Source organism: Mastigoproctus giganteus, chromosome 12 (assembly GCF_048544385.1).
Source record: "Mastigoproctus giganteus isolate SK-2022 chromosome 12, ASM4854438v1, whole genome shotgun sequence".
Taxonomy (NCBI): domain Eukaryota; kingdom Metazoa; phylum Arthropoda; class Arachnida; order Uropygi; family Thelyphonidae; genus Mastigoproctus; species Mastigoproctus giganteus.
This window is the reverse complement of record NC_143586.1, coordinates 91,076,057-91,220,235: the sequence shown is the minus strand read 5'-3', so window position 1 is coordinate 91,220,235 and position 144,179 is coordinate 91,076,057. Positions and strand designations below refer to the sequence as shown.

General features: G+C 38.7%; 2 protein-coding genes across 2 annotated transcripts; one reads left to right on the top strand and one right to left on the bottom strand.

Moving 5' to 3' along the window:
- Positions 1-36,967: 36,967 nt before the first annotated feature.
- bigmax (helix-loop-helix-leucine zipper transcription factor bigmax) lies at positions 36,968-38,024 on the bottom strand. Its single transcript, XM_090386983.1, has one exon. The coding sequence runs from the start codon at positions 37,849-37,851 to the stop codon at positions 37,117-37,119; it is 735 nt and encodes a 244-aa protein (XP_090243109.1). The 5' UTR covers positions 37,852-38,024; the 3' UTR covers positions 36,968-37,116.
- Positions 38,025-38,247: 223 nt separating this feature from the next.
- LOC150077267 (vesicle transport protein GOT1B-like) lies at positions 38,248-120,884 on the top strand. Its single transcript, XM_090386494.1, has 5 exons — positions 38,248-38,613; positions 61,021-61,112; positions 90,507-90,685; positions 98,882-98,963; positions 120,767-120,884. The coding sequence occupies exons 1-5, from the start codon at positions 38,589-38,591 to the stop codon at positions 120,809-120,811; spliced, it is 423 nt and encodes a 140-aa protein (XP_090242620.1). The 5' UTR covers positions 38,248-38,588; the 3' UTR covers positions 120,812-120,884.
- The last annotated feature ends 23,295 nt before the right edge of the window (positions 120,885-144,179 follow it).

Below are 144,179 nucleotides of genomic sequence, written 5' to 3'. Positions count from 1 at the left end.
GATTGGATGTTATGATGTGGTTACAAAGGAACTGGATGCAAAAAATAATTTTGATATCATATATTTGGATTTCAGGAAAGCTTTTGACACTGTTGCACATGGAAAACTACTGTAAAAATAGAAGCACAATGGTATTAAGGGTAAGTTGCTACAATGGATAAAAGGATGGTTGAGTGGGAGAAGACAGAGGTTGGTAATCAATGGGCACTGCTCTTTGTGGACTAATGTTATTATTGGGGTTCGGTGTTGGGTCCACTGTTGTTTTGTATATTTATCAATGATATTGATGAAGGTAAATCAGGCTTAGTGTCGAAGTTTGCAAATGATACAATGGTTGGCAGGATTGTTAATGACAGTAATGGCAGTGTGCTACTGCAACAGGATCTAGAAAATTTGAGAAGATGGGCTGAGAAATGTCAACTGAAGTTTAACATTGACAAATGAAATGTACTGCATATGGGTAGAAGTAACCACAGAGGAATGTACCAACTGTGTGGTGCTACACTTACGGTGGTAGAAAATGAAAAAGACAGAGTAATTGTGCAGTCAGATATGAAGTTTATTGAGCAATGCAGACAGGCTGCCAGAGCAGGTCATGGGGTTTTGTCAATGATATACAGGAATTTTGCTAGTAGGGAAAAGGAGGTGATTATCCCTTTGTATAAGGCAGTGGTGAGGCCGCGCCTTGAGTACTGCATACGGGTCTGGAGGCCTCATTTTAGGAGGGATGTAGATTTGCTTGAGCATGTACAGAGAAGGGCAACAAGATTGGTGAGAGGAATGAAGGGAAGAGAGGCTTAAGGTCTGGAAATTGCAGCAGCTGGAGACTAGGCACCTGTGAGGTGATCTGATTGAGGAGTATAAGGCCTTGAATGGGTTGACTCCCTCACTCAAAACCATATTGGATGACACAAAAAATATAACAGATGTTTTTCAATTCCTAAAGGAAATAAACTTCTATAACCAAATACTATACCTGTATTAAGCTATACGCACTCCTTGAACCTTGGAAATTAATTCCATCCGAATACAAACACGAACAGAACAGCTGTATAAAATCTTTAAGGCACATTTTAGCCACAGCAACTCTTGTGCTCAGAAGACATAAATCAATCAGCTAATAGGTCTGTAATTACTTGTGTTACCCTTTGTGAGTTGGGGAAGATTTGCATATCTCCAGTCCATGGGAACCACCCCTGAATCCAGGATGCTTTCATAATTATGGGTAAGGGTTTGCTTACTTTCTTTGCTGCCTCTTTTAATATAACTTGATAGATCCCATTCACCCCAGGTGCCTTTCTTATGTTTAGCTTCAACAATTTCTGCTCTACTTTCCTATCAGTGGGCGCCTCCATAGCCAGGTGGGAAGGAGCAGCAGTGCTTAGCACATGCTTCTTGATTAGACCAGGGTTCGAGCCCGTCACCACCAAATACGGAGGATGCGGAAAGGTCAGGGAATGACCACCGCATATCCCGGAGCAATATGGCCTTAGTTGCTAATGCTCCTAAAAACCAAATAACAAACAATTCCTATCAGTGATTACAAAATCATTTAAGAGTTTGATAAACTTGTGACCTCCAACTTCCCACAGAATTCCTCCTGTGTGAATGTAGATGCAAATACCTCATTCAGTTTGTCAGCTACCTGAACAGGATCATCAGCAGTTGAACCATTGATATCAAGTGGACTAATCTGATTCATTCCATTCCGTCTAGAATTTACATAAGTATAGAAGTCTTTGCTGTTTTTCTTTGCATTTTTAGCCAAAGATTTGTCGCAATCTGCCTTTGCTTGCCTAACCTCTTTTCTGACTTGATTATAGTCTAGCTTATATCTACCATAGGCTTCTGTGTCTCCTGATAATTTATATGCATCCCATACATTTTTCTTCTCTGCAACAAGTCTTATTAGTTCATCTGACATCCATTTAGGCCTAAACCTTGAACAGTATTTCTTAGTTGGTATGAAAAGTCTAGTAGCTTCCAGGATTAATTCCTTGACTGCTCCCATTTGGAATTTGCTGTTGGTAACATCATCAGTTGGATCCACTGTATAAAATTTAAAAACTGATTGAGATCACCATAGTCATCTCTATGAAAGCAAAAACCCTTCCCTTTAGCCCTGATGGTAGTTACATCTTTTAGTAGATCCCACATCACCACACTGATCACTCTCACCTAGTGGTTTCTTTATCTGTAGATTTTTAATGCATGAATAATCATTACTGATAATCTGATCAATAATATTATTCCCTCTGGTTGCCTCTTGAACATGCTGCTTTAGAAAACATCCGTCCAATAAATCCACAAGAGTCTTACTAGTGTGTGAATGACCAACCCACAAGTTCCAGTCAATATCTGGGAAGTTAAAATCCCCCATTATAAGACATTCTGTTGTACTGGCCCACTCTATTTCCCTAACTAATTGTTCATTGTACTCATGAGTCAGGCTTATAACACATTCCTACTCTCATTTTTGCTTTGCCAGTGCTTGTGTCGCACAAAACTAACTCAGCATTGCACTGTCCACCCATGTTAACTGGATACACTGCCTTAGACTTCATGTGTTTCTTAACTAACAGCATAACCCTTCCTTCCTTCCTATCCTGATTATCCATTCTGTACACATTGTACTTCCCAAATTCAGATTCTGCCTTCTTTATATCTGTGCGACACCTTGTCTCTGATGTCCCAACTATATCTGCCGTTGATGTCTTGACCTGCACTTAAAATTCATCAAATTTATTTACTATACTCCTAGCATTGATGTACATGCAAGTATACATGCACCTGTTCTTATTCTTAGGTACCCTAACACAGCCCATGTATTCACTTGTTCCATGATGATTCCCAGCAATTCTTGAAATCCCCAGCACCTTGCTTTATTAGTTTCTTTATTAGTGACTAAGCGATTCCCAGCGATCAATTTATAGTGTTCTGAAAAAATATACTAGTTTCTTTAATTTTCATCGTTAACTTCCTTTTATTTTTCTGAAACAACTCTTTATCTTACAATTAGTTAGTGAAGACACAGAAAGGAAACTCGCCCTTCTTATTTTTTTTCTCTTATTCTCACTTTTATTATTCTAACTAACACAGTAGCCACTTGGTCACTAAGTGGCACTGTTCTTGCCTCCATGTGGTGGGGCTGGAAACCTGGGAGAGGAAAGTAACACTGAGGGCCAAAAGAGCAAACATGAGTAGTAAAATAACTACTAATACTACATGGCTTCAAGATAAAGCCCTACCAAGTAATGATACAGGAAAGACAAAGATACAGAAGACAGATATGGACCCAGCAAATATACTGACATACATTGTTATACATGCAACGGGAGATTAGACATTAGGACTTATGTGGGTCTAGTGAGATCTCTCAAGTTGGTTCGATGCCTGAGATCCGGGGATATTCTAGTGGAAACAGAAAGTCCCAAACACTCCCAGAAGTTGCTAGCAACAACAATTTTTGGAGGATTACCAGCAGTTGTAACACCATACGACATGCTGAATTCTTCCAGGAGATCTCCAAGTGGAACCTCTTAAACGTGTCAGAAGAAGAGCTCACAGAAAAATTGAGAAGCCAAGGAGTAACAGGAGTGAAGAGAATTAATATTCGAAGGGATGGAAATATAATTCCAACATGAACTCTTATCATAACCTTTAATATTCCGAAACCTCTAACAACAGTCAAAGCAGGATATCTGAACTGCCAAGTAAGACAGTACATACCAAATCCATTGCGATGTTACAAATGTCAGAAATTTAGACATTCGCAAATAGCATGCAGAAACTCAGCAACCTGTGCAAAATGTGGTTCTAAAGAACACGAGACTACAGTTCGCTCTGCCAACATCTTGATATTTACAAACTAAAGGGGAACACCCAGCCTGCTCAAAAACATACGAGAAATGGAAACAAGAGAAACTTGAGAAACCAAGAAGCAAGGAGAATACAGCAATGGCCTACAAATAAGCCAACATATTCACAAGCCATGATTCAATATAAATCAGAAGTTCAAAGCAAAATTTCCATGCTGCCAAAAGAATCACTTATTGATTGAAGGCACAAAAACAAGAGAAAACAGTGAATAACAACAACAATGACCGACCTAAACTACAAACACCAAAACAACTGACCAGATGGAATAGAAAAAATAAACACATCTCAAGAACCATTACTAGAAATTTTCACAGAAGACGACACGGGCTAAGATAAGGCAAAGTATAAGAATGCTCCATTTTGGAAGCAACCGGAAAACCCTAGGAAAACCAAATAATGGATCAGTTCATCCAGTGGAAGTGTAGAGGACTACGAGCAAATTACAACGATGTCCAGTATCTAATAACACACCATACGCCAATATGCTTTTGTCTTCAAGAGAAATATGTTAGACAACAAGATGCCCTTTCAGTAAAAAATTATATAATATATAATTTTGGTGTGGATAGCCTAAATAAATTTAAGGCTGAACTGGACAGGCATTTGGAAAGAATGGAGGGGTGATATGGGAGGGTTTTCTCTTTTTTTGGCTTGTGCTTCATAAGCTTGCTTTCTTGCATCGTATGCCTCTACTAATGCTAAATGGTCATAGCCACCTGTGGGGAAACACTGATATATGAACAGACGAGGATGAATAATAAACCATAACCTTTCTTTACTCAATAATGGTAAACATACGTACTTTCACTTTCCTAGTTGTTCAACTTGAGCAATAGATAACTATATGCACACCTTCCCTTCTACCGAATTAAAGTGGCAAGTAATAGAAACCCCATACAGCAATGACAACTACCCAGTAATCACCATACTGACCAGAAACCCTCCCTGCTGGAAAATAGAAAAAGACCAACTGGAAAAAATTTATAGAACTAGCAATATTTAATCCACAAATCATCCAAGAAACATTGGTCGATGAAGCTCTGAAGCATCTCAGATGATACAAAGGTTGTATCATCTGAGATGCTACAACCTTTCAGTCGAATAAACAATACTCACAACTTCAACTCGTATCCCATTGCACCCAAAATCCTGGTGGAATGCAGATTGCATGAAAATAAGAAGACAATAAAAAGCTTGGAATAAGTTCTGGCGATAGCGTACAATGAATAATCTGATAAAATATAAACAAGCACAAGCACTAGCTAGGTACACCCGGAAACAAGCCAGAAAAACTTCCTGGATCAAGTTTACTTCCTCGATAAATAGAACAACAAACATATAATATGGAATAAAATAGGAAGAATGAATGGAAAATATAAAAACTGACCATCAGTGATATTACACTGGAATGGGGAAAGCATTACCGAACCAACAGAGATAGCTAATATATTAGGAGAAAATTTTTGCTGAAGTATTGTCAAAACAATCCTACACCACAGAATTTTTGACCTATAAAGAGAAAACTGAAAAAAAAAAAAAAAAAAGAACTAATTTTTATACCAAAAGGATTCAACCCAATTATATTACATGAAACAGTATCACACGAAACCAAGTGCAGTTGGACCAGACAATACACTGGTGGTCAAAGAAAGTGCATCACCCCTTAAAATTGTAATTGTCCGAATAACGTAAGTATATGGCAATATTTCTTACAGATTGCATCATTAGCATTAGTAGAGGCATTTGATGCAAGAAAGCAAGCTTATGCAGCATCAGCCAAGAAAAAAAAAATAATAATAAATAAAAAATAACCACTTCCACTTCACCCCTCTGTTCGTTCAAAAGACCTGTACAGCTGAACCTTAAACTTATTTAGGCTATCAACTTCCACGACAAGGGATGGAAGTCTGTTCCACCAACCAACCACCCGCTGGCTAAAGGCAAATTTCCTCACGTCTATCCTACATCCGTCCTTCCTCAATTTGAATTTATGCCCTCTCAGGTGAAATCAGAAAACAAGTTCCCAATTTTAAAACAGCGGCAAGTTGGGGGGATAAACACCCTAGGCATGTCAACCACATCACACAGTTTCGCATTTAGTCATCCTAACGCCTGCTTAACTGCATTTTTACCGAAAATTTATTTATTAATAAAATTATTGCTTCCTGATTCCCACAGAGGTGGAGAGAAATGAATCATAACACAAAAATTTTAAAAAATCTATGCTATTTATGCAATTTTACATGGTCTGTAAATTAAAAATTCGAAAAAATACTTAAATGTTTCCTACCAAAGGCAAGCCCAAGCATCTCTTAACTGCTCAAGTATCTCTTAGCTGCCTAATAATAGGTACCCAAAGTCGGATCTGAAACATTTACAAGAATGCAATATTATTTAATAAATTGGGTCTTCAGGAACTTAACAAATCATTTAAAATTGCATAAATAGCATAGTGTCAAGTGTATAATTTTTAAAATCTTTGAGTATTCATCCCATATAATGCATTTTGTTTCACACACTAAATCATTACAATTCAAACACCTTTAATGTGGACTGTTCAAGTATTTATTATCATTACACAAATACATTCATTCACTCAGAGTGATAACATGCTTTCTGCTGACAGATTCACGCTACAATTATAAATTTATGTCAACATATTCAAGAAGAGGAAGAAAAATATTAAAATAAATTTGCTATTTGGAATCTTTTGTGGAAGAAAACAATCATATTTCAGTGAATGTTTCACCTTTTATGTGAAAGACGAAAAAGAGATACAAAGGCTCAAGGCAGAGCTGAGCATATTCTATCAGTAGCCAAGGAAAGCAGTCAAGCCAATAACCAATAAAAAGCCAACATTTGCAGAGCAAATTACAGGGAAATATTCCATTGGGGCACAAACTGAATCTTCACCCTGAACTGGAACTTAAACTCGGACAAAACATCATTCCAGTAGCACCTGACACAAAGTTCTTGGGACTCGTATTTGATAAGTAATTGACATTTCTGCTGCATATTCGTCAACTACGGACCAAGTGTACAAGGGGACTGAACCTCCTATGTGCGATCTCCTCCAATAAATGGGGAGCAGACCGCTGCACCTTACTCTGCCTATATCGTGCACTCGTCCATTCCAAATTAGGCTACGGGTTCCAAGTGTACACATCAGTAAGAAACAGCATATACGATGGTTAGATACAGTTCATCATCAAGCCATCGACGTTGCTACTGGAGCTTTCAGAACATCTGTCCAGAGTTTATATGTTGAAGCAGGTGAACCGCCTCTGTCCCTGCAATGAAAGCAGTTGTCTCTAAAATATACTTTTAAACTGAAATCCCTGCCAGACAATCCTACGTAGACATGTGTTTTTGAGCCACTATGGGAAACTCTCTACAACGCCCGTCACACCGGAAACCTCCCTTTGGTATCCGGGTCCAAGAGTTGCTTAGAGAGCTGAACATCACGGTAAACAATGTTGCTGAATCACCAAAGCAACGACTTCCACCCTGGAATTCTCACCTTCCATCAAAAATTGGAGTAAGGCCACACGCCATCTTCTGTTTACCAACAACTCTATACTGCTCACCGAGCCGAATACTCTGATTTCTTGTCTATCTTTACTAATGGCTTGAAGTCAGAGTTATCTGTCAGATCTGCTGCCATCTTTCCAGATAGTACTACATCTGGAAAGATTCCTCAAGAATGCAGCATATATACCACTGAGTTATATGCTATAGAGTTTGCCTTGAGTCATACTGAAACTCACAATTACCAAAGTTGCATGGTGTATAGGTGCCTCTGTAACCAGGTGGGAAGGAGCAGCAGTGCATAGCACACGCTTCTTGATTAGACCGGGGTTCAAGCCCGTCACCACCAAATACGGAGGATGCGGAAAGGTCAGGGAATGACCACCGCATATCCCGGAGCAACATGATTTTAGTTGCTAATGCTCCTAAAAACCAAATAAACAAACAAACAGCATGGTGTATACTGACTCAATAAGTATACTACAGGCTTTATCAAGGATTGGGTACAATCCTCACCCATTCCTGACCTGTATCCAGCAGAGGTTATATGCTCTTTTTGATCATTCCTTTGACATCCATTTCTGCTGGATCCAAAGCCACATTGAGATCAAGGATAATGAATTGGCTGACACCGCTGCCAGATCACCACAGCCCCACAACAGCGGCAGCCTGTTAGTTCCTTATACAGACTACAGGCAGCTAATACACTCTGCATTACTCTTCTAATGGCAACAACCTTGGCATGAACAGGTCACTAACAAGTTATATCAGATATCACTGTGGTATGCTTTTAAAACATTAATCACAGACACCTTGAATGCGTATTTACCATTAAAAAAATACTCCACGAGGAGTGTTCCAAGTTGGAACACTCCTTGTGGAGTATTCATAGTATGAATATACCCAACCCCAGAGGCCTATTTGAAGAGGCTATAATACCTCAAAACCAGGTTATATAAAAAATAAGTTACAATTTCAGTGACAGTAGATTAGGTCACTATGTCAAGATGTATAAGAATAACATATGCAAAAAGGTAAATAAAGATAAATTGTAAATAAGAGTAAAAAGGTTAATGATTTTAGATAAGTAAAAACAACTGACAAATGGACATTGCTGGATAAAATCTGACTGCATGTATAAGACTCAGTCAGATAAATAAAAGCAGCAAAATATAAAATACATTTGTGACTATAATGTGGACACTTGGATAAAATAAGTTGTACAGTTAAAAAGGTGTCACTCCTCATGTATTGGAGTCACTGCCCTCAGCAGGAATGAATGGTAAGATGACTGGTAAGGTAACAACTTCCTCCTTGTAGTTCCTGTGTAGACTAGACTTTCAGTGTTTGATTACAGTCTTTATCTGATACAGCTTGTTTTTGACCTGCCCATGTGAAGACTATTGCCACTGGCAGAGTAACCTGTTGCATATTAATTGATTGTAGTCTGTATAGGAGGTGATTAGTTGGATTGGGTTTTATAGGCACATTAGCAACTAAGGCTATGTGCCAAAACCAGATCATATAAAACAAAACAGTTAAGCTTTCAGTGACCAAATGTATTAGGTCACTATTTCAAGATATATATCAATACAGGAATAAAAATGTATAAAATATATAACAATAAAAGTAAATTTTAAAGGCAAGAAAAAGGGGTTTATTAATTTTAAACAGCTAAAAACAGCACACACATGGTCATTGTCAGATGGTCTTTGACAGTGTATAAGCTCAGCCAGGTGACTAAAAGCAGTAAAATAAAGCACATTCATGTCTGAAATGTGGACACTCAATTAAAGAATGATGAATGGTTAAAAAGGTGCCACAGTTCTCACACAGGAGAGTCATCTGCCCTCAGCAGAAATGCATATATAAGATGACGATATCCTATGCAGAAGTGAGCTAGAACAACTTTCTCTCTACAGTTCCTGCACAGACTAGACTGCCAGTGTTGGATTACAGGCTTTATCTGATATAGCATGCTAATATCATTGCCATTGGGAGAGTAATGTAGAGTGTATTAGCTGCCTGTAGTTTGTATAGGAGACTAACATGCTACTGTTGTGGGAGTGTGGTGACCTGGCTGTGGCATCAGTCAGTTTGTTGCCCTTGGTTCCAATGTGGCTTGGGATCCAGCAGAAATGGCTGTTGAAAGAACACTCAGAAAAAGAATGTAACGTCTGCTGGATCCAGGTCAGGAATGGATGAGGATTATACCTAATCCTTGATAAAGCCTGTAGTATACTTAATGAGTCAATACACACTGTACATCTTTGGTACTTGTGGGTTTTAATGTAGTCCAGGGCTAATTCTATAGCATACAACTCAGCTGTGTATATGCTGCAATCGCAGGGAGGCCACCCAGATATGGTGTTATCTGGGAAGATGGCAGCATAATTGACAGATGACTATGACCGCAAGCCGCCATCAGTAAAGACAGGCAAGAAGTCAGATTAACAGGCTTGGTGGACAACACAGAGTTTTCGGTAGACAGAAGATGGAGTGATTGCCTTACCCCAATTTTTAATGGTGAAGATGCATGATGGTAAGCGAATGTGCCAGGATGAAAGTAGTTGCTTTGGTTACTGGGCACCATTATCTACCATGATATAAAGTTATCTGAGAAGCCCTTGGACATGGATACCAAAGGGACAGTTGGCAGCCTTACAGGTGTTGTAGAATTTCTCATAGTGGCCTGAAACGGTTATCCACATAGGGCTGTCTAGCAGGGATTTCAGTTTAAAAGTATAATTTGATAACAATGCTTTCATCAGAGGGAAAGTGATGGTTCACCTACTTCAACTTATAAATTCTGTACAGGGGATGTTCTAAATGCTTCAGTAGCATGCAGATGACAATGATGGACTGGATCTAGCCAATATAGTACGTTCTTTCTTGCAGATTAATACACTTGGGACCAATACTCTAATTTAGAACAGACAAGTGCACAATATAGGTGAAGTAAAGTGCAGCGGTCTGCACCCCAATTATTGGATGAGATGGCTCATATAGGTAGTTCAATTCCCTTGTACACTTTGTCCACATTTGACGAAAATGTGGTAGAAATTAGAATTGGCATTAGCATAGGCACATGATGCAAGAAAGCAAGCTTATGCAGCATCAGCCAAATAAAAAACCCTCCATTCGTTCCAAATCCTGTCCAGCTCAGCCTTAAATTTATTTAGGCTAACTTCCACAACAAAAGATGGAAGTCTGTTCTACCAATCAACTACCTGCTGACTAAAGGCAAATTTCTGCACATGTATTCTACAACTGTCTTTCCTAAATTTAAGGGCACAAAAGGTGATATAGTTGTACACGTTGGCATTAACGATATTAAGAGTAGGAGAACGGCAGAATTACTTAACAAGTACAGGTCACTGTTGAACAAAAGCCGAGAATTAGGGTTGAATTTGAAAGTGTCTGCAATTCTGCCCAGACACGATAGGAGGGAGTATATGATGAGAGCCTTGTCGATCAATTCGGCCCTGGAAAGATTGTGCAAGGCTCAAGGGGTAGAATTTTTTTCAGCCTGGACTGTACTTGTTAACAGGAGAGATTGCTTCTACAGGGATGGGATACACTTAAATAGAAAGGGTGCAAGAATATTTGCTGATGCTATCGAGGCAGTGTTAGGTGGGTCGGAAAACTGCTAGCTTGGGAGGAGACAAAGACCAATAGATTGACAGTAGCCACTGGCAGAGGTGAAAGAGATTCTTGCACTGCTTCTATTAGAATGAGCAGAAGCCTGAAAAACAAGATGCGTGATATTTCAGAGACTGCTGGGAGCCATTGCGGTACAAGTAAACACATGGGTTGTGTTAGGGTAGCTAAGAATAGAAACAGGTGCAGGTATACTTGCGTGTACACCAATGCTAGGAGTTTAGTAAATAAATTTGATGAATTTGAGGTATTGCTCAAAACATCAAAGGCAGATATTGTTGGGATATCAGAGACGTGGTGTCACACAGATATAAGGGATGCAGAACTGGAATTTGGGAAGTACAATGTGTACAGAAAGGATAGACAGAATAGGAAGGGAGGAGGGGATATGCTATTAGTTAAGAAATACAAAATCCAAGGAAGTGAAGCCAGTTGACATTACTGGACAGTGCAGTGTCGAGTCAGTTTGGTGTGACATAAGCATTGGGAGATCAAAATTGAGAGTAGGAGTGTGCTATAGGCCTAATGACTCTGATGAGTATAATAAGAAACTGTACAGGAAAATAGAGTGGGCCAGTAAATCAGAGAGTCTTATAATGGGGGATTTTAATTTCCCAGATATTGACTGGAATTTGGGGGCTGGTCACTTACACACTAGCAGGGCTTTTGTGGATTTATTGGATGATTGTTTTCTATATCAGCATGTTCGGGAGGCAACTAGAGGGAGTAATACTCTTGATTTGATTATCAGCAGTGATTCTTCATGCATTAAGAATCTGCAGATAAATGAACCACTAGGTGGCAGTGATCACAGTGTGCTGAAGTGGAATTTACTCAAAGAGGTAACTACCATTAGGGGTAAAGGGAAGGGTTATTGCTTCCGTAAAGGCGACTACGATGGACTGAGACAGTATTTAAATTCTATACAGTGGGACCAACTGATGATGTTACCAACAGCAAATTCAAAATGGGAAGCATTCGAAGAACTTATCTTGGAAGCTACTAGGCTTTACATACCAACTAAGAAATATTGTTCAAGGTTTAGGCCAAAATGGATGTCAGATGAACTAATGAGGCATATGGCAGAGAAGAAAAATGCATGGGATACTTACAAATTAACACATGACACAGAAGCCTATGATAGATACAAGTTGATATGCAACCAAGTTACAAAGGAGGTTAGGCAGGCGAAGGCAGATTACGAGAAATCTTTGGCAAGGGATGCAAAGAAAAACAGCAAAGAGTTCTTTACTTATGTAAACTCTAGAAGGAAGGGGATGAATCAGATTGGTCCACTTGATATTGATGGGTCAACTGTTGATGATCCTGCTCAGGTAGCTAACAAATTAAATGAATATTTTGCATCGACATTCACACATGAGGAGTTATTCAGCGAGGGGAATGCCAGAGGTGTATTCAACTCTAGCAGTAAGCTACAGAATCTTGAAATAACTGGGAGTAAAGTGGAGGAGAAACTGTTGAAGATAAACACAAGAAAGGCACCCGGGGTGGATGGGATCTATCCAGTTATATTAAAGGAGGCAGCAAAGGAAGTAAGCAAACCCTTAGCCATAATTATGAGAGCTTCCTTGGACTCAGGGGAGGTACCCATAGACTGGAAATGTGCAAATGTGACCCCAATTCACGAAGGAGGATCAAAGGCTAACAAAAGTAATTATAGACCTGTGAGCTTAACTTCTGTTCCAGGAAAATTAATGGAGGCACTGGTTAAAGAAGCACTGCAGGATCATTTAGACAAGACTTCAGTTATAGCTCGGACACAGCATGGTTTTGTTAAGGGGAAGTCTTGCCTGACCAATTTGATTGGATACTATGATGCAGTCACAAAAGAACTGGATGCAGGGAATAGCTTTGATTTTATATACTTGGATCTTAGAAAGGCTTTTGATACTGTTGCACATGGAAGACTGCTACACAAATTGGAGCAGTGTGACATTGGAGGCAAATTGCTGCTATGGATAAAGGGGTGGTTCAGGGGGAGAACACAGAGAGTGGTAATCAATGGACACTGCTCATCGTGGACTAATGTTATTAGTGGAGTCCCTCAGGGCTCAGTGTTGGGTCCATTATTGTTTTAAAGGTTGAGCAGATGGGCTGTATTTATAAATGATATTGATGATGGTATATCAAGCTTAATGTCCAAGTTTGCAGACGATACAAAGGTTGGCAGGGTTGTCAAGGACACTACTGACACTATGCTGCTGCAACAGGATCTGGAAAGGTTGAGCAGATGGGCTGAGAGGTGGCAAATGAAGTTTAACATTGACAAATGTAAAGTACTACACATGGGAAACAGCAACCCCAGAGCAACTTATCAACTCTGTGGTACTACACTGACAGGTAGATAATGAAAGGGACTTGGGGGTGGTTGTGCAGGCAGATATGAAGTTCTCTGAGCAGTGCAGACGGGCTGCAAGAGTAGCTCATGGAGTATTGTCAATGATATACAGGAATTTTTCCAGCAGGGATAAGGAGATGATTATTCCCTTGTATAAGGCAATGGTCAGGCCACACCTAGAGTACTGTATACAGGCCTGGAAGCCTCATTTCAAGAAAGATGTAGAGCTGCTGGAATGAGTACAGAGAAGGGCAACAAGATTAGTGAATGGAACAAAGAGGTGCTCTTACGAAGAAAGGCTTAAGTTTTGCAAATTACAGTGTCTGGAGACTAGGCACCAGCGAGGTGATCTGATAGAGGTGTATAAAGCCTTGAATGGTTTGAGCATGCTTAATGCTGATGGGATTCTTCCTCTAGCTCAGAATAATCACCTGAGAGGGCATAAATTCAAATTGAGGAAAGAAAGATGTAGGATAGACGTGCGGAAATTTGCCTTTAGCCAGCGGGTGGTTGGTTGGTGGAACAGACTTCCATCCCTTGTAGTGGAGGTTGATAGCCTAAATAAGTTTAAGGCTCAGCTGGACAGGTATTTTGAACGAACAGAGGGGTGAAGTGGAAGTGGGTTTTTTTTTTTTTTTTTTGGCTGATGCTGCATAAGCTTGCTTTCTTGCATCAAACGCCTCTACTAATGCTAATGCTAATTTGAATCTGTCCCCTCAGGTTCTTAATCTGAGCAAGAGGAAGAATTCCATCAGCATTTAGCTTGCTCAAGCCATTCAAGACCTTACAAACCTCACAGGTGCCTATTCTCTAGGTGCTGCAATTTTCAGAACTTAAGCCTTTCCTGGTAAGGGCACCCCTTTGTTCCTCTCACCAATCTTGTTGCCCTTCTTTGTACTCGTTCTAATAACTCTACATCCTTCCTAAAATAAGGCCTCCAGACCTGTACACAGTACGCTAGGTGTGGCCTGACCATTGCCTTGTATAATGGGATAATCACCTTCCTGTCCCTGCTAGAAAAATTCCTATTTATCATTGACAAGACTCCATGACCTACCCTGGCAGCCCGTCTGCACTGCTCAGAAAACTTCATATTCGACTGCACAATTACCCCAAGGTCTTTTTCACTTTCCACTTCCCTGAGTGTAGTACCACAGCGTTGACAGGTTACTCTGGGGTTACTGTTTCCTATAGGTAGTACTTTCCAATTGTCAATGTTAAACTTCATTTGCCACTTCTCAGCCCATTTGCCCAACTTATCTAGATCCAGTTGGAGTAGCATACTGTCTTTACTGTTGTTAACAACTCTGCAAAACCCCATCAGTGCCATCATAGCTAATTTAGCGATGGAGGAGCTCGAGTCTAGACTATTTAATACTACAGTTCTCCCTATGCGTCCGTGGAAAAGATATGTTGATGATACGTTTTCAGTTATTCGGAAAGGGAGTGAGGATGATACGTTGAATTTTCTTAATAGCTTCTCCCCGTTCATACAATTCACCTCTGAGGTAGAGGAAGGAGGGGTTTTGCCGTTCCTGGATGTGCTGATTTGTAGGGAAGGCCAGCATTTGAAAACAAAAGTATTTAGAAAATCTATGTGCAAAGGCCAATACTCACACTACAACTCAGCTCAGACTAATCATCACAGGAACAGTGTGGTAAGAGCATTAGTGGATAGGGCAAAATCCCATTGTAGTACCTCAGAGGATAGAAAAATGGAGTATGAACGTGTTTCGGCGGATCTTTTGAAGTGTGGCTATCCCCGGAGGATCATAGAGAAATACATTAGTGGAGGGCAGAGTAGAAGTGAGTCCTTCACGCCAATAGCCACCGCATACATTCCCTACTATCCGGGTTTATCCGAGCGTTTAGCTCGTATATTAGTATTAGTATTAGTAACGGCCGTATGGTGCAAGAAAGCCTATGGCTTATGCTGCACCAGCCAAAAAAAAAAAAAATCCGAACAAAACAATGATAAAAACAAAAATTAAATAAATAAATAAAAATAATTAATAAATAAATAAAAATAATAAAATGAAATTAAAAATTAAATAAAAAGGAAATTAATCCTATCATCCTATGCGCTTCCCTTACCCAAAAGTACTATCCAGATGACCTTTGAATTTCCCCAAACTGTCGGCCTCTACCACCCATGAAGGCAACTTATTCCAGTAATTTATAACTCGCTGGCTAAAATAAAACTTCCTGCAGTCCAATCTAAAGATTTCCCCCCGTAACTTGAATTTATGTCCCCTAGTTCTAGCATCATTTATAATCTTGAAAATTTTGTCCTCATTCATTTTACTGATGCCTCTCAGAGCCTTAAACACCTCAATCAAATCTCCTCTAAGGTGTCTAGTTTCCAAACTCTGCAACCCACATATTCGAAGTCTTTCTTCATAAGGACGCCCTTTTGCCGATCTCACCAGGCGAGTTACCCGTCTTTGCACCCTTTCAAGAAGCTCGATGTCTTTCTTTAGGTGCGGTATTAAGGAATTACCAGACACGTGTGCAGCTCCCAGGCAGGAAGCTGCACACAATTGTGTCACAGGTGAAGGACCCCTGTCTTAAATGAAAATATGAGTGGGGGTCGTATGTAGTATTAAATGCCCGGAGTGTGGGGAGTGTTATGTGGGAGAAACAAAACGGCGTCTCAAAGATCGTCTGGGGGAGCACACAAATGCGATAAGAAATGCAGACTATGGTAAATCCGCCGTAGCTGAACATTTCTGGGAGAAGCAACATCAAATCTCCCCAGACGAAGCTGTCATCACCGATCGGGCGCATAGATTTTGGGATCGCAAGTGGCTCGAGAGCTTACGAATTAGTTCTATTGAGAATAATATAAATAGAGATAGGGGCACACGCATTCATCCCCTCTTTGAGGCGGTAATCCTTGGAGGGGATGAACGTTTTTGCCTGAAACGCTCCCGAACCACTTCCAGTTCCGACGGGAACAGTATACGTTTACGTGAGACGCACCATGAACCTGCTGGTATTTAATCATGCACCGCAGAATAGAAGTACACTGTTGAGAAAGAAGGCAGAAGCCTTTGAAAGCTTCAGTTAGTATTTTAGCGCTTTTAACCTAGTATAGTTTATTGTATTTTAAATTCGGTATTTATATATTTACTGTATATCACAGTTGTCTTATTTTAAAATTACTATCATCAGTAATATGGTATTTTGTTTTGTTTGTAAATAAATTTATTGTAAATATTAAAAAAAAAAAAAAAAAAAAATTTAAGAATTTGGTTTTCCGTCTTTCGTTTTTACTTCAATGGTTGGTGAGAAACACTAAAAAATCATAGTATTATAGCCTCAGCTGCTGATGTGCCAGTAATGCCGAATACAACCAACTCCTGAGTTTCTGGCACTCAAAAAAAATGCTTTTCATCATTTTGCTTGAGAACCATAGCATTTAAAGTTGTCTTCAAATAACCGTGAAGAATACAATGAACCTTTCAGAGAATGAGAAATGAAAGCATCCAGAGATTCTGGATCGGCTGCTTTCTCTATAACAGGTGTCTTGAAGAGCAGTTTCCAGACTCCTGGCTTAAGTTAATCATGCTTGCCTTCTCTAAGACAGTAGAGGATCTAAAAATTCCATACAATTACCACCCAAATGCTCTGACAAGCTGTTTTTGCAAGAAAGGTTATTATTTATTTTTTTTTTTAGGAGCATTAGCAACTAAGGCCATATTGCTCCGGGGATATGCGGTGGTCATTCCCTGACCTTTCCGCATCCTCTGTATTTGGTGGTGGCGGGCTCGAACCCTGGTCTAATCAAGAAGCACGTGCTACGCACTACTGCTCCTACCCACCTAGCTATGGAGGTGCCTCCTGGAAAGGATGAACAACATCTGCCTCGTGGTATTTAGAAGCAAATGACCTCCTCTCCAGAAAACAATGTGGCTTCTGAAGGAACACGTCAACACTTGACAATTTCTGGAAATGTCTATTTGAGATGATTTCCACCAAATGCAAGTGTCAATTTTCTTTGATATAGAAAAAAAAATATATGACAGGGCTTTGAGATATTGAATTTTAAAAGATATCTATATTTTGGTCATAGGGTCATCTATCCTTTTTCATTAAAAAATTTTACACCATTCTTTCCATGTTCATGTGGTGTTCTCTTTTTCAATCTTTTTGTCAAGAGGGAGTTCCCCAAGGATCAGTTTTTAGTGTTAAACTTTTTGCTATCAAAGTTAAATCTATTACTAAAATTCCTTCAACCATAAACAGAACCCTCTTCGTTTTGTTGGCATCTTTTTACAGACAAGCAATTGCATCATGCCATTGACCATGTCAATGACTAATGGTTTCAGGTTCTCATCTCAGACTATCTGTGTACACTTCTTACAAACAGACCTTCACCCTGAACCAAAACTACAGCTTGGACAAAACATCATTTTTGTAGCACCCAAGGCAAAATTCTTGGTGCTTATATTCGATAAGTTGAAATTCCTTCCAGATATCCATCAACTCCAGGCAAAGTGCACAAGGGGACTGAGCCTCCTATTTGCAATCTCATCAAATAATTTGTGAGTAAACTTGCACTTTCCTCTGCCTCTATTGTACACTTGTCTGATCTAAATTGGATTATCGGTCTCAAGAAACAGCGTATTGCGAGGGCTAGACTCAGTTCACCGTCACACCATCTGCATTCTACTGGAGCATTTTGAACATCCCATACAGAGTTTATATATACAAGCAAGTAAACCACCACTGTCACTCCAGCAAAAGCAATCGTCGGTAAAATGTTATGAATTTAAAATACTTTTATACTTAAATCGCTGCCAGCCAATTGTACGTTGACATCCATTTTTAACCATGACGGGAAAATCTCTATAACACCCATCACACTGCTGACCTTCCCTTTGGTATTTATATCCAAGAGCTACAAAGAGAATTTAACATTATGTTTCCGAGACATTGCCAAGTCATCATGGCAACATACTTCCATCCTGGCATGCTCACATATCATGCAACTTCTCCATTAAAAATTGGGGTAAGGCCATCACCCAATCTTCTGTCTACCAACAACTCTATGCTGCCCACTGAGCCGAATAATCAGAGTAGCAATTATTTAGCTCAGTGGAATTTGCAGAACATCAACGTTCTGCAAATTCTTTCCAAAATAAGAAATTGCCCGACTCTAATGAGATTTTAAAAGATAAACTTGAATGGGAAATTAATGAAATACTTTTTAAATATTACTTCTAAAAAAGTTTAAAGCCTAGAATATACAGACTGAGATCATCTATGACTATCTCAGTACAATAGCACCATCCAACATAGAATCCAAAAGGATGTTTTCTGCCACTAATCAAATATTGTACAAAATTAGATCCAGTTTAAACAATAACACTATATGCTTATGTTTCTTAAGAGCTCACTTTATTCAGACAGGTAGTATGGATGCGTAAATATAACTAAACTTTGCAGTAGCAATATATATATTTTTTGTTATTAGAATAACTGTATTTTTAATAATTATTTGCAGAATATTTATTATTGCAATAAAAGTTTATTTAAAACATGAATTCAAGTAATTACAGTACTTGTTTTTTCCTTACTTTATTGCACCTAATTGTCATCAAAATTTATTGAGAAAAATGTTTGTTTTTGGAATACCGGTATAACGGTTTCATAAATGAAAAATACCGAAATACCGATATTAAAATTTTGACCAATATTGTAAGCCCTAACTATCACCTACACGCAGGCAAGTGCTGTTGGGCCAGATGATATCCATTATGAAATTATTAAACACCTTTCATCTGAATCTATGGATCGACTACTCCTCCTGTATAACAGGATCTATCTTGAAGATGAATTCCCGAACTCCTGGCATAAGGCAATCATGCTTGCCTTTTCCAAGCCAGGGAAGGATCCAAAAATTCCAATCAATTACCATCCAATTGCTCTGACAATCTGTCCGTGCAAATCCTGGAAAGGATTTTGCACATGGTACTTAGAAGCAAATGACCTCCTTTCCAGAATTCAATATGGCTTCCGAAAAAACAGGTCAACACTCGACCATTTAATAAGATTGGAAACATCTATCCGATATGCTTTCCTCAAACTCGAGCACCTGGTGTCAATATTCTTTGATATTGAAAAAGCATGTGTACTCATCAGCTAGAAACTCTGTACTGCGGTGGTTAGACCCAATTCATCATCAAGCCATCTGTACTGCTACTGAAGCATTTAGAACATCCCCTGTCCAGAGTTTATATGTCGACACAAATGAACCACCTTTGTCGCTCAGATATACTTTTAAACTGAAGTCCCTGCCAGACAACCCTACGTGGACATGTTTTCCAACCACAATGGGAAAATCTCTATAACAACTGTCAGACTGCCAACCGCCCCTTTGGTATTTGGGTTCAAGAGCTGCTCATAGAACTGAACATCACAGTAGACAATGTCACCCAGTCACCATGGCAGCCCCCTCCACCCTGGCATGTCCAATTTCCATCATGCAACTTTTTCCTTATTAACGGAGGAAAGTCAGTCATGCCATGTCTACCTACAACTCTATGCTGCCCATTTCTCTTCCTACTCTGATTTCCTGCCTGTCTTTATGGATGGTTCGAAATCAGAGTTATCAGTAAGATCAGCTGCAGTCTTCCCAAGTTGCACAATATCTGAGAAGGTTCCCTATGACTGCAGTATATACACAGCAGGGCTATATGCTATAGAGCTAGCTCTGGACCTCACAAAAACTAATAGATATCAAAGGTGTATGGTATACACAGATTCTTTAAGTGCATTACAGGCTCTATCACTGTTGAGATATGATCCTCATCCAGTTCTGTCCAGGTTTCAGCAGAAATTGCATTCTCTTACTGAATCTACATTTGATGTCTGTTTCTACTGGATCCTGAGCCACATTAGTATCAGGGGTAATGATCTGGCAGATGCTGCAGCCAGATCAGCACACTCTCAAAGAAATCGCAGCCCGATGGTCTCATATACAGACTATAGGCAAAGGATACAAAATGTATTACATTCCCAATGGCAACAATCATGGCATGGACAGGCAACAAATAAGTTGTATCATATTAAGCCTGTAATCCAAACATGGCAATCTATCTGCACAGGAACCATAGAGAGGAATTTGTTCTTGCTCGCCTCTGCATAGGACATGGCCATCTTATACATGCTTTTCTGCTGAGGGCAGATGACCCTCCTATGTGCAAGGATTGTAACACCTTTTTAACAATTAAACATGTTTTAACCTATTTTGGACATAAACAGAGCATATCGTTTACCTCTTTTAATCATCTGACTGAACCCTATATTGTATCAGATACTATCTGACAATGACATGTCAGTTGTTATTTTCATTTTAAAAATTACCTTGTTTTCCTTTATAAAAAATATACTCTTTTGTTGTATATACTTTTAGCTGTATTTATATGTCGCTTAAACTGTTATGATCATTGTATATTTTTATAGTATAAACCAGAGCTGTGATGCTCAATATGTTCTATGTTGATTTCAATATTAGTAAAAGGATAAGAGAAGTTTACCTCAAAATGAAAAGTAGAACACTTTAGCATTAGCATTAGTACAGGCACATGATATAAGGAAGCAAGCTTATGCAGCATCAGCTAAAAAAAAAAAAAAACCTCTCCCATTTCACCCCTCCGATTGTTCCAAATACCTGTCCAGCCCAGCCTTAAATTTATTTAGGCTATCAACTTCCACAACAAAGGATGGAAGTCTGTTCCACCAAGCAACTACCCACTGGCTAAAGGCAAACTTCCGCACATTTGTCTTTCCTCAATTTGAATTTATGCCCTCTCAGGTGATTATTCTGAGCAAGAGGAAGAATCCATCAGCATTGAGCATGCTCAAACCATTGAAGGCTTTATACACCTCAATCAGATAACCTCGCAGGTGCCTAGTCTCCAGACACTGTAATTTGCAAAACTTAAGCCTTTCTTCGTAAGAGCAATTCCATTCACTAATCTTGTCGCCCTTCTCTGTATTCGTTCCAACAGCTCTACATCCTTCTTAAAATGAGGCCTCCAGACCTGTATACAGTACTCAAGGTGTGGCCTGACCATTGCCTTATACAAGGGGATAATCACCTCCTTATCCCTGCTAGAAAAATTCTTGTATATAATTGACAAGACACCACGAGCTACTCTTGCAGACTGTATGCACTGCTCAGAAAACTTCATATCTGCCTGCACAATTACCCCCACGTCCTTTTTGTTCTCAGTGTAGTACCACAGAGTTGATACGTTACTCTGGGCTTACTGCTTCCCATATGTAGTACTTTACATTTGTCAATGTTAAAATTCATTTGCCACCTCTCTTAGCCCATCTGCTCAACTTTTCTAGATCCCGTTGCAGCAGCGTACTGTCATTAGTGTCCTTAACAACCCTGCCAACCTTCGTATTATCTGCAAACTTAGACATTAAGCTTGATATACCATCATCAATATCATTTATAAATACAGAAAATAACAATGGACCCAACACTGAACCCTGAGGGACTCCACTAATAACATTAGTCCACGATGAGCAGTGTCCATTGATTACCACTCTCTGTCTTCTCCTCCTCAACCACCCCTTTATCCATAGCAGCAATTTGCCTCCAATGTCACACTGCTCCAATTTTTTCAGCAGTCTTCCATGCGCAAAAGTATCAAAAGCCTTTCTAAGATCCAAATACAGTCAGTCCTCGTATAGCATTGTATAGTTGTGTTCCTAGAAACTCTCGTGCAATATAAACAACAGGCCCTATGGGAAAAATAGGGTAGGTGCTGACCACCCAAGATTGAACACACATTTGTAACCAAAACATTACCAAACACAATAAATAATTGTAATAAAATACATAAGTATTTTATTACAACTATTACGTAATAAAATATTGCTAATGCTTTTGCTTCTATCGTAAGCAAACTTGTTTTTTGTTTGATTTTCTATCCAAACAGATGTTCCATCTGTTTGGATAGAAAATCAAAGCCATTCCATCTCTTCCAATTCTTTGTGTCTTTTAATCTAATGAATTTTAATTACACTTTGAGTTGTTCCTGCTATGAATGTTTTTATTTTCTCTGCATTCTTTGTAATTCTCGGCATTGCCTCATTTAGGTCTGTAGCATGTGCAATATCACATGGTCTTTCATTTTGCTCAAAGTGTTTCACAATTTCATATTTTTTTCTCTATCGACAGAGGTGGACTGGCCATAAGCCTTATCAGGGAAACCCTGGTGGGCCCGGGGCCGGTGTGATTTTGGCCATAAACGCTAGTGTGAGGTCACTACAAATTTTCCCGGGTAAGAATTTTTGACCCAGTCCGCCTCTGTTTATCGATATTGCTTTTCTTTTTCTCTCTGAATCTGTAGTGTCTTCACCAGGATGCTTCCTTTTCACACCTTTTAAGTATTTTACTAATTTTTAGGAGTAAAATACTTATAATGAGGAGGCATGCTTGATTCACATAAAGCTGTGCATGTGTAGCAGCTGAATAAACACCGTAAAGGCAGAGACAACTCTATTAACACCTCACTAGCTCACATTTTACGAAAGCACATTTCTGGGGGTTACTACCATAAAACAATAAAAATAATTTCCAGTTGTGTTCCTACTAGTGGAAACAGGTAGTAAACTCGATCTAATTGCATTTGCGATAATAGCGATAGCTGGAATTTTACGTTATTATGGTGAAATGTGTTTCCCCTTCACTGATATAAAAAACATAAATACATTTTCAGAATCTTCTTTGTTCCTATCGTGTTGCGTTCAGTTGGGGTGATTCCGCGTTCGACTGCCATTTCTTGTAAACACAAAGGCGAATCGTGCATAAGCGAATTCAGTTCATGTTATATACAATATTGTTCCCCTATTTATAAATTGCATATGATCGAATTCGTGTAATGTAAACACGTGTTATACGAGGACTGACTGTATATGATATCAAAGTTATTCCCTGCATCCAGTTCCTTTGTGACCACATCATAGTATCCAATCAAATTGGTCAGGCAAGACTTTCCCCTTAACAAAACCATGCTGTATCCGAGCTATAACTGAAGTCTTGTCTAGATGATCCTGCAGTGCTTCTTTTACCAGCCTCCATTAATTTTCCTGGAAGAGAAGTTAAACTAACAGGTCTATAATTACTTGTGTCGCCCTTTGATCCTCCTTTGTGAATTGGGGTCACATTTGCACATCTCCAGTCCATGGGTACCTCCCCTGAGTCCAAGGAAGCTCTCATAATTATGGCTAAGGGTTTGCTTGCTTCCTTTGCTGCCTCCTTTAATATAACTGGATAGATCCCATCCACCCCATGTGCCTTTTTTATGTTTAACTTCAACAATTTCTCCTCCACTTTGCTCTGTTATTACAAAATCACTTAGCTCCCTGTTAGAGTTTGATAAACTTCTGGCACTTCCCTCATTGAATAACTCCTCATGTGTGAATGTATATACAAAATACTCATTCAGTTTATCAGCTACCTGAGCATAGTCATCAATAGACAACCCATCTATGTTAAGTGGTCCAATCTGATTCATTCCTTTCCTTCTAGGGTTTACATAAATAAAGAACTCTTTGCTGTTTTTCTTTGCATCCTTTGCCAAGGATTTCTCGTAATCTGGCTTTGAATGCCTAACCTCCTTTGTGACTTGATTGCAGACTAGTTTATATCTGCCATAGGCTTCTGTGTCATCTGATACTTTATATGCATCCCATTAGTTCATCTGACATCCGTTTAGGCCTAAACCTTGAACAGTATTTCTTAGTTGGAATGAAAAGCCTAGTAGGCTCCAAAATTAAGTCACCGAAGGCTTCCCATTTAGAATTCAATGTTGGTAACATCATCATCAGTTGATCCCACAGTATAGAATTTAAAAACTGTCTGAGACCCCTGTAGTCACCTTTACGAAAGGAATAGCCTTTCCCTTTGCCTGCCTAATCTCCTTTGTCACTTGGTTACAAACCAGCTTCTATCTATTATAAGCTTCCATATTACCCATTAATTTATATGTATCCCATGCATTTTTCTTCTCTGCCATATGTCTCATTAGTTCATCTGACATACATTTAAGCCTAAACCTTGAACAGTATTTCTTAGTTGGTATATAAAGCCCTGTAGCTTCCAAGATGTTTAAATTCTATACAGTGGGACCAACTAATAAATTTTAATTGTTTGAATGCTTCCCATTTTGAATTTGCTGTTGGTAATATCATCAGTTGGTCCCGCCGTATAGAATTTAAATACTGTCTCAGACAATTGTAGTCGCCTTTACGAAAGCAAAAACCCTTCCCTTTACCCCTGATGGTAGCTACCTCTTTGAGTAAATCCCACTTCAGCACACTGTGATCGCCTGCCAACTAGTGGTTCCTTTATCTACAGATTCTTAATGCATGAGGAATCACTACTGATAATCAGATCAAGAGTATTACTCCCTATAATTGCCTCCCGAACATGCTGATGTAGAAAACAATCATCCAATAAATCCACAAAAGCTTTGCTAGTGTGTGAGTGGCGAGCCACAAATTCCAGTCAGTATTTCAATATTAGTAAAAGGATAAGAGAAGTTTACCTCAATATGATAAGTAGAACACTTCTGTATGATACTCTCCAGAAATTAAAACAAATATAACATTACAGTAAAAATGAAATTGAAAACAATTAAAAAATCAAAAATATTACGTTACAGTGAAAAATAACTTGAACACAATTAAGAATCAATTGACTGCAATTAAAAATTAAATAAACAATTAATTAAAAGAATTTAACAAAAATAAATGAAAAATCGTTTTGCATTATTTTCATTAAATTCTTTTAATTTTTTACTTAATTTTTAATTGTTTTGAAGTTAATTTTTACTGTAATGTTATATTCATTTTAATTTCTGGAGTATCATACGGAAGTGTTCTATGTATCATATTGAGGTAAACTTCTCTTATCCTTTTACTAATTTATATTTTTATATATGTATCGCAAATCTTTTCTCCACATAGTGATCAATTTTAATGGGTTACTATAATCTTCTGTCACCTTTCCACCTTTTACATATTTTATTATTGTTTGTTATTAATTTACCATTGTTTGGCACATTATATCCTATGCTGCTGATGTACCAATACACATTAAACCAACAAGCCAACTGTCACCTAGTTGTTCCTTTATCTGCAAATTCTTAATGCATGAATAATCATTGCTGATAATCAGACCAAGAGTATTACTCCCTCTGGTTGCCCCCCGAACTTGTTGCTGTAGAAAACAATCCCCCAATAAATCCACAAAAGTCTAGCTGACATGCGAGTGACCAACCACAAGTTCCAAGTCAATATCTGGAAAGTTAAAACCCCTATTACAAGACATTCTGATTTACTGGCCCACTATTTCTCTTCACAATTGTTCGTTGTACTCATTAGAGTCATTAGGCCTATAACACTGCTACTCTCATTTTCCCTTTCCCAATGCTGATGTTACACAAACTGACTCAACATTGCACTGTCCACCAACTGGATACATCTCCTTAGATTTTGTTTCCTAACTAACAGCATAACCCTTCCTACCCTATCTATCCTTTCTGTACTCCCAAAATTCCGATTCTGCACTGCTTATATCTGTGTGACACCATGTCTCTGATATCCCTTTAATATCTTGACCAGCACTTCAAATTCATTAAATTTATTTACTATACTTCTAGCATTGGTGTACATGCACCTGTTCTTCCTCTTAGTTACCCTAACACAATTCATGTATTTACTTGCTTCGTGATGACTCCCAACAGTTCTTGGAATCCCCAGCAACTTGCTCTCTAGGCTACTGCTCATTCCAATAGAAGCAGTGCAAGAATCACTTTAGCCTCTGCCTGTGGTTACTATTAATCTTTTAGTCTGTGAATCCCCCAAGCTAGCAGTTTTCCCACCGACCTAACACTGCCTCGATAGCATCAGCAAATATCCTTGCTCCCTTTCTATTTAAGTGTATCCCATCCCAGTAGAAGCAGTCTCTCCTATTAGCAAGCACATACCATACTGAAAAAAATTCTACCCCACGAGCCTTGCACTATCTTTCCAGGGCCGAATTGATTGACAAGGCTCTCATCATATACCCCCCCCCCCATCGTGTCTGGGCAAAATAAATTTTTTAAAACTTGTAGTGGATGACACTTGATGTTAATACAGTTTTTTCAAATATTAATTCATTAATTAATTTTAGTTTTATATGGGAGAAAAAAATTTCTCTTATATAAGATATTTAGCAGGATATAAATTTAGGAATAAAATTGAAATCAACAGGCAGTAGCTCAATTGGTAAAATGCAAGGATTTCAGTATTTTTCACGTGAAGGTGAAGAATGCGAGTTCAATTCTTGCGAAAATCAATAATTTTTTGATAAATTTTTGTTATTCATCCACTCAAGTTCAAATACATTTTTTTAAACTTGTAGTGGATGACAATTGATGTTAATACAGTTTTTTCAAATATTAATTCATTAATTAAATTAAATTAATTAATTTTAGTTTTATATGGGAGAAAAAAATTTCTCTTATATAAGATATTTAGCAGGATATAAATTTAGGAATGAATACCGTCAGTGGCGAAGCGTGTAGATCGCTGGAAAAAAATTTCTTTTTCAGATTCTTTTTTCATTCTGGGTCAAGGAGGGAACAAAATGGAAAATGAAACGTGAATAAAAATAATAGTCCAACACCATATATAGAAAGGAAAATGGAAAATTGCAAGGAAATTCGCTTTCTATTTTGCCACTTAATATTGTGATTCTGTCATATGTATATACATATTTATATTAATTGTAATTATTTAATAAAAAGTAACTAAAATAAAATTTTTCTTTGTTGACCTAAGTAGGAATTGACTTTAAAAATTTTTTTTTTATATTACTTGTTCAACACTAACCTGTACTTGTTAAGTAAATCTGCAATATCTCTTACTCTTGAGGTCATTAGTGCCAACATTGACAATATCACCTTTTGTGCCCTTAAAAGATAATATCTGCTCTACAACATCATCAACTTTTGCCCCTGGCAGACATACCCTGTCCAGTTCCACCTATCCATTTTGGATATACTCCCTGACAATAGAGTCACCGACAATAACTATCTCCTGTGGGACCAGCACATTCTGCATTGGAGATTGCCGCTGTGTTGCCTGATGCACAGGAGTGAGCTGTAGCATTGGGTTAGACAGCTGAGAGCTTGATGGGCCCCTCATATTAATTTCTTTGAGGGCACCTACTCTACACCTGGGTCATGATTCCGTTTAAGTACAATTTAATGAACAATGAGATTTAATGATTAATAAATTTTATTGATTAACTGATAATACTATACTATACTAAGCTAACAGATTACTAACACCGTGCTACGTACTACGCCATCTAGTTTTATGTTATACTTTTCGCTATCAAGTTCAGTATATATGTTAAGCTATTCAGTATCGATCTAATATACTATAACAATAGCAGAGCAAGTTACGAATGGAGGCTCTAGAGACACTAAGTATTAACTTTCAAAATCACTATCTAAATTCAAAATAAACTAAGGAGCATGACTATAAGCTACTTCTAGAAAATAAATTAATGACAATTAAGTCAATAAAATGGCTATATATTTATCAAAAACTTAGTGTTTGCCAGAGCTGCAAAATCTTCTCCAACATGGGGATAACCTCGTTCAGAGATGAGTAATGTAGTTAAACAATCACCAGTAGACATTGCTAACAGAATCCATATTGGCAATCACTGATCAGATGTAAGGTTTCAAGATGCTCAAGAGTTGGTTGTTATTGAATATGTTGCAGTAGCATACCCTGATTACTGTTAGTAGACATTAGGCATATCAGGCCTAATATCTAAGTTTGCAGATGATATGAAGGTCTGAAAGGCAATTAATGACAGTAATCAGGGTATGCAACAAGAAAAGGCAATTGACAAATGAAAGGTACTTCATGTGGGTAGCAGTAATCCCAGGTTAATGTACACCGTGTGGCACTATACTCAGGGTAGAGGAGAATAACTGGGGGTAATTGTGCAATCAGATATGAATTTCTCTGAGCAGTGCAGATAGGCTGCTATGAAAGCTCATGGGATTTGTCAATTCTATTCAGAAGCTTCACTAACAGGGATAAGGAGGTGATTATCCTATTGCACAAAGCAATGGTTAGACTACATCTTGAGTACTGCATTACAGGTCTGTAAGTCTCATTTTAGGATGCAGATCTGCTGGAATGGGTGCAGAGAAGGGCAACAAGATTGGTGAAGGGAACAAAAGGGTGGTCTTACCAAGAAAGGTTTCAGTGAACATTGAAGCATCTAGAGATTGACTAGATGCCTGCAAGATTTGATTGAGATGTTTAAGGATCTGAATGGATCCATTAAGCTCAGTGCCAATGGAATCCTTCCTCTTGCTGAGACTATGCACATAAGAGACATAAAATAAATTGAAGTATGGTTGCAGGATAGATATGTGGAAACTTGTCTTCAACCAGCAGGCACTTGATTGTCGGAACAAACTTGATCTGGTGTTGTAGAGGGGTTGGGCAGGTGATGTGGGAAATGTTTTTTTTTTTCCCCTTTTCGCTGATACTGTATAAGCTTGCTTTCTTACATTATTTGCTGCTACAAATACAAATTGAGTCTCTCCCTCCTCCACTAGCCCAAAAAAAGTGTTGCTCGAAATTTGGCCTCAAAGTTTTAGAAATTGAGAGTACTGGACAAGGGTTTATATACCTTGGAAGTAGTCACCAGTACTATAAAAATTTATTTAAAATGGATTCTCCTCTTCAATTTTTTAAGAAAACTTCAAAATATGAATAGACTCATTTTTCTGAAAATTTGTAAAAAAGAACTAGTTGGACATTTGTACAGCCATTTTTTGTGGTTTTAGAAAAACTGGGATAGTTTGGTAAATGACTCAAGAATCAGCAAATGCTTTTCTCAACTTGGCCATATATGTCGCAGGGATTGTGCAAGGCAGAAATTTAACCACAGAACCATAAAGGTTTGTACTGTGCTCCAGCCACACGAGGATATTTGTTAGGTCATGGGATTGTCTGCTGCTATTGACTCATATAATTAACAAGATTTATCCTAAGGATTTCTGAATATCACAGTTCCTATAAGCTGGGCTGAGTTCTGTGATAACTCCCAACCTAGGTTCTGTTTAAATTAGGAACATTTACACTGTTGTTTTAGACCACAGTACACACTAGTCATTATACATTTAAATAAAATTTTTGTTTTTAGCATTGCTAATTTGAAATTTTAGTATTAGTTTGTACATGTAATGCAAGCTTACATATTATCAGCCACAAAAAGAAAAAAACTTCTCATATCACATATTCCTCCCCTGTAATAGTTTGTCTAGTCCTTCCCTGAACTCATTCAAAGTATCCACTCCTACAACACCAGATGGAAGTTTGTTCCAACAATCAACTATCTGCTTGCTGAAGGCAAACTTCTGCACATCAATGTTACAAGCATCCTTCGAGTTGAATTTATGCCCCCTTATATGCATAGTCTGAGCAAGAAGGATTCTATCAGCAATGAGCTTACTCAATCCATTCAAAGCCTTAAATACCTGAATCAGATCTCCTCACAGGCATCTGGCACAGACACTGCAATTTACAAACCTGAAGCCTTTCCTGCTAAGAGCACCCATTCCATCAGATCCACATCCTTCCTAAAATGAAGCTTACAGACTTGTAAGCTTCATTTTAGGAAGGATGCTGTCTTATACAATGGAATAATCACCTCATTGCCTCTGCTTGCTAGCAAAATTTTTTTAGGTTTTTCTATGTAGAGACCAGCATGTGAATATTTTGTATAGGGCCCACAATAAGTGGGCCCCTCTGCATAAATTAAACTGACATATGACATGCAATCACCAAATAACTTTCAAACTGACATGCTTTTAAATAACATAGAGAAAATTGTGTCCATGTTTATTTTCTTAAGTATGTTGTCTAAAGGAATGCAACTGGTCCAGATGGTTACTGTGGTTCAAAATGTAAACACAGATCATTATCTATTACAGAAGGGTTGTTTTGCTAAATAAGGGTGATTGATTACTTCAGTCGAAGCATGCTAGTAGGAAGAGATATTGTAGTTAAAAGCAAATATTAGGTGGAGAGAGTAAAGTTCTGTCCAGCTGAAATCAATTAACAACAGTCACGGCTGAGGAGACCTTTAAGAATTTCTCCAGTCTGCAACTCGAGCAGGATTTGAACCCAAATTGCTACAAAGGAGTAACAAATGCACTATACTATTAGTATCATTGAGGACATGGAAAATTGTCATTTCCAAGCATGGATTTAATCAGGAAATGAAAAAGTTCTTTCAAATACTGGTTTCCCCAGAAAATACAGAAATGGAAAAAAGGCCTTTCAAATAAAGGAAATATTCTTTATTCATAATTCTTTAGTATTTATTAATATTTACATGACCCTTAATATTTATATTAAGCGTCAGGGGCACTGTTGAAGCCCCTGCACAAACAAGCAATATTGCATTGAGATATGGCAACCAATTGTAGAAGAACTATACAAATGTGTATGTGGTATACACAGCAATTTCTTAACCATCCATCGAAAACCACATAGAATTAACGTTGCTTTTGTATATTAGAGCTCTCAATCATTGTGCAACAATGATTGAGAGCTCTACCAAAACAACAAAAATCCAATCCAGTCCATAAAACTAATGAAAGTAGGTTTGACCAGTATTCATAAGCATGAACTCTGTGTAGGCATTTTGGAATACATGTATATCCATTAAAATCAGTAATTTTATACAATATATGAACTATTACGCAGTTCATATATTGTTTAAAAAAATAACCAAAACTTGTTTTTCATGAACAACAAAACTCATATGGAATAATCAGGAGTTGTGCCATCAAGAAAGGGATGGCCTTGATCTGGTTAATAAAATTCCCAAGTTAAAGTTATCATGTGGAGGTTTTATTACTCATCACAACTATTACTGGGCATAATGATAATGTAGGTATAGAGACCTGACAGCTAGTCTTCTCCATAACAGTATAGTAGTTTTATCTTTTTTTTTGGAGAGATCTGAGTTAGATCCTCATCAATGACTAGAGGAAATTCTAAAACGGGCACTCTATTTTAATAACATGAGTGATTAGAGTGTTTATAACACCCCAATTTGAAAAGCTTCATAATGTAGCCATATGAATACAGGCGACCCTCATATAACATGGTAGTTAGGTTCCTATAAAATCCTTGTGTAGTGCAAAACTGTTATAGGAACCAATATAATAATTTTTTTATAACTACTGGAAACTTAATTTTTATTAAATAATTGAACAAATGTCTTACAAACTGTGATACATAATATGTCAGTTAATACATGCTCATTTAATTTTCTTCCTCTTCATTGCTGCTAAGCAAAATCAAATGAGAACATTTTCTCTGTTGCAGAACACTTCACCTTCTGAACTTTCTTCTGCAACATCTGCTCTCTTTAAAATATTAGTATTCTGGGATTGTTTACTTTTGCTTGATAGATCTTTGTAAATTGCATGGTATGGAGCTAAGCAATTTTGAAGCTCCCTTTTGAACTTTATGTTCCTTCCAGTCAAAGGATCTGCATTTAAAAAAATAAGATTCTAATTGCTCGGCTAAATTTATGCCTTCCAGTATGCTTTTTAGTGTAAAATTTGGAACTTCAGACTTTTCATCTGGGCTATCATCCTCTGAATTTATTTGGTTTACCTCCGATGCCATTTCCACCAAATCCGCTTTGCCAGCTTCTTTTTCTACCAGGAATTCATGAACGTCTTCAGTAGTCATATCATTAAAACCTTCCCCTCCTACATATTTAGCAAGTTCTACTATCGCACGATTCTGTTTTCTGCTGGCTGGACCATATTTCCTGAAGACTCTGGCCATACATTTTTCCAACACACACACGCATTGACAGTTTTACTCCTTTGAACGATAAAGCTATAATTCCGATACAATCCACAACTGAAAAATGTTTCCAAGCCTCCATCACTTCAATAGATTTGGAATCAATATTTTCCAAAATCCATTGTAACGATTTTCTGATGTAATGAGTTTTAAAGGTAGCCTTGATCTAATGGCTAAATTAAAGAAGTTATATTAGGTGGTAGGAACATTACTTCAACATTTTGGATGACTTAAATGTTTTGCATGGCCTGGTGCATTACCCAATAGTAATAAAACTTTGAAATCTAGATTTTTCCGCTTTAAATACTTTTCTACAGCTGACACAAAACAATTTAGAATTCATTCTTTAAATAAATCGGCGGTTACCCAAATTATGCTTAATTTCCTTATGCATAATGTAGTGCTGGAATTTAATTCAGAACAAAGAAATTATTCCAATACAGTTCTTAAGAACAAAGTTTAGTAATACATACCCAGAAAAATTTATAAAAAATCAAATAAAAACCAAAACAACCGTACAAAAACATTAAAAGATACAAACTGCACACTTCGAAGTCACAAATTTTATGGTCAAAAACAAGCATAAGTTCAATAGCACAGAACCTAACATGGGGATTTCCCAACAAAATAAAATATGGGTATTTCCCAATATTTTTTTTGCATAAGAACTAGTGAGTTAACAGCAGGGATTCCAAAAAAGAATGCAAATGTTAAAAAATCACATCCAACACAATAGCAGGTTTTTCCCCACAGAAAAGCTTAAAAATACCGTGTTATTATGTGCAGTTTGCCGCAATTCTCTAGCCGTGTTACAGCAAAACTGTGTCATGCAAAGATTGCTGCAATTTATCAATAATGTTAGAGCGAAACCGTGTTGTAGAAGTAATGTGTTATACAGGGGTTGCATATATATATATTTTTTAAATCTTGGTTAATAATACAAAAGTGCTCACCCCATATGCACTGTAATTGGGAAATATCATTTCTGTAGTCACTTTTTTTTTGTACTGAAGTGATCACAGAGAATAATTTTCACACCTCAACCTTTAGAAATATATAGCTGTTTGCAAATCAAATTTTTCAGTGAATTTTTTTTATAGTCAGCACAACGTACGTACTATAAACCCAAATTAACATGTCCAAATATCCATTATTATATTTTTATTCTCTACATGACCCATTTTTTCAGCAGTATATAATATAAGCATGAAAGATTCTTATCAATTTATTTTTTCTGGTTAGCAGTCCTACATGCACTGCAAAAAAATTTTTCATAAAGACAATTTTTCCCCCTTATCTTAACTGGACTGTAAACTTCAATTTTGGGAAGAAAAAAAAAAAAAAAAAAATATATATATATATATATATATAACAATGCCAACTTTTCTGCATCATTTGCTATGACAAATACTAACTTAGTCTTCCTTCCCCCCCATTTGTGCAATCAGACTTGGATCAGATCTTCAATTTGTAGGCTTACAGACCTGTATGCGGGTTTACCATTGCTTTGCACAATGGGATAATCACCTCCTTATCCCCGCAAGCAAAGTTCCTGTATATCACTGACAAAACACCATTAGTATATGAATTTCTCTGATTCTCCCATTAGTATATGAATATGAATTTCTCTGAGCAATGCAGACAGGGTGTCATGGCAGCCTGTCTGCACTGCTCAGAGAAATTCATATCTGACTGCACAATCATCCCCAGTTATTCTCCACTACCCTGAGTATAACACCACACAGCTGGTACATTAACTTGAGATTACTGCTACCCACATGAAGCACCTTGCATCTGTCAATGTTAAACTTAAATTGCCACTGTTCAGCTCATCTGTCTAATTTTTCTATATTTTGTTGCAATAGCATTCCTTGATTACTGTCATTAAGTCCCCTGCCAACCTTTGTATCATCTGCAAATTTAGACATTATGTGTTGTATACCTTCATCAATAAACAACAATGGGCCCAGCACTGAGCCCTGGGGGACTTCACTAATAACATTAGTCCACAAAGAGCAGTGCCCACTGATAACACCTCTCCTCTTCTCCCATCCCTTTATCTACAGCAGTAACTTGCCCTTAATACTTTATGCCAGTGGTGTCCAACCTTTTCCTGTACAGGGGCCATATTCAAAGTTAGATTTGTTTCGCAGGGCGCACTGAGTGATTTGAGAAAAATTAGTGTGTTACATTTTCCATATCTTGTTACATGTAAAAGGAAATTTGTTTTCCTGTTACTTTTTTTTATTTTCAGGATATATATAAAAAATGAAAATTCCCAACATTTTTATGTGCAACAAATCTGTCAGTGATTTATTTTTTTATATTTTATTAAAATTATAAAAATATGACTTACTTTTGGTTTTTTACAAAAATACCTTACTTTTGCTTTTAAATGCTCACTTTAGAAAATTTATAACCTGAAAAGGATCACTGCTTTTCAATATTAAGGTGAATAAATAAATATAATGATACACCTAAAATTGAAAATATTCAAAAATTTTATTAAGTACAATACAAAATTAGATTTACTGAACAAAATATTTAATGAGAAAATAAATTTTTTTCATAATTAACAAAATTTAAAATGCTGCTTTAGTTCACTTTCCACGCGTGCCATATAAAAATAATTCGCGGGCTGCAGGTTGGACACCACTGCTTTATACAATGGCTTATAAAATTAAGAGAAATAAACAGAGTTTGGCACATTACAAAAAATAAAGTTATTTAGATACATGTAATTCTTACTACATTAGTATTCTTTCCCTATTAAGCATATTGCTTGTTAGATTTAGCCAGATCATCTTCCCATTTTCATAACAGAATAACAATATAAAGTAGGTGCCAGCACATAATTATAACATGGAAAGGTAAATATTATAATAATAAATGTTGGCCTTCTTTTTGATTTTATTTCTTTCTGCGATTTTAAAATGATTACCATACTGGAAATTTATTTTAAAAGGTAATGCAATGTCTTCTTAGTAACTTTCTGCTTTATGTTAATTCTTTCTCCTCAGAAAACTTGAACCATTACGGTCTCAATAGTGAGTTAATTTTAAATAAAAGATTTTCTATTTATTAATATGATTTCTTGTATACCTGTCAGTTGTTTCCAGGAAAATTCCAAAAAACATTGTGTTCAGCCCTTGTCTGTCTGCTCAAACAACAAAATTGAAAAAATTAAATAAATTATTTTGATATTCTTGTTTGCTTTCACTTAACAATTTTTCTATTGTCGTGGAGATCTTTGTTAATTACAGAGCTTAATTTTCTATACTTTGAAGTAAACTCAAAAATTGCATTGCATGGAACAATATTTAGATGGAATTTTCATCCCTATAACCCTTTTTACTGCTGATGGGTGCAAATATTTTTACATATCTTTATGTAACTAATCATATCGATATATACAAATAAAACAATAATAATAATTGATAGACATGGTTACCAGAAGCTACTAGACTATAATCAAATAAAATTTAACAGGTCAGTTAACCATATAGTGCAAGAAAGCTTGTGGCTTCCTTGCACTATATGACTTATATGACTAGTAATACTAAATTGAGGTAATGAATGTAAAATGCTAGTTAAAAACTTAAATTAAGAAATGCTGATTTAAGAAAGAAAAATGTGTTACTTATGTGGAGCTTTATGGATCACAAAAAATGAACATTAAATGTGTTGCAGTAATGAAACAGGAATTCTTTTGGTACAAACTTCTTTTTGCCAAAATCTGGATTATAACATTTATATATAGGTATGATGAACCATGGGTGACCTCCCTAATGTTGTACTCCACTCTTTTTTGTCACCGTTAATATGAATATACAGTATATGCATTATAATACACTTTAGTTTGATAATTTTGTATAACTGTACGTACATACAAACGTACTTGATGTAATTTTTAGAATTACAATGTGGTTCTCTAAGCTGCATATGATCCTTATGCATGAACTATTGTAAAGTTACTGTCTATTTTATTATAATTAGAACGGATTGTGTACTTTCTAATACATTATAGCTGTGTTTTCCATTCATTAATATTATTTTTGGGTTTTCAGGAACCACTGCAATGGTCACTGTTTCAAAGAATTAAAGAATGCAGACATTATTATTTTGTAATTTTGCAGGTAGTTAAATATATAACTTCTACTTTGTGTTCTAAATGTTTTCATTTTTCTAAATACAGTCAAATCCATTAGATATAATAAATTTAATAGTCTGAAGGCCTACCACTGCATGAAAAATACTTTTCTGAATATGAAGGCAAACATTTAATTTTGGCAAAATGATTTACTAATAAAAAGAATTATTATTATTTTTTTATATATACATATCAGTTACTTCAGATACAAGATTATACACTTCCACTTTTTAAAATGTTGGTAAACTAATGTAAGGCCTTACAATTTGCTAATATTTCAGTTGAAAAATATATCTCAACAATACTAAAATAAATTTTTGGGAAACTAGAAAGTAAATATTTCGGCTTAATTTCAACTAAATAAAATTTCATTCACTGCATATGTACAAAACTTGCATAATTAATTTCATTTAAGTAATTTTATTGTCATTTTACAATTATATACTTATTAGAGTTTATAATTTGCGAAATAACCTTCCCGTATATAACATTCGGTTGGATTACTTACACTTTAGTCAGTGCAAGAATTCATGTCATGGTATATACATAGAAAAACTGAGTAGAAAGGATGTTACTATACATTATTGGACATGTTCAGCTATGAAAGCTGACGGTTCAACTGACGCAAGATAGACAATACCATCTCTTGAAGTGTTTGAGGTTTACAGTATTCTTCTAGCCAACTGAACACACATCCAGATAGTTCCGTAAAATTTGCCACTGATATTGACGAATTGAATGACTGAAATAGTGAATCGGAAATTGCTTGAAATACTCGAAATTTTACTTCATCGCTTACTTGGCTTGGGTTTTGACCGGGTTGGCTTTGGTGGACATTAACTATCTGTTCATAATTTGTCTTCATAATCTGTAAAGCAACTACTTCCTTTCTCAATGCATTGAGCTCGTCTTCCTGTTTTTTCTTCTGCTGGAGAAGAAACTGAATATAGTCAATAGATCTTTGTAAGACGGTCGCTTTACTCAGCTTATAACTACTAATACTGTCTTGCTGTTGGCAAGTGGGTACCAAATACTGAAGATCTTCGTATCCTTTCTTTATTGCATCACGACGCTTTTGCTCTGCTTGTGTATGGGCTTCTCTGCGTCGTTCTTTATAGCTTAGTGTAGATTTATGGTCGCTATCTTCGTCATCTGTGTTGTGAGCAGATGACGAAGTCAAGATGTCAATTGATCCAGTGGATGATGTCCGAGAAAATGAAAATATCCCAACTGATGAATGACCTGAAGGGCTGGACATACCAAATTTTGATTCGCCTTCAATTCCGTTTAATTGAATCTTTTCGTCCATCGTGCTCGTAATTTCATCTTCCATGTTTACTTTAATCTTAAAAGGGCTACAACTACTAAATTTTACTTTAACATAAGACACATCTTGAAAGTTAAACAACACACATAACTCATTGCTATATAAAAGTAATTACTTTTCATTAAATAAGTACTAACTTCAACTTTACTTCGAGAAATTTAAAAAAACAAACACGCAAAACTAAGGTCGTAACGTAAACAACACTAAAATACACAATTTTGGTCACATGTATTGCAATTCTCCAACAGAAGAAATTGCAGAATGGCATTGTGATCGAGGTTATGGATTATATTCTCGTTGCTATAACGTTTTCTTGTCGGAGTGTAACGTGGCTTGGTGTCAATCCTTCCTTAATACAAACTACTGTACTTAAAAAAAAAAAAAAAAAAGTAAAACTTTGGTCAGTAACCTGCGGTGCATATGAAATTAGTTGTCAAGAGTATAACGACGCCACATTAGGGCAATAAAAACTTGTATCTTGCTATTTGATACGGATCCCATAACTTCTGCATTATGTGCTTATTTTTTGACTTGTGCAGCTTTCAAACTACTTATACTGTAGATATAACAACGAAAACAAATTAACAGACCATAAGGGGATTAATTACTGATGCAAACGGTGCCGCAAAGCGGCCAGTTTGAAAAAATAATTCATTAGATTCATGGGTAGACATAGCTGAGACCATTTTTCGTAGACTAGTTAGAATCACAGTCAGGTCACTGGAATTTTAGACGGTTACACGATGCTTGAATTAAGTGATATGCAGAGTAAGTATTATTTCAAAAAATATTTCGACAAATGACGGTCGTTGGTGTAAAACTTTCGTATATCCTAATGGTTACCAAAATGCTTAGATTCGCCAATACTTAAATTTACGTTTGAATTTTTTTTTTTTTTTTTTTTGTGGCGATTTTCGATAAATAATACGTACTTGGTGACTGTGAATTGTCAAATAGAACGTATTGTGAAGGCCACCCAGATTCGTTCAACTTTGATGGACTTCGCGGGGGGATAAGGACCCTAAGCCCCCCTCCCCCAAAAAGCCATTTTGTTTAATATAAAATTTTGCTGTGACGTATTGACGCCCAGGAAAGCTACCAATGTGGAACATAGCTTAATATTTCTTGGGTACACCACAGTTATCACCTTCACCGTTATTACTTCTCAACCCGCTGATCTTTGTAGAGAATTAGAATAGAAACTTCTCAATATTATATTTGTTCACATTAAGAGTAAAATTACAAAAGATATATTGGTATTGGCAAAATAATGCAAGGAAGCAAAGCTTGTTTAGTATATCTTTAAATAAAATCTAGGCATTTCTATGTCATTGTGTCCCCTCCCCTTTTATGTTGGGTTGATAGTCCATGAGCAGCAGAAAAGATTGAACTGCTATGACAGCTGTCAAATGGTATGCATCTTATAGGATGACTTGAGAGGCTTATGTATTTTTATTTCTCTTTAACCTTCCTTGCACCATATTATTATTATTAGACATATGGTACAAGGAAGCCTGAGGCTTATGCTGCATCAGCCAAAAAAAAATTCCCGAGCTACCCAGAGAGAGGAGTAGAAAGGAATCGCCAAGAAAGAGAAGAATGATGATATCCAGCTCAGGGCCTTGGGTTTGCCAAGCCCATACTCACCAGATGTGAGCCTGGGGTTAAATATGAAATCTGAAAGATTAAAGCTTTTTTTTTTTTTTTTTTTTATACCCTCCTGTTATTCTGCTGAATTTGGGATTGCCTTTCCAAGTAGCTTTTCTACTAGTTATCTCCAAATGTGTTTTTTTAAATGAAAACTCTGAATATGAAAGGTATTCAAACAAACCCCAGGGGCTCACATCTGGTGAGTATAGGCTTGGCACACTTAAGGTCCTGAGCTGGATATCATTATTCTTCTCTTTCTTGGTGATTCCCTTCTACTTTTGACTCTCCCTCAGGGTAACTCAGGTATTTTTTTTTTTTTTTGGCTGGTGCAACATAAGCTTCAGGCTTCCTTGCACCATGTGGCTGGTAATAATAATGTAGTGGTAAAATATCATACTGCCAGGTATCACTGCAGGAGGGGTTAAATTTACAGTTTTGCTCTGGTACCATGCATGATTTGGAGGTTGAGTAAATAAAGATATTAGGCTAGAATTTTTGTAGATTGCAATTTTCAGGAAATACACATAAAGGAAGGTTGTTCTGATGAACAGAAGTAGAAGGGATAAATGAGGGAGACTTAAGTTTTGTGATTTTGGAGTTGTATAGTGAACGAATGATAATTGATGTATCATATTATTCAGATTAAGAGAGCAGTAGAATTACAGTTCACAAGAACAGTGCCCATTGCACTGTTCTGTACACAATTTTGCATGCTTTTCTATATCTATAGAAAAGACAGCATAAACTGAATGTCTGAGAGACTTCATAAGAAACAGAGTATTTGCATAACCACCCATTGTCTTTACCATTTCCATCTGCCTGCACATAACAGCTTGACTCCCACTGGACAGATTTTCATGAAATTTTATATTTGGTTGATATAGAAAAATTTGTCACATGCCATCCCAAATTTCATTAAATTTGACAAATAGAAATCTGACAGTTATTTATTTTTTCCATACGATTCGTATGTTAAAAAGAAATTCATGTATTTAGGGCTTGACAGATTATTCAAAACCCTACTCGCCACACAAAAAAGTATTTTTTTGTTTTTAATGGCATAAAGTACTAATTAGAATAAGAACAGTAATACCAAACAATGTGATTCATGTAACTCCAACCATGCACCACCAGAGACCAAGATGGCATATCTGTTATCATGGCGGCAGTTATCATTGTTCATCCTTCTTTGACTATTGATGCAGTCTCAAAAGCTTTGTGAATGTTAGAATAATTTTTTTATTAATGTTAATAAAACCATTCTATTTTGTCTAGTCTGTAGCTACTCACCAGCTGGTAATATCTGCTCACCATAGGCGAGCATATTGAGCCCTTTTGTTGAACCCTGTATATATTATAGTTTTAATGCAGTATTGTTAGCTTTAAACAGACCTTGCATGCTTCGTGTATATTGTTATATAAGACTCGTGAATGTGACGTCACTCTTGAAGAGATACATATATAGAAAGGAGACTTCAGAGGTAAAATAAAAAGTATAATGGGGAAGAATAATAAATGTTATACATTTGTAATTAACTGAAGACTAAGTTTTGAAAATGTCAAACTATGGAGTTTTATTAAGTGTTCTATAAAGTTATAAACTCGGTAGTTAATCGATAAGAAGATAACATTATTTGTTTAACTTCAGTTGATCATAGAAAATAAAAAAAAAAATTCAATTAATTTTAAGGAAAAATAAAATGCACTTGAAATGTAATGAACTGCTTACATTATCTAACTTGTAATGGAAGTAAGTTATTGGATGTGCAGATATTACTTAATAAGAAAAAGTTCAATCAACATCACATTTTCAGCATGTTTTCTTGGTCCCTGCAAAGCTTTTAAGAGCAATCATAGCCCCTGTGCACTGCCTCACCTTGCCCCAACCAAACAAATTTATTCATATAAATCAGTGTTTCCCAAACTGTGGTCAGCAGACCCCTGGTAGTCTGTAGACCAGTTGCATGGGGTCTGTGAAATGGTGGTCGACCATATATATGCATATGTAATGTATAGGGGTCTGCAAATTTTTTTTTATTTTTGAAGGGGTCCGTAGATCTCAGTAGTTTGGGAACCACTGATATAAATGAAAATATATTTCACTCTAGAACAAAACGTCGGTTTGAGGCCAGATTTTCAAGTTTTCTCTCTTGTCGCTTACTGAGGGTTGATGGTAGATAGCTCTCTGTCTTCTAACTTCTCCACTAATGCTGGTGTCCCCCAAGGTTCAGTTCTTTCCCCCACTCTCTTCCTCTTGTATATTAATGACCTTCTTCCATTGACTGGAAATCCTATCCATAGTTTTGCTGATGATAGCACATTGCATTCCACTTTCCAGTTCGAGAAACCTTACCTTGCTCAATCAGTTTCAACTTCTCAAATATCCGCTACCAATTCCTTAAATGCCAATCTCCAGGTAATTCTCCAGTGGGGCAAAGACAACTTAGTTGATTTCAGTCCTTCTAAAACTCAGTCTTGTCTTATATCTCGCAAAAAGGATTCTTCTGCTTCTATGCTTATTTTTGGTGACACTGATTTCTAGGCAAGTTGATATATCTCTTTTGGGGATTACCCTGACTTCTAATCTCTCTTTGCACAAGTATATTACAAATATTGCTTCCTCTGCATCTAAAAAACTTGGTTTTCTCCTTTGCTCTTGGCATTACTTTTCTTCCAAACAGCTGTTCACTCTGTGCAAATCGCAAATCTGCCCTACCATGGAATATTGTTCCCGCATCTGGGGTGGTGCTCCCAAAACCTCTCTCAGGCTTCTAGATTCCATTCAGAAGAGGGCAGTTAGGTTAATTAATGACTCCTCTCTAACAGAGTCTCTCCACTCGCTGTCTCAAAGATGTACTGTTTCTACTGCATGCCTTTTCTACAAATACTTCCATGGGCACTGTTCTTCTGAATTGGCTTCTATAATTTCCACTCTCTCTTTCAAAACAGTCCAAACACATGCGCCACCAGCCAACATCCATTTACTGTCCAACTTCAAACTCATAGAACCAACTTTTCATCTTCCTCATTTATTCATTCAGCTTCTGTTTTCTGGAACAACCTTCCTTCGTTGTCTTTCCTGAAAATTACAGTCTACAGAAGTTCAAGTCTAATGTCAACAAATATCTTCTTTCGTCTTCTTAACCTCCAACCCAATCACGCTACTAAGTACTATACGTTCTAATACCTCTCGTTTGGAGTTTTCATTAAAAAAAAAAAATTTTCAAACTTGTAAAAATTTCAGGTCCAGTTATGAGTTCACAGTTCTCCTCCCCCTACAAAAATATGCATAAATGAAAGTATGTTTTCACATTAATTGACAGGAAAAATGTAGATTGCTACCAAATTTTGAACATATATTCTGTTGACTCTGAGATGAAGAGATGAATGCAAGTTCAATTCCGATTTCCTAGCATTCCCTTCCCATTTCCTTGCAGAAACTTTGAACAAGAGCTCTGATCCATTTCACTGCTTACTTAGAATATTTTAGGAATCTTTGTAAAAACTTTTCATGTCGGTATATTGACTTGCTTTGTTGTAAGTCATTATTACTACTGTATTTGCTAATGCACCTGAAATTTAACACACTTCATACATTAACTAACTTGTTAATTAAATTCTTTTTTTGAGTAATTCAGGAGTGCACTATTTATGTTGTTCTTCTGCCAAGAGAGAAAGATTAGAAGACACATTAATCGTCAATTGAAATATATAATTTCATCTAGAAATCTGGGTTTAGTGAAGATGATCACAGGAACTGTGGGCCCTTTTTTATTGTTATTATTAGTAGTAGTACTGGCAAAGGAGCAAGCTTATATAGCATCACCGAAAACAAAAAAAAAAAAAAAAACTACCCTCCTCATCTGTCCCTCTAATAATATATTTAATTGTTCCTTAAATTTATTCAAACTATTCGCTTCCATAACATCAGTTGGTAGTTTTTGTTCTAACAGTCAGTTACTCACTGGCTGAAAATAAATTTTTGCATATTTATCCTGCAGTCATCCTTTTTCAGTTTGTCCATGTGTGTGTGTGTTTTCGGAGAAAAAGTTAGAATACCACCACCATCTTTAAGTTTACTCAAAACATTTAAAGCCTTAAACAGCGAGGAGATCTTCAATCAGGTCTCCTAGCAGTTGCCTAGTTTCCAAACAGCGAAATGTGCAGAACTGAAATCTTTTGTTATAAGAGTACCTCTTTCTGTGCTTGACTAATCTGATTGCTCTTTTCTGCACCTGTTTTAAGAGAGCCACATCTTTCTTAAAATGAGACTTCAAGATGTGGCTTAACCATTGTCCTATGCAATGGAATAATCTCCTTTTTGTCCTTGCTGGCGGTATTCCTGTGTATCATTGACAGAACCCCCATTAGCTATTCTAGCAGCCTGTTTGTGCTGCTTGGAGAACATCATGTCAGACTGTACAATTGCCCATAAATCTCTTTCATTCTCCACCACTTTGGGTGTGGTATCACTTAATTTATATGTAATTCTGGGATTACTCCTGCTCATATGCAGTAAATTGCATTTACCAATGTTAAACCTCAGTTGCTACTTCTCGACCTATCTGCCCAGATATTCTAGGTCTTGCAATAGTAGTATGTCTTGATTTGTGGCGTTAACTTTCCAACTTTTTATCATATGCAAACTTAGACAATAAGTTTTATTTGCTTAGTCAGTATCATTAATGAATATCATAAATAGTAAGGGGGCCCCAGCACTGAACTTTGAGGAACTCGCTAATAATATTAGTCCAAGAAGAGCAGTGCCCACTTATAACCTACCATCTGTTTTCTTCCACTCGATCATCAGTAATGTGCTCCTAATGCTACACTGGTTCATGTGGAATGGTGTCAAAAGCTTTAATGAAATTTAAATATATGATTTCAAAGTTGTTTGCAACCAGTTCCTTGTTACCATGTCATAGTAGCTAATCAGATTGGTCAGGCAGGATTCCTCTCCCCTTTACAAACCCATCCTGTGATTTCCATTTAATTCTATTCCTGTTAAGATGATACAATGCAGTATTTCTTTAAACTCTTACTCCATTATTTTCCCTGGAACATAAGTCAAGCTTAAAGTCTATAATTGCCCATGTTACTCTTTCAAATCCTTTGTGAATAGGAAGCCCATTTGCAAAAATCTGATCAATAGGAACTGCCTCGGAATCCAAGGCCCTTTGTCATGGGCACGTGTATGTGGTGAATCTACAGATTAGCATCACTGGGAACCATTGCCTACACCTTCACTAACATAGGACAAAGCCAAGAACGTGAGCAGGGGAGATGGAGACAGAATAGTTGAGAGACAATATGAAGCAGTCTAACAAAATCCCTATGGCGCCTCCGTAGCCAGGTAGGCAGGAGCAGCAGTGCATAGCACACGCTTCATGATTAGACCGAGGTTCAAACCTGTGACCACCAAATACGGAGCATGCGGAAAGGTCAGGGAATGACCATCGCATATCCCCGGAGCAATATGGCCTTAGTTGCTAATGCTTCTAAAAACCAAAAATAACATAACATACAAAATCCCTAGTAGGATTACAGATACTTCTGACTGTGTCTTTCTGTTCGAGTTATTGGTTCTAGGTTACCATTACTAGAATCCTGCATGTCTGTCTTGTGCTGCAGTCCCTGGACTTGCTGGAAAGAGGTAGCCTGGTGGTTAAGGTGGTTAATATGCCACTTCGGTCCCTGCTTCTACCAAGACAAGTGGTCCTATGTCAGCCCATTCAGGGTCAATCAGCTAAAAAGTCTGCTTGATTGCTAGGGGAGGCGCCTCCGTAGCCAGGTGGGAAGCAGCAGCAGTGCGTAGCACATGCTTCTTGATTAGACTGGGGTTCGAGCCCGTCACCACCAAATATGGAGGATGTGGAAAGGTCATGGAATGACCACAGCATATCCCGGAGCAATATGGCCTTAGTTGCTAATGCTCCTAAAAACCAAATAACAAACAAACAACAGCTTGCTAGGGTCAGCTGTACTCTAGCAAGTTTCCTTTCCTTTGGTCCTGGACAGGGTGTGAAGACCTGTTGAATGTACGAGTATGGTATATTCTGCCAAAATGCTTTCAGATAAAATTTATGTTTAACAGAAACCTATTGATGATCTAACTACCTACATAACCAATCAGATTCTGACTGCCACTAATGCTTCCATTCCAAATTTCTGCAAGTATCCCACCACTAGTAACTTAATTGCTTATAAAAGATTGAAAGCTAAAGCAAGACAAATTAGACAGAAAGAGAAATGCAATTTGTGGATTGCTTTAGCCTCAACCATGACAAAAGACACTGGCACATGACTCATCTGGAGAAGGATATGGCCCGAAATGGCAAATTTGTTTGTCTGCTCTCTGCCGATACTTCGCTGGAAAGGGAAAGATGTGTCTAGTCCTGAAGAAGTTGCTAATGCACTAGAAGAATCGTTTGCCATAAATTCTGCTTTTGCCTCCTTGCAGAACTGTATAAAATCAACTTCTTCATGCACTGCTCCTTCCCATACAACCAACCCTTTACATTAATAGAACATTTTAAAGAATCATTAAATAGATCTTCCAACAGTGCTGCAGGCCCAAATGGTGTTCATTACATTATGATGACGCATTGAAGAGGCCTTTTCTACCCTGTTGATTTTCTACAATCAGATATTCTCTGAAAATGTCTATCCTTCTTGCTAATGCCATTCTTTCATTATTGCCTTACCTAAACCAGGCAAAGATCCTTCCCTGATTCAAAATTATAGGCCAATATCTCTCACCAGCTGCATGGGTAAAAATTTTGAAAGGATGGTTTAAACAAGGCTCACTTGGTTCCTGCAGTCACAGACTCTCCTGCCAGATCATTAGTGTAGCTTTCGGAAAAAATATCAATCCTAGATGTGCTCATCAAAGCCAAATCTCGTATCTGCAATGCCTTTGTCACGAAACAACATCTAGTCATGGTCAACTTAGACTTTGAAAAGGCATTTGACACTACTTGACATCATGGTATTATAATGGATCTTTACCATCTAGGACTAAGGGGAAAGTTGCTTGAAATAATTCACAATTTCTTGTGCCTGTGTTCATTTCAGGTCCGGTATAAAAACATACTGTCTGCATCTCACAGTCAGGAGGAAGACATTCTTAGTTCAACACTATTCTCAATTTGGGTTAGCAACATGACACGGGATTTCCCGAATACCATTCAAGCTTACATGTATGTGGACGACCTTACCATTTATACCAATTGACCTTACCATGTCAATTGAATTGTACTTTTTTAACTAAATAAATATAGCAACTGAATTTTTACAAACTTCATCCTAAATTTATTAATAAATTAATATAAGTTGACACGGGATAAGGAAGTCATGTAACATAACTCGGAGATAATATTCTATGCCGAAATACACATATATAATGTTATAACTGCATTGGGATATAAGTTTATTGTTATGTTTTGTATTGGAATTTTATTGAACTTGAATAGAAATCATGACTCAGACCAGAGCAGCAAAGCAAAAAGGCTCAATCTAATGGAAGGGCTGTGGCTCAGGGGAGTATGAGGGGGACGGTTGTCCTCTGAATCACAGTCCATTGAAATGTACTGCTTGTTTGGTGTTTGTGGAGCAATCAGGAATGGGACATGATATTGCCAAGGGTCTTTGTGTGTGCGCGTGATGTAAGGAGTGGAAGGAAATCCGGTGCCAACTCAGCATTGTTATGGGCTTATATAAGGGCTTGAAGGACAGGGTGGATGCCCTCGAAGGATTTAAATTCAGGGGCCCATCAAGCTCTTAGCTGCCCATATCAATGCCAGAGCTTGCACTTGAACATCACGCAACCCCAAGGCAGAATGCGCTGGTCCCAAAGTTGTTGTAGGTGACTCAATTGTTAGAGAAATGAGGAACATATTGTGTAAAAAGGATAGATGGAACAGGACTAGGGTATGTCTGCCAGGGGCAAAGGTTGATGACGTTGTAGAGCAGATATCATCTTTTAAGGGCACAAAGGGTGATATTGTTGTACACATTGGCACTAATGATATTAAGAGTAGGAGACCAGCGGAATTACTTAACAAGTACAAGTCAATGCTGAAAAAAAGCCATGACTTAGGGTTGAATTTGAAAGTGTCTGCAATTCTGCCAAGACACAATAGGAGAGAGTATATGACCAGAGCCTTGTCAATCAATTCGGCCCTGGGGATATTATGCAAGGCTCAAGGAGTAGAATTTTTTTCAGCTTCGTCTGTGCTTGTTAACAGAAGAGACTGCTTCTACAGGGATGGGATACACTTAAATAGAAAGGGTGCAAGAATATTTGTTGATGCTATCGAGGCAGAGTTAGATAGGTCGGAAAACTGCTAGCTTGGGGGATAAAAAAGGTAAAGTGCAGCTGTTATCAACCCACTGCATGATGGAAGCCTCCTCAACAATTCATGCTGAGCGAAATGGACCATAATCTGCCACGCTGGTCCATTGTGGGTTGGCAGATCGACCATATTCAGCAATCAGGGGCTTGAACCCCGGTCTACTCAAAGAGCGTGTGCTTGGGGGATACACAGTCTAATAGATTAACAGTAGTCACTGGCAGAGGTGAAAATGATTCTTGCACTGCTTCTATTGAAATGCAATTGAGCAACAGCCTGGAAAGCAAGGCACATGGGATTTCCAGGACTGCTGGGAGTCATAGTGGAACAAGTAAATGGGCTGTGTTAGGGTAACTAAGAGTAGAAATAGGTGCATGCACACCAATGCTAGGAGTATAGTTAATAAATTTGATGAGCTTGAAGTGCTAGTCAAGATATCAAAGGCAGATATTGTTGGGATATCAGAGACGTGGTGTCACGCAGACATAAGCAGTGCAGAATTGGAATTTGGAGAGTACAATGTGTACAGTAAGTATAGGAAGGGAGGAAGGGTTATGCTGTTAGTTAAGAAACACACAAAATCTAAGGAAATGCATCCAATTCATGTTGGTGGACAATGCAATGTTGAGGCTGTTTGGTGTGACATAAGCACTAGGAAAGGAAAAATGAGATTAGGTGTGTGTTATAGGCCTAATGAATCTGATGAGTATAATCAGCAATTGTGCAAAGAAATAGTGGGATAGTAAATCAGTGTCTTATAATGGGGGATTTTAATTTCCCAGATATTGACTGGAATTTGTGGGTTGGTCACTCACACACTAGCAAGGCTTTTGTGGATTTATTGGATGATTGTTTTCTACAGCAGCATGTTCGAGAGGCAACTGGAGGGAGTAATACCTTGATCTGATTATCAGTAGTGATTCTTCATGCATTAAGAATCTGCACATAAAGGAACCACTGGTGGCAGTGATCACAGTGTGCTGAAGTGGGATTTACTTAAAGAGATAATACCATCAAGGGTAAAGGGAAGGGTTTTTGCTTTTGAAAAGGTGACTACGGTGGTTTGAGACAGTATTTAAATTCTGTATAGTTGGACCAACAGCAAATTCAAAATGGAAAGCATTCAAAGAATTAATCTTGGAAGCTACTAGGCTTTTCTTGCCAACTAAGAAATATCGTTCAAGTTCTATATTCTATACATACAGAATATAGATATAAGCTGGTCTCTAACCAAGTCACAAAGGAGGTTAGGCAGGCGAAGGCAGATTACGAGAAATATTTGGCAAAGGATTCAAAGAAAAACAGCAAAGAGTTCTTTACTTATATAAACTCTAGAAGGAAGGGGATGAATCAGATTGGCCCACTTGATATCAATTGTTCAACTGTTGATGATCTTGCTCAGGTAGCTAACAAGCTAAATGAATATTTTGCATCTACATTCACACATGAGGAGTTATTCGGGGAGGGGAATGCCAAAGGTGTATTAAAATCTGGCAGTAAGCTAGATAATCTTGTAATAACTGAGAGTAAAGTGGAGGAGAAATTTTTAAAGTTAAACATAAGAAAGGCACCTGGGGTGGATGGGATCTATCCAATTATATTAAAGGAGGCAGCAAAGGAAGTAAGCAAACCCTTAGCCATAATTATGAGAGGTTCCTTGGACTCAGGGGAGGTACCCATGGACTGGAGTTGTGCAAATATGACCTCAATCCACAAAGGAGGATCAAAGGGAGACACTGGTAATTACAGATCTGTTAGTTTAACTTATGTTCCAGGGAAATTAATTGAGGAACTGGTTAAAGAAGCATTGCAGGATCATCTAGACAAGACTTCAGTTATAGCTTGGACACAGCATGGGTTTTTTAAGGGGAAGTCTTGTCTGACCGATTTGATTGAATACTATGATGTAGTCACAAAGAAACTGGATGCAAAGATAATTTTGATATTATATATTTGGATCTTAGAAAGGCCTTTGATACTGTTGCACATGGAAGACTGCTGCACAAATTGGATCAGTGTGGTATTGGAGATAAATTGCTGCTATGGATAAAGGGATGGTTGAGTGGGAGAAGACACAGAGTGGTAATCAATGGACACTGCTCATCGTGGATTAATGTTATTAGAAGTCCCTCAGGGTTCAGCGTTGGGTCCATTGTTGTTTTCTGTATTTATAAATGATATTTATGATGGTATATCAGGCTTAATGTTCAAGTTTGCAGACGATACAAAGTTTGGCAGGGTTGTTAATGACACTAATGACAGTACAGTGCTGCAACAGGATCTAGAAAAGTTGAGCAGATGGGCTGAGAGGTGGTAAATGAAGTTTAACGTTGACAAATGTAAAGTACTACATATGGGAAGCAGTAACCCCAGAGTAACGTATCAACTCTGTGGTACTACACTGACAGTGGTAGAGAATGAAAAGGACCTGGGGGTAATTGTGCAGGCAGATATGAAGTTTTTTGAGCAGTGCAGATGGTCTGCAAGAGTAGCTCATGGTGTCTTGTCAATGATATACAGAAATTTTTCTAGCAGGGATAAGTAGGTGATTATCCCCTTGTATAAGGCAATGGTCAGGCCACACCTTGTGTACTGTATACAGGTCTGGAGGCCTCATTTTAAGAAGGATGTAGAGCTGTTGGAACAAGTACAGAGAAGGGCAACAAGATTAGTGAATAGAACAAAGGCTTAAGTTTTGCAAATTACAATGTTTGGAGACTAGGCATCTGCGAGGTGATTTGATTGAGGCATATAAAGCGTCGAATGGTTTGAGCATGCTCAATGCTGATGGGATACTTCCTCTTGTTCAGAATAATTGCCTGAGAGAGCATAAATTCAAATTGAGGAAAGATGGTTGTAGGATAGATGTGCGGAAGTTTGCCTTTAGCCAGCGGGTGGGTGGTTGATTGCTGGAACAAACTTCTATCTGTCGTTGTAGAAGGCGATAGCTTAAATAGATTTAGGAAGAACTTGGCAAACATTTGGAGCGAGTGGATGGGTGAAATAAGGGGGGGGGGTTGGTTTTTTTTTGGCTGATGCTATATAAGCTTGCTTTCTTGCATCATGTGCCTTTGCTAATGCTAGTTTCCTGTCAGTCCAAAAGTACGAAGACACCATCAAATGACAGCTCCAACTAGCCATAACCAAAATAGAATCCTGGACACTTGGAATGGTTATCGACTTTCAGAAAAGACATGCACTGTCACTCACTTCTGCAAGCTACTGACTCTCCATCCTCGTCCTGAACTAGAAATAAACAAAAACTCCAATCCTACTTGTTAGTACCATTAGATTTCTTGGACTGATATTATACAGCAAGCTAAACTTCCAAGCTCACATTAGTCATTTAAGGACTACTTGTCTAAAGCATTTGAATATACAGGCAATCCCTGTGTAACAAGGTACTTCTACAATTTACTACAAGGTACTTCTACAACACAGTTTCGCTCTAACATGATTCATAAATTGTGGAAATCCTCGCACAACACAGTAGTTATATAACATGGTTAGAGAATTGCGGCAAGCCTTGTATAACATGGTATTTTTGAGCTTTTTTGCGGGGGGAACTGTGCTAATTGGATGTAATTTTTCGAAATTATGTTGGATGTAATTTTTTGAAATTTACATTCTTTTTTGTGAATTCCCTTTGTTGACTCGCTAGTCATTATGCAAAAAACATTATTTGGGAATCCCCATATTTTATTTTGTTGTGAAATCCCAATGTTAGGTTCTGTGCTCTTGTGCTTGTCTGAGATCATAAAAAATTGTGACTTTGAAGCATTTCGTAACTTCGTAAGTTTTTGTAAGGTTATTTTGGTTTTTATTTGATTGTTTATAAATTTTTCTAGGTAAGTATTACCAAACTTTGTTCTTAAGAACCATATTGGAATAATTTCTTTGTTGTGAATTTAATTCACAACACTTCCTAATTAGGAAGGACTTCCTAATTCATTTCACAAATATACGTGGTCTTAATTCGTAGCCGAGTGGGCAGGAGCGGGAGTGCAGTAGCACACGCTCTTTGAGTAGACCGGGGTTCAAGACCCTGACTGCTGAATACGGTCGATCTGCCAATCCGCACTGGACCAGCGTGGCAGATTATGGTCCATTTCCCTCAGCATGAATTGTTGAGGAGGCTTCCACCCTGCAGTGGGTTGATAATGGCTGCACTTTACTTTTTTTAATTCCAGTCTCAACGATGTCCATTTCCACTTGCAGTCTTCCAAACCCCATGTACTTTTTCTGACTGAATCTCAGTTATCAGTTGATTCAACTACTTCTCATCTCAGATGTCCAAATTATTTGCTGTATGATTCCTTTCGCCTCAAAGGTGGTACTTGTGCATATGTCCGTTCTGATATTCCCTGTCAGAGACTTGGCAATTTGGAATCTCCTCTCTTTGATCTTCTCTGGCTTAAAATCTCTCTACCTCATTGTATCAAATTCATCTGTTGTCTCTACCGTTCTCCTAACTCCACCAATCACTTGGAGCTCTTTGACTTCCTCTCTTTGCAACTTGACTTTCTCCAGTCTAACTTTCCTAACAGTGAGGTAATTTTCCTTGGTGATTTTAATGTTCACAACTCCAGCTGGCTTCCATTTTCTAGTCACACCGACCCAGCAGGTCAAGAAGCTGAGGCTTTTGCAATTACTAATGACCTAGCACAGATTGTTCATTTACCTACAAGAATACCGGACAATCCTAATCATACAGCCAATACGCTTGATCTTTTTCTCACAAACAACCCTTCTAAGTACAAGGTCGAAGTGAGAGGTCCTTTACGCACTTCAGATCACAACTAGGTGATTGTCTCTTCCCCAATGGAACCTTTATCTCATGGCTATTCCCAACCTCGTATTGTTTGGCATTACAAGAATGCAAAATGGGATGACCTGCGAGACTTCTTTTCTTCTTTTCCTTGGTCTGATTACTGTTTCAAAACTTCTGATGTCAACGTTTGCTCAGATCATGTCAGTGAAATTATTCTTGCAGGAATGGAATCCTTTATCCCACACTCCACTTTAAAATCTCGTCCTTTATCTAAACCTTGGTTTTCCAATAAATGTGCTAAGGCTGTCCAAGAGAAGAATGTTGCATATCGTAATTGGCTTGTTTCTAATTCTTCAGTTTCATTTTCTGCCTACACCAAAGCTCGCAACAATTGTAAAGCAGTTATTAATCAGTCCAAACTAGAGTTTCAACAGGCTAAGAGTAGAAAACTTGCTTCTTGCCCTAATGGTAGCCGAGCATTCTGGTCTCTTGCCAAAGCTATTGGCCGCAACTTTTGCCCATCTCTGCTCCCGCCTCTATCCAAACCTGATGGTTCTGTTGTCACTTCAGCCAAGGATAAAGCTGACCTGCTAGCATCCCATTTTTCTTCCAGCTCATGTATTAATGATCTTGGTAAAACACCTCCCACCATTCCTAACACGCTCCATTCAATGCCTCCTGTGGTCTTCCGTCAAAAGGATATCAGAAGGATTTTGATGAATCTTGATGCTAAGAAAGCTCCAGGTCCTGATGGTATTTCTCCACTTGTTCTCAAAACTTGTGCTCCTGAACTTACTCCTATTCTTTGCCGCCTTTTTTCACTTTCTTATTCCAAAGGTGTTTTTCCTTCTGCTTGGAAATTTGCTCATATCCAGCCAGTTCCTAAAAAGAGTGACAAATCCCTCCCATCCAATTATCGTCCCATTGCAATTACTTCTACTCTTTCTAAAGTAATGTAGAAATCAATTAACCGCCAACTCTTAAACTACCTAGAAACCTTCCGTCTGATCAACAATCGCCAGTATGGATTCCGTCAGTGTCGATCCACTGGTGATATCCTGGCGTATGTTACCCATTTATGGACTAATTCAATGGAAAGGTTCGGTGAAACACAAGTAGTTGCTCTTGACATCTCAAAGGCTTTTGATTGTGTTTGGCATAAAGGTCTTCTAAACAAGCTTCCATCTTATGGTTTGCCAACTGTTTTTAGTAATTGGTTATCCAGTTTTCTCTCTGATCGCTCACTGAGGGTGATGGTATATGGCTCTCTGTCTTCTAACTTCTCCACTAATGCCGGTGTCCCCCAAGGTTCAGTTCTTTCCCCCACTCTTTTCCTCTTGTATATCAATGACCTTCTTCCATTGACTGGAAATCCTATCCATAGTTTTGCCGATGATAGCACATTGCATTCAACTTTCCATTTTGAGAAACCTTGTCCTGCTCAATCAGCTTCAAGTTCTCGAAAATCTTCTGCCAATTCCTTAAATGCCGATCTTCAGGTAATTCTCCAGTGGGGCAAAGACAGCTTAGTTGATTTCAACCCTTCTAAAACTCAGTCTTGTCTTATATCTCGCAAAAAGGATTCTTCTGCTCCTATGCTTATCTTTAGTGACACTCCGATTTCTAGGCAAAATGATATATCTCTTTTGGGGATTACCCTGAATTCTAATCTCTCTTGGCACAAGCACATTACAAATATTGCTTCCTCTGCATCTAAAAAACTTGGTTTTCGCTTTCGGCGTTACTTTTCTTCCAAACAGCTGCCCATGGAATATTGTTCCCACATCTGGGGTGGTGCCCCCAAAACCTCTCTCAAGCTTCTTGATTCTATTCAGAAGAGGGCAGTTAGGTTAATTAATGATTCATCTCTAACAGAGTCTCTCCACTCGCTTTCTCATAGACATACTGTTTCTGCTGCATGCCTCTTCTACAGATACTTCCATGGGCACTGTTCTTCTGGGGCGCCTCCTTAGCCAGGTGGGAAGGAGCAGCAGTGCGTAGCACACGCTTCTTGATTAGACCGGGGTTCGAGCCCGTCACCACCAAATACGGAGGATGCGGAAAGGTCAGGGAATGACCACCGCATATCCCGGAGCAATATGGCCTTAGTTGCTAATGCTCCTAAAATCCAAAATAACAACAATAACAACTGTTCTTCTGAATTGGCTTCTATAATTCCCGCTCTCTCTTTCAAAACAGTCCGAACACGTGCCGCCATCAGCCAACATCCATTTACTGTCCAACTTCAAACCCACAGAACCAACTTTTCATCTTCCTCATTTATTCATTCAACTGCCGTTTTCTGGAACAACCTTCCTTCATACGTATTTCCTGAAAATTACAATCTACAGAAGTTCAAGTCCAATGTCAACAAATATCTTCTTTCGTCTTCTCAACCTCCAACCCAAGCACGGTACTAAGTACTATAGGTTCTAATACCTCTCGTGTTTGGGGTTCTCATAAAAAAAAAAAAAAAAAAATTCCAGCCCTAAATTATGCCTAAGGAAAGTAAAAAAGCACCACTCAAAAGAAACTTTTTTCTCTAGAATGAAAGATACAAATTTGGGATCATCTTAAAAAAAGGGGAAAAAAATGAAGCAACAATCCGGACCATAAAGAAAAATTAACAGAAAATTAGAACTGCTGTTGGTCCTGCAGCATCTTTCATTTCCACAAATAGGACAGCTCGTTCCAGAGCACCTATAATTGAGAAAATTGTAAAAGCACTCAGTATGTGGATTGACAATAGCAGTAAAAAACAGATCACATTAGATGTCAATATAATTAAACAAAAGGCACTCAAACTTTATAACCATTTAAAAGAAAATGGAGAATCTACTGTTAACCCAGAGTTTGTTGCCAATAAAGGTTGGTTCGAGTGATTTAAAAACCGCTTCTCGTTACATAATGTAAAAATTCAAGGGAAAAGTGTGTCAGCTGATAATGAAGCTGCCAAGAAGTATGCAAAGGGAATTTCAAAAAATTGTTGAAGAGCATGGATACACACCACATCAAGTTTTTAATGCTGATGAGACAGGTCTTTGGTGGAAAAAAAATGCTCAACAGAAAGTTTATTTCAAAAAAGAGAATATCACTAGGTTTTAAGGTCATCATGTACATATGAAAAAAATCTTTTCTTAATATCATTAGCAAAAGATTGTGTAATGCACAGGTGTAGCTAAGTTTTTGGTGCCCTTGGCAAATTCGTGGCTACACGCCTTTTTTCGATAATTGGTAAAATCATAATAAATAATGATAAGTACAGCTGGACCTCTATTTAAGGAAATTATTTATAGCTAAATTTTCTATTTTGTGAGTTTTTTTGAATTCCTCTTGGTAATTACATTTAAAATAGTTTCCGTAGAACAAAGGAAATATTATACGTAACGAATGGATTACAAGAGACTTAACTGTGTACACATTGTTCGTACCTCTGGCCTTCAAGCAATTTAGGCAATAGTGTGCCTCTTTATACTCCGGCATGACCACCAGGTCAGTGGAGTTCACAATAAATCAATCAATACAAATGTTAATTGTATTTAGCTGTCACAGGCTTGAACCCCGATCCACTCAAGGAGCGTGTGCTACTGCACTCGTGCTTATGACTACTTGGCTATGTCAGGCTTAGTGCTGTTTCTAAGCACGAATTAAGAGCTCAAGAGATTAGCATCTGCAACTTAGCGGTACCTGTAAAACCTATCCAACTACCTGTCCCACATACTGAGAAGTCCAGCCTGTCAACTACTTTCTATGTATGCATGGCCAGTCGGCAGATCAAGGCATTTTCCGTATTCAGACAATAGGCTCTGGTCAACCTTCTACTGTAAGCATCCTGTTAGAGATTTGGGAGAGAGTGGTTTTGCTCTACCCCCACAAGTGTGGTCATCTGTCGTTTCACGGAAATGAAATATCCACACTTTGCTGTAAATTTCCCATATTTACGTTAACATGGTCACGGTACTTGAATATCCGAGTGGCTCTGACATTTTGGACAGTTTCAAAAAAAAAAATTTTTATTTAAAACTAGTGACACTATTGATGACAAGAGGGAGAAAACGAGAGCAACGAAGATATTAAACCTTCTAAACATGAAATGTTGGCAACTTTGTTGAGGCCTTCAGTGTGAAGAAAATGTTCCTAACATACGTGTTTCAGTGCTAAAACAAATAAGAACGTTTTTTTAATGATTGATGTACACTAAAATCCAGTGTACAACAAAAGAAAGTGAAATGTTTTGCAAAATAATTCTTAAGTGTAATATTGTGTGCATCATGTATGTATGAAAAAAATCTTTTCATAATAGCATTAGTAGAGGCATATGATGCAAGAAAGCAAGCTTATATAGCATCAGCCACAAAAAAAAAAAAAAAAAAAAAGCCCTTCCCATTTCACCTATCCATTCACTCCAAATGTTTGCCTAGTTCTGCCTTGAACTTATTTAAGTTGCTGACCTCCACTACAACAGATGGAAGTTTGTTCCAACTATCAACCACCAGCTGGCTAAAGGCAAATTTCCGCACATATATTCTACATTTGTCTTTCCTCAATTTGAATTTATGTCCCCTCAGTGAGTAATCTGAGCAAGAGGAAGAATTCCTTTAGCATTGAGCTTGCTCAATCCATTCAAGGCCTTATACACTTCAATTAGCCAACCGGGCTAGCCAGGTGGGTAAAGTGCCTGCCTGGCAACCCAAAGGTCGCGGGTTTGAATCCCGCCTCGGGCTTGGATCAAAGTACTGCAAAAACCTTGGGAGGTGCATTATGGCCATAGAAGCTGATGCGCCAACAACTACAAAAAAAAAAAAAAAAAAACACTTCAATTAGATCACCTCTCAGGTGCGTAGTCTCCAGAAGTTGAAATGCAACATCATCTGTGAGTGCCATTTTGTCAGCTAGCTGTAGTGTCGAAATAGCCTAGCACAGAACTGATAGTAGCGCCCTTGGCACCACCCCAATGTCAAGGCATTCCTATGCTACTGGTGTAATGTTACTTATGTGCAGTAATGCATCAAGAGATTACATGATTAAACCTATGCTAGTTTATAGATTCTTATCCTCATGCAGTAAAAGGTGTTAATAAAAACACATTACCAGTATATTGAAAAGCAAATAAAATAGCTTGGGTAACTGCCCATTTATTTAAAGAATCGTTTCTAACTTGTTTTCTGCGAGCTGAGAAAAACTATTTAAAGCGGAAAAATATAGATTTTAAAGTTATATTACTATTGGATAACGCACCTGGCCTTCCAAAAAATTTGTCTTCTGAACATTGAAATAATGTTCCTGCCACCTAATACAACTTCTTTAATTCAGCCATTAGATCAAGGCATTATATCTACCTTTAAAACTCATTACATCAGAAAATCGTTACAATGGATTTTGGAAAAATTGATTCCGAATCTATCGAAGTAATGGAGGCCTGGAAACATTTTTCAGTTTTGTACTGTGTTGGAAACATTTTTCAGTTTTGTACTCTGTTGGAAACATTATTCAAATGTGGACTGTATCGGAAACATTTTTCAATTACTGACTGTATCGGAATCATAGCTGTATCGCTCAGTATTGTCATCATTAAATGTATGGCCAGAGTTAGTTCATTCAGGAAATATGGTCAGAAAATGGAGGAGGGGAAGGTTTTGATGATGTGACTACTGAAGATGTTTAAGAATTACTAGTAGAAAAAGAAGCTGGTGAAGTGGATTTGATGGAAATAGCATCAGAAAACCAAATCAATTCAGAGGATGATAGTGCAGATGAAAATTCCAAATTTTACAATAAAAAGCATATAGGAAGTCATAAACTTAGCCGAACAACAGTTAGAATCTTATTTTTTGAATGCAGATCCTTTGACTGAAAGGAGCACAAAGTTCAAAATGGAGCTTCTAACATGGTTAGCTCCATACTATGAAATTTACAACGATCTATCAAGCAAAAGCAAACAAACCCAGAATACTGATTTTTTAAAGAGAGCAGAAGATACACGAAATAATAAACATTGCAGAAGAAAATTCAGCGAGTGAAGATATTCTGAAACAGAGAAAGTGTTTTTGTTTGATTGTGCTTAGGGGCAATGAAGAGGAAGAAAATTAAACGAACGTACATTATCTGATATATAAATATCACAATTTGTAAGATGTTTGTTCAGTTATTACTATTTTTGATAAAAATTAAGTTTCGATTGTTATTTAAAAAATGGTATATTTTTGTTAGCTTTTGGAATGTACCTCCCCCCCCCCCCCCCCGTACTGGTTCTTAGTCCTGTATAACATGGTTTCACACTACACGAGATTTTATAGGAACCTAACTACCGTGTTATACGAGGGTTACCTGTACTTTGATCAGTCTTGTCCGTTTTGTGAGGAGCTGGTCAGTATACCTTACTACACCTCTACAAATCACTAATCCGTTCATGCCTATATTACGGTTCTCCGGTATACAACTCTGCTAGGATAAGCACATTAGATCAGGTAAACGTCATCCAGCACAGTGTTCTGAGGACAGCCCTGGAAGCTGTCAATACTGCTCCAGTCCAAAGCCTTTACATTGAAGCACATGATCTTCCATTACAACTTTGCAGGAAAACTTTGCTGTCTCACTATGCTGCTAAGATCTGAAGTCTCCCATCCCGTCCTAGTTGGGAGTATCTTTATAATACTCAGTGGGATTCCTTTTATGAGAGTAAGCCATGTGAAAACTGACCTGCATCACTCAGACTTAAAGAACTTCATATTTGGAATGTTGATCTAAATTACATTTCTCAGGACAACTCTTCCTGCACCACCCTGGTTACATTTTCATGGCTCTCATGATGACTATTTTCTGCGATCAGGGTGGGATCTTTTATCTTCTTCCATTATCAGACAGGTGCATGCAGCCCATTCTAATCTCAACTACAGTGCCAGTGCAATATACGCTGACAGATCAAAAACTGACAACGTGGTAGGTGCAGTATCAGCTTTCCCTTTATACACAGTTACAGCCTCATTACCAGCCACATGTAGTATTTTCACTGGTGAGCTGTATGCCATGAAGAGATTGTTGAACATTCCATTTCAACTGCCCTAATCTATACTGACTCTCAGTGCACTCTTTGCCATGAGGGAGAATTTCTCTTCATGCCAACCTACGCTGAAAACGATTCACTATCAATTCTCGAAATAGGCCTCGGGTTGGGCATATTCATAATATAAATTTTAGTAGTTTACACCAACCTTGCATTGAAATAATAAAACAAAATTAATAGTTTAATAATTGGTGTTACTAATTTACAATAAATTACTATTTACAATAAGTATATACAAAGGAAGAAAAGAAAAAGAATACAATAAAATATACAGAATTAAAAGCGCTAAATCTGAAGCTTTCGAAGGCTTCAGATTTAGCACTTTTAATTCTGTATATTTTATGGTATTCTTTTTCTTTTCTTCCTTTTTATATACTTATTGTAAATACTAATTTATTGTAAATAAGTAATACCTGTTATTAAACTATTAATTTTGTTTTTTGTTTTATTATTTCAACGCAAGGTTGGTGTAAACTACTAAAATTTATATTATTCACTATCAGTTACCCTCCTGCAGAGAGTCCAAAAATCAGTGACATTTCGTTGGATACCAGGACATTCTGGAATTCCAGGAAATGAGACTGCTGATGTTGCCTAAACAACCTCTTACCACCTACTCGCAGCACCTTCAAGTTCCTTATACAGATTACAAGCCTCTAATTTGCAAGGCATGTTATGAAAACTGGTTACAAATCTGGAAAAGTAATACCAACAACAAACTTTACCAGATAAAACAGAAACCAGAATTGTGGCTCTCTGTAATCAGATGAAACGCTAGAAGAAGTGCTATTAGGAACTGAGAATTGGGCATGCTCATGTTACGCACCTGTTTTTATTATTAGGAGAAGATCCACCCCAGTGCACACTCAACTTACAGTCTACCACTTTCCTGTAGACTGTCCTCTTTACTTATCCATCCATTCTAGCACCTTTCAATCATTTAGCAGCAAATTGAACGAAGCCCAGATTTTATCCCATTGTCTTGGAAATTATACAAACATAGAACTCTTAACATATTTAAATCATACTGACCTATACACATGTATATAATTCAATTGTTAAAAGATATACAAAATAAACTGTGAACTGACACAATTTGGCCTTAGTAGCCCTTGTGTCATTAAACTTAATACCAACAACAAAGTGTAGAAAAGTTGAGTCTGTATCCAAATACTGATGTTTGAATTACAATAGTGGGATATTTTGCTGTTAAAAGTTGAAAATTGTGATCTTGTTTAATGTTGAACGTATTGTAATTATTTATTCCATGAACCTGTTACATTGATCAAATTGGAACTTTAAAAATATTTTACATATCACATATACCTTATTTTTGTTAGAAATTGGCATGGGCCTTACAGGATTTGGAATGGCTTTTATATTTTTGGGAATGATCCTTGCATTTGATAGAGGATTACTGGCACTAGGAAATGTAAGTATAAAATCATATTTGATAAAGTTTGTTCATTTATTTATAATTTTGGAATATTTTTGAATTATTTATTAACATTTTATATGAAAAAAGTTAATTTGAAAGTCATATTCATCTGTATTTAGTTTCTGACTTTAAGGATGCTTTTGGCTCTTCAGAAATGTAGGCATGTATAGTATTTTATATAAGGCTGCACCCAAACATCAGTTCAACTCTGCATTGGTACACTGCGATGAATACAGAACTCTGTAAAAGGCCACAAATGTGTGTAAATGTTATGTTTGTGCAGTGTGTGTTGTCTAGTTGTTTCTGGTCACTTTGCTACCAGGAAGGCGATCACCTGGAAAGCTTGCTCAGTGAGGGGAGGTGGGTCGCAACTACACATGTACCACGATTTACTTTGAAGACCTCTGTTCTACAGCTCTTGCTGCCCTAAATTAAAAGAGGCCAAAAAATAATAAAATTAAATAATAATAAAAAAAAAAAAAAAATCCTTTACCCACTTGGAGGAAGTGTGTTAGACATGTATAGTATTTATTATATTGCAGGTACTAGTGGGTACCAGCACAGAAAAAAAAAAAAAAAATAAAAGAAATTTGGAAATAGTGAACACCTAATTAAAATATTAAAAACTAATAAGAAGCCTAGAGACTGACTTTGTTACTATATATGCTAAAAAAAAAAAAAAAGATTTAATTTGGGTTTTATTCAATTAAAAAAAAAAAGTTGGATTTTGAGAAATATGACCTGAAATAGATAAAAATCAGTTTAAATGAGTATTTACAATAAATGTTAATTGGTGACAAGAAAACCAGCCAATTTAGGTGTGAATCTGTTGACCCATAGAGTTCCCTATTACCCATAAAAGTTCAAGTTTTTATAGAAGGTCAGTAGTATAAAATTGTGATAACATTAAAACATACCACAACATTTTAGATAAAGATGTTGTTTTATATGACACAGTCTTGACAATATGTGAACCTATTGTATAAAATATCTTTATACAAGTATAACAGTAAAATTTATAAGAAGAGCAAACAATTGAAAAAATTAATAAAATTTTAAATTTGTATTATTGTTTTGACAGCAATGGGTGATTTAGAAGGTATGTCTACTATAACTTGGAGTTTAACAGATACTTGAAGCATATTAGTCTATACACATCAATATAATTAAATAGATATAATGTATTAAATAAACTATGACAGATACAATTTGGTGTTATCAGGCCCCATTCCAAGATTCTTAATTGACAAATGGAGAAACCTATTGGGAAAATGTCACCTTGTTTTATATAGAAGGGTTTAGAGAGGTTAGCAGGTTCCCTGAAATCAGTTAAGAGGCTTCATTATGGGAATATCTTAATCAAACCTTAAATTACAGGCACCCTGAGCAGATACTCCGAGCAACATCAGTTGGAGGAATACCAATTTATGATTGGTATTCCTCCAACACACAGAATGCTAAATTCATTGCAAGGTGTCATCTCAGAGTGCGACCTCCTTGAGAAAACGAAAGAGTTATTTGTTGATATTAGACTTGAGCTTCTGTAGACTGTAATTTTCAGGAAATACGTATGAAGGAAGGTTGTTAAAGAAAATGGCAGTGGAATGAATAAACGAGGAAGATGAAAAGTTGGTTCTGTGAGTTTGAAGTTGGACAGTAAATGGATGTTGGCTGGTGGCGGCACGTGTTTGGAATGTTTTGAAAGAGAGAGCGGGAATTATAGAAGCCAATTCAGAAAAACAGTGCCCATGGAAGTATCTGTAGAAAAGGCATGCAGCAGAAACAGTTCATCTGTGAGACTGCAAGTGGAGAAACTCTGTTAGAGAGGTGTCATTAATTAACCTAACTGCCCTCTTCTGAATGGAATCTAGAAGCCTGAGAGAGAGGTTTTAGGCACTCCACCCCAGATGTGCGAACAATATTCCATGGTAGGGTGGATTTGCGATTTGTACAGAGTGAACAGCTGTTTGGAAGTAAAGTAACGCCGAAAGAGAAAACTACAAGTTTTTTACAAAGACAAGTTTTTAGATGCATAGGAAGCAATATTTGTAATGTGCTTGTGCCAAGAGAGATTATAAATCAGAGTAATCCCCAAAAGAGATATATCATTTTGCCTAGAAATCGGAGTGTCACCAAAGATAAGATTAGGAGCAGAAAAATCCTTTTTGCGAGATATAAGGACAAGACTGAATTTTAGAATGATTGAAATCAACTAAGTTGGCTTTGCCCCACTGGAGATCGGCATTTAAGGACTTGGCAGCAGATATTCGAGAAGTTGAAGCTAATTGAGCAGGGCAAGGTTTCTCAAAATGGAAAGTGGAATGCAATGTGCTATCATCGACAAAACTATGAATAGGATTTCCAGTCAATGGAAGAAGAAGGTCATTAATATACAAGAGGAAAAGAGTGGGGGAAAGAACTGAACCTTGGGGGACACCGGCATTAGTGGAGAGGTTAGAAGACAGAGAGCCATCTACCATCACCCTCAGTGAGCGATCAGAGAGAAAACTGGATAACCAATTACTAAAAACAGTTGGCAAACCATAAGATGGAAGTTTGTTTAGAAGACCTTTATGCCAAACACAATCGAAAGCCTTTGAGATGTTAAGAGCAACTACTTGTGTTTCGCTGAACCTTTCCATTGAATTAGTCCATAAATGGGTAACATAAGCCACAATATCACCAGTGGATCGACACTGACGGAATCCATACTGGTGATCGTTGATCAGACGGAAGGTTTCTAGGTAATTTAAGAGTTGGCGGTTAATTGATTTCTCCATTACTTTAGAAAGAGTAGAAGTAATTGCAATGGGACAATAATTGGATGGGACGGATTTGTCACCCTTTTTAGGAACTGGCTGGATATGAGCACCTTTTGAATAACAAAGTTTAAAAAAAAGGTGGCAAAGAATAGGAGTAAGTTCAGGAGCACAGGTTTTGAGAACAAGTGGAGAAATACCATTGGGACCTGTAGCTTTCTTAGCATCAAGATTCGTCAAAATCCTTCTGACATCCTTTTGACGGAAGACCACAGGAGGCATTGAATGGAGCGTGTTGGGAATAGTGGGAGGTGTTTTACCAAGATCATTAATACATGAGCTGGAAGAAAATTGGAATGCTAGCAGGTCAGCTTTATCCTTGGCTGAAGTGACAACGGAACCATCTGGTTTGGACAGAGGTGGGAGCAGAGATGGGCAAAAATTGCAGCCAATAGCTTTGGCAAGAAACCAGAATGCTCGGCTACCATTAGGGAAAGAAGCAAGTTTTCTACTGTTAGCCTGTTCAAACTCTAGTTTGGACTGATTAATAACTGCTTTACAATTGTTGCGAGCTTTGGTGTAGGCAGAAATTGAAACTGGAGAATTAGAAACAATCCAATTACAATATGCAGCTCTTGAACAGCCTTAGCACATTTATTGGAAAACCAAGGTTTAGATAAAGGATGAAATTTTAAAGTGGAGTGTGGAATAAAGGATTCCATTCCTACAAGAATAATTTCACTGACACAATCTGAGCAAACGTTGACATCAGAAGTTTTTAAACAGTAATCTGACCAAGGAAAAGAATAAAAGTAATCTCGCAGGTCATCCCATTTTGCATTCTTGTAATGCCAAACAACAAGAGGTTGGGAATTGCCATGAGATAAAGGCTCCGTTAGAGAAGAGACAATCACCAAGTTGAGATCCGATGTGCCTAAAGGACTACTCACTTTGACTGTGTACTTAGACGGGTTGTTTGTGAGAAAAAAGATCAAACATGTTGGCTGTATGGTTAGGATCGTCCGGTTTTCTTGTAGGTAAATGAACAATCTGTGCGAGGTCATTAGTAATTGCAAAAGCCTCAGCATTTCGACCAACTGGGTCGGTGTAACTAGAAAATGGAAGCCAGCTGGAGTTGTAATCATTAAAATCACCAATGAAAATTACCTCACTGTTAGGAAGGTTGGACTGGAGAAAGTCAAGTTGCAAAGGGAGGAAGTCAAAGGAGTCCAAGTGATTAGTGGAGTTCGGAGAATGGTAGAGACAACAGATGAATTTGGCAGAATGAGGGAGAGTTTTTAAGCCAGAGGAGATTCCAAATTACCAAGTCTCTGACAGGAATATTGGAACGGACAAAAGCACAAGTATCTTTTAGGCGAAAGGAATCATACAACAAATAATTTGGGCAACTGAGATGAGCAGTAGTCGAATCAACCGATAACTGAGATTCTGTCAGAAAAAGTACATGGGGTTTGGTAGACTGCAAGTGGAAATGGACATCGTTGAGATTAGAATTGAGACCACATATATTTGTGAAATGAACTAGGAAGTGTTTGGGAAGTTTAGATCTTTTTGCAGATAAGCTTACTCTATTAGTTTGACAATTCATGGTGTATTCAATAGTAATAAAAAGTAGGGGGGGGACGTGCTGTATGAAGTAATGAAATTTTTGGATGTGGCGTATGCATGGTAAGAATATACCCAGATCCTTGACATAACGTGGCCTCGACAATGCCCCCACCCGCATACACACACCACTCGGATTCCCTCCAGTCACTATCTGGCAGAGTAGAGGTAGCAAGATTATACACTAGCTGATCCGGAAACCTTCTGAAGAGTTACCAATAGGTTCCGTCCGGTGTACTGACTAGCGGGTGGCCTGCGAACACCCTTTTTGAGCTGTACCCTCGACATGTAAGGAAGATTGAATTTCGCCTTGATGTTCATCTTAACGTCCAAAGTCATCAGTCGTACTGCATGATGGAGGAGATGTGGAATGGTTGACCGAAACTGAATTCTGGAGACTAAACATGGGTTCTACCACTTCAAGCCTCCAATAAGCAAAGTTGTGGTAATGCACCAGTTGATGAGAGTCAACTACCACCTAGTATTGCCTGGTAACACAGAGGGGCGGCATTTCTCTATGTGGTGTGGGTGCCACATCTCAGTCCCTGCTTACGTTGGTTCACATCTGGGTGGTCACCCACATTGTGCTTGTGCATGAAGATTATACCCAGTATTACTAACAGTCCCACCATCGTGAAAGTGCAAGTGGAGGATTTGGCTGTCACAGATCTTCCAGACGTTGCTGAAATTGGGTCCACTTGACTTGAATGTCACCTGAATATCAGTTTCATCAGCGTTTTAGACTCCCAGGTAGCAAGTACAGTTTGTCTTCCATATCTGAGAGAACGTCTGTGACAACTTCAAGGACCATGCTTCGTCAGGGTCAACGTTATTATCTTGACACATCGTCTTACATATTTCAATCATTTTGCGAATGTCCAGGTCCGATTCATACAATTTACAATCTAGTATGAGCTCTTCATTGTCGTCATAGCTCTCGACATATCTCATCTGTAACAGTTTCTCTTTTTCCTCATTACGAAATGAAATGTGCAGCGTTACCATCTCGCACTTGTACTCGTTGAGATCCTGAGCCAAGTCATAGTTTCGATAGTGTATTATGCGTGGATACTGTCATTTCTTGCAGATCTCGTTAGTGCTGCATGTGTAATTTGCGACAAAGCATGAGTAACATGATAGTATGATTGTAACAATACAAATACTTGTATTATTGCAATCATACTATTCAACAAATGGCTACAATCAATGGGTATTTAGGCTATTGCCTAACCTCTTCCAAACATTGATTTGGTAAAGTAAGTAGCGGGCGTGTGTATCCTATTTATCACTAACATTGATTCGGTAGAGTAAGTAGCAGGTCTGAGCATAAATTACATTGTTCATGATTTCGGTTCTAGCTGTTCAAAATTTAGTAGGTGTCATCAAAGATATTTACACATGAAAGAACTTTCGTCATACAGGGTACACATCCAATTTTTTTTTTTATATTTTATATTGATTTTATGCTTTTTTCTTACATTTTATTCTGTTAAGTTATATGGTTTGTAGATATATATGTAGACAAATGTATTTAATCAGTGTATTTGGTAGGCCTGCTGACCTATCAAGTGTAATTACTTTTTTTTTTTTTTTTTTTTTTTAAATTCAAACTTTCATTCAATTTTTCTTTTTACAGGATTTAATCAGCTTTATTTTAGCATTTTAACTTTATTTTTATTTATGTTCGAATTTTATTCCTTCCTTTTGATCTCTGTCGGGTCGGCTATGATGTACATGTTTCGTACGTATACATCATAACAGAAACAGAGACCCTTCTTATTATGGTGGCTTCTACGGTTTTGGCTGCCAACCCTTTGATGAAGTAGTTAAAGTCCTAGACCTCACTGCATTAGGTACCATTTTTGTTATTAGGTACATTTTTATGTTAATCTTAATTTCATTTAATTTCAGGTTATCTGCTTTTACCTTTCAGGCTTTCTCAATTTTTTCCATTTTAATTACACTTGATAGGTCGGCACCCCTACCCAATATGCTGATAAAATACGTTTGTCTATATTTCATTATGGTTGCTGGGTATTTCTGCTATAACTAGCCGTGCCCTGGATCCATAACCTAGTTTAATAATATAATACTTTTTATTGTTTTCTTAGGCGTTCAGTAATGTCATTATATCCTATTATTTTTATCAATATTATGTTTATATATATATATATATATATTAGGTCAAAAAAACAGACTGATTTTTGTTTTGTGGGTGGTAGTGAAAGTTTTGGGTGGGAGGCATTACCGGTAATTAAGGCCTATCTAACTGGCTAGCCATTGTTGTTCTAGCAGTTGTTGGTTCTATGTTAATAATTAACATGAAATCAAGTTAAGAAATATATAAATTCTCTCTAATCTTTTCAAATTTTACATTTATATATTTCTTAGATTTACATAGGTCTGCTTAGATTTACATAGGTATATTTTTGTTAAATACAAAATAGTTTAATATTAATTGATGCGGTTTGGTTCAAAATTTATATTTAGTTGTGGTTTGAGTCACACTCCCTTACATAGTGAACATGCGTGATGGGATGTTAGTGTGTGGGTGGGGTTGGGTGCTAATGTGCCGATATGTATCTCACCATTTTGCTGCCCCTCGACATGGGCACCTGTACATGGTAAGGGGACCTCTGTGATGCTGTTGGTCCTCCAGATTAGCATCACTGGGATCCAACACCGACAGCCTAGGTTCCAGGCTAGCATCAATGGAATCCGGCATGTTAGCTGTGCACTGCGACCTGTAGAAATTTGGAAAGGGGGATCCTGGTGGTTGAGGGGGGAGCCCAGCTTCAATACACCACTTTGGTCCCTGTTTCGACAAGATGGGTGGTCCTGGAAGGCCCAGCTAGGATCAATCGGCTTGTAGGCTCGCCTGCAAGGGTAAACTGTGTCAATGCCACGCCCCTACCCTCATGGTCCGAGGGACAGGATTCAGGCTGGTAGTGGTGCGGGTATGGTTCCTGGGTAGACCTGGCATTCCACTCCCAAACACATTTATTGCATGCCAGGTAGTGGGCATCCCTTTGTGCGTCGTGGTGGGTGGGGAGCCCGGCACTGAATCACTTCAAAAACTTCATGAATCCTGATAAACTTACTTCTTCAGGGGCCCCAAACCTGGTCCCTACCTGCAAATATAGACAAAGATGCAGATAGCACTATTGCTACAAAGAAGCAGCAAACTGAAATACCATCAGGGCCCGTACCAAGGTTTTTAATTATACACTCCACCAGTGAAAAACCGATTGCAAAATGTCGCCCTTCTTTATACAGAAAAGGTTAGCAAGTTCACCCAAATCAGTTAAGATGCTCCATTCTGGGGACCTCTTAATTGAAACTAAAAATGACAGGCAGTCTGAACAGCTACTCCGAGCAACATCAATTGGAGGAATACCCATAACAGTGACACCACATAGAACACTCAATTCATCAAGAGGTGTCATTTCAGAGTGGGACCTTCTCGACGTTACCAAGGAGGAAATCTGCTCAGAACTGAAACCACAGGGAGTTATTGCTGTAAAGAGAATTAATGCGCGTAGGGATAGGAAACTTGTTAAAACTTGAAACGTAATCCTGACTTTTAACTCACTGAAGCCTCCTGATGAGATTATAGTTGACTATATCAACTGTCCAGTGCATTCATATGTTCCAAACCCTTTACGGTGTTTTACATGCCAGAAATATGGATATTCTCAAATGCCGTGCTCGATGTGGAGCAAAGGACCACGAAACAACAGCATCTTCAGCCACAAAATCCAACGGCTGAAGGCAGAGCTGAACATATCATACCAGGAGGCAATTAAAATGGTGAAATCTATAAATATTAACAAGCCCGCCAGTGCCCAGACGGTAGGGAGATGTTCCATCTGAACTCAGACAGATATGACCAAAAGAGTCATTCACTCCCATCACACATTAGCATTAGTAGAGGCATTTGATGCAAGAAAGCAAGCTTATGCAGCATCAGCCAAAAAAAATAAAGTAAAATAAATAAATAAAAAATAACCACTTCCACTTCACCCCTCTGTTCGTTCAAAATACCTGTCCAGCTGAGCCTTAAACTTATTTAGGCTATCAACTTCCACTACAAGGGGTGGAAGTCTGTTCCACCTACCAACCACCCGCTGGCTAAAGGCAAATTTCCGCACATCTATTATCTCTTAAGCTTACAAAATTACACATTACCTCTTAAGCTTACAAAAATTTGCACAGAAAGACCAATCAGCTGCCACTCCTATATCAGTACCTCCTAATACTCCACAAGTAACAAAAGAAATTGTCAAAGAAAGGACTAAGAAAGTTAAAGCCCCCCTAGTACCCTAGAAAACATGGATGTCGAGGAGAAGGAGGTACAAGATGATTCAGTCTTGTAACTCTTTGCTGTGGAGGAAATGGACACTGGACAGCTTCCATACATCCCCAGAAAGGATAAATCCAAGACTGACAAAAGTATGCCCTCAGCACCTTGGAAGCTGCCTGAGGATCCATCAAGCCAAAATAATGGCTAAATTCCTACAATGGAACTGTCGTGGATTCCGGCGAAACAATGATGACATCAAGGCCCTCCTGCAAAAGCATGAGCCAGTTTGCTTTTGCTTACAGGAGACATACCTGAATGCAAACGAAAACCCTTCCCTTCGTAACATCACTATCGTTCAAAAGGACAGAACCTGGGATGAACCTGCCCATGGGGTTGTTGCTATACTTCTGGGCAGCCATATCCCATTTCAACCTATTGAGCTCTCCACCAACATAGAAGCGGTAGCGGTTCGCCTTACGGTAGGGTTCTTATTAACAGTCTGTTGGTTTATTTGTCATCTGGGGCTGATATCTCCCAGAAAGACATTGATGATATCATTGTTCAGCTGCCTACTCCTGGGCAATTTCAATGGATATAAAACCCTGTGGGGTAGTGCCGACCTTAATGGAAGGGGATGTGTCATAGAGCATATACTCACTGACAATGACCTTTCCCTTCTAAATGTGGGAACTAATACCTTTTTCCACGTGCCTACCCGTACGTTCTCTGCTATTGATCTCTGTATATGCTCCCCCTCTCTTTTTCCTTTATTCACTTGGAAGGTAGAAGACAACCTTTACAGAAGCAATCACTTCTCCATGATAACCAACCTACTTAATGTGAGGTCGTGTCCATCTTTTAGGTTACCATGATGGAAGATTGATCAGGCTGACTGGAATTCCTTTCAACACCTGGTAGACTTTAACATCAGTACAGTCAGTCAGTATCCTATCAATGATGCAGTGCCATACATCACAGAAACCATTGTTCATGCAGCTGCAACTACAATTCCGAAAACATCTACCTGGTTTCCGCTATTTCCAAAACCCTGGTGGAATACTGCATGCACAGCAGCAAAAAAGGCACAAAATAAAGATTGGGGGATATTTCGACAATATTCTATCATAGCCAATCTCTTAGCCTTCAAATATACACATGCCAGAGCATGATATATTCGCTGTCAGAGCAAAAAGGAATCGTGGATCTGCTTTACATCCACTATTACCCCATCAACCAGCAGTAAAGCTATCTGGGACAAAATCCGGAAAATTAAGGGGAAGTATACATCGCACCCTTTATCTGTCCTGGAATATAGGGGATGCATGATTGCAGACCCAACTGCAATAGCCAACACACTTTGGGAGACCTTTTCTGCCATCTTGTCAACATCTTCTTACTCCCCAGAATTTCTTGTCTGGAAAGACAAACTTGAAAAGCAGCCAATTAACTTTAAATCTAAAAATTCTCATCCCTATAACTGGCCCTTCACCATGGAAGAGTTAGAAACAGCTCTGAGTCTTACCAAGGCAAGTGCTGCTGGACCAGATCTTATCCATTATGAAATGATCAAACATCTGTCAGCAAAATCCATGAACCAACTGCTCTTTCTATATAACAGAATATTTCAAGAAGAGCAGTTTCCAGATTCCTGGCATAAGGCAATCGTGTTTGCCTTTCCTAAGCCAGGAAAGGATCCTAAAATCCCAACGAACTACCGTCCTATTGCTCTGACTAGCTGTTTGTGCAAAATTCTGGAGAGAATGGTCAATGCCCACCTTATATGGTATCTGGAGGCAAATGGGCTCCTCTCCAAATTGCAGTGTGGCTTCCATAGGAATAGGTTAACTTTAGACCATTTAATCAAGCTCAAAACTTCCATTTGAGATGCCTTTTTAAAACAAGAACACCCAGTGTCCATGTTCTTCGATATGGAAAAAGCGTATGACACAACTTGGAGATTGGGAATTTTAAAAGCCTTTATAGCACTGGTCTTAGAGGTCATCTCCCAATTTTATTAAAATCTTTTTATCTCATCATTCTTTCCAAGTCTGTGTAGGATCTACCCTGCTCGCACTTTTAGCCCAGAGGAGTTAGTACCTCAAGGATCCATTTTAAGTGTTACGCGCTTTTTGCCATCAAAGTGATTTCCATCACAGAACAACTTCCTCCAACTGTAAACTGTGCCCTCTGTGTTGACAATTTCAGCATATTCTGTCACTCCTGCAACATGAGGGTAATTGAGAGGCAACTGCAACATGCTGTTGACCATCTGAACTCATGGGCAATGAATAACGGATTCAGGTTCTCTCCACAAAAGACTGTTTGCATGCATTTTTGTAGAAAACGCAACCTTCATCCCGAACCTGAACTGAGGCTTGGACAAAATGCTATTCCGGTAGTACCTGTGACTAGAGTGGCCGCCTCCGTAGCCAGGTGGGCAGGAGCAGCAGTGCGTAGCACATGCTTCTTGATTAGACTGGGGTTCGAGCCCGTGACTACCAAATACGGAGGATATGGAAAGGTCAGGGAATGACCACCGCATATCCTCGGAGCAATATGGCCTTAGTTGCTAACGGGGAACATGCTTTGTAAAAAGGATAGGTGGAATAGGACCAGGGTATGTCTGCCAGGGGCAAAGGTTGATGACGTTGTAGAGCGGATATCATCTTTTAAGGGCACAAAAGGTGATATAGTTGTACACGTTGGCACTAATGATATTAAGAGTAGGAGACCGGCGGAATTACTTAGCAAGTACAGGTCACTGTTGAAAAAAAGCCGTGAATTAGGGTTGAACTTGAAAGTGTCTGCAATTCTGCCCAGACACGATAGGAGGGAGTATATGATGAGAGCCTTGTCGATCAATTCGGCCCTGGAGGGATTGTGCAAGGCTCAAGGGGTAGAATTTTTTTCAGAGTACTGTACTTGTTAACAGGAGAGATTGCTTCTACAGGGATGGGATACACTTAAATAGAAAGGGTGCAAGAATTTTTGCTGATGCTGTCGAGGCAGTGTTAGGTGGGTCGGAAAACTGCTAGTTGGGGGGGATACAAGGACTAATAGATTAACAGTAGCCACTGGCAGAGGTGGAAGTGATTCTTGCACTGCTTCTATTCAAATGAGCAGAAGTCTGAAAAACAAGATGCAGGATATTTCAGAGACTGCTGGTAGTCATTGCGTTACAAGTAAACACATGGGTTGTGTTAGGGTAGCTAAGAATAGAAACAGGTGCATGTATACCTGCGTGTACACCAATGCTAGGAGTTTGGTAAATAAATTTGATGAATTTGAGGTATTGCTCAAAACATCAAAGGCAGATATTGTTGGGATATCAGAGACGTGGTGTCACACAGATATAAGTAATGCGGAACTGGAATTTGGGGAATACAATGTATATAGAAAGGATAGACAGGACAGGAGGGGAGGAGGGGTTATGCTATTAATTAAGAAACACATAAAGTCAAAGGAAGTGAAGCCAGTTGACATCGATGGACAGGGCAGTGTCGAGTCAGTTTGGTGTGACATAAGCATAGGGAAATCAAAATTGAGAGTAGGAGTGTGCTATAGGCCTAATGACTCTGATGAGTATAATAATATATTGTACAGGGAAATAGAGTGGGCCAGTAAATCAGAGAGTCTTATAATGGGGGATTTTAATTTCCCAGATATTGACTGGAATTTGTGGGTTGGTCACTCGCGCACTAGCAAGGCTTTTGTGGATTTATTGGATGATTGTTTTCTACATCAGCATGTTTGTGAGGCAACAAGAGGGAGCAATACTCTTGATCTGATTATCAGTAGTGATTCTTCATGCATTAAGAAGCTGCAGATAAATGAACCACTAGGTGGCAGTGATCACAGTGTGTTGAAGTGGGATTTACTCAAGGAGGTAACTACCATCAGAGGTAAAGGGAAGGGTTTTTGTTTTCGTAAAGGTGACTATGATGGCCTGAGACAGTATTTAAATTCTATACAGTGGGACCAACTGATGATGTTACCAACAGCAAACTCAAAATGGGAAGCATTCAAGGAACTAATCTTGGTGGCTACCAGGCTTTACATACCAACTAAGAAATATTGTTCAAGGTTTAGGCCTAAATGGTTGTCAGATGGACTAATGAGACATGTGGCAGAGAAGAAAAATGCATGGGATACATACAAATTAATGGGTGACATGGAAGCCTATGATAGATATAAGTTGGTCTGTAACCAAGTCACAAAGGAGATTAGGCAGGCAAAGGCAGACTACGAAAAATCCTTGGCAAAGGATGCAAAGAAGAACAGAAAGGAGTTCTTTACATACTTGAACTCGAGAAGGAAAGGGATGAATCAGATTGGTCCACTGGATATTGATGGTTCAACAGTTGAGGATCCTGCTCAGGTGGCTAACAATCTAAACGAGTATTTTGCATCTACATTCACACATGAGGAGTTATTCAGGAAGGAGAATGATGTAGGTAAAGTAAACATTGGCAGTGAGCTGGATGATTTTGTAATAACTGAGAGGAAAGTGGAGGAGAGATTGTTGAGGATAAACATAAAAAAGGCACCTGGGGTGGATGGGATCTATCCAGTTATATTAAAGGAGGCAGCAAAGGAAGTATGCAAACCCCTAGCCATAATTATGAGAGCTTCTTTGGACTCAGGGGAGGTACCCATAGACTGGAGATGTGCAAATGTAACCCCAATTCACAAAGGAGGATCAAAGGCTGACACAAGTAATTATAGACCTGTTAGTTTAACTTCTGTTCCAGGTAGTAAATTAATGGAGGCACTGGTTAAAGAAGCACTGCAGGATCATCTAGACAAGAATTCAGTTATAGCTCAGACGCAGCATGGTTTTGTTAAGGGCAGGTCTTGCCTGACCAATTTGATTGGATACTATGATGTAGTCACAAAAGAACTGGATGCAGGGAATAACTTTGATATTATATATTTGGATCTTAGAAAGGCTTTTGATACTGTTGCACATGGTAGACTGCTGCACAAATTGGAGCAGTGTGGCATTGGAGGCAAATTGCTGCTATGGATAAGGGGATGGTTGAGTGGCAGAAGACAGAGAGTGGTAATCAATGGACACTGCTCAACGTGGACTAATGTTATTAGTGGAGTTCCTCAAGGTTCAGTGTTGGGTCCATTGTTGTTTTCGGTGTTTATGAATGATATTGATGATGGGATATCAAGTTTAATGTCTAAGTTTGCAGATGATACAAAGGTTGGCAGGGTTGTTCAGGACACTACTGACGCTATGCTGCTGCAACAGGATCTGGAAAGGTTGAACAGATGGGCTGAGAGGTGGCAAATGAAGTTGAACATTGACAAATGTAAAGTACTACATATGGGTAACAGTAACCCCAGAGCAATGTATCAACTCTGCGGTACTACACTGACAGTGGTGGAGAATGAAAAGGACCTGGGGGTAATTGTGCAGGCAGATATGAAGTTCTCTGAGCAGTGCAGACGAGCTGCAAGAGTAGCTCATGGTGTCTTGTCAATGATATACAGGAATTTTTCTAGCAGGGATAAGGAGGTGATTATTCCCTTGTATAAGGCAATGGTTAGGCCACATCTTGAGTACTGTATACAGGTCTGGAGGCCTCATTTCAAGAAGGATGTAGAGCTGCTGGAATGGGTACAGAGAAGGGCAACAAGATTAGTAAATGGAACAAAGGGTTGCTCTTACGAAGAAAGGCTTAAGTTTTGCAAATTACAGAGTCTGGAGACTAGGCACCGGCGAGGTGATCTGATAGAGGTGTATAAGGCTTTGAATGGTTTGAGCATGCTCAATGCCAATGGGATTCTTCATCTTTCTCCCAATAATCACCTCAGAGGGCATAAATTCAAATTGAAGAAGGACGGATGTAGGATAGATGTGCGGAAATTTGCCTTTGGCCAGCGGGTGGTTGGTTGGTGGAACCGACTTCCATCACTTGTTGTTGACGTTGATAGCCTAAACAAATTTAAAGCTCAACTGGACAGGTATTTCGAACGAACGGAGGGGTGAAATGGGAGAGGGTTTTTTTTTTTTTTTTTTTTTGGCTGATGCTGAATAAGCTTGCTTTCTTGCATCATATGCCTCTACTAATGCTAATGCTCCTAAAAACCAAATAAACAATAAACAAACAAACAAACCTGTGACTAGATTTTTGGGACTCGTATTTGATAAAAAGTTGACCTTTCTACAACACATCCGTTAACTATATGTGAAATGCACGAGAGGCTTGAATATCCTACGTGCAGTCTCTTCAAATTCTTGGGGTGCTGATCGATGTACTCTATTGTGCTTCTATCATGCACTCATGCAATCTATGTTAGATTGAGTCCCAGGTATACACATCTGCTATACTCACTGTACTCCAATGGCTGGATCCCATCCACCATCGGGTGATCCGTATTACCACTGGAGAATTTCGAACATCTCCTGTCCAGAGCCTATATGTCGAAGCGAATGAGCCCTCATTATTGCTTCGTAGGAAACAGTTGTCTCTACAGTATGCATTGAAACTGAAATCCCTGCCAGACCATCCCATGTGGACACCCGTTCTTGAGCTACGTTGGAAAAATCTGTACAACACTCACCAGACTGCAAATCAACCATTCGGTATTCGTATCCAAAAGCTACTGAGCGATTTGGACATCACATTAGACAACATTGCCTCATCACCAGGGCAACCTTATCCACCCTAGCATGCTTGTGTCCCAAACTGCAACTTCTCCCTTAACAACTGGAGAAAAGACAGTACTCCATCCGCTGTCTACCTGCAGCTCTTTTAGCACAGCGCTCTGAACATTCTGACTTCTTGCCCGTCTACACAGATGGCTCGAGGTCAGAAGTGTCTGTCGGATCTGCGGTTGTTTTCCCAGACACCACGGTATCTGAGCAGATCTCCCACAAATGCAGTATGTCCACTGCAGAGCTGCATGCAGTTGAGCTAGCCTTGGATCGTATACAAGCTACCCACTGCAAAAAAAATATATATACCGATTCTTTGAGTTCATTTCAGGCTTTATCATCTATGAAGTTCAACCCTCATCCTCTCCTGACTCAGATTCAGGGGAGGTCCCCATGGACTGGAGAGGTGCAAATGTATCCCCAATTCACAAAGGGTGACAAATAATTATAGACCTGTTAGTTTAACTTCTGTTCCAGGGAAAAAAATGGAGTCACTGGTTAAAGAAGTGAAGCAGGATCACCTAGACAAAACTGCTGTAATAGTTCAGACACAGCATGGGTTTGTTAAGGGGGAAGTCTTGTCTGACCAAATTGATTGGATACAACGATATGGTCACAAAGGAACTGGATGCAAAAAATAATTTTGATATTATATACTTGGATTTCAGGAAAGCGTTTAATACTGTTGCACATGGAAGACTGCTGTACAAATGGGAGCAGTATGGCATTAAGGGCAAGTTGCTGCAATGAATAAAGGGATGGCTGAGTGAGAAATGGCAGAGAGTGGTAATGAATGGACACTGTTTTACGTGGACTAATGTTATTAGTGGATTCCCCCAGGGTTCGGTTGTTTTGTGTATTTATCAATGATATCGATGAAGGTATATAAGGCTTAATGTTGAAGTTTGCAGATGATACAAAGGTCTTTACTGTTAATTACAGTAAAGACAGTACGCTACTGCAAAAGGATCTAGAAAAGTTAGACAGATGGGCTGAGAAGGGGCAACTGAAGTTTAACATTGAAATGCAAAGTACTGCATGTGGGTAGCAGTAACCCAATAGCAACGTACCAACTGTGTTGGTACTATACTCAGGTAGGTGGAAAATGTAAAAGACCTGGGGATAATTGTGCAGTCAGATATGAAGTTCTCTGCGCAGTGCAGATGGGCTGCTAGAGCAGGTCATGGAGTTTTGTCAATGATATATTGGAATTTTGCTAGCTGAGACAAGGAGGTGATTATCTCTTTGTATAAGGCAATGGTCAGGCATTACCTTGAGTACTGCGTACAGGTCTGGAGACCTCATTTTAGGAAGAATGTAGAGTTGCTAGAACGAGTACAGAGAAGGGCAACAAGATTGGTGAGAGGAACAAAGGGGGTTGCTCTTACCGAGAGAGTCTTAAGTTCTGCAAGTTGCAGCATCTGGAGGCTAGGCACCTGTGAGGTGATCTGATTGAGGTGTATAAGGCCTTGAATGGTTTGAGCAGGCTCAATGCTGATGGGATACTTCCGCTTGCTCAGATTAAGAATCTGAGAGGACATACATTCAAATTGAAGAAAGAAAGTTGTAGAATAGATGTGCAGAAGTTTGTCTTTAGCCAGTGGGTAGTTGATTGCCCGAACAGACTTCTATCTGTTGTTGTGGAAGTTGATAGCTTAAATAAATTTAAGACTGACCTAGACAAACATTTGGAGTGACCTGATGGTTGAAATGGGAAGGTGTTTCTTTTTTTTTTTCCCCTGTTTTTTTTAATTTTATTTTATTTTATGGCTGATGCTATATAAGCTTGCTTTCTCGCATCATAAGCCTCAACTAATGCTAAATCATGGGATACCTGACTAGTAACGGGTAGGCCCACCTTTCTCCCGGATAAGGGTAAGATGGTAAAGCATTGAGTTCATTGGTTCACAAGTATTTCCATTCATGCATGCTCACCATAATCTGTCGCATTCCTGGATGGAGGATCCAAAGCTCTAATGGACCTTTCCACAGCATCCCAAAGATGCTCCACAGGATTCATGTCTGATGAATGGGGGAGGCCATTCATGGTATTAAAATCTTCGGAATGCCCTTCAAACCATGTTCTAGTCACTACAACTGTGTGGGGAGTCGCATTGTCCTGCTGAGAGTCCATTGTCCTGTGGGTGCACAATGACCATGAAGGGATGCAGATGGTCTGCAAGGATGGGCACATAACCTGGACTGTTCAGAGATGAATCTAGATGTACCAGAGGTTCCAACATGTGCCACTTGAACATTCCCCAGACCATTACTGACCATCCACCTGCCTGAACAGTTCCTTGTTGACATGATGGGTGCATAGTTTTGTGCGGTTTCAACCAGATACGTACCCTTCCGTCCACTCAAAATAACTGGAAACAGGACTCATCGGACCAGGAGACCTGTCTCGAATCATCCAAGTCCGAGTGCCGATGTTCTTTCACCCAATTGAGGTGTAGAGTCCTGTGTTGTGGTCTTAGCAATGGGATTCTGGTGGGTCGGCGGCTCCAATAACGTATTGCAGCTAATGCTCATTGAAGTCGGCAGAGATTTGTGCCACTGTTGCTCTCCATTTGGCTGAAACTGCGAGATAGACGTCGACAGCCACATTCATTAAACACCTTTCTCCCCCCCCCTCAGTGCTGTCCACGATGAGATGTTTTCCGGAAATGGCATATTCCCGATACACTCTTGATACTATCGAATGGGGATAGTGCAATTTCTGTACCACCTCTGTGATAGAGTGACCCATGCGTCGAGCACCCACTATCATCCTTCTTTCAATGTCGGGGTGTACCCAGGGCTGGCACAAAGGTATATGGCACCCCCCTCTCACTGATGTGAAGATTTTCATTTTTTAGAATGATTAATTTTACCAATTTGCACAAAATTGTAAGGGGCATTGGCGCCCCTAAACCTTGGCACTCATAGGCCAGTGCCTACTCGGCCTTACCCTAAAGCCGGCCCCTAGTGTACCTATAAACCTGCCAATCGGTGGGTTTGTCTGCTAGCGAGAGAGCTGACAGCATCGTGTTGCCCATGAACCAGGTATCCCATGAATTCTGTCCTTTCAGTGTATAACAATAAAACACTTCACCATGTATAGAAAATATAGAAACTTGTCTAATGCAGCACATGGAGGGGCAGCGCTCTTAGTAAACTCAATTCCCTCTAGACCTGTTTCCCTGCAAACACTGTTGAAGACAATTGCAGCCCACATCACCATTGGCATAATGATAATATTAGTTGCATTGTATCTATTATCAAACCACACTTACACCCTTGCTGATTTAGACAACTTAATAAAACAAATACCTACTCCTTTCTGTATTATTGGTGACTGGAATGGCCATCACCCCCCTATGAGGTTCTCAACATCTTGACTGCAGAGGAATTGAAAAAGTCTTAGATAAACACAATCTAACTATTTTAAACAACGGTGATCACACATAGAACTAGCCGAGTGGTCAGGACCTTGAGTGTAGTAGCACGTGCTCTTTGAGTGGACCAGGGTTCAAGCCTGTGACTGCTAAATACATTTAACATTTGTATTGATGATTTATTTCCTCTTGTAGACTGGACAGTTACCGACAACCTTGTGACCACTTTCCGATCATCTGTAATTTCTATACAAGTTCTGCGCAGAGTAACATTAGAACAATCTGTAAATTTGACAAGGCCAACTGGACTAAATACCAAGAAATTGCTCATTTAGATTCCTTCATCATTGCAACTGACAAGGTTGATTCTGTGGTAAGCTATATTACACAACAAATAATGACAGCAGCTGAATCTGCTATCCCGAAATCATCATTTAAAATATGGCTCCATCCAGAAATGTGGTGGAATGAAGCATGTAGCATTGCTAAAAATGAAAGGAATAAATACTGGAATCAGTTTCGAAAACATCCAACCACAGCCAACCTCCTACAGAGAGGAAGAGTTATGACTTGTCATGTATGACGAGTGAGTGATAAAGGAGTGTGGGTGCATTATGCTGCCACCATAAACGGATCCACAGATACTTCTACAGTCTGAAAAAAAATCAAACGAATTAATGACAAATACTTGCAACTTCTCTCATTCTATTTCGGAAAGGGAAGGAAATATCCGAACCTGTGGAAGTTGCCACTGCATTCGAACCACATATGAACCAGCCTTTCATTTGCTAAAATCCCAGACAGAAAAATACAAACTGAATTTCAGTACAGCTGTCAAACATTCATACAATCTGCCACTGACTATGACTGAATTGCACAATGCACTTACATGGGTGAAGAACAGTGCCCTGGGTCCTGATGTAATTTATTACACCTCCAGTGGGGGAAGAATGTCATATTTCCCTACAACGTCAGACAGTTGCATTCAGCTCATGCTTTTTTTTTTTTTTTTTTTTTTTTATGAGAACCCCAAACACGAGAGGTATTATAACCTATAGTACTTAGTACCGTGCTTGGGTTGGAGGTTGAGAAGACGAAAGAAGATATTTGTTGATATTGGACTTGAACTTCTGTAGATTGTAGTTTTCAGGAAATACGTATGAAGGAAGGTTGTTCCAGAAAACGGCAGTTGAATGAATAAATGAGGAAGATGAAAAGTTGGTTCTGTGGGTTTGAAGTTGGACAGTAAATGGATGTTGGCTGGTGGCGGCACATGTTCGGACTGTTTTGAAAGAGAGAGCGGGAATTATAGAAGCCAATTCAGAAGAACAGTGCCCATGGAAGTATCTGTAGAAGAGGCATGCAGCAGAAACAGTGCATCTATGAGAAAGCGAGTGGAGAGACTCTGTTAGAGATGAATCATTAATTAACCTAACTGCCCTCTTCTGAATGGAATCAAGAAGCCTGAGAGAGGTTTTGGGGGCACCACTCCAGATGTGGGAACAATATTCCATGGCAGGGCGGATTTGCGATTTATACAGAGTGAGCAGCTGTTTGGGAGAAAAGTAACGCCGAGAGCGAAAGAGAAAACCAAGTTTTTTAGATGCAGAGGAAGCAATATTTGTAATATGCTTGTGCCAAGAGAGATTAGAGGTCAGATTAATCCCCAAAAGAGATATATCATTTTGCCTAGAAATCGGAGTGTCACCAAAGATAAGCATAGGAGCAGAAGTATCCTTTTTGCGAGATATAAGACAAGATTGAGTTTTAGAAGGGTTGAAATCAACTAAGTTGTCTTTGCCCCACTGGAGAATTACCTGAAGATCGGCATTTAAGGAATTGGCAGCAGATTTTCGAGAGCTTGAAGCTGATTGAGCTGGACAAGGTTTCTCAAAATGGAAAGTTGAATGCAATGTGCTATCATCGGCAAAACTATGGATAGGATTTCCAGTCAATGGAAGAAGGTCATTGATATACAAGAGGAAAAGAGTGGGGGAAAGACCTGAACCTTGGGGGACACCGGCATTAGTGGAGAAGTTAGAAGACAGAGAGCCATCTACCATCACCCTCAGTGAGCGATCAGAGAGAAAACTGGATAACCAATTACTAAAAACAGTTGGCAAACCATAAGATGGAAGCTTGTTTAGAAGACCTTTATGCCAAACACGATCAAAAGCCTTTGAGATGTCAAGAGCAACTACTTGTGTTTCACCGAACCTTTCCATTGAATTAGTCCATAAATGGGTAACATAAGCCAGAATATCACCAGTGGATCGACACTGACGGAATCCATACTGGCGATCGTTGATCAGACGGAAGGTTTCTAGGTAGTTTAAGAGTTGGCGGTTAATTGATTTCTACATTACTTTAGAAAGAGTAGAAGTAATTGCAATGGGACGATAATTGGATGGGAGTTATTTGTCACCCTTTTTAGGAACTGGCTGGATATGAGCAAATTTCCAAGCAGAAGGAAAAACACCTTTGGAATAAGAAAGTGAAAAAAGGCGGCAAAGAATAGGAGTAAGTTCAGGAGCACAGGTTTTGAGAACAAGTGGAGAAATACCATCAGGACCTGGAGCTTTCTTAGCATCAAGATTCATCAAAATCCTTCTGATATCCTTTTGACGGAAGACCACAGGAGGCATTGAATGGAGCGTGTTAGGAATGGTGGGAGGTGTTTTACCAAGATCATTAATACATGAGCTGGAAGAAAAATGGGATGCTAGCAGGTCAGCTTTATCCTTGGCTGAAGTGACAACAGAACCATCTGGTTTGGACAGAGGTGGGAGCAGAGATGGGCAAAAGTTGCGGCCAATAGCTTTGGCAAGAGACCAGAATGCTCGGCTACCGTTAGGGCAAGAAGCAAGTTTTCTACTCTTAGCCTGTTCAAACTCTAGTTTGGACTGATTAATAACTGCTTTACAATTGTTGCGAGCTTTGGTGTAGGCAGAAAATGAAACTGAAGAATTAGAAACAAGCCAATTACGATATGCAACGTTCTTCTCTTGGACAGCCTTAGCACATTTATTGGAAAACCAAGGTTTAGATAAAGGACGAGATTTTAAAGTGGAGTGTGGGATAAAGGATTCCATTCCTGCAAGAATAATTTCACTGACACGATCTGAGCAAACATTGACATCAGAAGTTTTGAAACAGTAATCAGACCAAGGAAAAGAAGAAAAGAAGTCTCGCAGGTCATCCCATTTTGCATTCTTGTAATGCCAAACAATACGAGGTTGGGAATAGCCATGAGATAAAGGTTCCATTGGGGAAGAGACAATCACCAAGTTGTGATCTGAAGTGCCTAAAGGACCTCTCACTTCAACCTTGTACTTAGAAGGGTTGTTTGTGAGAAAAAGATCAAGCGTATTGGCTGTATGATTAGGATTGTCCGGTATTCTTGTAGGTAAATGAACAATCTGTGCTAGGTCATTAGTAATTGCAAAAGCCTCAGCATCTCGACCTGCTGGGTCGGTGTGACTAGAAAACGGAAGCCAGCTGGAGTTGTGAACGTTAAAATCACCAAGGAAAATTACCTCATTGTTAGGAAAGTTGGACTGGAGAAAGTCAAGTTGCAAAGAGAGGAAGTCAAAGAGCTCCAAGTGATTAGTGAAGTTGGGAGAATGGTAGAGACAACAGATGAATTTGACACAATGAGGTAGAGAGATTTTAAGCCAGAGAAGATCAAAGAGAGGAGATTCCAAATTGCCAAGTCTCTGACAGGGAATATCAGAACGGACATATGCACAAGTACCACCTTTGAGGCGAAAGGAATCATACAGCAAATAATTTGGACATCTGTGATGAGCAGTAGTTGAATCAACTGATAACTGAGATTCAGTCAGAAAAAGTACATGGGGTTTGGAAGACTGCAAGTGGAAATGGACATCGTTGAGATTAGAATTGAGACCACGTATATTTGTGAAATGAATTAGGAAGTCCTTGGGAGGTTTAGATCTTTTCGCAGATAAGCTTGCTCTATTAGTTTGACAATTCATGGTGTATTCAATAGTAAGAAAAAGTGGGTGGGACATGCTGTATGAAGTAATGAAATTTTTGGATATGGCGTACATGTGGTAAGAATATACCCAGATCCTTGACATAACGTGGCCTCGACAATGCTCCCCGCATACACACTACTCGGACTCCCTCCAGTCACTATCTGGCAGAGTAGAGGTAGCAAGATTATACACTAGCTGATCCGGAAGCTTCCTAGAGAGTTACCAATAGGTTCAGTCCAGTGTACTAACTATCGGCCGGCCTGCGAACACCGTTTTAGAGCTGTACCCTCGAAATGTAAGGAATATTGGATCTCGCCACGACATTCATCATAACCTCAAAAATCATCAATCATACTGCATGATGGAAGAGATAGGGAAGGGTTGGCCGGAACTTAGCTCTAGAGACTAAACATGGGTTCCACCACTTCAAGCCTCCAATAAGCAAAGTGGTGGTATTTCACCGGTTGATGAGAGTCATCTACCACCTAGTACTGCCTGGTAACATAGAGGGGCGGCGTTCCTCCATGTGGTGTGGGTGCCACACCTCGACCCCTGCTTACGTTGGTTCACACCTGGGTGGTCACCCACCATGTAGTGCATGAAGGTTATACCCAGTATTACTAACAGTCCCACCATCGTGAAGGTGCAAGCAGAGGATTTGGCTGTCATAGACCGTCCGGACTTCACCGAAATTGGGTCCACTTTGACTTGAGTGTCACCCGAATATCAGTTCCATCAGCGTTTTAGACTCCCAGGTAGCAAGAACAGCTTGTCTGGCATATCTGAGAGAATGTCTGTGACAACCTCATGGACCTCAAGGCTACTCTTAACCTCCCGTGCCTGTAAAATATATACCGACGGATCAAAAACTGACAGTGTCGTAGGCATTGCAGCAGTTTTTCCTACATGTACAGTTACAGCCACACTACTGTTAGCATGCAGTCTTCATTGCTGAACTTTACGCCATCAAGTTAGCATTTAGTAAGATTATTGAGCTTTCCATCTCGCCTGCATTAATTTACACTGACTCCCTTAGTGATATCTTTGCCATAAGGAAGAATTTCTCATCCTACATTGAAACACATTCATTCCCTGGCCATTCTGGCATTCCGGGAAATGAAAATGCTGACTTTGCTGCTAAACATCCTAAACCCACTCTCTCACAACATCCTCAGGTTCCTTACACTGACTATAAGTCTGTTATTTGCAAAGCATGTTATGACAACTGGTCACAGATCTGGGAAACGAATACTAACAGTAAACTTTACCAGATAAGACAAGAACCAAAGCTGTGGCTCTCAGGCTTCCAACAAAACAGACGAGAGGAAATGGTGTTGGCAAGGCTGAGAATTGGACATACCTATCATACCCATCTCTTCCTGTTATTGGGAGAAAACCCACCCCAGTGCTCATCCTGTCACAGTCAGCTTACGGTCCATCATTTTCTGCTTGATTGTCCCTTATGTTCAACCATCTGGTCAAACACTTTTGATTTAGAGTCCAGGCTTAACATATCACATCATTTATCTCATATCCTAGGAAATGATGCAAATATTGAAGAACTTTTAATCTACTTAAAATGTATTGGCCTATACAAGTGTATATAATTTAACAACTATAAGGATATGGTCATGCAAATAAACTATGAATAGACACAGTTTGGCATCTGTAGCCCTTGTGTCATTAAACCCAAAACCAACAACAACAACCTCAAATATCCGGCCAAAATTAAAAGCCTTACAGCCCATCCTGTTCGGCGGTTGCTCTTCAATCCTGAATGAACAGTGTTCTATAACAGTAAACCAAACTGTTTGTCTTATTAGTCTAATGAGCCACATGTTGAAGCTACTGCTACTCCAAAACAGGATTTACAAAAAATGTGAATCAGTAATCTCTGACACCCAATTTGGATTCTGAAGCAGACTAGGCACAAGAGAAGCTTTCCTAGGTATAAACATGTTGTTACAAAAATGTAGAGAACACCAGAAGACAGTATTCATCTGCTTCATAGACTTTGAAAAGGCTTTAAATTGGGTACAACGTTTACATGTTGTACCCAATTGAAAGCCTTTTCAAAGTAAAGCTTATAGAAGCACTTAAAAAGCTAGATCTTGATGGATGGGACATCAGACTCATCAAAGAAATCTACTGGAATCAAACAGCCACTGTAATTGTCGATGAGGGTGAAACTGACAAGATCAATATAAAAGGAGGGGGTAAGGCAGGGTTGTGTTCTTTTGCCCATGCTATTTACCATCTATTCTGAAGTTATTTTCCAAAATGCATTGTGGAAAAGAAAAGAAGGAATTAAAATAAATGGTCAGCTGATAAATAGCATATGATACGCTGATGATACTGCTATATTTACAGAAAATATAGATCTCCAATTGCTTTTGGACTGTATTAACAACAAATGTAATGATATGGGTTTAAGAATCAATGTCAACAAGGCCAAATACATGGCTGTGAGTAAATCTCCAGTAAACTAAGTCTAGCTATTATTGATTGGAGCTCCAATAGATAGTGACTCATTTTAAATACCATGTAGTTGACTAAATGCTCATCTAGATCCGGAAGTAGAAATTAAAGCAAAAAATATATAGGAGTTGCGAGAAATGCCTTTACAAAATACAGAACAATGCTGTGTCAAAGCTCTAAATCTGTCAATCAGACTGAAATTCATTAGGTGCTTTGTGTGGTCCATACTATTATACGGAGTTGAAACTTGGACACTGCAAACATCAAGCATGGACAAAATAGAGGCCTTCAAAATATGGATCTACAGACACATGCTAAAAATATCTTGGTTAGACAGAATCATCAACATTGAAGTCTTGAAAAGAGCAGGAAGGAAACATAAATTGTTGAGCTTAGTGAAGAGAAGGAAATGTGAAATATAAATTACTTCAAGTAATAATAGAGGGGGAAAAAGAGGAGGAAACTTTCTTGGCTGAAAAACATCTGCAGCTGGATTGGCAAATCAGCTGAGGATCTTTTTCATCTCGCACAAGACAGAGAGAAGTGCAGCGTGGTGATCCCCAACCTCCAATAGGAGACTGCATCAAAAGAAGAAGAAACCGAACTGAAAATAGACCCACTGGTATTAGACTAAAAGATTTGCTCCCCACCTGGAATATTAATTTTGACAATATACTCCAAGAGACCGATGTACCCGATCCACCCTGGTCTGTAAATCTTTCTTGCTATGATACCTATTTTCAGCAATGGGGAAAGTAATCCCTTACAGACAAAAATATTAAACAACTACATAAAGGACATGCCCTCAACAATACGCAAAGCTGCCTAATATATACAGATGGCTCGAAAACAGGTTTGACGTTGGTGCCACTGCTGTCTTTCCTTCTTTTACAGTGTCCATATCACTATCGGCTGAATGTAGCAGTTATACTGCATAATTTTATGCAATTAAATTAGCCTTCCACAGTGTCAGCAGTGTAATATACTCCAATTCCATTGAGTGCAGTGTCTGCATTGGACAATAAATTTTTAGTACTGCATCACATCAAAAAACAAATCCTTTTCTGTTTAAACCATCTACAGAATAAAAATCATTCAGTGAAGTTTTGCTCGATTCCAGGGCATTCTGGTATCACAGGTAATGAGAGTAGATCAGACAACCAAACAGTACAACACTAAGAATTTACCAAGTACTATACATGGATTATTTGAAGCATATAAAAAAAGTCTGTATATTTCAGTGGTCAGATATATGGAAGTCACAAAGGAATAACAAATTGCTCCAAATCAAAGAGGAACCAGCATTATGAATTTCCAGCTTAAGACAAAACAGACGGGAAGAAGTTGTACTAAAAAGATTAAGATCAGAACACACACACCTAACCAATACATTTCTTCTCATGAGGGATGACCCACCTCGATGTGCGCATTGTACATTACCGCTTACAGTCAAACATACAGTGGCAGACAGAAAAAATGCATCACTTGTGAATTTTGCAAATAATGTGTTTTGCGCTGTGGATTGCAGAAATGTTCAAAATGCATTTGTTAGATGGGATATATATCTCTGTCCACCTGATATACCTAACTGCCATAAATATCTTCCCAAAAGGTAAAATGCGTGATTAATGAGGTGCCTCCGTTACCAGGTGGGAAGGAGCAGCAGTGCGTAGCACACGCTTCTTGATTAGACCAGGGTTCGAGTCCGTCACCACCAAATACAGAGAATGCGGAAAGGTCAGGGAATGACCACTGCATATTCCCAGAGCAATATGGCCTTAGTTGCTAATGCTCCTAAAAACCAAATAACAAACAAACAGCGTGATTAATGGAAATATGAGAAATCATGCAAATGGCAATCGTGACAACCAAATGTACATTTTATTGCATTTACGTGGACAAACTAAAATGACAAGTTAATGTAATAGTATTATATACTGTAAATCGGCAAAATATATCCTCAATATTTTGTTGTTCCTCCTCGAACATCAATTACAGCCTTGCAACGATCTGGTGTAGAGTTAATCAATTTCTGGATATACAGTTGCTCAATTTCGTGGTACCACACCCTTATAGTGCTCTCCTGCAGATGAATCTTATTTTGTTGGCTTCTGAGCAATTTTAGACAACATTATGTACCAGCAATTTTCAGTAGGCTTCAAATCTGCTGTTGCGACAGTTGCTGGGCCAGTCCAACACTGTAATGCCAGCATTTCTGAGGTATGACTGCATCTTAAGGGAAAAAAATGAGGGAAAACATTGGTGTAAGTATGTTATAAGCCTTCTGAGACAAGAAGACAAACTCATCATTGAATCTAAATAGCATAAAACTTACCAATTTTGCTGTGTGGCAAGGTGCTGAGTCCTGTTGAAAAATGCAGTTTTGGATGTCTGTGTGGTGATCCCTAATAACGGGTTTCAGGAACTCCTCCAAGATAGCAGTGTAGGTTTCTGCATTTGCCGTTCCGTTAATAAACTTAATTCATCCCAACCCTTTGCTTGTTATGCATCCCCAGACCATCTGACTGGCATGGAACTTTACAGTGAGTGTTATGTAGTCAGGATGGTATGCCTCCGATTTTCGTCTTCTGACATATCGTCACTTCCCATCCATGCCATGCAGGTTGAATTTTGATTCATCAGGAAAGATGACGGTGTCCCATTGCTCTTTTGTGATGAAACATGCGTTTTAGCCCAAGCAAGTCACTTCTTTCTCATTTGTTGGGTCAACAAAGGCTTCTTCTTGGGCCGATAGGCATGCAGACCACATTTCGAAAACCGTCTTTGGATAGTTCGTGCACTTGTTTCAACACCAGAGGCCATCTCAAAGTCCAGTTTTAGATCAGGAGCACTAGCATGGTGATTACGAAGTTTCAAATATTGATCTTGGGAAGGCATAGTCACTCTCTTATGGCCTGATCCAGGTCTTCTCTTCACATTACCGGTTTCACACTTTAATTTCAGCACCCAGGATACTGTTGACTGGTGGCAGCCTATTTTATCAGCGATAGCATGCGTACAAAACCCTTCCTGAGACAGAGCAACAGCTACACTTTTTTTTTCTTGGTGTCAATGGAACATATGGAGCCATGCTTACACCTCCGCAGAACAGGATACTAATGAGCGTGTATACCCTTCCAATGGCGTATTTATAGAAACGGCTGATGCAATACCTTGCAGTTACTGTCTGATGCAATAGAAGCATTATTTGATGCAATACCTTTGCTTTGCAACAAACAAAATGACTGTAATCCAACAATATCTTATACGTTTCACTTTTTTTGTCTGCCACTGTATATTCTTAGATTGTACGCACTATTCCCATTTCAGAAAAAATACTTTCCACTTTTAGTCACGAATGCGAGAATCTTTATTGCTTACCCACATCATTGGAAATAGTGCTGATCTAGCTGAACTGTATACCTTCTTTAAACAAATACACATATATGAATTCTTCTGATGCCAAACTTGACCAAATTATTATATTACTGTAGAATGGTAATATAGGAACTGTTACATTTTGGCCTCAGCTGCCCTTGTACCCTTAAACACTCATATCAATATAAATACCAATGACCCACCAATGTGTGAGAACTGTGAAATTGTTTTGATCATTATTATTAATCATAATAATTTGTGCTAATCATAATAATCATTATTCATATTTTTATGGAATGTCCTGTTTTTAACAATGCATAATTTATGGTTTATGGATTTTATTAATCTGGCCGAACCTTTTACTCTCAGCCAGATTTTAGGTGACAGGGACATATGCTTAACATTTTTAAGCTTTTATAATTTATTAATTTATACACATGTATTTTAATTTATCCTTTTATATTTTTGATATATATTTATTTCTTTTGGTGTGGTACTGTTTTTTTCTTTACCTTTACTTGATGAATTATTTCCTTAGCTGCCAGTGTATCTTTAAACACCAAATAACTAACTAGGACTTCCTGTTTGTATTGTTCTCTCTCTCTCTCTCTCTCCATAGTTCAGTTAATAAATTCATAAGCTAAACTTTATCAACGTATGTGAAAAGAATTTCCTTTACTTAACTAGATTTTTGTTTTATTCTGCAATTTCAAGATTTTATTAAGAAATTACAAAATTTAGGTAATTTTAGCATGAGTTATTTTTCTCCTGCTTGTCTTTCTGTATTTTCTAGATCCTCTTCTTAGCAGGATTATCCATAATGATTGGATTGAAAAGGACGCTTCATTTCTTTTTCCGAGATTACAGAATGAAGGCATCTACTGCTTTTTTTGGAGGTATTCTTATTGTTCTTATTGGATGGCCAGTGTTAGGAATCATTGTAGAAATGTATGGGTTTTTCCTTCTGTTCAGGTAAGTATGATATTAATTAAATAAAATTTGTGTGTACAATGTAAGATCAGAATGTTTAGGGACCAACTTTGTATCTTGAAATTGCAGCAGCATAGCAAGTTGACATTTTTTGCAAAATGTTCAGTGTATCATCTAGACATGGTGTATGATTGACCTATTTATCTGCAGTCAGCGTGAATTAGCATACTTTGAATAGAAGGCATTTAATGTGTTTCATTGTATTTTAAAACAAGTGATTTTACTGAGCTGAATATTTGCATCAGAGATTTTTAAATTGGAGGAAAATGCCACAAAATGCTAAAACAGCTTTCAGAGAAGGTGCTATGTGTCATTCAAAGACATTACAGTAGTTCAAAAAGTTTAAAGAGAGCCACTTGTATCCATGATCTGATCATGAGTGATTGACATTTAACTATCCACAAAATTGCTAATGAAATCTGTATTTCTTATGGCATGTGAATCAATTTTAATACAAGATTTGGCATTATAATAGGTTGCAGTCAGATTTGTGTCTTGCATCCTCACTGGTGATCACAGAGAGTGGTGGGTTCTTGTATTTTAGGACCTTCGTGAATGTGCTGCTGCCGAGCCAACTTTGTTACTTCCATCATTACTGGTGATGAATCATGGGTGCTTGACTATTACCAAGATATTTCTGGGTAATAGACATGAGAATGTTTATTGGGTACCCCACTTAACACATTTACATGTGCTCACAAAAGATATTCCTATGGTGTGTTGGGAGTGTAATTGTCAAATACTGCCCATGCTCCTGAAGAAACATGTGCTGAGAACCGTGAGCCTGCTGGTATTTAAGGATGTGCCATACGATAAACCTCACTGTTGAAAAAGGAGGCGGATGCCTCTGAAAGCTACGGTGTTTTTGTGCTTTTATCAGTTTTATTATCCTGTGTTTTATCTACATTGTTTTATTATAATTTATTCATTGCAGTTTAAAATTTCATATTTTATTGTACAGACAGTTACCTTTTTATCAGTTTTATCCGGTGGAATATATCATTCTATTTATTTCATTTATTTACATCATTATTATTTTAATATAACACAATCTATTTATTTATTTTTAATAACGGTTGGTGTAGGATTGTGCACTTATTATGAATATTACAGCCAGATGCATCCTTTTAGACTGGCTCATACATGAGATGAGACAGAAGGAGATAGATGGCACAAAGAGCAGCTTTTCATATTATTATTATTATTAGCCATATAATGCAAGGAAGCCTGAGGTTTCTGCTGCACCAGCCAAAAAAAATTTTTTTGAGTTACACTCAGAGAGAGAGAGAGAGAGAGAGAGAGAGAGAGAGAGAGAGAGAGAGAGAGCGAGCGAGCAAGAGTCAGAAATAGAAGGGAATCACCAAGAAAGAGAAGAATGATGATATCCAGCTCAGGACCCTGGGTGTGCCAAGCTCATACTCACCAGATGTGAGCCTCTGGGGTCAGTGGCACAACTACAGGAACCTCTGTTTGTTATTTGGTTTTTAGGATCATTAGCAACTAAGGCCACATTGCTCCGGGAATATGCGGTGGTCATTCCCTGACCTTTCCGCATCCTCCGTATTTGGTGGTGACGGGCTCGAACCCCGGTCTAATCAAGAAGCGTGTACTACGCACTGCTGCTCCTTCTCACCTGGCTACGGAGGCACCACAGGAACATCTGACCTTAATACACATCATAGGAGAAAATTCAAACATAAATGAGCTGTTTGCTTTCCTCAGATTTGCTGGTCTCTATAACTGCATATAATGAACCCAAAATGAAAAAATAAATCTAGTCAGCTTATAAAATCTTACTTTGGGCACATTATGGCCACAGTAGCTGTTCTGCCAATAAACTTTCACACAAATGAGAACTCTTTTGCACTCTCTGAGTCTTATACATTCGGTTTCTACTACATGGATTTTCCAAAGATACTTCATGGGCATTGTCTTTCTGAATTGGCATTCTCAATTCTCCCACTCTGAACACTTGCCACAAGCAGTGAGTATCCATTCCCTATCCAACTCCAAACTCACAGAACCAACTTTTTCCCTTCCTCATTTAGCCCTTCTACTTCTGTTTTTTTGGAACAGTCTTCCTTCTCTTGTATATCCCAAGAATTACCCAGGAATTGAAGTCATGTTAATAAAGTATCTTCTGTCTTCTCAGCAAGGCTGAGAAGACAGAAGATACTTTATTAACATGACTAATAATTCATGTTGAGGGAAATTGACCACAATCTACCATGCTGGTCCAGTGTGGGTTGGCAAATCAACTGTATTTATCAGGCAGGGGCTTGAACCCCGGTCTACTCAAGGAGCTTGTGCTACTGCACTCCCGCTCCTGCCAAGCGATAGTGACCTATCGATTTTTTGTGCCATATATATCAAGGTCTCTTACTCAGCAAATAAGTTATATTTATTTTAGTGTATTTTCTTCCTGTTTTACTCAAGTGATTCTTTACTTAAAAGCTTTCAAGTAAGAATCCAGAAAGTAAATTCACTTTTCTCTCCTTATACATGTATATTTATTTAATTCGTACTATCCCAACTAACTTCCTCAACCGTTTGGTCACTGGTGGCACAGCTCCTGCCTTCACGTGGTTGGGCTGGTAACCTGGGAGAAGAAAGTTACTCTCCCAGGGCTAAAAGGAGCAAAGATGGACTTAAATAATTTTCCTCCTTTAGAGCTATCAAGCTCAAGGTCAGAAATGTCCAGTGAAAATGACAAACCAACCTAAAAGACTTCGAATAGAAGTAGTGTGTCATAACCTCCCTAACTTTTTGGTGATACACTCTCTGTCTACTCAGCCTGTGGGCAAGCTATCACCATTTATGATCCAAAAATATTTAGAATCAATTGCAGGATCACCAAAAATGGTGAAGAGACTGCAATCAGGAGACCTCCTGGTTGAAACAGCCACCGCCAAACATTCTGAGTGGCTATTAAAGACAAAAACATTTGGTGGGTTGCCAGTATCTGTTACTCCCCACAATACTTTAAATTCATCGAAAGGCTTCATCACAGAGTGGGACCTGCTTTCAGTGTCTGAGGAGGAATTAGTCCACAAACTTAGTAATCAGAAGGTAATCAGTGCGAAGCGCATAATGATTAAAAAAGATGGAAATCTCATACCAACTCGATCCATCATTTTAACCTTCAAAACTCCTGATTTGCCATCCACTGTAAAAGCTAACTATTTAAACTGCCGGATTCGACCGTACATCCTGAATCCTCTTCGCTGTTTTAAATGCCAGAAATATGGCCGTTCTCAGCAGGCATGCAGAGGTGATGCTATCTGTCCTATATGTGGCTCTAAAGATCATACACAAGCAGATTGCTCAGCTTCAACCCCCATGTGTCCCAACTGCAAAAGAAGTCATCCTACGTTTTCTAAATCATGCGATATGTTGAAAACTGGAAATAAAATTCAGAGATACAAAATAGAACATAAAGTAACATATCCCGAAGCACGCAGACAAATTTTGTCGACCATGCCCAATCAATCTTATGCATCTCGCACCCGAAGCTATATTTCAACTGCAGCTCAAACAGACGTGTCAATACCACCGAACACCGCTTTGGCAAATTGGGTTAAAGAAACATTATCAGCCTCCAGAAAAGATACTCCTAAACCCAAAAACAGTGAAGCCACAAACAACCCAATTAGTATCCTAACTGATACTCCAGCAGTCTCGCAGGACAATGAAAGAATGAAAACTACCAAAGATTGTAAGAAAGCCGAACCTCAAACAAACAGTATGGAAGTGGATGTACACCCGGATTATGAGGAACCCATCCTAGAATTGCATGCCAATGACACTATGGATACTGGTTGCCCCACATTCCCAAAAAACAGCCAGATGAATCATCCTCAAATAAACCTAAATAATGCATAACATCATACAGTGGAATTGCAGAGGACTAAGCAGCCATTCTGACTTAAAAGATTTAATAGCTCAATTCAACCCCATAGCTGTATGCCTACAGGAAACATTCTTTTCACCCCAAGTTTCGCCAAAATTCTCCAATTATATGATGTATAGACGAGATAGAAACTCAGTCTCCTGCACGTGGAGGAGGAGCCATTCTGGTTAATTCTAAATTGCCATCCAAGCCGATCTAGTTAATAACAAATCTAGAAGCTGTGGCTACTCGTATTGCAGTTGGTACATCAGTTACTCTTGTTACCGTTTATATTCCACCATCTCTACCTCTTCCCCATTCAGAACTTGACAATATCATTACACAACTCCCAACTCCAATTTGTTTTTTCGGTGACTTTAATGGACACCATCCATTGTGGGGATCCACTACAATGGACAGAAGAGGCAAATTAATTGAAGAATTTATGAATAATAGCGATCTTAATTTACTAAACACTGGATCTCCTACTTACATCCACCTACCTACAGGATCTACTTCTGTAGTTGACTTGTCAATTTGCTCTCCATCCATCTTTCCAATCCTGACATGGTCGGTATTATCCAATCCCTTTAACAGTGACCACTTTCCAATTATTTGCTCAATACAAACAACAGTAACTCAAAATCCTAACCAACGATCCAATTGAAATTTAGTAAGGCGAACTGGCGTGGCTATTCTGCGCAAATGCTCTTAGACAGAATTTATGTCCAACAGAAACATATTGATACTGTAACTACTTACATAACCAATCAGATTCTGACTGCGGCAAATGCTTTCATTCCAAAATTCAAGACATTTCGTGCTCACCGAAATCACTGGTGGAATGCAGAGTGCTCTATTGCCAAACAAGATAAAAACCGTGCATGGAATTATTTTCTGAAGTATCCTACTACCACTAACTTAATTGCTTATAAAACGCTTAAAGCAAAAGTAAGGCAAATTAGAAGGAAAACAAAACGCGATTCGTGGATTGCTTTTGCATCAACCATCACAAAAGACAGTGACACACGAATCATCTGGAGAAGGATACAGGCGCTAAATGGCAAATTTGTTCGGCTGCCCTCTCCCATACTTCACTGGAAAGGAAAAGACATGTCTATGCTCGAAGAAGTTGCCCATGCGTTAGCAGAATCTTTTGCCACCATCTCTGCTTCTGCTTCCTATGCATCCTCCTTCCAGAGCATTAAAGATCGTGCAGAACGGTATAAAATTAACTTCTCAACGTGCCGCTCCTTTCCGTACAACCAATCCTTTACATTAATAGAACTGAAAGATTCGTTAAATAGATCTTACAACAGTTCTTCAGGGCCAGATGGTGTTCATTACATTATGCTAAAGCATTTACATGAAGAGGACTTGTGTACTCTGTTGATTTTCTACAATTGGATCTTCTCTGAAAATGTCTATCCTTCGTCCTGGTGCCATTCGTTCATTATCGCCATACCAAAACCGGGCAAAGATCCTACCCTGGTTCAAAATTATAGGCCAATATCTCTTTCCATGGAAAATTTTCAAAAGGATGATTCATACAAGACTCACTTACATCCTGGAGTCACAGAATCTCCTTCAAGACCATCAGTATGGATTTTGGAAGAACAGATCAACGCTAGACGTGCTTATTAAAGCTGAATCTCATATTCGCAATGCCTTTTGTCATGAGACACCTAGTCATGATCAACTTAGATCTTGAAAAGGCATTCGACACTATTTGGCATCATGGTATTATAATGGATCTTTACCATCTAGGTCGGCGCCTCCGTAGCCAGGTGGGAAGGAGCAGCAGTGCATAGCACACGCTTCTTGATTAGACCGGGGTTCGAGCCCATCACCACCAAATACGGAGGATGCGGAAAGGTCAGGGAATGACCACCGCATATCCTGGAGCAATATGGCCTTAGTTGCTAATGCTCCTAAAAACTAAATAACAAATAACAAATAACCATCTAGGTCTAAGGGGACAGTTGCCTGAAATAATTCAGAATTTCTTGCGACTTCGTTATTTTCAGGTCCAATATAAAAACGCACTCTCTAAATCTCACATTCAAGAGGAAGGCGTACCACAGGGTTCGATACTTAGTCCAACACTGTTCGCAATTCGAGTTAGCAATATGACATGGAACATCCCAAAAACTGTTGAAACTTACATGTATGCAGACGATCTTACCATTTCCTGTCAGTCCAAAAGTATGAACACCATTGAGCGGCAGCTCCAACTAGCCATAACCAAAATAGAATCCTGGACTTCATGGAATGGTTATCGACTATCATAAAATAAATGAACTGCCACTGACTTCTGCAAGTTATGGGCTCTCCATCCTGGCCCTGAACTAGAAATAAACAAAACTCCAATCCCACTTGTTAATACCGTTAGATTTCTTGGACTGATATTGGACAGCAAGCCAAACTTCCAAACTCACGTCACTCATTTAAGAACTACTTGTCTAAAGCATATGAATATACTTCGATCAGTCTCGTCCATGTCATGGGGAGCTGATCCTTATACCTTACTACACCTGTACAAGTCTCTAATCCTATCACGCTTGGATTACAGTTCTTTAGTATATGACTCTGCCAGGGTATGCACATTAGAACGGCTGAACATCATACAGTACGGTGCTCTGAGGACAGCCCTAGGAGCTTTCAGGTCTTCTCCGACCCAAAGTCTTTATATTGAAGTGCATGATCCCCCATTACACCTGCATAGAAAAATACTACTGCTCCACTATGCTGCTATGATCCAGAGTCTACCATCGCACCCTAGTTAGGAGTATCTCTATAATACTCGGTGGGAATCGTTCTATGAGAGCAAGCCAAATGAAAACAGACCTGCTTCACTCAGGATTAAAGAGCTTGTTCAGAGTTGGAATATCAATTTAAATGAAATTTTTCAGGACACAACTGCACCTGTTCCACCTTGGACTTATACGTCTGTCTCTCACGATGTGCACTTTCTCCAGTGGGGGAAAAATATTATACCGCCCTGCAATATTGCAATATCAGACAGTTATACTCAGTTCATGCTACTATGAACAACCATGCCTATAAAATTTATGCAGATGGTTCCAAAACTGACAAAATTGTAGGTGCTGCTGCAGTTTTTCCTTCAGGTACGATTTCAGCCACACTACTGCTAGCTTGCAGCGTCTTTACAGCATAAATTATATGCCATTAAGTTAGCGCTTAGTAAAATTATTGAGCTTTCCATCTCACCTGTCATAATTTACACTGACTCCCTCTTGCCGACCGGGCTGGCCGGGTGGGTAAAGTACCTGCCTGGCAACCCAAAGGTCGCGGGTTTGAATCCCGCCTCGGGCTTGATCAAAGTGCTGCAAAAACCTTGGGAGGTGTATTATGGCCACAGAAGCTGATGCACCAACAACTAACTAAAAAAAAAAAAAAACTGACTCCCACAGTGCTGTCTCTGCCATAAAGAAGTTCTCATATTCTCGTCCTATCTTGAAACAGATTCATTCCCAGCTATTCTGCTGCAGTGTGTCCAATCAGCTTCTGTTAGATCCCTGGCCATTCTGGCATTCCTGGAAATGAAAGTGCTGACTTTGCCGCTAAACATCTTCAAAGCACTCTCTCACAATATCCTCAGGTTCCTTACACTGACTATAAGTCTGTCATTCGTAAAGCGTGCTATGATAAATGGCCACAGATCTGGAAAGGTAACATCAACAATAAACTTTACCAGATAAAAGAAGATCCAAAGCTGTGGCACTCTAGCTTCCGACGAAACAGACAAGAAGTAATGGTATTGGCAAGGCTCAGAATTAGACACACTCACCATACCCATCTCTTCCTGCTAGGAGAAAACCCACCTCAGTGCTCATCCTATCAGATGCAACTTACGGTTCGTCATTTTCTGGTTGAGTGTCCCTTATATTCAACCGTTCGATCAAACACTTTCCGGTCACTCTTAACGTTGAACATCTCATCTAATTTATCTCATATATATTAGGAAATGAAGCCGATATACAAGAATTTTTCATGTATTTAAAACATATTTAAAACAGGAGCATATAATTTAACATCTCTAATGATATGTTCCTGTAAATAAACTGTGAACAGACACAATTTGGCCTCAGTAGCCCTTGTGTCGTTAATCCCAATAACAACAACCTGACCACTCGGCTATGGAGGCCTCATTACATCCCATTACCTATTCTTGAATTTGTCCATACTAATATATGGGTTTTATAATTATGTCATTAACTTTTCTTTAATTTGCCCATACTAATATAATATGGTTTTTACTTTTTCAGAGGATTCCTTCCAACAGTTATTAATTTTCTGAAAGGTGTCCCATACATTGGAGTGTTGTTGTACCTGCCTGGAGTAAGTTATGTAAGTGCAGAATCGTTTTAATTTTTTAAATTGTATTATGAACAATTATAGGTTTATTATAGTACAATTTTAGGTTTATTATAGAACAATTATAGCTTTATTATAGAACAATTATAGTTGTACTTGCTTGGGGGAGGTAAAAGGACTAATAGATTAACAGTAGCCACTGGAAGAGGTGAAAGTGATTCTTGCACTGCTTCTATTGGAATGAGCAGCAGCCTGGAAAACAAGATGCATGGTATTTCAGAGACTGCTGGGAGTCATTGCGGTATAAGTAAACACATGTGTTGTGTTAGGGTAGCTAAGAATAGGAACAGGTGCGTGTATACTTGCGTGTACACCAATGCTAGGAATTTGGTAAATAAATTTGATGAATTTGAGATATTGCTCAAAACATCAAAGGCAGATATTGTTGGGATATTAGAGACGTGGTATCACACAGATATAAGGAAAGCAGAACTGAAATTTGGGGAGTACAATGTGTACAGGAAGGATAGACAGGATAGGAAGGGAGGAGGGGTTATGCTATTAGTTAAGAAACACATAAAATCCAAGGAAGTGAAGCGAGTCAACATCGCTGGACAGTGCAGTGTTGAGTCAGTTTGGTGTGACATAAGCATTGGGAGACCAAAATTGAGAGTAGGAGTATGCTATAGGCCTAACGACTCTGATGATTATAATAAGAAACTGTACACAGAAATAGAGTGGGTCAGTAAATCAGAGAGTCTTATAATGGGGGATTTTAATTTCCCAGATATTGACTGGAATTTGTTTGTTTGTTTGTTGGTTTTTAGGAGCATTAGCAACTAAGACGATATTGCTCCGGGAATTATGTGGTGGTCATTCCTTGACCTTTCCGCATCCTCCGTATTTGGTGGTGATGGGCTCAAACCCAGGTCTAATCAAGAAGCGTGTGTTATGCACTGCTGGAATTTGTGCATTGGTCACTCACACACTAGCAAGGCTTTTGTGGATTTATTGGATGATTATTTTCTACATCAGCATGTTCAAGAGGCAACTAGAGGGACTAATACTCTTGATCGGATTATCAGTAGTGATTCTTCATGCATTAAGAATCTGCAGATAAAGGAACAACAGTGTGCTGAAGTGGGATTTACTCAAAGAGGCAACTACAATAGTCTGAGACAGTATTTAAATTCTATGCAGTGGGACCAACTGATGATGTTACCAACAGCAAATTCAAAATGGGAAGCATTCAAAGAATTTATCTTGGGAGCTACTAGGCTTTACATACCAACTAAGAAATATTATTCAAGGTTTAGGCCTAAATGGATGTAAGATGAACTAATGAGACATATGGCAGAGAAGAAAAATGAATGGGATACATAAATTAACGGGTGACATTGGAAGCCTATGATAGATATAAGATGCTCTGTAACCAAGTCACAAAGGAGATTAGGCAGGCAAAGGCAGATTATGAGAAATCCTTGGCAAAGGATGCAAAGAAAAATAGAAAAGAGTTCTTTACCTATGTAAACTCTAGAAGGAAAGGGAATCAGATTGGTCCACTGGATATTGATGGTTCAACTGTTTATGATCCTGCTCAGGTGGCTAACAAACTAAATGAGTATTTTGCATCTACATTCACACATGAGGAATTATTCAGAAAGGGGAATGCCAGAGGTGAAGTAAACTCTGGCAGTGAGCTAGATGATTTTGTAATAACTGAGAGGAAAGTGGAGGAAAAATTGTTGGGGATAAACATAAAAAAGCACCTGGGGTGGATGGGATCTATCCGGTTATATTAAAGGAGGCAGCAAAGGAAGTAAGCAAACCCTTAGCCATAATTATGAGAGCTTCTTTGGACTCAGGGGAGATACCCATAGACTGGAGATGTGCAAATGTGACCCCAGTTCACCAAGGAGAATCAAAGGCTGACTCAAGTAATTATAGACTTGTGAGTTTAACTTCTGTTCCAGGAAAATTAATGGAGGCACTGGTTAAAGAAGCACTGCAGGATCATCTAGACAAGACTATAGTTATAGCTTGGACACAGCATGGTTTTGTTAAGGGAAAGTCTTGCCTGACCAATTTGATTGGATACTATGATGCAGTCACAAAAGAACTGGATGCAGGAAATAACTTTGATATCATATATTTGGACCTTAGAAAGGCATTCGATATTGTTGCACATGGAAGATTGCTGCACAAATTGGAGCAGTGTGGCATTGGAGGCAAATTGCTGTTATGGATAAAGTGATGGTTGAGGGGGAGAAGACAGAGAGTGGTAACCAATGGACACTGCTCATCATGGACTAATGTTATTAGTGGAGTTCCTCAAGGTCCATTGTTGATTTCTGTATTTATAAATGATATTTATGATGGTATATCAGGCTTAATGTTCAAGTTTGCAGACGATACGAAGTTTGGCAGGGTTGTTAATGACACTAATGACAGTACACTGCTGCAACAGGATCTAGAAAAGTTGAGCAGATGGGCTGAGAGGTGGTAAATGAAGTTTAACATTGACAAATGTAAAGTACTACATATGGGAAGCAGTAACCCCAGAGTAACGTATCAACTCTGTGGTACTACACTGACAGTGGTAGAGAATGAAAAGGACCTGGGGGGTAATTGTGCAGGCAGATATGAAGTTTTTTGAGCAGTGCAGATGGTCTGCAAGAGTAGCTCATGGTGTTTTGTCAATGATAGACAGAAATTTTTCTAGAAGGGATAAGTAGGTGATTATCCCCTTGTATAAGGCAATGGTCGGGCCACACCTTGAGTACTGTATACAGGTCTGGAGTCCTCATTTTAAGAAGGATGTAGAGCTGTTGGAACAAGTACAGAGAAGGGCAACAAGATTAGTGAATGGAACAAAGGCTTAAGTTTTGCAAATTACAATGTTTGGAGACTAGGCATCTGAGAGGTGATCTGATTGAGATGTATAAAGCCTTGAATGGTTTGAGCATGCTCAATGCTGATGGGATTTCCTCTTGCTCAGAATAATCACCTGAGAGGACATAAATTTAAATTGAGGAAAGACAGATGTAGGATAGTTGTGCGGAAATTTGCCTTTAGCCAGCGGGTAGTTGATTGGTGGAACAGACTTCCATCCCTTGTTGTGGAAGTTGATAGCCTAAAAAAATTTAAGGCTCGCTGGACAGGTATTTCGAACAAACGGAGGGGTGAAATGGGAGCGTTTTTTTTTTTTTTTTTTTTTTTTTTCTTTTGGCTGATGCTGCATAAGCTTGCTATCTTGCATCATATGCCTCTACTAATGCAAATGTTAATGCTATTCTTCAGAAAATATGATTAATATTATAAAATTTGCTTTCATATTTATAAAAATATTTATTAGATTGTTGTTTGTTTGGTTGGGGATTTATTAGGCGCATCGGCATCTGTGGCCATAGTGCACCATTTATTAGATTGAAAATTTATTGCTAACTTTAATGTAATGTGAAGTATCTACCCTATCTTTATTACATTATTACATTATATCAGCAAGATATAATGTAATAATGTATTAAGATATAGCTTTAAATGTAAAAGATGCTGATATTTATAATTATATCATTTCAGAATTTCTAGATGTAGGAATTTCATCTCTAGATGATTTAAAATGAACCCAGCTTCTGAAATGAACTGTTTGCTGTGCACAGAATGAATGATCACATTCACAAAACAAATAACAATGCTTTTTAGGATTGGTGTGTAGGTATATGTGTTGGACACTTAATGTGAGATGGGTACATTGACTGTTGTTTGTGCACTGTTAACAAGTTGTACTTGCTAGTGTGCCCAGCATGTATTGATGTAATTTTTGACTGCAGGAGTGAACACCAGTGAACATTTATTGCTGTATGTTACTATCTACTAAGTGGGATATTTGAAGTGTGCTGTGGTCTTCCAATTGTGTAAAAAAAATTCACATGGGACACACCAAAAAAAAAAAAAAAAAAAGATTTACTTACACCCATCAGGAAGGGTGATGTTAACATTCATTTTTTGATTGACATAGACCACTGCTGATAGCTTTATTAGTCCATAGTGCCACAGTTAAAAACTATCACCACAGTGGAACAGTTAGTGGTTCATAAAGGTAAAGTGGCATACAACTTAAAATATGGTATGGCATTGCTTTATGACAATACAAAACCTCACACACCCCATGACATCCAGACTCAACAGCAGCAGCATGAGTGAGAAGCTTAACGACCCAGTTCATAGCTGTGAGCTGTTACTGTATGCGTGGCACTTCTTTAGGAACCTAAAGAAGGTGCTCAGAGGTCTGTGCTTTCACTTAGTGAAATCATAGCTGAAGGAGTCCGTCACATGTTAGATACAGTGAATTTATACATTGAGGATGCCTTGACTGGTGACACAAGGGGACCAATGTCTAAATGCTGCATAAATTTTAGATTCATTAAAGCTTTTGATACAATTCCCATGAAATGCTATTGGTATAAATTGGAAGAATCTGAAATTACAGGAAAGTTCTATAGTTGGACTAGGAACTGTGTGAAAAACAGGTGACAGAGGATGGCCATAAATGTACATTCTTCATTATGGACTAGCGTAGTAAATAGAGTCCTTCGGGCAGGGATTATTCTTGCCCTAGCAGCCTCTGAGTGCTCTGCCCTCCCTTCTTGTTTTTAATATTGATATTGATGAAGAAGTACAGAGAATGCTGTCAAAGTTTTCTGATGATGTGAAGGTTGGAAAAGTGGTTAACAACCATAACCAGTCTGTATTGTTTAAAACAATTTGGGCCAATTAGAAATAATGCCTAATGAATAGAAACTACTCAGTTTTATCATTACTAAATGAAAAGTTGTGTACTTGGAAAACAGAACGCTTGAAGCAACCGACAGACTAGTAGAGGAGGATGGGTAGTTAAAGGTGGTTCAGGACAAAGATTTAGGGATTGCAGAACAATTCATAGGTAGATAGCTAGAAGGTATATGATATCCTATTGATGATTTATCAGGCATCTGCTGGCTCGTTATAGCCTTAGACACCGATCCACATAAAATCCTAAAACAACCAATCAGGCATCTCCACTTAGGGGAAAAGGACCTTATTGCCCCTCTATATAAGAGGATGGCAAGACAATGCCTGAAATGTGGCAGATTGATATGTTTGATGTCTTTTGAGGTTATGATGGGCATCATGGTAAAAATCCAATCTTCCTGACATTTTGAGTGTACAGTTCTAAAACAGTGTTCACAGGCCAGCCACTCTACCAGATTACCCTCATGGTCCAAGGGACAGGATTTAGACTGGTGGCAGCATGGGTATAATATCTGGATAGCCTCGGCTTCCCACTCCCAAGCCCATTTATTGCTTGCTAGGTAGTGGTGTCCCATTTGGTCTCCACGGTGGGTGAGGATCCCAGGTATTGAACAAAAACAAAACACCCATGAATCCTGATAAAGATATTTCTTCCAGGCCCCAACACTGTCCCTATATGAAAAATTTTCACGGTTATAAATGATTCTAGAACTAGGGGCCATAAATTCAAGTTATGGGGAGAGATGTTTAAACTGGATTGCAGAAAGTTTTATTTTATCCAGTGAGTTATAAATTACTGGAATTAGTTACTTACATGGGTGGTAAAGGCTGACAGTTTGGGAAAATTTAAAAGGTCAGCTGTTTAAATATCTATGGGAGGAGGGAAATGCTTAGGTTGTCTATTTCTTTTTCTTTTATTAATTATTTATTTATTATTTTTTTAATTTTCTTCTTATTATTTTATTCTTCCCTTTTTTTTTTTTTTTTTGTGGTTGGTGCAGCATAAGCCATAGGCTTCCTTGCACCATGTGGCCATTGCTAATACTAATTAGAAGTTGCCCCTGTTAATGTTACTTTAGCAAAAAGACAGAAAACTGGTACAGTATCAGTTCCACCACCACGTTACCTGATAATACACTCTACAAGTGAGAAAGCTATAGTTAAAATGTCACCTTTACTTAGCCAGAAGGGTTGACAGGCTGTCCTAAATCGGTAAAATGGCTTCGGTCAGAGGCCGTTTTACTGATTTAGGAGAGATTTTACCATTCAGAATAGCTCCGCCAAGCCACGTCTATTGAGGGAAATGCCTATCACAGTTACCACCTTCACACAAGGTACTTAACTCATCCCATGTTGTCATTGTTGAATGTGATCACATGGAAGTGTCAGAAGAGGAAATCTGTTCTGATTTAAAACCCAAAGGAGACAGCTGCGAAACGAATCTTCATGCATAGGGATGAGAAACTTGTTCCCACTAGACACATCATCCTAACTTTCAATTCACCAATTTCTCCTAGTGAGATCAAAACAGGTTACATTAACCGTCCAGTGTGTGTCCATGTGTTCCAAATCCTTTAAGGTGCTCTAAGCACCAGAAATATGGACACTCGCAAATGACCTGTCGTGGAGCCCTTGCCTGTGTCAGTATTCTGCAAGGGACATAAAACTACTTCATGTTCAGCCACAAAACCCACTTGTATTAACTGCCAAGGTAGAACACTCTGCATACTGACAAGCATGCTAGAAGTGGAAGGAAGAAAAAGAAATAAAAAGACTTAATGCAGAGATGAACATATATCATGAGGCAAGAAAAGCAGTGAAACTTATAAATGCTAACAGCCCTACCTACAATCAAAAGGTAGCAGGGAGGTGTTCCTTTGGAACTCAGACAGAAATGACCATCCCACCAAAAGAGTCATTATTCCCATTGCACACTACCTCTTAAGCTCAATAAACTCCATACAGAAGGATCAATCAGCTGCCACTCCTATATTTGTACTTCCTAATGCCCCGCCAGCAACAAAAGAAAATGCTGGAGAAAAGAATAAGAAACTTGTATATCGTAGCTCTCAAGAAAAAATAGATTGAGGAGAAGGTGATACCTGACAAAACAGTCTTGGAATTCTTCGTGAAGGAGGAAATGGACATACTTCCCCAAAAGAGAAATATTCAAGACTGAGAAAAGTTGGAAGCTGCCTGACGAACTCCTTGTCCTGAAATATAAAAGTGAAAAACAGGCACTTGATTTCACATCCAGGGCCTTTATCCCTACAACAGGCTGTTCACCAAACAGAAACTGAGAATAGCACTAACCCTCTCTAAGGCAAGAGTGCTGTTGACTAGATGCCATCCATTATAAAATGATTAAGCACCTTTCACCAAAATCTGTGGATCACCTGATCCTTCTATATAACAGAATCTTTACTGAAGAGCAGTTTCCGGATGCCTGGCACAAACCAACCATTCTTACCTTTGTGAAGCCAGGAAAGGACCCTAAAATTCCTTCCATCAGCCTATTGCTCTGACTGGTTATTTGTGCAAAATCCTGGAGAAAATGCTCATCTTGTATGGTAATTAGAATCAAATGACCTTCTCTTCAGCATGCAGTGCAGCTTCCGAGGGAATCGGTCCACTTTGGCCCATTTAATTTGACTGGAAAATTCGATTCAGGATGTTTTCCTGAAACAAGAAAATCTGGTGTCAGTATTTTTTGATATGGAAAAAACATATGACACAACTTGGAGATATGGCATTTTAAAAGACCTATATAGCCTTGGTCTTAGAGGCCACCTACCCATTAAATATTCTTCATTCTCTCTCTCCTCTTCTGTGCACACGTGCGATCCAAACTAGATTACGGGTCCCAGGTATGTGCTTCAGCCAGAGACAGCGTACATCAGTGGCTGTACCCTGTACATCATAAGGCTATTCGTATCACTACTGGAGCACTTAATACATCTCCTCTCCAGAGCTTATACATGGAAGCAAATGAACCACCATTATTGCTTTGATGTAAGCAGTAAGTCTCTAAAGTATGCTTTAAAATTGAAATCCCTACCAACCTATCCTACATCTGTTTTTGTGCCTAATTGGGAAAATTTGTACAATGACTGTCAGACTGTGAGACGTCCTTTTAGTATTTTCATCCAAGGACTACTCATAGAGTTTAAACTAACGGTAGACATGGTTGCAAGCACCAAAGCATACCCTTCCACCCTGGCCTTTTCATATTCCATCATGCAACTTTTCCCTTAAGAACTGGGTAAAGTCTGATACTCCATCTGTCTACCTACAGCTCTATTCTGTACACAGAGCTGAACACTCTGACTTCCTGCCAGTTTACACAGGTGGTGTGAAGTTGGAGTCATGTAAGATCTGCTGCTGATTTCCAGACATTACTACATCAGATCAGATTCTTTCTGAATTCAGCATATACACTGCAGAGCTGTATGCTATAGAATTAGCCTTGAATCACATTAGAACTTGTCAGTACCAAAGGTCTATAATATATTCCGATTCTTTGAGCATGTTATAGGCTTTATTATCTTTGAGACACAATTCTCATCCAGTTCTCTCTTGAGTTCAGCAGAAGTACATTCTTTTCATTAACACAATTTTGATATTTGCTTCTGCTGGATTTCTAGCCACACTGGGATTCAGGGAATTTATAATTTATTTGGCTGCAGTGTCAGCCAGATAAATTATAAAATTATAATATATAATTTGTGCATATAGTGTGAGTATACTAGCATTTATTCTATTTTACATTTGTATATAAATTTTGAAGTGGTAACCTTTTTGAAAGGTTACCAAAAATCCTTTTTATCTCTCTTATGGCATGGCTATAGCACACTATAGCCTCGGTCACTTTTGCACCAGAAAAACAGAAATCATCAATCAGTCAGTCAGTTCAACAAATTTAAGGCATCTGCAGAATAGCTTAAAAATCAACTTCTCTACTATGGTATCACATCCCTACAACCAGTCATTCACATCAACAGAACTTTTAGAATCTTCCAATAAAACATCCAATAATGCTGCTGATCCAGATGGAGTTTTCTGCATAATGTTTAAACAACAAAGCAGAAAATCACTGTTAAATTTTTATAATCAAACATTTTTAGAAAATACTTACCCAAACTCTTTGTGTCACTCAATTGTTCTAGCCTTCCCAAAGCCAGGAAAGGATTTTACCTTTCCACAAAATTACAGTCCAATTTCACTGACAAGCTGTTTAGACAAAGTCATGGAAAAAACAGTTCACAGGTGGTTAATGTGGTTCCTGGAAACTGAAAACTTGCTAAACAATAATCAGTACTGGTATTGGGAAAATCAGTCCACATTGGATGTGATGATCAAAGCAGAAACAAACATCAAAAATGCTTTCATAAGGAGACGGCACCTGGTCATGGTTAATCAGTATCGAGAATGCCTTCAGTTCCACTTAGCAATATGGTGTTCTTCAAGATCTTCATTCTTTTGATATGAGAGGACACTTAGCCAAATTTATAGAAAACTTCTCCTGCCACAGAACATTTCAGATTAGACACATGAACAATTTATCCAAATCATTTGAACAAGAGGAGGGTGTACTGCACAGTTTCCATCCTCAGTGCAACATTATTTACAATAAGAATTGCAAACATAATGTGGGACTTACCATATACAGTTGAATCGTATGTTTGTTTATGACCTCATTACCTCTTGTCAGTCCCAAACTGTGAAGACCATTGAAAGGCAACACTTCAACTCTCCATAGCCATAATAGGATCATGGCACTATGGAATGGCTATTCCCTAGCAGAAAAGAAATCTACTGCAATTCATTTCTGCAAATAACATAAACAACGTCCGAATCGAAAAATAGATCAACAACTTTTGTTTCTTGGGCTTATATTTAATTAATAAACAAAATTTTGCTGTTCATAACTTACCTTTGGACAGCTTTTCTAAAAAAATTGAACGTCCCAAGAGTCTATGCTATGTCCTGAGATGTTAATAGCAGCTCCCTCTTAAATCTCTATAGAACCTTAATTTCAGACCTTGGAATATTGAGGCATCCTAACCCTCTCTGCACCTCAGGAGAAAATCCTTACTGTTTAAGTACACAGCAAAAATTAAAAGTATTCCATTGCAACCCAGTCAGGATCCATAATCCAAGTGGGACCAAATTAAGGTGCTGCAGAGATTAAAGAAGGAGCTTCTATCAGCACAATAAACCTAATGAAAACTGCCCTGCAGGACTGCAATTGGAAGCACTTATGCACAGTTGAAACATTAACTTCCAGCTTATCTTTCAAAGAGTTGTTATCTGAACCTCCGTGGACTTCATTTTCACTTCTGTGTGACAATTTCTTTTTACAATGGAGAAAATACCCCTTAACAGCAACTTTCAGCAGCCACATGAAGCACATACCTTGGAACACTCAGGAAAACTTCATATATATACTGATGACTTCAAAACAGATGCAGCTTGGTGCTGCAGCAGTTTCTTCCATCTTCTCAGTAGCTGTTCCTCTTCTTACTGAATGTAGTATATTCCATCAAATTGTATGCAATAAAACAAACTAGTCCTAGATAACATAAACAATCACCATTTCAAGCAAGCTCATATGTACGTACTCCTTAAGTGGAGTCACTGCCATTCAGTCCACTTTTTCTTCCTCTCATCCCATCCTGTCCTGAAACAGATCCGATCTAGATTGTGTCACTATCAAACATCCAACCTTTTCCTGGTCATGTTGGCATCCCAGATAATGAATGTGTGGATCATGTAGCTGAACATCCTGATAATGGATCTTTCTGTCACCTGAAAGTGCCCCAATGACTACAAATCCATTATTAAGCATTATTAAAACAGCATGTTGGAATCATTGGTCTAAACTGTGGCAAACCGAAATCAGTAATAAACTCCTGCAGATAAATAAAAAATAAAAAAAAAAACAGGTGTGGTTCTTTTTAGGAGAAGCAGATGAGAAGAAGTGATTTGCATTGGTCATTTCCATCCACCTCGTCTGTATTTGCTTATAGGAGAGAATCCCCCCCCCCCCAAACACACAAAAACCATTGTTTGTTTTTCCAAATCCTGCTAACAATTAAGCATATCTTCATTGAATGCCCCAACACTCAAATATCCAGAAATCCAGCTTTGGGAACCATTAACTTTATCACACATTCTTGCAATAATGCAAATTTTTAAGACCTATTTCAGTATTTGAATTAGACAAATTTATATAATAATCTCTGGTAATCATAAAATGGAAAATTTAGTCATAACTAAAACATGAACAGCTATAATATGGCTCAGGAGGCCCTTGTGCCAAAAACTCTCAAATACAACTACTACACTTTTATCAGATCCTGTTCAGACTATGGTGCCCAATTTTATGACTCTTACATAAGGCTGTGTTGGCTTGGTTCAGTCCAGTCCAACGAAAACAAACCTGCTAATATCCTGTTACACGAGCTGACACACCACTGGAACATCCATCTTGCAAATATCTCTGAAGTTTCAGACATTATAACCACCATGGACAATAACTGTTTTTCTCAGTGGGGGAACACTTCCTGTGAAGCCAAAATTTTAGACAGTTACATGCAGCTCACGCCTTGACCAATGCACAAACTCTTCAAATATATAGAGATGGTATATATTTTAATTATTAGTAGAGGCATATGATGCAAGAAAGCAAGCTTATGCAGCATCAGCAAAAAAAAAAACCAAAAAAAAACCGCTCCCATTTCACCCCTCTCTTCCTTCCAAATACCTGTCCAGCTCAGCCATAAATTTATTTAGGCTATCAACATCAACAACAAAGGATGGAAGTCTGCTCCACCGACTGACTGCCCGCTGGCTAAAGGCAAACTTCCACACATCTATCCCATAACTGTCTTTCCTCAATTTGAATTTATGCCCTCTCAGGTGATTATTCTTAGCAAGAGGAAGAATCCCATCAGCATTGAGCATGCTCAAACCATTCAAGGCTTTATACACCTCAGTCAGATCACCTCGCAGGTGCCTAGTCTCCAGACACTGTAATTTGCAAAACTTAAGTCTTTCTTCGTAAGAGCAACCCTTTGTTCCATTTTCTAATCTTGTTGCCCTTCTCTGTACTTGTTCCAACAGCTCTACATCCTTCTTAAAAATGAGGCCTCTAGACCTGTATACAGTACTTTAAGGTGTGGCCTGACCATTACCTTATACAAGGGGATAATCACCTACTTATCCCTGCTAGAAAAATTGCTATATATCATTGACAGGACACTATGAGCTATTCTTGCAGACTATCTGCACTGCTCAGAAAACTTCATATCTGCCTGAACAATTACCCCCAGGTCCTTTTCATTCTCTACCACTGTTGGTGTAGTATCACAGAATTGATACGTTACTCTGGGTTTACTGCTTCTCATATGTACTACTTTACATTTGTCAATGTTAAACTTCATTTGCCATCTCTCAGTCCATCTGCTCAACTTTTCTAGATCCAGCTGCAGCAGCGTACTGTCATTAGTGTCCTTAACAACCCTGCCAACCTTTGTATCTTCTGCAAATATCATTTATAAATACAGAAAACAACAATCAATATCATTTATAAATACAGAAAACAACAATGGACCCAACACTGAACCTTGAGGAACTCCACTAATAACATTAGTCCACGATGAGCAGTGCCCATTGATTACCAATCTCTGTCTTCTCCCACTCAACCATCCCTTTATCCATAGCAGCAATTTGCCTCCAATGCCACACTGCTCCAATTTTTGCAGCAGTCTTCCATGTGCAACAGTATCAAAAGCATTTCTAAGATCCAAATATATGATATCAAAGTTATTCCCTGCATCCAGTTCCTTTGTGACTACATCATAGTATCCAATCAAATTGGTCAGGCAAGACTTTCCTTTAACAAAACCATGCTATGTCTGAGCTATAACTGAAGTCTTGCCTAGATGATCCTGCAGTGCTTCTTTAACCAGTGCCTCCATTAATTTTCCTGGAACAGAAGTAAAACTCACAGGTCTCTAATTACTTGTGTCGCCCTTTGATCCTCCTTTGTGAATTGGGGTCACAGTCCAAGCAAGCTCTCATAATTATGGCTAAGGGTTTGCTTACTTCCTTTGCTGCTTCCTTTAATATAATTGGATAGATCCCATCCACCCCGGGTGCCTTTTTTATGTTTATTTCAACAATTTTTCCTCCACTTTCCTTTCAGTTATTACCAAATCATCTAGCTCACTGCCAGAGTTTAATTCAACTCTGGCATTCCCCTCCCTGAATAACTACTCGTGTGAATGTAGATGCAAAATACTCATTTAGTTTGTTAGCCACCTGAGCAGGATCATCAACAGTTGAACCATCAATATCCTGTGGACCAATCTGATTCATCCCTTTCCTTCTAGAGTTTACATAGGCAAAGAACTCTCTGCTGTTTTTCTTGGCATCCTTTGCCAAAGATTTCTCATAATCTGCCTTTGCCTGCCTAATCTCCTTTGTGACTTGGTTACAGACCATTTTATATCTATCATAGGCTTTCTAATTTATAATCATCATGGAATACATATAAATTGATGGGTGACATCTTCCATGTCACCCATAAATTTATATGTATTCCATGCATTTTTCTTCCATGCCATATGTCTCATTAGTTCATCTGACATACATTTAGTCTTAAACCTTGAACAATTTTCTTAGTTGGTATGTAAAGTCTAGTAGCTTCCAAGATTAATTCTTTGAATGCCTCCCATTTTGAATTTGCTGTTGGTAACATTATCAATTGGTCCCACCGTATAGAATTTAAATACTGTCTCAGACCACCGTAGTTGCCTTTACAAAAGCAAAAACCCTTACCTTTACCCCTGATGGTAGTTACCTCTTTGAGTAAATCCCACTTTGGCACACTGTGATCACTGCCACCTTGTGGTTCCTTTATCTTCAGATTCTTAATGCATGAAGAATCACTACTGATAATCAGATCAAGAGTATTACTCCCTCTAGTTGCCTCCCAAACATGCTGATGTAGAAAACAATAATCCAATAAATCCACAAAAGCCTTGCTGGTGTGTGAGTGACCAACCCACAAATTCCAGTCAATATCTGGGGAATTAAAATCCCCCATTATAAGACTCTCTGATTTACTGGTCCACTCTATTTCCGTGTACAGTTTCTTATTATACTCATCAGAGTCGTTAAGCCTATAACACACTCCTACTCTTTGGTGCAACATAAGCATTGGGAGATCAATTTTGATCTCACAATGCTTATGTCACACCAAACTGACTTGACACTGCACTGTCCAGCGATGTCAACTGGCTTCACTTCCTTGGATTTTATGTGTTTCATAACTAATAGCATAACCCCTCCTCCCTTCCTATCCTTTCTGTACACATTGTACTCCCTAAATTCCAGTTCTGCATTCCTTATATCTGTGTGACACCACGTCTCTGATATCCCAACAATATATGCCTTTGATGTTTTGAGCAATACCTCAAATTCATCAAATTTATTTACCAAACTCCTAGCACATTGCTGTACACACAAGTATATATATGCACCTGTTCCTATTCTTAGCTACCCTATCACAACAGACCCAGCAGTCTGAAACACCCTGCATCTTGTTTTTCAGGCTGCTGCTCATCCAATAGAAGCAGTGCAAGAATCATTTTCACCTCTGCCAGTGGCTACTGTTAATCTATTAGTCCTTGTATCCCCCCAAGCTAGCAGTTTTTCGACCCACCTAACACTGCCTCGATATCATCAGCAAATATTCTTGCACCCTTTCTATTTAAGTGTATCCCATCCCTGCAGAAGCAGTCTCTCCTGTTAACATTATAGCATGATATACTAGTTTCCTTACTTTGACATACATTTATTCTTTACTTCATGAATATACTGAACCTCTAAAAATTCTATTTCATTTTCTAAACTTCTTAATTTTCAAAATTGTAAATGATGGATTCATGTTGAATTTTAGAAAAATTACTTCATGGGCAGAGGTATGTGATTTGAATGATGTTAATGATATGCCAGAATGTGTTCAGAATCTAATGAACCAAGTGTAATTTACTTAGAAAACAATTGATCAAAATAGTATTTGTCAATCTAGCCATATCAATCACTAATGATTTTGATGATTTAGGAGTGAAACTGTATTTGACATGCTATAAAGGAGTGGTTTCGAGACATCATGAAACATCAAACAATGGACAAGTACCCCTTAACCCATTAGCTGTTGCTTGAAAATTTTAAATGTCTCTGTGTGCATGAAAATTTGAAAAATCAGCAAAAAATAGTTCAAAATTGTTTCCTCTTTTTTTTTTTTCAATGCCACCTATATTTTCAATCTTTTCTGAAAATACCTGTGGAAAAACCATGATCTGTATTAAAACATATTTTTAATTAATTTTTTAAAATTAAAGCTCCCTTTAGACCTGTTGGCAAGCAAATGCACCTGGTGAGATTGGGGGGGGGGGATCTGATTGAGGTCTGTACAATTCTGAAAGAGGATAGTAAAATGAATGAAGGTGAGATGGGGGGAATCTGATTGGGGTCTGTACAATTCTGAAAGAGGATAGTAAAATGAATGAAGGTGAAATTTTCGAGATTATAAATATACTGGAACTTGGGCTAGAAATTCAAATTACAAGAGAAGTGCAGAACTGATTGTTATAAGTTTTCTTTTAGTGAATGAGTTATTAAATTACTGGAATAAGTTACCTCTATGAATAGCTGAGCTCACAGCTGGGGAAATTCGAAAGTCAGTCAGATTGGTACTACTTAAGAAGTGATACACAACTAGGGTTTTTTTCCCCACCTTCCTCTCTCTCTTTGGTACAGCAAAAGTCTGGGGGCTTTCTTTTCCTGTATACTTACACCTCATTAAACGCTTGAGAGATGTATTTAGTAGGAACACACCTGATATGTAGACAAGACAAAAGTTGGAAATTACTTCTTGCTAATGCTCCTGCTAATTGTGCAACAGCAGTTTCTGAATACCTTTCAACGACCCTGTAATCTTCTTTCAACAGTTCTTTTATTTATTTGATCTTGTACCATGTGATTTTTATTTTTATTTTTTTTTTTCGTAACTAAATGTCCAGGCTTACAGATGATACGAAGGTTGGCAGAGTTGTTAATGACAACTCTGCCAACACAACTCTCACGACATATATTGTGTTGGCAGAATTGTTAATGACAGTATATGATGGGCTGAGAGATGGCAACTGAAGTTTAACATTGATAAATCCAAATTACTGCATATGGGTAGCAGTAATCCCAGAGTAATGTATCAACAGTCTGATACTACACAGTGTGGTGCCTCCGTAGCCAAGTGGGAAGGAGCAGCAGTGCGTAGCACATGCTTCTTGATTAGACCGGGGTTCGAGCCCGTCACCACCAAATACGGAGGATGCGGAAAGGTCAGGGAATGACCACCGCATATTCCCGGAGCAATATGGCCTTAGTTGCTAATGCTTCTAAAAACCAAATAACAAACAAACCACACAGTGTGGTAGAGAATGAAAAAGACCTGGGGGAAATTGTGCAGTCAGATATGAAGTTTTCTGATGGCCACTATTCAGACAGTCTTGTGGTGTCTTGTCAATGATATACAGAATCTTTCTTGCAGGGATAAGGAAGTGATTTCTTTTTAAAGCAAGGGTCAGGCCACACCTTGAGTACTGTATTCGGGTCTGGAAGGCTCATTTTAGGAAGGATCTAGACTGCTTGGAATGAGTACAGAGAAGGGCAACGAGATTGGTGAATGGAACAGAGGGTTGCTCTTACGAAGAAAGGCTTAAGTTCTGCAAATTGCAGTGTCTGAAGACTAGGCACCTATGAGGTGATCTGATTGAGGTGTATAAGGCCTTGAATGGTTTGACCAAGCTCAATGTTGATGGTGATGGGATTCTTCCTCTTTCCCAGATTAATCACCTGATGGGACATAAATTCAAATTGAGGAAAGACAGTTGTAGAATAGATGTGTGGAAATTTGCCTTTAGCCAGCGGGTGGTTGATTGTTGGAAAAAACTGCCATCTGTCTTAGAAGTTGACAGCTTAAATAAATTCAAGGCAGAACTAGACAAACATTTGAAGTGAATGGATGGGTGAAATGGGTAGGGGTGTTTTTTTTTTTTTTTGGCTAAATCTATATAAACTTGCTTTTTTTCATCATATGCCTCTAGTAATGCTAATGCTAAAGAACTGCTTAAAAGGACAACAATTTTCCTGCGAATCAGAAGTTATGGCAGTTATAATAAATTTGATCAAAGATCTTTTACAAAAAAAAAGTACTTCGAAGAAGCTTTTTTGAAATTGTGTAACCAGTGGAAAAAATTGTAAATAGCCATTTTTAAAACTGTGAAATGAATTATTATAAATGTTAATGTGTTGAAATAAAAATTTGCTCCTGCACTTTTTTGAACCTTCCTTGTATTTAACTTATATCATGAGAAGATACTATCTTCTCATGATATAAAAACAAAAAACTTTTTTGTTTTTAGATAGTTTTTTTGTTTTTTTTTTGACTTGCAATTTTCATAGTGTTTAAAGAATGTCTCATGTTTGAAAGAGATAAAATGAATTTCTTTCTTGAGGCAGTTTGTTTAATTATAGCATTTATGGCCCCAGGTGCCAAGCATTCCGTGGCCAAGTGATCTCAGTGCGTTTATCAAAGCGAACTATCCAGAGTTTTTGCCAGTACAGATTCTGTTTTTTTCTGAATACTGGTTTTTTCCTCATTTTATATTGCAATAGCTCTTTCATTCTACAAGAAGTAGGCAAAGGCCCAGAAAAGAAAGTCACCTTTCTGTTTCTTTTTCATTTATCACTAAGACAACTAACAGCCACTTGGTCACCTCATGGCACTGCTGCTGCTTCCCGTTACAGCAAAGAAAACTTTTCTTACAAGGTTCATCCTATGTTAAACCAAATCAGAAGTCTCTTATTAAAAATTGAGGAACATCATCAATCAGTGACCTTTTGCTGGATTCCAGCCCATTCGGGGATAAAGGGGAATGAACTTGCTGACAAAACTGCCAAAAATTCGTCAAATTATGATCTAACCGTCACTCCTATTCCAATCTCTGATTATAATCATATCATAGAAACAACATTTCTTGCACAGTGGAAAGAGCTATGGCACACCCAAACCAATAATAAACTTTATCAGTTTAAACAAGATCCACAGCTTTGGTGCTCTAGCACCAAAACAGTACGAAGAGAAGAAGTAGTGCTTGCACGAGCATGGATAGGACATACATACCTGACTCACCTTCATCTACTTACAGGAGAGGAACCTCCTCAATGTCCACGCTGTTCCTCACATTTAACAGTCAAACACATTCTCATTGACTGCCCTCACTATCATCAGGACAGAACATCCATCCTCCATTCCCTAACAAATCTTCAAGAACCGATGACATTAAAACGTATTATTGGTGACGATGCAAACATCAGTGAATTTTTCTCTTTTTCAAAAAAAAATTGGAATCTATCATAAATTTTAAAAGATCTCTAATAAAAAATTCCTATGAATAGGCCCCCACTATACCCTCAGTAGCTCGTGCGACATTAAACCCCCATAACACACACACACACACACACACACGCTCCTGCTTCCCCGCGGTGGGCCGGTAACCTGGGTGGTAAAGACAAACCCCAAGGGCCAAAAGGAGCCATCATGGATCTTATCTCTTTTCCATCATTAGAGCCTTCAAGCTCAAGACCTGAATCTCTTGACAATGAATCCAGTCACCCTAAAAGGCTTCGAAGAGAACAACAGTCTCCTGACATATCTAACTTTCTAGTTATACACTCTCTCTCCACCCAGCCTGTGGGCAAGTTATAGCCATTTATGATCCAAAAACATTTGGAAACTATTGCTGGGTCACCAAAAATGAAGAGAATGCAATCCAGAGACCTCCTCGTTGAAACAGCCACCTCCAAACATTCTGAGTGGCTATTAAAGACAACGACATTTGGTAGGTTGCCAGTATCTGTTACTCCCCACAATACCTTAAATTCGTCAAAAGGCATCATCACAGAATTGGACCATCGTACAGTGTCTGAATTAGTTGAAGAACTAATTCATCCTCAAACAAACAAACTTTTAGAGTTAATGGTTGTGTGAATTTTTTTTTTGGCTTATGCTACATTTGCGAAACCAGGATAAGACCCTACAAATCCGCAGCACTATTGACCAATTGCACTCACCAGCTGTATGTGCAGGGTCATAGAGAAAATGGTCAACACCCGGCTATCCTGGTTTCTAGCTCAAAATGACCTTATAAATCCAGTGCAGTGTGGCTTCCATGAAGGTAGATGCACTCTCAACCTTTTGATTAAGACAGAAATGAACATCCATGATGCCTTCATACGGAAAGAACACCTTGCCATGGTCCTCTTTGACATTGAAAAAGCCTTTGACACTACTTGGAGAATGGTATAATGTGAAATCTATACAATCTGGGATTACACAGATACCTACTACAGTTTATCAGAAATTTCCTACACCACCACTCATTTCTTATTTCAAGTCAGAGTTCACAATCAATTATCCTCAAAATTTATCCAGTTAAAGGAGTACCACAAGGGTCAGTACTAAGTGCCACTCTCTTTAATATAATAATGAATTCAATAACAGATGAACTACCACAAACAATATCTACTACCCTGCACGCTGATGACTTCACTATCGCCTGCCATTTGCCTAACATGCGAATGATAGAAAGACAGTTGCAATGTGCCATCAACAAAATAGCTAAATAGTCCCAAAACAATACTTTTGTCTCTTGCACCAAAAAACAATTGGAATATGCTTCTGTAAGAAGTGTAACCTACATCCACATCCAGAACTTCGACTAGCAAATCAAGTCATACCAGTGTGACTTGTGAATAAGTCATGATATTTGACCAAAAACTCACCTTCCTTGAATATATAAAATCACTCCGGATTTCCTGTCTTAAAAAGCTTAACATCTTAAGAGTTCTGTCTGGCAAGACATGGGGAGCTGACCGTTACATACTAATACATCTGTACCATGCATTAATATGGTCATGTTTGGACTACGGTTCTGTAGTCTTATAGCTCTGCTAGATCCAAGCACCTTATGTTGGCTTGATCCTGTACACCACAGTGCTCTTCGTCCTGCACTGGGGGCATACTGCACGTCACTGGTTCAGAGCCTATACGCCGAAGCACATGAAACACCCTTGCAACTACGCAGACAAATTCTTTTATTAAATTATGCAGCAAAAACTCAAAGGGCATCCATGACTTTCATCAACTGGTGAAATACCACCACTTTGCTTATTGGAGGCTTGAAGTGGTGAAACCCATGTTTAGTCTCTAGAGCAAAGTTTCCCGCATCCCCCTCCCCCCATACTTCTCCTTCAACCCATGCATAGTACTAGGTACTATAGGTTCTGATACCTTTCATGTTTGGGGTTTTCATAAAAAAAAAAAAATCACCCCAACTGGAATGGACTTTTCTCTCCTAAATGGGAAAGCCTTTATAGAGCTTACCCATCTATAAACTCATCAACTGGTATACGTCTTTGCACACTACAGACTGACTGGCAAATTGACCTTAGTAAGATACAGCCTATTGCCTCTTATACAATCCGACCTTGGATGTATCATATACCGCTGTGTGACTTTTCATTCACAGCCTGGGGAAAACACACCATGTCCCAACAAAGTATACTACAAATACATGTCACACCGAGAACCTAGCATGGCCAGTACACACCAATCTACACAGATGGGTCTAAAACTGACAATCACGTTGGTGCAGCCGCATTATTTCCCAACGTTACCATATCCAAGCAGCTCCCCACTGAATGTAGCAGAACTCTGTGCTATCTGTATAGCCTTAAATTGCATACTCTCAACAGCCTTAGTGCACAGTATTATATACACCGACTGCATTAGTGCCATCCAAACTATACAGCGGAATAAAAATCATGATAACCCCTTATTCATACACATCTGGAATACTCTGACTAAGTTAAATCAGAAGAAGCAACAAGTTCTCTTTTGTTGGATCCCTGGTCACTCTGGAATATCTGGAAACGAACAGGCCAACCTAGCTGCCAAAACTGCTACTGATCCTATAGACCAATCATTTACTACACCTGCATCTGACTATAAGTACATTATAAGGAAGCGATATCTTGAACAATGGCAACGCATCTGGCAGAGCCAAGGCAACAATAAGCTATTCAGTATAAAAAAAATCTAAAACCTTGGAGCTCTAGCATATGGGAGAACCGACATGAAGAAGTCGTATTAGCTCGATTACGGATAGGCCACATGCACCTGACCCATTTTTATCTGCTTGCGGCCACTGATCTCCCACAGTGCACAAAGTGCACCACTCAGCTCACTGTCCAACATCTACATATTGATTGCCCCAAATACAATACTGATCGACAAGCTATGTTTACCTCATTTTCCACGACGAACTGGGAAGGAGCAGCAGTGCGTAGCACATGCTTCTTGATTAGACCGGGGTTCGAGCCCGTCACCACCAAATACGGAGTATGCGGAAAGGTCAAGGAATGACCACCGCATATCCCGGAGCAATATGGCCTTAGTTGCTAATGCTCCTAAAAACCAAATAACGATCCACGACGAACACCTCTTTCAGCATTTCTGACCTGGCAGACACGCCACACGTGACCATAATTTTTGGTTTCCTCTAACTGATAAAACTGTACAACGCAGTATAAACTTGAATAACATCTATACAGATATAACTACGTATTTAACATCACCATAGTGAGGTGCATTATGGCCGTTGCTGCTCTTGTGCCATAAAGCCTCCATACAGACAACAAACGTGTTTAAAACATATTGGCCTATACAGGAGCATACAATTTAACATCTCTAAATAAACTGTGAACAGACACAATTTGGCCTTGGTAGCCCTTGTTTGTTAACCCCAATTCCAACAACAACAACATATAGCATTTATTTTAACTTAAAATCAGGAATGAATAGTCTTATGATTTTTAGTCATTTTATTCATTTTATTTCTGTTATCTTATAGGTTGTGAATTGGATAGCAGGAGACACCAGCAAAAGTATGGTTTGATATGGAATTTTTGGTACAGCAAATTTAAATTTTAATAAATTTTAAACACAAATTTATATGAAGCAGCTTGTTCCTATGAAGGGATAGCTACATGGCATGCCAGTTTCCAGCATATTGGAAATATCATTCATTCAGCATTTCAGTGTTACTTTATCAAACTTTTAATAAATTTCTAAAAGTCTTTCTATTTACAATGCCAGATTTATTATTTAGATGAATATATATAAAATATTGAATTTTAAATATATCTATATATTTTGAAAATTGTCTATTTACTGATCAAGACTGCTGATAAATTTTATGGACATTTTTGTAAATTGCATTTGACATAATTTTTATACCAGATAGAAATGTGAAGTGAATAATATAGATAAAATTACGTAATAAATTTTCAGTCATTTTGAATGAATATGTGCATTTTTCTTGAAATGCCAAATAAATATTAAATAGTTATGTATTAAATATATAACTGTTTTTAGAAATATTTTTATTATTGTATGAGGCAAGTAATGTAACTTAATTATCATTTTTAATTACCATATTTTCTGGACCATAAGATGCACACTTTTTTTTCTTGGAAAATGCCCAAATTTTTCCTACATCTTTGTGGTCCAAAGGTATGTTAGGTGCACATAGTGCTGTTTTATCTCTAACCATGGCTAGAGAAAGTATGTTCAAAACATTCAAATGGCCTTCTGAAAAAAACTGGCTTTTTTGTTTTGTGACTGTTTCAGATCACACATAATGAAGGAAACTAAAAAAGGACAGTTGCTGAGTTAAACATTAAGGCTTTTAAAGCTGTAATTCCAGAAGGTTTTAGCCAGAAGCCATTGGACCTGCTGGTCCAACTGAATGGAAGCTTCACAATTTGATACCAACAGTACAAATGAAGCCATCAGCAATTTTCACAAGTGTGTGATTGGGTGAAAATTCATGGGAGTTGTGAAACATGAAATAGTTGACAGTTTCTTGATAGTTACCATATTTCAAGAAATTTGGAATCATCACAGCCCTTGAGAGCAAATCCTCTGGCCTGTACATGACCTTCTTTATGACTGGTCACAGTTCCTTCAGGACTAAACTCCACAGCCTGGGACTAACTGATGACCCATGCAGATTCCCTGAAGACTGCACACATCTGTTATATGATTGTCCATGTCATTACGAAGACCAAAATGTTTTTATTACAAAGATTGGTCCACTACCCAAGAAACTACAAACATTTCTACATCATCGAAGAAGAATACTACAAAGCCTTTACCAAATTCTTGCTGGCAGTCTTTGAACAAAGAGAGCTTTTCTGGTAAACTTTACAAACCCTTCCAATGAATGCAGCATAATTCATCCTCAACAGCTCTGTTGACACTTAACATAATACTTCTGAAACTACCAAGCTGTAACCTTCCCACCTTGTTTACTCAAGAAACTGAGATTTACCTGAATGTGATACTACCCACATCAAAGTCAGCTCCTTGCCCATTTAATGCTAAGCAGGTGTTGTATGAATGTATGATTGTGAACGTTTTGTGTATATATTTTGTGTTAGCGTACGAATGTGCATATGTGAACCAGGTGTTATGTTCATGTCCTTGTCTGTGGGTGAATGTGACTGCAGTGTATTTGTTCCATGTCTGGGTGAATGTGACTGTGGCATATTTTTTCTGTGTCTGTGCATGAATGCAGCCTTGCCAACCTTGTGTATTCATGAGCTTGTTTGTATGTTGTTAGTGTTGCATAATGTATGCCAGTGTGAAAGGGTGGGCAAGTTGAACTAATGATTATGTATGATAGTTTCCTCGATAAGCTGCGCAAAAAAAAAGTGTGTGCTGTTTATATTTAGGGTGCTGTGAGGAGTGAATGTGTTCATGTAAAGTAAAAGAGAATGAATGAGAATGTCCCTTTTGTTACTATAACATTGAAGCGGTAGGTTAAGATGGGAACTTCTGGTATGACTGATCTTGGCCATGTGTGTGAACTGTGCAAGGGCGAAATGAGTGTGTGTGATTTGTTTGATATATATATATATATATATATATATATATAAAATTGTACACTATATAGGGTGTCTCAAAAATACACGGCAACTTCAAGAATGAGTTCCTCATATGTAGACAATAAAAATAATTTATATCAACATAGTTGTGGAAATGCTTGGTTTCCGAGTTTTGAAGGTCTTTCTATGACACTTAACTGTTCACATCACCTTATAGTAATTGTTCAAAATGTCCACCTTCTGCCTGAACACAGGCCTCACATTGACGTCTCATGGACTCGTGAAGACGATGCCAAATTCCTGCATGTTTCATATTGTCTCACAGCCTGCCACAATTCGATTGCGGAGTTTCCACATCAGCTACCAGAGTCGAATACATCAATGACTTTAAATGGCCCCACAAGAAGAAATCTAGTGGGTTTAAATCAGTGAGCATGGAGGCCAGGCAGTTGGTCCATCTCTATCTATCCACTGACCAGGAAACCTTCGATTCTGGTAATTGCGCTAATATACTCACCAAATAGTCGAACGTTGAACAGTTGCATTGCTGTTCTGCATGTGCTGATTCCAGGAGTGGCATGCACAACATCCAAAATCTCCTCCTCAACTTTCAGGAGTTGTAGATCTTGGTCGTCCACTGTCGGCAGCACGAAGTGTAAAGGTCCTGTGTTCACAAAGGCGGCGATGGATACCTTCAAACGTTTTCCTGTCTGGACGTTCGTTCTGGGAATCTTTCATGGTACAAATTATGAGCCTCCAGATCATTGCCATCCACCAAATCGTACTTAAGGTCCATATCCGCTTGCTCCTGGTTTGAGTACATGGTCAGAATCGAAATCCACCAGATTCCAGTACCTTGTGATGAAGGAAGTCACCTGCGGGAGATAACACATTCCCGTTAATAACTCGGGAACCAAGCATCTCCGGAACTATGTTGATATAAAATATTTTTATTGTCTACATATGAGGAGTTATGCCGTGTATTTTTGAGACACCCTGTATATTCAGGGTGATGCATCTGTCAGTGTGCAAGATGAAGGAACAAGGTGATTGAGAGAGGGAAATGTGTACTCTGAATATGAGTACACATTTCCCTCTGAATATGTGTAATTTGTACACATATTCAAATGCACTCTGAATATGTGTAATTTATATATATTTTTTTAAAAAAAAGTCTTGTGTGCGTGTAGTATGATAGGTGTGCAATTGATGAACAATGTGTTGTGAATTTGGTTTGCATGACAAGTATTCCTGTTCCCAGATTGACTGCAGTAGGAGTAACCTTCCTGAGAAGCCCCCTCCTCCCATTGCTAATACTGTGCAGTTCTTTTCTTGATGGTATGGCATTGGATGCTGAACTGGCTGCAGCTAGTCTGGCCAGTGTAGGATTTTAGCTCAATAGTGACCTCCACTCTTACATAGGGCACTCCGTTCCTATGACTCCTCCCCCCCACACACTCTCCTAGGCTTTGCCCATCCCCTCTCCCCAACTCCTTCCAAGCACTTCACCTGGTGGGCCCTACTACCCTAAATACTTTTACTCCTCTTAACATCTCCCCCCCCTTCTTCATCTTTCAGTTTCCTGGTGGAAGTAATCCTATCATCCATTATCTTCTACCACCACCTATAACTTAAACTGTCACCTCTGCACTCTTTTCAAACAAAAACTTTTTTTTTAAAGGGTCCTTCCCGACAGGCTCACAATGCCAGGGTTCACCGAGCCAGAGTTCTTTTACTCCTTATTCCTGGCCTGCTTCCCCGTGTTAGGCGACTGTCGTGTTCCACAGGCTCCTTGGCTAAGTGGCTAGATGAACAATAGACCAACATGATGCAAACTGCATAATCACGCACACTGTCTGGCCTTTACAGAGTTTGTATTGCATCTCAAAACTATATTGCAGAGTCAAGCAAAACATGCAGTGATGCTTAATCTTTAATACTACACTCTACACCCTTGATGGCTCTGAATATGGTTTGCTGTTTGAAGAATGTGAATGTTCAGGCCAGAATATTAGTAATAGATGAGTAACAATAGCAGTGATGATGGCTTTCTTCAATGAATAAAAGCTTCATTTTATGTCAGCATTTTGCTTATTAAACAAGATATGTATTAAATATGATATGAATAAAAATATATTTTTCTTCCAAAATTTGTCTTCTAAAATGTAAGTATGTGTGTTATGGTTCAGTGCATCTCATCATCCAGAAAGTAATTATCAGTATAATTATTAAGGTGTACTATATTTTCATTGAAAATTCTATGAATTCCATTATGAAGGATTACTTTGTTTAATCCTTTTTATTTTCCAAAATATATTATGGGTCAGTGTTCTTTATTATTTGAACTGTCTTCTACATAATCATGATATATATATATATATACAAGACTGGCTCTAGGGTTTGTATGTCTGAGAACAGGTGCAAACTGCCTGTGCAGAACTGACAGTTACTACTTGACAAATATATTTTTTTTTTAAATAAATTAAAATAATAGAATTTGATATCCTGTGCAGGAACAAGAATATGAGATATGATTACAAATTTAAATATTAGTTTTTTAAAATGTAAAATAAAACACAATAATTTTAATATATGATATATAGGAATATGTATTAATTTGAAGGAAAGAAGATTGGGTATAATTATGACCAAAGAATAATGCTTCATGAATAAGGCTGTAAATTTTATCTTCAGATCTAAAAACTTGAACCCTCGTGGTTTTATTGCAAGTGTAGAACTGTGTGGCACAGCTCTTACATCTGCCTAGAGCTGGTCCTGGATATATGTATATATATATATGAGAATTATTCGATTCCTGCAATTTGCAGTTGTGTTGTGTATATTACTATTATTTATTATTATTTGTGGATGATATTCACTTCTTGTCTATTTAACTTTACCTTTCCTGATAAAATTATTTTGAAATGAGATTTAAACAAAATGAAACTTAAGATAAATTATTTAGATTTGTATAAATCCAGTTGATTTTTAAAAGTAAAATTGGGAAAATAAAGCATGAAATTGTATCATAATAAATGATAAATTAAAATAAACAAATCTCTTTCAAATTACTTGATTTGCCATTCTGAACTTAACAGGTATCTATTCTACAACTGCCCTACAAAATTAACTGAACAAAATGTTTTTTGTGAATATTTTATTGTGAATAGTGTCACCGAAGGCAAATATTTGATATAATAGGCATCTTGGCATGCAAATTCCGAGTATCCAATTGAAATTGATCCACCACCTTACAAAGCCACATGTTATGCAAATTATGCATGACTATAAAAACACAACTTCATTCCCATTTTTTGGCTTGCTCAGTGTGTTAGTCACATCTCCAGTACTCAGGATAGCTAGTTATTGTCGTTGAGATAATTATTTGAGATGACAGGCCGTTGGCACATTGGCTTAATGTGTCACGCAGTGTTGTCTTGGCACTATGGAAGTTTCGGGAGCCATTACATTTAGAGCTGGCCACCTGAGGGCCATGTGAACCAGAATAGACTCCTATCTGGCTCTAACAGCAAGGCGGAACCCTACAATGTCATTTCATCAGCTCTTTTTTGAGGTTGCTGCAGCAACAAGTTAAAAAATATAAAACTGGACTGTGTTAAGAAGGATCAATTCTATGTAAGGAAGCCAGTGGTTTGTATCCCATTAACCCCAAACCACCGCAGAGCTCGTCAAAATTGGTGCCGTGAATATGTGACTTGGAGCCCTGACAAATGAGTTCTGTTTTCAGTTGAGTCCTGTTTTAGCTTAAAAACAGATTCTAGGCATTATTTCATCTGGAGACCAGGAATGCCGTACCATCCTTTGAACATCAGAGAAAGGGATGCTTACGGTGGAGGTGGTGTTCTCGTGTGGAGCAGAATAACAAATAATGACCGCGCCGCTCTTCATGATTTTAGAGGTACCAAGAAAGGATCCTTCAACCCAGTGTTATTTTAGAGGTGTGGTTGGCCTAGATTTTTTTTCATGCATGACGACGCCACTCATATACAGCTGATGCTGTGGAGGAATACTTTGAAACTGAAGATATCTGATGACTTCCACGGCCAGTAGGATCACCAGACTTAAATCCAATCGAATGTGTGAGACGCCCCTGGGCATTGCATTGCATGCCAACAGTCAACACCTGGGTCACTTGGGGAGGTAAGGTATGTGCTGGCAGAATGGAATTTGTTGCCAATAATCTTATAGACACCCTTATATCGTGCATGGTTCACTGCTGTCAGGCCTGTTTAGTGATTGGAGGGAATCATATGCTGTACTGATGCCGTGTGACCATGTTTTTGAGCATTTTTTGTATCGCCTTCTGTAATGTGACGTTTTTTGGAAATTCGTGTACAACCCCTATAAAGTCCTTTATACCTGGCCAAAGTTTCTTGCTTTCTCCGCATTTCATCCTTATTCTATCATACACCACCATGCAAAATTTTGTCCCACTTCATTGCAAGCTGCATGAGTTGCACTGCATTTTCTGTTAATTTTGTCAAGTGATGTTTGTGCAGGTAAAGGACTGACAGGCACCTCCGTAGCCAGGTGGGCAGGAGCAGCAGTGCGTAGCACACGCTTCTTGATTAGACCAGGGTTCGAGCCCGTGACCACCAATATACGGAAGATTCGGAAAGGTCAGGGAATGACCACCGCATACCCCTGGAGCAATATATGGCCTTAGTTGCTAATGCTCCTAAAAACCAAATAACAAACAAGAAAGGACCGACATAAAACTGCTTAAGCATTTGTGTTTATTAGAACTGCAAAATATATATATATATATATATATATATATATATATATATATGCTGAGTGATCACTGAATTATGACCACCCCTATGAAAACTGAATGAGACCCGTTGACCATGTGAGGTACGAGATTGCAGAGTTAGTCAACCTACGTAGCATAGATAAGGTGTCAGTGGTTCAGTAGGTAGTAAAATCGAGAGCATGATGGGTAAAAGGAAGGATTTATCAGACTTTAATAAAGGACATTGTGGGTGCTTGACAAGCTGGTGCTTCGATTTCTCAAATGGCTGAACTGGGGGATGTTCAAGAGCCTCCGTAGTTAAAGTGTACCAGGACGTGCCAAAAATGGTTAAACAACAACCCAACGTCAAAACTCCAAAGGTTGGCGAAAGGTTGATGTTACCGGTAAGTGCAGGGTCTGCCTGTACGAGTCGGCGGGGACTCGTACAGGCAAACAGTCGCAGCACTGCTGAAGGGCTGACTACCCGATACAACTTGGGCCAACCTGGAACAATATCTGGTGTGACCATGCATTGCATGCTTGCATGTATGGGCTGTACCAGCAGACAGCCCCTACAGCATCCTCTCCTAACCAAGGTTCATTGGCATAAAAGACTCACCTGGTGCAAAGAGCATGCAAGATGGATGTTAACCCCAGGGGCTCACATCTGGTGAGTATGGGCTTGGCACACCTAGGGTCCTGAGCTGGATATCATCATTCTTCCCTTTCTTGGTGATTCCCCTCTCTCTCTCTCTCTCTCTCTCTCTCTCTCTCTCTCTCTCTCTCTCTCTCTCTCTCTCTCTCTCTCTCTGGGTAATTCAGAATTTTTTTTTTTTGGCTGGTGCAGCATGAGCCACAGGCTTCCTTGCACCATACAGCTAATAATAATAATAATAAGAGACTGGAAGGTGTGCTGGTCGGATGAGTCACTTTATTTACTCAACACTTGATGGTTGTGTACGTATTTGGCATCAACAGCATGAGGCTCTTGATACATCATGCATGGTATCAAAAGTGTAGGCCGGTGGAGGTGGTTGTATGGTGTGGGGCCTATTTCACTGGCAGGAATTTGTTGCATGTGGAACAATGTATCAGTGGTCTCCGCTATCATCAACTGCATGCTGACTGTACACCCTGCTACGTTATTTTTTTTCCCAAGTGGTGATGGTGTTTTCCAAGATAATGTGCCAAGCCATTGGGCACTTGTGCAGGAAAGGTTTGAAGAACACAGTTCTGACTTCCAGCATATCGATTGGCCTCCGAACTCCCCTGATATCAATCCTATAGAGCACTTGTGGAACACTATGGAAAGGCATATCAGGTATCTGGATACACCAATCACCTCCATATCTGAATTGCTGACTGCATTACACACATCTTGGTTGGCCATACCTCCCAAATGATTCTGACATCTTGTTGAATCAATGCCACGTCAGATAGCTGCTGTACTGAGGGCAAAAGGAGGACTGACGAAGTATTAGGTTGGTGATCATAATTCAGTCACTGTGTATATATAAAAGTTAATATTAATCGAAGCGAAGTTAAAGTAATACAGATAAATATTGCCAAGCAGTAGCATGTCAGCCTGTGCACCAGCAGTTTAAACAAAAAAGTGTGTGAAATGCCTATTAACTGGTAGAGTGGTCTAAGTTTTTAGTGATTCAAGCTTATGCCTAGCAACGTAATAGGGTCTAGTATACAGTAGACGTTAAATGGTCTGGGAAATATGCTGAAAATGGCAACTTTTATAGGATGGGTAGAAGGAGCTATCCATTTCCCTTGACTAATGCAATTGAACGTTGAAATTGGAAAATCTTGAGATCTTACTATGGCTGGATCTTGGAATTTTATGGATTTGTGCTATCACATAGTCATAAAAGATGAAAAATATTGCCTTTCTGTACTGCAACTTCCCTTGTCCTAATTCTCAAGGATTTCAATGGACAATGCGCTGTGGAGTAACTTCAGCATCAGTGGATGCTGAAGTTACTCCATATGCTCATGGACAATTTCACCCTCCTAAATGTGGGAACCTTTTTTCCACACTCCTACCCGTACATTCTCTGCAATTGATCTCTTCTTAATTTACTTGGGAGGTGGAGGAGAATCCATATGAAAGCGATCACATCCCCGTGATAACCGTAATTAATGGGAGACCATGCCTTCCTATTATGTTACCACAGTGGAAGAATTATCAAGCTGACTGGAATACCTTTCAACGTTAAGAAAATTTTGACATCAGTACAGTCAGTCAGAAGCCTAACAATGATGCAGTTACATCACAAAGTATCGTCCATGCAGCTGTAACTGCAATTCGAAAAAAGTTACCCGGTTTCCACCTTTTCCCAAACCTTGGTGGAATGCTGAATGCACAGCAGCAAAAAAAAAAGCTCAAAACAAAGCTTGGGGGATATTCTGAAGATATCGTACCACAGCCAACCTCCTAGCCTTTAAACATGCACGAGCCAAAGCACGCTACATCCGCGATCAGTGTCAAAAGGAATCGTAGACCTGTATCACATTATCTATTACCGAGATTACTAGCGCTATGGGAAAAATACGGAAAATGAAAAGAAAGTACATGGAACGCCCCTCATTGGTCCTGGAATGTAATGGATATACTATTGCAGACCCTACTGCAATAGTCAATGCTCTTGGGGAAAATTTTTCCAACATTTCAACATCCTATGCCCCCAGAGTTTCTGGTCCTTAAAACAAAATTCAAAAACGCCCTTAGTTTTACACAAGGATTTCCACCCATATAACAGGCCATTGACCATCCACGAGCTGAAAACAGTACTTGCCCTTACAAAGGCTACCGCTCTTAGACAAGACGAAATCGATTACGAAATGAACAAACACGTTTCGCCAAAATCCATGAACCTGTTCTTCCTGTACAACAGAATCTTCCTCGATAAGCAGTTTCTGTACATCTAGCGCAAGGCAATTATTCTTGCTTTTGCCAAGCCAAGAAATAATCCTAAATCTCTGAAAAACTCGTCCTATTGCTCTGAGTAGCTGTCTGTGTAAAATATTGGAGAGAATGGTCAACGCTCGTCTCTTATGGTACTTGGAATCGAATGGCCTCTCTTGCTTTCGGTGCGGCTTCCAAAGAAGCAGGTCCACTTTGGACCATTTAATTAGACTGGACAGATCTATTCGAGATGCTTTCCTAAAAAAGAGAATACTTGATGTCATCTTCTTTGGCATGGAAAAAGCATACAACACAACTTGGAGATTTGGTATTTCAAAAGACCTTTATAACCTCGGGCTTAGAGGTCACCTTCCCGTTTTTAGTAAAATTTCTTATCCCGCCGTTATTTTAAAGTTCGAGTAGGATTCACCCTTTCCTGGCTCTTTTGTCAAGCGGAGGGGGGGGGGGGGTTACCACAAGCATCTATCTTAAGTGTCACACTTTTTGCCATTAAAGTAAATTCCATTAGGAACAACTTCCTCCAACTATAAACAGTGCACTCCATGTCGATGACTTCAGCATATTTTCTCAATCATGGAATATGAGGGTTATCGAGAGACAACTGCAACAAGCCATTGACTGTCTAAACACCTGGGCCACGGTCATTGGTTTCAACTTCTCACCGGAGAAGACAGTTTGCATCCATTTTTCTAGTAAACATAACCACCCTGAGCCTGAATTACGACTTGGATAAAAGCACCATTCCAGTAGTAGAATAGACAAAATTCTTGGCACTCATATTTGGTAAAAAGCTGACATTCCTCCAACACATTCGTCAGCCTTATACGCCCAAAGTGCATGAGCGGTCTTAACATTCTCCACTCTCTCTCTCTCTTCTTTGGGCGTAGACAGATGCACTTTACTCCATCTGTACCATGCACTTTTACGCTCCAAATTACATTATGGGTCTCAGGTATATGCATCTGCCAGAAATAGCTCACTTTGCTGGCTTAATCCCATTCACCATCAGGCCATTCTTATTGCTACCTGTGCATTCAGAATATCACCTGTCTATATGTCGAAGCACATGAACCATCTTTGTCGCTTTGACGAAAGCAGTTGTCTTTACAATATTCCTTTAAGCTGAACTTCTCCCTGCCAGATCATACCACGTGGACATCCGTCTTTGAGCCACGATGGGAAAATCTTTATACCTTACGTCCGACTGCCATTCGGCATTCGTGTTCAAGAGCTATTCACTGAGCTTAAGATCAGTAGACACGTTGCTAGAACACCAAAACTGTCCCTACCACTGGCATGCTCAAATACCAGAATGTGACTTTTCGCTCAAGAATGCGACGAAGTCTTTTACCCTGCCTTCTGTCTACCTTCAGCTCTATTCACAACACCGTGCAGAACAAGCTGACTTGAAATCTAAATCATGTGTGGGATCTGTGGCTGTTTTCCAGATAATACTATATCTGAGCAGATTCCCCTTGAATGCAGTATATACACTAGAACTGCATGATATAGAATAGCTCTAGATCACATAAGAAATCGCTGATACAAACGGTGTATTATATACACGGATTCACTGAGTGCACTACAGGATTTACCAGTGATGACACACACTAATCATCGAACCTTATCCCGGATTCAGCAGATGATATACACCCTCTATACAAGTGGATTCGATATCTGTTTCTGCTGGCTCCCCAGCCACATCTGGAATAGAGGGAACGATTTGGCTGACACTGCAACCAATCGGCACCTCTGACAAATAAACTTGACCTGCCAGGCCCCTATACAGACTATAAGCAAGCAATTCACACTAAGCTGCATTCTCAGTGGCAAGATTCGTGGCATCGCCAGGTTACAAACAAGCTATATCGGATTAATCGTGTGATCCATTATTGGCAGTCTAGTCTATGAGGGATCTTAAAGAGGAAATTGTTCTTGCTATGCTCCGCATAGGGCACAGTCATCTGACACTCCTTTCTGCTCAGGGCTGATGACTCCTGGGTGCAAACAATGCGGCACCATTTTATGCATTAAATATATTTTATCCGGCTGGACCAGTTTTATAAATGCTCATTTTACTGTTTTTACCCATCTGACTATAGCCATATACACTCAGTGAGGTTTTAAATAACAATGTGTCAGCAGTTTTTAAAATCGATGTGAAATATACAATCTGTTTTTACCGTTATATTGATTATTTATTGATATATCTATATGGACGGCCTCCGTAGCCGAGTGGTCAGGAGTCGGAATGCAGTAGCACATGCTCCTTGAGTAGACCGGGGTTCAAACCCCTGACTGCTAAATAATACGGTCGATCTGCCAACCCGCACTGGACCAGCGTGGCAGATTATGGTCCATTTCCCTCAACATGAATTGTTGATGAGGCTTCCAACCTGCAGTGGTTTGATAATGGCTGCAGTGTACCTTTTTATATTTATATGAAATTTTGATGAGGTAACCTTTTTAAAGGTTACCAAAGTCATCTTTTTTGAATTTTAACGTTTTCATGGCACACTATAAGCGTGTTGTTTTTGCTCCACAAACAATCAAATTAAATCAAACCCAACACCAGGTGAAAAAGATCTGAATTTGAATCCCGGTTAATGATGCAAGGAATTTTCATGGGCCTTTTTCACAACGTGCTGCTCATATTCAACCAGGCTGCTCAAGACTGCCAGAGAATATAAGCAGCCTAGCTGTGTGTCACAAGGGCCCTGCAGCCAAAAGTCAGAACAAAATGCAACGCAATACTTCATATACAACAACACTTTCTGACTTTCACAGTGATACTGTTTATCTCCACAGAGACAAATGGCAGAAATGTGGGAGCCATCAGAGGTGCCTTTCCCCTCACACTATGTGCATTTATTTCACCATCATCACTAAAAGCATAAATATTTCACAGATGTCTCCCACGGTTGCCCTAAGGATCAATTTTATGTCGGTCTCTTGGTTTGGAACCTCGTTCTCGATGATTAGCTCCTTAGTATGACCGAATTTAAAAATGTACAACAAATTGCATATACAGATGACATTGTCATTTTAGTTAATGGAAACTTAAGATCTGACTTAGAATTGTATGCCAGTAAAGTACTTCTTGAACTTGGTCTTGGTCCTCTAACCATAAACTGAAATTATCTCCAACAGACTCCAAGATTATGGTTTTTAATCACATTAAACTATGGCAGACCACCAGCTGTAAAACTCGACAACAAATCACTTACACTTGTCAGAAGCATCATATTTTTAGGAGTCGTAATCGATGACTACTTTTCTTTTACTGCACATCAACGTAATTAAACGTCCATCAAAGTAAAGAGTTTTACGCAATGCTACTCCAAAGTACCAAACAAGACGGGATTGAACACCAAAACCCTACATTTATTTTATAATGTCACAATAATCCTAATTAAAACCTGTGCTTACAGTCTTTGGTTAAGATGTACTGCACTTAAAACTACAAACCAAGTTGTCAACTATTCAACGTTGTTTGCTCCTTGACTTTTTCCAAACAAGGCGTATAGTGCTTCTTGTCAAACAGCATCGGAGGTTTCCTACCTTCGTGTAGTATACTTTGTCGCAGTACAAATTCTGTATATGCCAAAGAAAATGTGAGTTTTGGTTGTTGGTCTGCGTAGTATAGTGTTGGGTTATGTTGGTCTGTTGTTTCAACTGTATTTAAAAATATTCTATTTGTATTCCGGGACGACCACATGGTCAGGGGAATTCACAACTATGAAGTATTCATAACTAGGAATTCACAACTGTGAAGTATATAACTCCACAATACGAGAGATGCCAGTTGGTGTGCATAGTATTATTATTATCATACGAGTCATAATATGATATACAATTAAATCGGTGCCATTTACACTACTTCTGTAGTTTTTTTACTTCTACCGAAAAATATTATTATTAACCACAAGGAAGCCTGAGGCTTTTGCTGCACCAGCCAAAAATAAATTTCTGTGTGTGTGTGTGATAGCTTAAATTTATTTAAGCTATTAAGGCTGAACTAGGCACACATTTGGAGTGACTGGATGGGTGAAATGGGAAGGGTTTTTTTTTTTTTTTTTTTTTGTTTGGCTGATGCTGTATAAGTTTACTTTCTTGCATCATATGTCTCAACTAATACTAAGTCAAATTTAAATCTTACTAGGTGGGAAACACAATCTAGTAGAGCTGTCACAGATTTGGGTATTGGCGTATTCAGGTGTTGACAGTTGTCTAGGTAGGAGAAGATGTCACAGATTAGGTAGTCGTAGCATGGTTGCTTCTCATCTCAAACACCTGAGCGAACTCAGGAAAGGCTATGTATTGTGTCTCGTCGGAGATGAGTAATTCCTCATCTCAGTGAATAGGGCCAATCATGATCATGAGTCTACATCTGTTGAAATGGTAATTGGGAAGTCATAAAGGCCATGGACCCAATCCTCACCAGCTCCAGAGTTACAATTTAGATCATGGGTAAGACCCAGTTGACATAACTTTGCATTCAGAGAGCCATGCCGTCAGCAAAAATGTGGCATAAAATTCTGGGAAAACTAGAGTTACCTGAGGAAGAACCTCCTAGTGACTTCCACTTCTGGCATCTCCTCCCATCTATTCTGCCATTGTTGTAAAGAATAGGGAGGATTCTCCTCCTTTCCTGCTTTATACCTGTTGCAAGATCGAGTGTTATCTCTAAGATGTTGGTTGGGATTTGCTTCTTTATTCTGTAGTTGAGGTCCTTTCTTATGACTTCAAGGTCAAGGGGAGCAATGTGCCTGCCAAAATCTGCAGAGCACTGACCATGTAGCACGCCCGCATGGCGTAAGCACCACGCGGGCATGCGCGTTAATAAGATGATTCTTTGGATAGAGCCTGGTTTCTTTTTATTTTTGTCTAAGGTAGCTCTATAAAACCATATGTCTGCGGCATGGGTAACGACAAGGAAGATTGCCTTGTAATTAACAGCAAGATTCTTCCTCTTCAAGCCTCAGTCAGCACGGCTGATCCTAGCTATCGTTCCAGCATAGTTTCTTACTTTTTTTCGCTAAGTGCACTAGATGTGGGTGGAAAGTTAATTTGTTATCAAAGATTATGCCATGACATTTCATTTAAGTTAAAGGGCTATTTGTTTTTCCTGCAATTTTAATTTGTTAGGACCTGTTCATGATTTTCTTTTGGTATTAGATATGGTTAATTTGTGGGTGTTTGCCCAATGCTGGACTGTATTTACAGCTAGCGTGGAATGTTGTTAGAGAACAGGCCGGATATTGGGCTTAAAAAGGATAAGGTTTTCCGTAAAGGCAACCCTCTCAGTTGGGCCAATATCTATCCCCAGGAATTCATCCAGTACCAAGTTCCAAAAATAGGGATCCTGCACTGAACTCTGGGATCATCCTTTTGTCACATTTCTTCTGGTGCACTGGTGACCACTCTTTAGCAGCTTGTTGGTAGTAATATAGTAACCTACACCCCCAGGGTGTGGCATTACCCATGGTACCAGACAATTGCCAGGAATCCTTTTTCTGCCTTACTAGGCTTGTCTGCGCACTTAGCACAGTGGTATCATCACTGTCCTCCCCACACCGGGTGGAATGGCCCAGGTTCGAATCCCGTCGATGACGCGAGGACATTTAATTGACTTTTTTCACTCCGTGGCTCAGTTAGTCGGTCTCAGGCGTACATAGCAAGGTTTTTACCCCAGAAACTGTGCTTTTTTTCGTCCAGCAAAACAGGAAAATCGACCAGAAAATCGAACACACACAATTTACAGACATATTACATAAACAGTTATATGTAAGAAGTTACGGGTGGTTTGGTCCTAACATAATAATAATTTGATTTTTCTATGCATGTATGTTGCCTTTTTCTGTCGAGTACTCTTGTTTAAAGCCATATTGCTTTACTGGCTGTAAAGTAGCATTGAGGCAGTGAGTTTTTAACCTAAGTCGTATTAGCCTTTCCATTACCTTGCCCAAAACTGGCAACAAAGCAGTGGGCCTATATGATTTGGGGTCCGTTGGTAATTTTTCAGGATTTTTTAATATTATTCTATTGCCACGGGATGGGAAAGATTCTCTTTTATAGACAATTATTATACAAATGCAGTAGATGGGGCAGACAGCTTTTAGCTAACTCTTTTACCATTTCGATTTCGATTAATTAATTAACTGGACATTAGTTCCTCGAGGGTAAAACGGGTCTCTGTCTCCAGCCTGATAGTTATCGTTGTCAGTGCATATAACTTCCTGTTCTTCTGTGAGAGAGTTACTGGAAACAGTAAATCAAGGATGTTGCTCACCGTTTTCCTCCCTGGTGTTTGTGTTATTTTCCACACCACCCTTCAACAGATTGTTGGTAGTAATATGGTATAACCTGTGTTGCCAGTCTTTGTTCTTCGTTGTTTTCTGCTCATAGCGTATTTGCCGCCCTGATAATAACCTTTGTTGATTTCTGGACCTGCTCAAGTGGATGCTGTTGGTCATTCTGTCCTGGAGGTGCCCCTAAAAGGAGGGATCCAAGAGTTTCTTTATATTTCTCAATCTTATTTTTTCAAGTTATATCTGATAATATCATGTGTGGTGGGATCTGATCCACTTGGCGCAAGAGCTGAATGGTGAAAATACGGTAGTCGGACATGGTCCAGGCCTCCTGTACATGCTAATTTATAAATTTCTGTGCTATGGCCTGTGTTGCCATGGTAACGTCGATCTCACTCTTATGCAGCGTACTGCTGTACTTTGGCAGATTGTGAGGCTGGTTTAAGACCTGTAGTGAGGCAGTGGCTATGAAATCTTCCAATTCCTGCCTATAGAGGGAAATCTGCAATTGGAGCCCAGTGATATTAAGATTTTGTTTCCTAGAAGCTAGCTCTGGACTGTTTCAAGATTTTGGATTGAAGAAACTATACTTTGATTAGATCTGCTGTACATGGATATGATATTAAAGGATCCCAGAGGGGAGGTAATCTGCGCACAAGCAGCCAGTGGAGTACATAGGCTATTGATCTTAGTAACTGTGATGTTTCTGTTTCTAATACTTTGGCGGCGCTCCCAAATTCCCTACTCTCTTTGAAATCAGTCGAACACAAGCTGCAACAGTCAGTATCCATTTATTTTCAACTCTAAATTCACAGATCATCTTATCCCTTCTACTTCTGCTTTCAGGAATACCCTTCCTTCATACACATGTATTTCCTGAAAATTACAATCTACTGAAATTCAAGTTTAATGTCAAGAAGTATTTTCTGTGTTCTCGTCCTTCAACCCGTGCACGGTAACAAATGCTATAAGTTCTATTACCTTTAGTGTTTGGAGTTTATACGTATAGAGGTTTTAAATTAGTTTTCTTTTCAGTTCTGCTACATTCAAAAATCAATTTTATTCAGTTTTGTGAACGATTTTGTTTTTCTTTGGCTGTCCTCTGTAGGTGCCCATGTATGGATATTTTGTCCAGGAATGGATGAATTGTCCAGGACCCCTGTATTACCATGCTGTTAATAAATTTGCTACCAAATAGTTTCCAATAATAATAATTGGCCACGGCTTTTATTCAATAACCTGGCAAATTAATTCCCATATGGGAATTAATTAAATATTTGTCTGATCCAAAAAATCACAAATACGTTTGAATCTATATTTATTACATGCAAAGATGATCACTGCACCTACTGGCGTGTTTCGAGCGTTAGTGGATGGCCGCTGTATATTCATAAAATCGACCTTGGAGGAGAGCATATTTTCGACGTCACTGCCAAATCTTCACAAGGTTACCGCTGAGAGGATTGATAGTTACGTACTATTGCCAGATGCGACGGCTTCTGACCGGAGCAGTATGACCTACTTTCATGTATATTGGTGTGGCAGAGACTGTGAATAGATCACTGAGTCAGAGCTATTCACAATGCAGCAGAACACATTAAACAACCTTTGTATAACCTTGCATTTTCATTTTAAATAATTTCTTTCGTTCCAGAAGTAAAGAAACCACCCGCAAACTGACTCAGTGCCATTTTCAACGGGCTCGGTGTTTTATATTTACTCGTCAGCCCTGAATTAATTGATACTAGAATGTTCTTTAAATTTATGATAGGTGTTTGCCATAGGTAAGGAATTCCAATCATCGCCTGCCTTTTGACTGCTCAGGCAGAGAAAATGGGCTTTTCGCTTATGTATTGTTCATTTCTTGGTGTTTTTAGTTTTCCACCATAACATGCAAATTAGCTTTTGGCTGCTAATTTGCATGGAAAATTTGTATGGAAATTTCAAATGATAAAAAAAAAAAAAAAACAGATCAAGTAATGAATATTTAAATTAATCAATGTTTAAAGAAATCCATCCCCAAAACCATTGACCAAATCATCTCTTCCCAAAGCTACCCGCACACAATCCAAACCCCGAGTAGACACACGCCTACTCGGGGTGAGTTTGTTCATAATTTAAGTAGTAAGATGTTAACGAATGAACAGAAAGAAGTATTGAATTTAGGAACTAAGTTTAATTTGAACCCCCGTAGCCCCCCCCCCCCCACCACCACCAATGCAAATACAGTCATGGGTATAGAGAGGGCGGTAGCGGGTTTGCCTAAGATGATAGCTAATGATGTCCGAGTCAAGACGTTGTGTGTGTGTGCTAGGCCGGGCGCGTATAGCTACTCCCAATCTAACGGCGGGACAAAGAAAGGTGTAAGGCAAACTGAGGCGGGATGATGGTATTGTGGTGCTACCTGCGGATAAGGGTAGATCTACAGTGGTTTGAACAAGGAGGACTATCAGGAAAAGGCTCTTAATTTGCTCAATGATAGGACCACCTATAAGGTTGTTTAAAAGAGCCCCTTAGTCAGGCTGGAACGCCAAGTTAATAAGTTGTTGCAAGGCTGGCAGAAAGCTTGAAAAATATCCGAGGAAGTAGCCTGGAAGTTGCGTGCATCGGGCTGTTATTTACCTAGGTTTTATGGTCTACCAAAAGTTCATAAGGCGGGTGTGCCTTTAAGGCCCATTGTATCTTTTGTAGGCAGTCCGACACATGCTCTATCCAGATTTTTTGGGGGAGCTTATATCCGCCATAGTGGGACATTCGGACTTTACTATTAGAATAGTAGTGATTTTGTACGGTTTGTTCAAACTCAGGAGATAGAAGAGGGAGAAATTATGGTGTCTTTTGACGTTGTTTCCTTGTTCACCTGTATATCCATTGAGCATGGTTTGGATTGTGTGCAAGTAGCTTTGGTAAGAGATGATACTTTGAAAGATAGGACAGTGTTCAGTTGTGAAGATCTTTGTAAAAGAATTAGTTTGTGTATGTCTAGTAGCGCTATGTTGTTTAGAAATATTATGTATCAGCAGGTCCGCGGAGTGGTCATGGGTTCGCCCATTAGTGCGGTTATAGCCTACCTTACCAACATCCTACCCTAAAACTCCTCCATAGCCAACCTGGCTATGGAGGAGTTTGAGGGTAGGATGATGGTGGGCACTCTTCCACCCCGGTTCGGGTGTGAAGCAGATATGTTGATGACGCTTTTGCGATAATACAGAGGGATCGGGATAATGAAGTGCTCAGGTGTCTGAATGACGGTTCACCCTATATTCAGTTTACCTCGGAGATGGAGGCGGAGGGAGCTTTTCCTTTCCTTGGTGTGTATGTGTACAGGGTAGGCCGACGTTTGAGAACTAAGGTTTATAGAAAACCCATGTGCCGTGGCCAGTACACGCACTTTAAATCAGCTCAGGCCAGTGGCCCCAAGAAAAGTGTGGTCAATGCTTTGATGGGAAGGGTGGGGTCATATTGTTCCTCCTCTGAGGAGAGGGATGACAAGATCAGATGGGTTACCGCTGACCTCAATATGTGTGGCTACCCCGCAGAGCGTTATTGATGGTTGTTGTTATTGTTTGTTATTTGGTTTTTAGGAGCATTAGCAACTAAGGCCATATTGCTCCGGGATATGCGGTGGTCATTCCTTGACCTTTCCGCATACTCCGTATTTGGTGGTGACGGGCTCGAACCCCGGTCTAATCAAGAAGCATGTGCTACGCACTGCTGCTCCTTCCCACCTGGCTACGGAGGCGCCCATTGATGGTTGTCGAAAGGATATGAATAGTGGGCATAGGGATGTTTTTATGCCTAGGGCTGCCGCATACATTCCCTACTATTTGGATATCTCGGAACTCATTGCATGTATTCTACGTTCGTGTCATGTCAGATGCGCTGTGTGCAGCTTCCTGGTCGGAGACTTCACACGGCGGTGTCCGTGGTTAAAGATTCCACTGATACCTGTGAAGCTAGCGGGGTCATAAACGAGATTGAATGCCCGGAGTGTGGGTGGGGAGTGTTATGTGGGTGAAACAAAGCATAGGTTGGGCGATCGCCTAGGTGAACATGACAGGGCCATCTATGCGGTAAGGGTTGCCGCATTCATCCGCTTTTTTGAGTCCCTCATTTTAGCGAAGGACGAGCGATTTAGAATGATGCGTACCCGAGCCGTTTCCGGTTTCAATGTACGGGAAGTTAGTTGTGCTCATGTGTCGCAGTGGGCATCGCGGACCTGCTGGGATATATGTAGGAATGTATATATTGTGGATAACCCGTAACCATCTCAGCTGATGAAGGTAGGTGTTGCTGTCAAAAGGTATTGTATAACCCCAGGGGCTCACATCTGGTGAGTATGGGCTTGGCATACCCAGGGTCTTGAGCTGGATATCATCATTCTTCTCTTTCTTGGTGATTTCCTTCTACTTCTTACTCTCCCCTCTTTGCTGCACCAGCCAAAAAATTTTTTTTTCACCCTGGGGGGAGCCCCCCCCCCAGGGTGAAAAAAAAATTTTTTGGCTGGTGCAGCAAAAGCCTCAGGTTACCTTGCACCATATGGCTAACAATAATAATAATAATAGTGGTTTTAAGTGATTTCAACCTTTAAATTTAAATTTTTAATCAGTGATTTTATATTATCATAATATATGCACTTTTATTTTATTCTATTTTAGTTCGGTTTTTGTCTAAATTACAGTATAATGCAGTTTTGAAGATTTTTATTTTTATAGTATGTTCTATTGTAAATAAAGTTATATATGCAGTTTTGAGTCAGTGGTTAGTGACATTAAAAATGAATTATCGAATTCCTGACTCCGGAGGCCTCTTTAATAAATAATGATGATAATAATAATAAACTTATTAATTTATTTTATTTAATTAATAATTAAACATATAAAATTACAATCCTGTTATAATACTGATTAATAATTTTAATTAGGCGATTAATTTTATGGATAAATCTCAAGTGATAATAAGAAAAAATATCCTGGTTATCTTTTTGCTCAGATAAACAGGTTTGCGGGGAGTAGGGCTGTACTTCTTAAAACCTCATGTATCATTAAAAATAAAATAAAATAAAATAAGGAAAATACTGTACATTTATTTTGCTTTGGCTGCAGACAGTAAAATAAAACTGTATATAAACTTTAAATAAAAATGTAAATAATAAAACAATAACAAAACATTATATAAATTTAACTTGTCTTGCTTTGGCTGTACCAAAATCAGTCATAATATTCTTTATATCTAAAGAATCACAAATATCACTTTCTGTAGATATTATTTCCCAATTGTTTAATCTTTGTTGATGCATTGATGAACGGAGGTCATTTTTATTAATTTTAATTTCGAAAAAGAACGCTTACTACAAGATACTGATACGGGCATTATTAATATGATTCTTAATGAAATAAATATGTTAGGAAGTAGAGTGGTCAAATTATTTTTGAATATAAAACTTTAATTGGGAACAAACTTCCATCTGTCGTTGTGGATTGACAGCTTAAATAAATTCAAGGAGGAACTGGAAAAAACTTTTAGAGGAAATGGATGCGTGATTTTTTTTTTTTTTTTTTTGGCTAATGGTACATAAGCTAGCTTTTTGCATCACATGCCTCCATTACTACTACTACTTAAAATTTCTTCTGGAGTCTGATTCATGGAGATAAAATTTTGAAAAATTAGTATTTAATTTGCAAGATCAACAGCAACAATATCCTGTGGACATTCCTCATTGGTGGCATCTGATAACTGTAATTCTAAATCTGAACGATGTTTTAAAATTTCATCTTTTGCCATTTTACTTAGCTCGCTAAAACATTTTAAAAAATTAAAATTGTTATTATAAACCTCGAGCTGTTCAAAACGTTCATCTATTGCGTTTCTTGTAGTATCTAAAATGGCAAAAAAGAAGTTTATTTTAAAATTCTCTTTTGGTATTGGCACAAATTCATCTCCAGATTCATAATCAAATAATTTTTTTTATGTTTCCTTCCCATTCTTAAGTTTTCTTTCGGAAAATCAGTGTCAATTTGTAATGAGTTATCAATTTTTGTTGCGTTTTCAGGTACACGTACAAAATGCTCATCTGTTCTAAAGTTTATAATCGTTTCCTTTATTTTTTTTTTAAATGCGTTAGTGATGTTAATATATCCGATTGTGTATTTTGTAATAATTTGCTTACAAAATTTACATTATAATATGTCGAACCAAACCAACCAAGTCAAATGTCAAACCAAATAATAGTAGAGCACACGAATTTAAAAGATCTAATTTTATTTGACAATGACTGAGAATGGTGTTTTGTGTTTAAATCGAATTTATTATCACAATCGGAATATATTTCATAAAGAGCATCATCAATTTGTTGTAGATATACTAGAGGTTTTATAGTGTCAATTCGACTTTCCCAACGCGTGTTTGACAAAAGTTTCAGCGAAAGATTTGAAACTTTGTTTTTTAATATTGCCCACCGTTTAGTACTACTAGAAAAAATTAAAGTCCCTGCATAATAAACAAAAAAAAACAATTGTCTCAAAAGATATTTTTGCCGCATCATTCACCACTAAATTCAAAGTATGTGCAGCGCAAGGTACGAAACAGGCTTGGGGATTTATATCTAATTTTTTTTCCCTGAAGACCATTATGTTTTCCTTTCATATTAATATAAAATACGACAAAACACATTCTTCGATACATTGAACTTTTAGTCTCCTTAGTCTTTGTCGTCTCTTCTGACATTGGTCTTTATCTCCTCTTAGTCTCTGTCGTCCCTTAGTCATTGCCGCCCTGGTGCGGTACACCACTTGCACCACCGGTTTGGCGTGACTCTACTTGTACGTGATGAGGAGACCTTCCAGTGATGCTGCTGCTGGCCTTCCAGATTAGCATCACTGAGATCCAACGCCCATACCTCTATTCCAGATTTACATTATTGGAATCCGGCGTGTGCAGTCATGCGCGTCGCAATCCGTGGAAATTCGGAAAGGGGATCTCGGACCAGTCTAAATGAGATCGATTGGCGGGTGGTTACTACTGCTAGGGTAAACTGCATTCCAGTACGTACTTTCCTTTTGGTCCTAAGAAAGGAGAGGGTTAAGAATAGCATTGAACAGAATAGAATCTCTAATTGCAGTAAAAGATATATACAATTAATCGCATCACGGCATGGTGGTGCTAGGGGTTTACATACAAATACATATACAATATATATATATATCTACCAACATATTCACCTTAAGCATATCCACCAGCATGTAACAAAATATGCAATATATAATATACAATAGGTCATATAGAGACAAAATGGAAAAGCGCAGAAGAAAAGAGAGAAGAAACAAATAAACGAAGGAAGAAGAGTTGAAGGAATATGTATTTAAAAACCCATT

Bases quoted from the DNA above. Each gene is read 5' to 3' on its own strand.
- LOC150077267 (XM_090386494.1), top strand. From the start codon at position 38,589: ATGCTTGAATTAAGTGATATGCAGA. The intron at 38,614-61,020 runs GTAAGTATTATT...TATTTTTGTTAG, and splicing joins TGAATTAAGTGATATGCAGA to AAATTGGCATGGGCCTTACA. The intron at 61,113-90,506 runs GTAAGTATAAAA...TGTATTTTCTAG, and splicing joins GATTACTGGCACTAGGAAAT to ATCCTCTTCTTAGCAGGATT.
- bigmax (XM_090386983.1), bottom strand. From the start codon at position 37,851: ATGGAAGATGAAATTACGAGCACGATGGACGAAAAGATTCAATTAAAC.